Source organism: Centropristis striata, chromosome 13 (genome assembly GCF_030273125.1).
Source record: "Centropristis striata isolate RG_2023a ecotype Rhode Island chromosome 13, C.striata_1.0, whole genome shotgun sequence".
Classification (NCBI taxonomy): domain Eukaryota; kingdom Metazoa; phylum Chordata; class Actinopteri; order Perciformes; family Serranidae; genus Centropristis; species Centropristis striata.
The window spans coordinates 258,464-382,647 of record NC_081529.1 but is presented as its reverse complement, the minus strand read 5'-3'; the positions used below and the strand labels follow the sequence as shown (position 1 = coordinate 382,647).

At 40.9% G+C, this 124,184-nt stretch overlaps 2 protein-coding genes across 8 annotated transcripts in view; one reads left to right on the top strand and one right to left on the bottom strand.

The window, feature by feature from the left end:
* Positions 1 to 40,115, bottom strand: part of plppr2a (phospholipid phosphatase related 2a) — a 100,658-nt gene extending 60,543 nt beyond the window's left edge. For 3 of the 7 annotated variants that reach the window (XR_009395513.1, XR_009395511.1, XR_009395512.1), the window contains exons 1-3: positions 40,022 to 40,107; positions 39,709 to 39,923; positions 29,716 to 29,835 (exon numbers count right to left, since the gene is read on the bottom strand). Coding sequence is in view for 4 of the 7 variants with exons in the window: in XM_059348776.1 (XP_059204759.1) it covers positions 29,716 to 29,784 (69 nt within the window). In the remaining 3 variants the exon portion in view is untranslated. Of the gene's footprint in view, positions 1 to 29,715; positions 29,836 to 39,708; positions 39,924 to 40,021 lie in introns of those variants that run through there. The other 4 variants (XM_059348779.1, XM_059348775.1, XM_059348777.1 and 1 more) reach the window with 2 other exon arrangements.
* Positions 40,116 to 51,416: 11,301 nt separating this feature from the next.
* Positions 51,417 to 104,493, top strand: LOC131983407 (paralemmin-2-like). The gene is made up of 8 exons (XM_059348127.1): positions 51,417 to 51,619; positions 81,770 to 81,821; positions 82,844 to 82,924; positions 88,085 to 88,176; positions 91,209 to 91,350; positions 94,361 to 94,385; positions 98,000 to 98,080; positions 100,557 to 104,493. The coding sequence occupies exons 2-8, from the start codon at positions 81,777 to 81,779 to the stop codon at positions 101,384 to 101,386; spliced, it is 1,296 nt and encodes a 431-aa protein (XP_059204110.1). The 5' UTR covers positions 51,417 to 51,619; positions 81,770 to 81,776; the 3' UTR covers positions 101,387 to 104,493.
* Positions 104,494 to 124,184: the final 19,691 nt, after the last annotated feature.

Sequence of the window (124,184 nt, the reverse complement as noted above, 5' to 3'; positions counted from 1 at the left end):
CACAGACCTGTGGTAGGGAAGGAAGAGAAAGAAGAGAGAGAGAGAGAGAGAGAGAGGGAGAGAGAGAGAGAGAGAGAGAGGGAGAGAGAGAGAGAGAGGGAGAGAGAGAGAGAGAGAGAGAGAGAGAGAGAGAGAGAGAGAGAGAGAGAGAGAGAGGGAGAGAGAGAGAGAGAGGGAGAGAGAGATTTTTTTTTTTGATTTTTTAAACACAACTTTATTTGCCACACTTAAAACAGCTTCACTTTGTGTTTAAAAAAAACATAGACATCACTTGTATGCACACATACTATACATAAACATAACTTACAGCACATATCCCACATACACATACAGACACACATCACACCCTAAGCACATCCCCAAACACCAGGTCATCACCTTCCACCTGACACAACACATCCTGGTAACACCACAACTTCCTAAAAGAGTCCAAGTCTCCAGAGATCTTGTAAAAGCTGAAGTCCAGCCTGATCCTGGCCCTGATCAGCTCCACACACATGAGGACAGGGCAGATAGTTTCTCCCCCCTCCACCCTCCTCTTTCTACTCACATACACCGCCATTTTAGCCTGGCCTAACACAAAGTTCAGGAGCTGGCTCTTCTCCTTCTTCTGGCGAGTGTATTTAAAACCACATATAAAAACCCCTTGTGTGAAGACCTCAGTGAAGGCCATGAAAACCTTCTGCAGGAAAAAGAACAGTACTGACAATCTGTGACATTCAGAAAAACAATGAAACACTGTCTCTCTCTCCGTGCAGAACGGGCATCTGTCCTCCACATCTCTGTTGATCACAGAGATGAAGGAGTTGACGGCGACCACCCCATGGAGAATCCTCCACTGTAAGTCCCCATGTCTCTTGGTCAGTGGAGGTTTGTACAGAGACCTCCAGGCTGGTCTCAACCCCCCCAGGTCAAAGCGACTCCTCCAGGGAGTGTCGGTCCGCCCACTCAGCTTGTCCCTGTTCAGAGTCTTTACCATCAGCTGATACAACGTCTTCCCTGAGGCCTCCTGCAGAGAGGCCTGAGGGCAGCGGTCCAGATAAGGGCCTGCACAGTCCTGCAGGTCTGGGCCCAGCTGGATCAGGGGGAAGGGGTCCTGTGTGTTGGCTGTTGTTTCACCTGAGGAGAAGCCGTCCAGCATCCGGAGCTCGTGACCACTCAGCCTCTCCCTCCAGTGATCCAGGAGTTGCTGCATCACCCTTCTGGACCTCACCCCCACCTTGGAAGCCAGAGCATCAGAGTCCTGCAGCCGGGACCCAGCCAGCTCCACCACCTGGCCCAGAGTGGTGACTCCTGCAGCCCGGAACAAGGAGGACAGAGAGGGGCCCGCCCAGCCCGGATGGTCCAGTACTGTCCCATGGAGGACCGGCTCCTGCAGCAACCAGTGCAGCGAGTCTGCCTGCTTCTGTCTCTCTTTTTTTACTAAGCTCCAGACACTAAAAACGCTCTTATAAAAACTAGGAAATGATGACCTGTTAATCTGTGTGCTGTTCATTAAAAATAAATTAAAATCTAAACCCAGGTTGTTAAAACGCTTCAGGATGCAGCAGGCTAGAGGCCTCCACACAGTGTCCTCTGGTCCAGTTAACAGTCTCTGAATAAACTGTAAACGAAAAGCAGCACCCCTACTTGCCAAGTGAACCAGGCCTTGTCCCCCCTCCTCTTTGGGAAGGAAGAGGACACTCTGTGGGACCCAGTGCATCCTGTCCCAAATAAAATCAACTAAAACCCTTTGTACTTGGGAGAGGAGAGAGGCTGGAGGGTCCATGCAGGCCAACCTGTGCCACAGGGAGGATGAGACCAGGTTGTTGGCTATCAGGACTCTGCCTCTATACGACATTTTGGGGAGGAGCCACCTCCACTTGTTAAGTCGACCTTTTACTGTTTCAAGGACACTGTCCCAGTTCTTTTTTATCATGGTCTCATCCCCCAGGAAGACACCAAGGTATCTCAGCCCACCCTTCTTCCAGGTGAGTTCAGCAGGCAGGATGAGCTGGCCCCCCAGCCTCTCCCCCACCATCACTGCTTCACTTTTTCCCCAGTTGACCTTTGCAGAAGAAATAAAACCAAATAATTTAACAGTGTCAATTAAAACATCAATGTCTTTCTGTGAATTTACAAGTACAACAAGATCATCAGCATAGGCAGACATTTTAAAAGACACAGGACAACTGGGAAAAGACACACCTGTCAGTCTTTGTCGTAGTTGATGAAGCAGCGGCTCGATGGCTAAGGAATATAGCATGCCAGAGAGAGAGCAACCCTGCCTCACCCCCCTCCCAATACTGAAAGGCGCACTCAGCCCACCGTTAATTTTTAGCACACTCGCAATGTCACTATAGAGAACCCGGATCTTGGCAATGAACCCAGGGTTGAAGCCAAACCCGGCTAAAGTCCGCCAAAGGTATTGGTGTTCAACCCGGTCAAACGCCTTTTCCTGATCTATTGAAATCAGACCAGTATCAAGACCCAATTCACTGGAAATTGCCAGAACATCTCGAATTAAAGTGACATTGTCACTTATAAGCCTGCTAGGAACACAGTAGGTCTGGTCAGGGTGGATGATGGATGCCATCACTTCTCTCAATCTAAGGGCCAGAGCTTTGGAAAGGATTTTATAATCCGTGCACAGCAACGACACCGGCCTCCAGTTCTTTATCAACTGCAGGTCTCCCTTCTTTGGTAACAGGGTGATGACGGCCCTCCTACAGCTCAAAGGGAGCCGCCCCCCCTGAAGGCTGTCTGACAACACCTCCAGCAGATCACGTCCTATGATGGACCAAAAGGACTTGTAAAAATCAATAGGAAGACCGTCAATCCCTGGTGCTTTACCACTCTGCAAACTCATCATTGCCGTGTACAGCTCCTGCAGGGTCAGATTTGCCCCGAGCCCTGAGTTTACTTCCGAGTCTACCTGAGGGAGACCTGCAAGGAAGCTGCTGTGCACATCTGGATTATCTGACCATTCACTCCTAAAGAGGTTTCTATAGAAACCGACAGCAAACTTTCTGATCTCAGACGACTCTGAGACCTCAGAGCCACTATCCGTACGTAAGCAATGATCTTCCTTTGTCCATTTTTTCGCTCCAGCCCAAAAAAAAATTGAGATGGGGCATCCATCTGAACCACATTTAAAAACCTGGACCTGACCAGAGCCCCCTGTGCTGACACCCCTAGCAGGTTGGCTATGGCTGCCTTTTTTTGTTTGAGGGAGTCCAAAAGCCCTCGATTTCCAGAGGACTCTGCTAGGGACTGCAGTTCTTCCGCCTCAAACTCCAGATTTTTAAAAGATCGAGTTAAGTCTCTTGTGACATTGCGAGTGAACTGCTGGCACAGCTGTTGGATCTGCGCCTTCCCAAAATCCCACCACTGCTGAGTGCTGGGAAAGGCAGGTCTGCTCTCCCTATGACTCTCCCAAAAGTACTTAAAAGCAATCCTAAAAGCCTGGTTGTCTAAAAGAGCTGTGTTAAAATGCCAATAGGCGCTTTTTAGAAAAATATTCTTAATAAAAACAGAGCAGGAGACTAAAGCATGATCACTAAAACCCACAGGCTGAATATAACATCTTCTAAAAATATTTAAATGGTGTGTAAAACAATAAAAACGGTCCAGCCGAGCTAATGATAACAAATTCTCTTTTGAATGACTCCAAGTGTATTGTCTGTGATTACTGTTAAAAACCCTCCATACATCAGACAGACTATGTGTTTTCACCATCTGTGTGATCCTGCTGGAAGAAGCAGGATGGGGCTCTAAATGATTCCTGTCCAACAGAGGTGTCTCTGTACAGTTAAAATCACCTCCTAAAAACATGAAATCATTTTCGTTACAATTTTTAACAGTGTCACTCAAAATATCTAAAAATGCAATCCTCTCCAATGCATTTGTTGGGGCATAGACATTTATCAACACAAGTTGGACATTTTCAAATGTTGCTTTCACTTTAAGTAAAACACCTGGAATAATTTCTTCAGAATCAAAAGAAACTGGTAAAAAACTTCTAGAAAATAAGATTCCCACCCCTCCGCTACAGCTGGACTTATGACTTAAAACCACCTCCCCATTAAAAGCCCGCCTCCATTCACTCTCATTATCCTTAGTGCTATGTGTTTCCTGTATAAACATAATATTTATTTTATTTATCTCCATGAGTTTAAAAAGGGCAGCTCTTTTAAAATCAGCTCTTGCTCCGTTTATATTTATAGTGCTGATTTTAAAATCACTCATGGATGAAAGAAAGAAAAAACACCAAATCAGAAAAAAAGAGGGGCAAAAACTAGACCTCATCATCACGGCTGCTTAATTGACCTTTAACCCTGACGATGTACTTCTTCAACCTATAAATCTCCTGATCAGACAGCACATCGTCGGCCGTCCCAGATTTTCTTGTCAGAAATTTAGCTGAAATCAGGAACTGTCTCAGGTTTGGGAAATGCTCCTCTACTGTAATGAGCCTCTGACCTTTAGTTCTCTCCAAGAATCTCTTTATTTCAATGCCAGTGTAGAGATGTGACTCCTGTGACAGGACAAAGTCACTGTCCCCATCCTGACTGAGCGACACTGCTCTTTTGGACCCTTTAGTGTTGCTACTCCCTGAAACAGAATTCTTTCTTTTCTGTGAGACCTTTAAATCGTCATCATCATTGACCATCTCCTCATCCAATCCTGTGTCAGACTGTGGTGTCACGTGATCATTATTTACCTTTTGGCTCGCACCAGACCCACTGATTTCACCTCGCTCCTGATCGTTCTCAGCTGATGTGTCAAAACAAATACGGGGGGTTTCCCCCGGGTCACTCACCTCCCTGCTGACCGCCTCCTGTAACTGGAGAGGCTCCAGCCCCGCAGCCGACAGAGCCCGAGCAGCAGCGACCTCCGACCGAGCGACCCGCGGCGGCTCCCCGCCAACGGCTCCCTCAGGCCGGGCCGGCTGCAGCGGTTCCCCGCCAGCAGCACCGGACCGGGCCGGCTGCGGCGGCTCCCCGCCAGCAGCACCGGACCGGGCCGGCTGCAGCGGTTCCCCGCCAGCAGCACCGGACCGGGCCGGCTGCGGTGGATCTCCATCAGCAGCTGCCTCAGACCCCGCAGCCCGCGGCGGCTCCCCGCCCAGGGCAGCAGCAGTAGAGGCAGCAGCGGTGGCGGCGGTAGCCGCCGGCTGCCCTGCCCCACTCCTCTCCGGACAGGACCGGATAAGATGACCCTCTACTCCACAACCGAAACATTTCATCGTCTCTGACGTTGCGAACACCATGTACGTGTAGCCATCAACTTTAAAAGAGAAGGACAGGTTGAGATCATGGGCTGGATCTTTAAGAACCATGAACACCTGTCTGCGGTGACTAACCACATGCTTCAGCCTGGCTGACTTACTGCCAAGCGACACCATCTTTATTTGTGACACAAACTGACCATACCGAGACAGTCCCTTCATCAGATCCTCATTTTTAATAAACGGGGGGACGTTGGAAATGATCACCTTGGCTGCCGGGCTAACGAGAGGGAGGACGGGAGTGAAAGTGTCCTGAATCACCACACCTGACTCCACCACCTCGCTCACCTTAGCCGTAGCATCCAAAAAAATAACAATGGCCCCGTTCATCCTGGAGGCTGACTTCACACACTCATAACCCACCACCTCACCCACAGCCAGGCCAGCCTCCTCCACACTGCACGGCACCGTGGGCACCAGCTTGACGGCATGACGGCGAGTTAAACGCTCAAAGTCAGCCGCTGCAGCCCCGGACACCAGCATGGTGCCGAGTCAGCACATACGACACACACACAAAGTTCTCCCCCACACACAATCACACACACCAAAACTATACTGTGTTAGAAAAAAACAAACACAAAGCAAACACATAAACAAGAAAAAAGCTAAAGGGAAGTTTTCCTACAAAAACCCCACACACACTTCAAACAAAAACCTCTCAGCTCCACACACACTCCGCCATCTCAGAGAGAGAGAGAGAGAGAGAGAGAGAGAGAGAGAGAGGAAGAGAGAGGAAGAGAGAGAGGAAGAGAGAGGAAGAGAGAGAGAGAGGGAGAGAGAGAGAGCTGGCAGTGGAGAGGTTGCTTGGAGAGTTTTGTCCTACATGCTTTCAGCAGGTTTCTCTCTCTGTGTGTTTCAGGTGAGATGAGACATGGAGAGAGAATGAACGAGTGGGAGCTTTTGTGCTGTTTTTGTGTGGAAAGAGGGCTGAAGGGAAAGAGAGTCCAATGGGAACAAGAGAAAAGAGACCAGCATCGCTTTAATCATCCTCCAGTCCAGGTTTTTAAAAACATCTCCTGTTGCTTTCAGTTTATTCCCTGCCAGCCATCATGTACCATCACAATGCTCTTTAACACCTTAATACTGCTTTATAATCAGGTTGCTGGGACTTTAACGCGTTAATTAAGATGAATTAATGACACAAAAATTAACGCGTTAAAAAAATTGACGCATTTTAATGGCAGTTATTTACCAACTTATTTTTACCAACGGATGGAAGCGTCCATAAGAGCATGGTTGTGTTGCTAGGCAACAAGGAATTCACATATCACCATAGCAGCACATCCAGCCTCAAGCATCACCTCAATGCTAAACATATAGCAGCTAGCGGCTAGCGTGCTAGCTAGCGTGGATTGTGTTTTACTTCAAAAACCAAAGTATTCTAGTTTCCAGAAGGTCTACCTACCTATAGGCTACCTGGATTTATCAAATGTTCTATATTTATAAATATGTTATTGATACACTTAATGGCAACAATGTCACTGGTCTGTTGGACTTGAACAAAAACAAACAATATTTTTGTTGCTTAAGCTTATGTATTCAGTCATTATTCAATGGTATACTAAAAATCCATGTGAAAAAAATTACTTCTCACTGTTCTCAGGTCAAATATTTATATGCGATTAAAATGCGATTAATTTAGATTAATTAATTACAAAGCCTCTAATTAATTAGATTCTTTTTTTAAATCGAGTCCCGGCCCTAGTTTTAACACATAATACAGCATTATGATACAACGGTACTGTTGGGACCTCTCTCTGCATGTCCTGCGGTCACACACACACACACACACACACACACACACACACACACGCCCCTGCAGTGCACCTAGCACCATGGGGAAACCCCGTGCATGCACATTACAGAGATAACACTGCAGCAAACAGCTATCAGCCCACTAGCTGCTGAGCTACACACTCCTTCTGTCTGACAAGTCACACAGTTTACAATCTGTATTAGTCACTGCTCATTATATTATTATTATTATTATTATTATTATTATTATTATTATTAATGAGTGATGTCAGAGAAGGAGCCAGAGCACAGAACAGCAGGAAACACAGCAGGATGGTTTACTTTCCTGTTGGTGATGAATGAAGCCCAAACAGAGGCATTGCAGACATTTGTTGATTTACACACACACACACACACACACACACACACACACACACACACACTATATATATCGGCCAGCCCTAACACACACACACACACACACACACACACATATACAGTACTGTGCAAAAATTTTAGGCAGGTGTGAAAAAATGCTGCAAAATAAGAATGCTTTTAAAAATAAGAAATATTTTATTTTTATCAATTAACAAGATGCAAAGTGAGCAGAGTGAACAGAAGAAAAATCTGATGCTACCACCCTTTGCCTTTAAACCAGCATCAGTTCTTCTTCTTGGCCATTTTTCACCTGCCTAAGACTTTTGCACAGTACTTTATATATATATATATATATATATATATATATATATATATATATATATATATATATATATATATATATATATATATATATATAAACTGTACATCAACAAGGTCTCCGACCTTTAAAACAGAACAGGTCATCTACCAAATACTACCAAACAATGACCCATATGAGCGTTTCGCTGGTACAGAGCAGAGCATTTCTAAAAAAAAAAGCACACGCATCTGCATGCACGTAAGGCTGCAGTTTAGTTGAATTTAGCCTTAAAAAACACTCTAAAGTTAGGGCAAAAAAAGTTTCTGGTGAGGTGTTATAGAAGATAGTTTAAACAGTAAATAAATGCAAGTAAATTCCAGGAGTGAAGTAGTTACGGGGATGATGTGAATACTGGAAGTGATATAGTTATGTAAAAACATGATGTGATGCAAGTTCAGTGATGTTTGAATCACTGTTTCCTTTTGTTTTCACATGGAACATGAACACCGTCCTCCAGGGGGAAAGTCTGGGGTTTGTTGGCTTATTGTACATGTTCTACAGTAAAAATAAAGCTTATTGTACATGTTCTACAGTAAAAATAAAGCTTATTGTACATGTTCTACAGTAAAAATAAAGCTTATTGTACATGTTCTACAGTAAAAATAAAGCTTATTGTACATGTTCTACAGTAAAAATAAAGCTCATTGTACATGTTCTACAGTAAAAATAAAGCTTATTGTACATGTTCTACAGTAAAAATAAAGCTTATTGTACATGTTCTACAGTAAAAATAAAGCTTATTGTACATGTTCTACAGTAAAAATAAAGCTTATTGTACATGTCATACTGTATGTATACTGAATGTACATAAATGTTAAACGATGTGGCTGAAACAACAAGAGTGTCTCAACTGTTTCTGTCTAACAGGGCTATAGCCCTGAACAGTGCATTGTAGTGAAATCCGTGTCAGTCTCACAGTAATGTGAGTGATTCTGTGAGATCAGGTTGGAATATGTGTGGTAACAACCTCCTGAGCTGTTTATGTTGGAGAACTTGTTGAATGTGAGAAAGTTTTGCTTCAAATGAAGAGTTTGTCCAGGTCACACAGGTGAACACTAAACTAATGTGGCCAAACGCACATTAAAGCAGGTCTGAACAGCCGGAGATCGATTGATCTCAGTTCTGAAGTTAGTTAGATATCACTGAGAATAATAAGGATCTGCTCACAGGTTTATATAGCCTTATATGATCAAACTTGACTTTTTCTTTCTAGATTTCATAAACCTAAAGGTTGCTCAGATCTATATTCTGCCATTCAAAGCTGTAAAACCACCAAACTCATGAAATGAAGCTGTGAGATCATGAGCCGACAGTGATATTATGTAAAAGCAAATTTAAAACAGGAGAAAAATATTTCAAGGTGACAAAACAAAAAGCTTGTGAGATAGGGGAGATTATATTATATTATATTAGGAAGAGAAAAGAACACTCTGCTTATTAGTCTTCAGGTCTGGAGTCTTTTAGCTTGTTATGCATCACAGCTTCAATTTAAAGCTGCCGCAGCATCAAACAGTCGCTGCTGCTGCTGGAGTTTACCAGCTGGAAACAAAGAGAATCTGCTCTTGTTACATCTGATTTAATTTGGTTGATCTCACCTGAGAGACTGTACACGCCGTGTTTCAGCAGCAAGTTTCTCTTGATTTGAGTGGTGGGCTGCTGCCCTCATATCCTCTTTAAGATGTTTGTGTCTCTATGTTTATGTGTGTGTGTGTGTGTGTGTGTGTGTGTGTGTGTGTGTGTGTGTGTGTGTGTGTGTGTGTGTTTATGTTGCTGGCTGGACTGGGAGACTTCCTGTGAGGTGTGAAGCTACCAGTGTTACCATCAAACACACAGCAGCTTATTTATACTGACGGGGAGACGTGATGTGTCTAATCTAATCTCTGCATGTCGCTCAGGTGTTAATGAGACACACACACACACACACACACACACACACACACACACACACACACATATACACACACACACACACACACACACACACACACACACACACACACACACACACACATACACACACACACACACACACACACACACACTTGTGCCAGAAATTGTTTTTTTCTCTCCAAGTGTCAAATTAAATTAAGAGAGAATAACTCTGTGATGTCAAAACACCTGTTGATGGATCAGAACTTGTTAAAACTTAGTGAAACACTAAAAGCTCAGAAGAAACTGAAAGCAGAAGAAGAGCTTCAGCTGTGTGACAGCACTGCCCTCTGCTGGAGGCTTTTATTCTGAAATAAAGCACAACAACTGCTGCAGAAACAACAATAAAAGTAGTAATGGAGCACAAAAGAGATGTAATGCAACACGAGATCACAGATTTCACCGTTTGTCCAGTTTTGCTATGGAAACTACTAAAACTACACCACATTCACCATTATAAATCTTTTTTTTTTTCTTTCTCAAAAACAAACTCAAATATACAATATTCAAATGACTTTTTTAAATGTATTGGTAACACTTTACAACAACCAACTAAGTGATGTTTATAGATGGTTTATAGATGGTTTATTAACATTTATAAAGTGCTATACATATTTAATCTTTAAATGCTTTCAACCAATTTCTTAAAGGTTTATGAATCATTTCAAAATCATTAACATACTTAAAATGGTGTTTAAAATGTTATAATGAATGCAACAAAAACTATTAATAAACTATTAATTATAATGTATTGGTTTGTTAATGGTAAAGTAACTATAACTTTACATTTATATACCATATTTTTGCGATTTATAAGTGATTTAGTGAGTTAAACATCAATAAAAATATGTATTTACCATTCTAAATGGCCTACATACGGTTTATAAATGATGATTTAACATTAATAAACTATCTGTTTACCATTTATAAATGATGGTTATTGTAAAGTGATACCAATGTATTTCCCTATTGGGATTAATAAAGTCCAAACCTACAGTAACTTTCAACAAACTTTACTTTTTCAAAAGTAAAAAAGGTGACTCTTGAAAATATATATCACATCCCTGAAAATTAAAAAAAACAAACTGTTTTTCTGTACTTTAATTAGTGAAAGTCTTCATTTTTAGACATTCTTCCAAACCATTGATAGAATTGGTTTATGGCCCAGCTATAGTAAAGACATAGATGTATATATATATATATATATATATATATATACATACATACATAGATCCACACAGTTATGTCTCCAGGACAGGGAGCTCAGGGTAAATAGAGGATTAAGACGTGGTTTAATTTAGATGATGGCAGATGAAATGATCGACCCACACTAACCCGGTTAGAACATACCATAGCTGAAGAAGTGTTAGAAGGTAATTTAATCTGGTCAGCCACCACTCCTCACTGTAAACCCTATATATATATATATATATATATATATACATACTCACATTCATTTAAGGGACTGTGTGAAAGTTATTGGAGGGTTTTCACTGAATTTTACATTTCATTTTATAAAAAAAGAAAAAAGTCATATCCCGTGGCTATTCCAACACACAAAGTGATTATGTACATTCACTGAGTGAATATTTAGAAAATAAAACATATATTTCTCACTAGAAATGTGATCAAAATCCATTTTTATGCAGAAACTAAGTCAAAATATTGATTTTTTCACTATAAATGAGAGAACTGTCGGCCATGTTTTTTGGGACCTTGAAAGTCACGTGACTTGGAACAAACCAATAGGAACAAATATCCATGGAATAGCCACGGGATATGATGTCATTAACTTGCATTGTAGCCAAATGCGTGTCAGTTTCACGGAAATGTGAGTGATTCCGTGGCTATTCCACGGATTTTGAGTTAAGTGAATCCGTGGCTATGGAGCAGGTTGGTTGTAATGTTCCACACCGTGTGCCTTCATACCAGCTGGAATGCAAAGGTCAAAGGGTAAAGCTGCAGCGTAAATGGCAGGACTAAATGTGAAGGCAGGTCAAAGGTCACAGTGAGTCGTGGCAGCCTGAGAGGAAGCTGAGCGGTGTTTACTGGGTTTACTGGGTGGGATGGTTCATGTTCCCCCTCCACTGGGCTGATAACTGCCTCATCAGCCTCTCTGTGTTCTCCATTACACCTCTACACCAGATTAGCTTTAAACACAAATTACTTTTTAACTGCAAATTTGCTTTTGTGTCCCCAGATGGCAGAGAATAGTTTATTATTTAAGGCGAAGGTAGAGAGAGCTTTATACATCCACACGGCAAACAGAAAAACAGCTTTAATTTATAAATAAAATGTACTTGACAGATTTCTTTTTGTTCTCCGGGTGAAAATGAGCCTTTAGAGAACTGGATCAGATGGAAAGAGGAGATGATGACACATTAGTACCTTATTAAAACAGGATTAATCAGACATTCATGAGAGCTGATGTCAATATCTGAGCTGGGAGAATCCGCCCCGGAGACGGAGACACGATGAAGCTGGCAGGGAATCCCTGAATATTGGACATGAAGGAGCAAAATGGAGGGAAAGGAAGAGAACAAGATGGCTGAGTGAGACGGAGAGGAAGGTTGTGACTTGTGATTAGAGCAGAAAGGATGAAAGGAGTCAGAAGAAAGAGAGCAGAGTCTGGCTGATTGGTTTCCATGGTAACTGCTGATGAGGTGTGGGGCTAAATAAAAGAGCAGGTCCTTCACACACACACACACACACACACACACACACACACACACACACACACACACACACACACACATTAAATGCTGAGGGTGTGGACAGACATGATTGATTGACAGTCTCAACCTTTACTCATTACAGGCCAAGAAAAATAAATCAGCTCCACTCTTTATTCATTATATTATTATATATTATTATATTTATTTACCATCATTTAAAGGAATAGTTCCACATTTTAGGAAATATGCACATGAACTCCTGACTGAGGTGTTTGTTTGAGTCTTTGGTTACTCTCTCCACCACGCTACACCTGGATATGAGTGTTATTCATTTGCCGAAAAATAGAGAAAATAGAGAAGTTTATTTTTTTAATTTTCTGTAGATATCATGATAATAATTATTGTGATTTTTTTTGGCAAGGATAATTGTGAAGTGGAAATCTGATAACTACTTTAGACAGCCAGGTTAGCTGTGCTGTCCCTGCTTTCATACTCTATGCTAAGCTAAGCTAACCAGATTCAGTCATTATTCAATGGTATACTAAAAATCCATGTGAAAAAAATGACTTCTCACTGTTCTCAGGTCAAATATTTATATACGATTAAAATGCGATTAATTTCAATTAATTAATTACAAAGCATCTAATTAATTAGATTAATTTTTTTAATCGAGTCCCGGCCCGAGTAAAAACATGATTTTCATTCATTCATTCATTCATTCATTCATAATCCCTGTGGTTTAATGATTATTTTTTATTATTATTATTAGTATTGTTCTTTTCCAGCCTCACTTTTCCTTCTATTGTTGGCTACTCACCTATTTCCATCACATTTGTCAGTCCACTCCATCAGTGCCTTCTGGCCAAAAGCCCATTTCTCTAATATCAACTTATTAATAGTTCACTGACGTTGCTCTGTTTGTTTCACAAAGACATCAGGCCGAGAGAGAGAGAGTCAGTGGTTACTCAGCATATATCAAACTGTCAATCATCATCCTTTTATTGTTTTCTATGTGAATTTATTCCTTTTGATTTTAGTTTTCCTGTGTTTTGAGTGACTCAGAAGAGAACCGGACCCAGCAGGACGAACATACAGATGAGAGGCTTATGTAGCCGTCACAAGGCTGACACGAACATCTTATTCACTCAAAGTCATGGCTGTGGCCACGAGGCAGCGTCCAGAAACTAGGCCGCATACAAAACCACAGAATATGTGGAGAGGTCAAGGAGTCAAAGCTGAATCCTTCCTGCTGTGGTGTTGACAGCACCGACCACTAAAACAGCTCCAGGCAATAATCAATGTAATCATGAGTGACTGGGCGAGTCACAGGTTTGGATCTGGGAAGAACAGGGACGTAGATAGATGAAGGAATACTCTGTGATCTGGATTCTCTGAACTGGGGGTGTGATTGTTGGACAACAGACTGGCAACCTCTCCGAGGTGTTTCCTGGTGGATGTCTGTGGAAATGTGTTGGTGTGAATATGTAGAAATGCTCAGTAACACTTTATTTCTAGGAAGCTTCAGCAGAACCAGAGCAGAGTATTCAAATGGATTAACCCTGTGGAGTCACCAAATCATGACTTCTTCACCACATCCAGACTAGAAAACAAAGCAGCGTGGAGCCCTACTGTACATTTACCTCTAAAGTTCTGGCTGTAAACTCCTTGAGGCCAGTTTCAGTTTGTTGATGATATACCAAGTAAAACTGGAGACAAGCTCAAATAGATTTAGTATCAAATGATAGAACTTCTTTTAATTCTTTATTGAGCATGATAGTGTTTTGAAAGTAAAAAAAAAAAGATTCAAAATCACATTTTATGTTGGGCTAAAAAAGACACAAAATTACTTTAAAGGGATGCAAAAGACACAAAATGACTAAAAAAAGACACAAAATGACTTACAAAGACTCAAAATGATTAAAAAATACACAAAATGACCAAAATTGTTATGCTAAGATGTTATGTTTCTTTTTGGTTCAAAATGTCGATCCAGTAAGTCAGAATAAAAAAAATAATTATTATCAGGTCATATAGGTGAGGTTGTGCTGGAAAATAAATATACCAACATGGCATTTAAACATTCTTTAAGTGGTGTATCCAGACAGGATGAAAAGGATTCAAAAATGCACAAAACAGCCCAAGACTCCATAGAGTTAACTGTGCAAAAATAGTGAGAAGTAGCTTAATGGAGAGTAGCAGGGCAAAATAAATCATTGCTGTTGCAGAGTTGCCGGCCTGTACTTCACGCTGACTTCTCAGCCCAGACACCAAAATCGACCGTTTTCACTTCACATTTTCACCCTTCAGCTTGTGAAGATTTTCTCTCCTAGTTACATCATTGCTTCAGAAAAAAAATCCTACTTTCTCATTTGTCCACTGATGAAAAGCTACATTCTGCCATCCTCATCAAGGTATTTAATGTCTTTGCTGAACATAAGGTAACTTCAAAGAAGCTGACTCCAGGCGAGACAATTAATGGAAATAATACTGTGTAATAGAGGGGCTGTATCTTCCTAATATGAAGACATCTTCGGATATCATATTCCAGATTTACAACATTAACGTTATTCTGCGAAACCCTTGATGTCTGGATGGAAATTAGACTTCCAAGAAAGAAAGAAAACTCTCTGCGTAGCAACAGCATCAGACTGTGACTCAGTGGCCTCATTTCCAACTTGCATCAACATGAGTCAAGTTGCCAGATTATATCTAAATGCAAAATAATATTTCAGCACTGTTTACAAATGTGTTTTGCCCATCCAAAATGTGTGCTAGTTCTGGCCAAAATGAACAACCAATGCTTTTCTAATGATACATTTGTGAACTTAATTGTTACCAAACTAACTGTCAACCATGCAAATGGAACCATTACATCCTTAAAATCAAATCAATCAATCAAATCAAAATTACCTTATTTATCACTGAGGGGAAGTTCAGTTAGTCTGGTAACTCTGTTAGAATGAGACAGCCTGATGGTTGATCCCTATATTCAGATTCCTGTCCATTCCTGATACACGCCACAACAGCAGAGTCGTCGGAGTACTTCTGGATGTGGCAGGACTCAGAGTTGTATTTGAAGTCTGCTGTGTACAGTGTGAACAGGAGTGGAGCCAGAACAGTGCCTTGTGGAGCCCCTGTACAGTGTGAACAGGAGTGGAGCCAGAACAGTGCCTTGTGGAGCCCCTGTACAGTGTGAACAGGAGTGGAGCCAGAACAGTGCCGTGTGGAGCCCCTGTGTACAGTGTAAACAGGAGTGGAGCCAGAACAGTGCCTTGTGGAGCCCCTATACAGTGTGAACAGGAGTGGAGCCAGAACAGTGCCTTGTGGAGCCCCTGTGTACAGTGTAAACAGGAGTGGAGCCAGAACAGTGCCTTGTGGAGCCCCTGTACAGTGTGAACAGGAGTGGAGCCAGAACAGTGCCTTGTGGAGCCCCTGTGTACAGTGTAAACAGGAGTGGAGCCAGAACAGTGCCTTGTGGAGCCCCTGTGTACAGTGTAAACAGGAGTGGAGCCAGAACAGTGCCTTGTGGAGCCCCTGTACAGTGTGAACAGGAGTGGAGCCAGAACAGTGCCTTGTGGAGCTCCTGTACAGTGTGAACAGGAGTGGAGCCAGAACAGTGCCTTGTGGAGCCCCTGTACAGTGTGAACAGGAGTGGAGCCAGAACAGTGCCTTGTGGAGCCCCTGTACAGTGTGAACAGGAATGGAGCCAGAACAGTGCCTTGTGGAGCCCCTGTGTACAGTGTGAACAGGAGTGGAGCCAGAACAGTGCCTTGTGGAGCCCCTGTACAGTGTGAACAGGAGTGGAGCCAGAACAGTGCCTTGTGGAGCCCCTGTACAGTGTGAACAGGAGTGGAGCCAGAACAGAGCCTTGTGGAGCCCCTGTACAGTGTGAACAGGAGTGGAGCCAGAACAGAGCCTTGTGGAGCCCCTGTACAGTGTGAACAGGAGTGGAGCCAGAACAGTGCCTTGTGGAGCCCCTGTGTACAGTGTGAACAGGAGTGGAGCCAGAACAGTGCCTTGTGGAGCCCCTGTGTACAGTGTGAACAGGAGTGGAGCCAGAACAGTGCCTTGTGGAGCCCCTGTGCTGCTCATTAATGTCCCAGAAACACAGTTCCCCAACCTGACTGTGGTCAGGGTTAGGGTTAGGGTTACTGTGGTCTTCCTGTCAGGTAATCTGTGATCCAGGAGATGAAGAAAGATCGACTCCCATCTCTGTCAGCTGGTTTTTGAGTATGTTGGGTTGGATGGTGTTGAATGCGCTTGAAAAATCAAAGAACATGATTCTCACATCAGCACCAGTTTCCTCCAGATGATCAAGGGCACGGTGAAGCATGTAGAGGACAGCGCCGTTCACTCCCATGTGTTGCTAACTGCAGGAGGTCCAGTTGTCTTTGACCTCAACTAAAACCCAGCATTGCTTTAAGCATGGTGGGTGGTGACCAACTGATGCATGTTTTCTCCTCTGAGGTTATTGTAGCTGTACTACAAACTTTTGTTTGTTTCTGCTTTTGTCTTCCTCTTTCTGAAATCAAGGACCCATTGTTTCAAGAACTCTGTGTGGTTAGCTTGCTCCTGGTATCACTACATAGAAACTAATTTGGGCAGATCAATCCAACAATCCATTCAGGCCTGTGCGGCTACTCCGAAGTTGGTGCACTGTTGGTGCAATGTTGTAATTGGTGTCTGTGGAGGGGGCGTGGTGCATCGGCTGCAGGAGAGAGGTGTGGAGTGGGCTCAGGAGAGCAGCGCCAGGTGAGAGTGATTGACACAACTGCATGGCATTAGCTAATCACTCTCTCCCTTTTAAAACACAGTAGCGTGCTGGACCTGGAAGGAGAGATGACTGGAACACACACACTCCAGAGCAGTGTCAAACTGACGGAGAACGGCAGCAATAAGCCTGCGAACGGCTCTGTTATATTGTGGTAGTCTGTAAAATCAAAGTAATCTGAACTGTTATTATTGTAATCCGTGTCATATCTGCTGAGGAGAAACTCACGGTGGCTCAAACTACGCCACATTGGCGCCTGAACAGGGACTCAGCAGAGATGTCGGAGCCACAATCGCCAGTGACCACGCTGGCGCAGATGCTGGCGGAGGTTGCAGCTATGAGCCGGGACCAGGCAGCGCTCAACAGGCAACAACTGGCCGCTCTCCAGTTCCAGGCGGAGAAACAAGCGGAGCTGCTGGAGGTGATGGTGAATCGTGTTGGGGGGGCGTCGTCAGCCCCCTCGCTCGCTGGGGTCACGCTCCAGAGGATGGCGGCCCATGATGACCCTCAGACGTACCTGGAAATGTTTGAGGCGACGGCGACGGCGTGCAACTGGCCGGAGGAGGAGTGGGCTGTGCGCCTGCTTCCCCTGCTGTCGGGAGAGGCGCAGACGGCGGCCCTCGCCCTACCCGGACCCTCCCGGTGCCGGTTCGGGGACATCAAGCGGGCAGTCCTGGACCGTTTGGGGTTTTCCGCAGAAGACCAGCGGCGCAGGTTCCGGGGGACCAAGCTGGGTCCCGCTGATCGACCATTCGTTTACGCACAACTGCTGAAGGATGCGGTGACCAGGTGGCTTCAGCCGGGGAGCTCTCCGGGCGAGGCGCGGCTGCTGGAAGCCGTAGTTTTGGAGCAGTTTGTGGAGGGGCTCCCAACGGCCACCTCGGACTGGGTGCGCTGCCACCGCCCGGCGGATCTGGCGGCTGCCATAACTCTGGCGGAGGACCATTTGGCTGTTCTCTCCTGGGACCGGGCACATGAGGGTCGGCCAGCCTCTCCCGTCCGTCCCATACCGGCGCCCCGCAGGAGACCGGTGCCGGGTCCCCAGCCCTCCACGCCCGCTAGACCCTCTCCTCGCCCGCGCACTAATCCTCCCTCTCTTTTCTATCCTTCCCAGGCTCCAGCCGCTACGGGCGCTGCTCTCGACCCACAGAGGGTTCCTCAGGCGGCAGGGCAGGAATGCTGGAGGTGTGGACAACCCGGACACTTCCGCCGAGAGTGTCCACTCATGGAGGTCGGTCAAGTGGTCCGGGTTGTCGGACCTCCAGCACCCTCCCCCGGTCTAGGAGGGACGTACAGCGTTCCGGTAAGGATCCAGGGTGGTACACATCAGGCAATGGTGGACTCTGGCTGCACGCAGTCTATAGTTCACCAGAGTCTGATTCGACCCAGGGCATTGATGGAGGCGGGCTGGGTGGATATTAGGTGTGTGCATGGGGACATCCACAGATACCCTGTAGTACCAGTGGAAATTCGGTTTAAGGGAAAAAAGCATAGTGTAAAGGCTGCGGTTAGTTCCCGCCTGACGCACCCCCTGATTCTGGGTACTGATTGGCCGGGGTTTGACAGTTTAGTGGGACAGTGTGTGGGGGTGCGTTCACGACCAACAGGGACATGGGATATGTGCGCTGTGCTCAGTGGTGACGCGAGGTTGTCCGACACTGCAGACGGGGAGGGGGAGCCGGCGGTGCCTCCACCGGAGGCTCCGCAGGTGCCCGTTTTTGCCTCCATGGAAGATTTTCCACTCGAGCAGTCTCGTGATGATACTCTACGCTTTGCCTTCGACCAAGTGATAAAAATTGATGGTCACATGGTGCGCCCTGATGCAGCGTTAACGTATCCCCACTTCTCACTGCGCAGGGACAGATTATACAGAGTGAGTCGTGACACTCAGACAAATGACATAATTACCCAGTTGTTGGTACCAAAAAGCCGCCGGGAAATGGTTTTCCAGGCGGCTCATTTTAACCCGATGGCTGGGCATATGGGGTATGAAAAGACACTGAACCGTGTAATGGCCCGATTCTATTGGCCAGGCATTCGGGCAGACGTGCGCCGCTGGTGCGCGTCTTGCCCTGAATGCCAGTTGGTTAACCAACCGGCCGTCCCGAGAGCGCCCTTGCGCTCATTACCACTGATTGAGATCCCGTTTGAACGTATTGGGATGGATCTCATCGGGCCATTTCACCGAAGCACACGGGGATATCGCTTTGTGCTAGTTCTTGTGGATTACGCAATGCGATATCCAGAGGCAGTGCCGCTGCGCACCATCTCTGCAAAGAGTGTGGCGCAGGCACTGTTTCAAGTTATCTCCCGAGTCGGGATCCCGAAAGAGATCCTGACTGACCAAGGCACCCAGTTTATGTCACGAACACTGAGAGAACTGTACGGATTATTGGGCATCAAGTCTATTCGGACCAGTGTTTACCACCCGCAAACTGACGGCCTCGTTGAGCGCCTGAATAAGACTTTGAAGTCCATGATCCGTAAGTTTGTGCACGATGATAGTCCTAATTGGGATAAGTGGCTAGATCCTCTGCTGTTTGCAGTGCGCGAGGTACCCCAGGCCTCCACGGGATTTTCTCCCTTTGAACTGTTGTTTGGCAGGAAACCACGCGGGGTTTTGGACCTGGTTAAAGAAAGCTGGGAGGAAGGTCCAAGCCCCAGTAAAAATGAAGTGCAATACGTTCTGGACCTGAGAGCAAAACTCCACACACTGGGGCGGTTATCACGGGAGAATTTGCTCCGGGCCCAGGAACGTCAGCAGCGGCTGTACAACAGAGGATCTAAGCTAAGACAATTTTCACCGGGAGATAAAGTGCTTGTATTACTCCCATCTTCCACCTCCAAATTACTCGCCAAGTGGCAAGGACCCTTTGTGGTCACACGACGAGTGGGTGATGTCGATTATGAGCTTGTGCGATCTGACAGGGGAGGGGCCACGCAGATTTATCACCTCAACCTCCTAAAAGCATGGAGAGAGGCTGAGTCTGTTTCCCTGGTGACGGCAATTGGAGAGAGAGATGAGTTGGGGCCTGAGGTTCCAAAATCGGCCAATCCTGCCTCGCTCCTTTGTGAAAACCATCTCTCACCGTCTCAGAGAACAGATATTGCCAGGTTGCAACAGAGTTACGCTGACGTGTTCTCCCCCCTGCCAGGACGCACAAGTCTTATTCAACACAACGTTAAGACTCACCCGGGCGTGACGGTGCGTTCACGACCCTATCGGTTACCTGAACACAAAAGAAAAGTGGTTCAGGCAGAATTGAAAGCGATGCTGGAGATGGGGGTAATAGAAGAGTCCAACAGTGCCTGGTGTAGCCCCATCGTTCTTGTGAGCAAGAAGGATGGGTCCATCCGGTTCTGTGTGGACTATCGCAGGGTGAATGATGTTTCACGGTTTGACGCCTATCCAATGCCTCGGGTCGACGAGCTCCTGGATCGCCTGGGCACTGCTCGTTTTTTTACGACACTGGATTTGACCAAGGGCTACTGGCAGATTCCCCTATCTCCAGAGTCCAGGGAGAAAACGGCCTTCTCCACTCCGTACGGTTTGTACCAATTTGTTACACTTCCGTTCGGGTTGTTCGGGGCCCCAGCCACATTTCAACGCCTCATGGACCGTGTGCTGCGTCCACATGTTGCATATGCTGCCGCCTACCTGGATGATGTTATCATCCATAGCACCACTTGGGCGGAGCATGTGCAGCAGGTGGCTGCGGTGCTGGGTTCACTGAGGCAGGCGGGGCTCACGGCCAACCCGAAGAAGTGTGCAGTTGGACGGAGGGAGGTACGGTATCTGGGGTACCACTTGGGCGGCGGGCAGGTGCGTCCACAGGTAGATAAGACAGCTGCTATTGCAGCCTGCCCAAGGCCCAAGAGCAAAAAAGAGGTGCGGCGGTTCTTGGGGCTGGCAGGCTATTACCGGCGATTTATCCCCAATTTCGCGGAGCTGACCAGCCCCTTGACTGACCTCACCCGAAAGGGTGCCTCAGATCCGGTCCAGTGGACGGAGCGGTGCCAGGTGTCGCTTGAGAGGGTTAAACAGACCCTCTGTGGGGAGCCTCTTCTCCACACACCTAACTTCTCTCTCCCTTTTGTCCTGCAGACTGATGCGTCGGGCAGAGGGCTGGGGGCCGTTCTGTCTCAGCAGGTGCAGGGCGTCGACCGCCCAGTGCTCTACATCAGCCGGAAGCTGTCCGACAGGGAGGCCAGGTACAGCACGGTGGAGAGGGAGTGCCTGGCCATCCGGTGGGCGGTCGATGCTCTGCGGTACTACCTGCTGGGGCGCCCATTCACCCTCTGCTCGGACCATGCTCCTCTCCAGTGGCTCCACCGCATGAAGGATGCCAACGCCCGGATCACCCGTTGGTATCTGGCACTACAACCGTTTAAGTTCAAGGTGATCCATAGGCCGGGGGCGCAGATGGCTGTGGCCGACTTCCTTTCCCGCTCCCATGGGGAGGGGGGGGGGGAGTAGGTTAGGCCGGACGGCTCCTCGGCCTAAGTCGGGCGGTGGAGGTATGTGGAGGGGGCGTGGTGCATCGGCTGCAGGAGAGAGGTGTGGAGTGGGCTCAGGAGAGCAGCGCCAGGTGAGAGTGATTGACACAACTGCATGGCATTAGCTAATCACTCTCTCCCTTTTAAAACACAGTAGCGTGCTGGACCTGGAAGGAGAGATGACTGGAACACACACACTCCAGAGCAGTGTCAAACTGACGGAGAACGGCAGCAATAAGCCTGCGAACGGCTCTGTTATATTGTGGTAGTCTGTAAAATCAAAGTAATCTGAACTGTTATTATTGTAATCCGTGTCATATCTGCTGAGGAGAAACTCACGGTGGCTCAAACTACGCCACAGTGTCTACTTAGTAATTCAGTATTGAACTTCTTTACTTCCTCGTTGTATTACATTTTCACCACTGTATCCTTCGAGGTCAATTCAATCAATATATGCATGTACACTCACAGGCCACTTTATTAGGTGAACCTGTTCAACATGGCAGCAAGCGGATACAAGCAGCTGAAATGAGCTTCCTCCGTAGGGTGGCTGGGCTCAGCCTTAGAGATAGGGGGAGGAGCTCAGACATCCGGAGGGAGCTCGGAGTAGAGACGCTGCTCCTTCTCCTCTAAAGGAGCCAGCTGAGAAGGTTTGGGCATCTGGTAAGGATCCTCCCAGGCGCCTCCCGTTAGAGGAGTTCCAGGTCCAACTGGTAGGAGGCCCCGGGGAAGACCCAGAACACGGTGGAGGGATTATATCTCTCTCCTGGTCTGCCTCGGGGTCCAGGAGGAGCTGGACATTGTGGCTGGGGAGATGCCCCCGCGACCCGGCCCCGGATAAGTGGATGAGAATGGATGGATGGATAGATGGATGAATGTTCAACATGGCAGCAACTCAATGCATTTAGACATGTAGACATGGTGAAGACAAGCTGTTTCAAAGCGAGTGAGCATCAGAATGAATCACAAACTGCTGATCTACACACAACCACCTCCAGGGTTTACAGAGAATGTGTCGGAAAAAGAGAAAATATCCATTGAGCTGAAATATTGTTGTTGATGCCAGAGATCAGACCGGACTGGTTTAACAGTAACTCAAATAACCACTTGTTACACTGTAAATTGTAATAAGTTCACTTTACTTAAAAAAAGTTAGGAAACCGATTGCCTCAAAATCTCCAAGTAAAGTAGCAAATTCATTTCAAGGTGTTATAGCTAAAAATAACTGTGTTTAGACAACTCAGATAATGGCAGTAAACTTGAGTATAGTTAAGTCAAAATCATTAGTTAGGTTGACTATAACATGTCAATTTTGACTACTAGTTATCTTAATTAGGCAGTACTCATAAAAATAAGTTATCCTTACAAATTTAAGTGTTCACATTACTAGCAAAATATCAGGAAACCGATTGCCTTGATGTGTTCAAGTAAGCTGAACCGAAAGTGATAAGTTATTGAAACGAAGAGACAAAAGACAACAGTTTGAATGGAAAACAAAGTTTAATAATTAAACTTTTTTGTTCTGAACACAAATACATGGAAAATGGGGTCCAGGCTGAAAACTATTGAAGTTTACCTTAAATACAGGAATTCTCAAGTGTGGTTACATACATTGTTGAGGGAACTCCAAATTCAGAGCATAAGTAAGTAACCTAACTAATGATTTTGAGCTAACTAGACTCAAGTTTACTGCCATTATCTAAGTTGTCTAAACACAGTTATTTTTAGCTATGACACCTTGAAATGAATTAGCTACTTTACTTGGAGATTTTGAGGCAATCGGTTTCCTAACTTTTTTTAAGTAAAGTGAACTTATTACAATTTACAGTGTACAACCTTGGTCTGCAGAAGAGCATCTCTGAATGCACGTCCAACCTTGAAGCAGATGGGCTGCAGCAGCAGAAGAACTTTATTGGGTACACCCTGTTCACTCATAAAGTGGCTGGTGAGTGTATATAAATACAGTAATGTATGCAGGGTAATAAACTGTTGTAATACCGCTCTTTGTCTGGCTTCCCTGCATACATTCATGCTGTCATCTCTACAAACAGAAACCTTGTTCACTGCCCTCCATTACAGGTAACAGCTGCAGGCCTTGATTGCTCCATCGCAGCACAAATAGATAGAAATACTCTCTGCCGCTCGATCATACACACACACACACACACACACACACACACACACACAGACACACACACACATAGATCTGGAGTTAGCCAGGGAATTGACTGAGACCTGAGGCTGAGAGCTGATGTGTGGGAGGCATATGGCGGAGTGGCCTAATGGAGAGCTTTTACAGTGTATTATAGCCAAAGGGACCAGTGTTTCACTGGGCGGGGCGGGTCAGTGTAACTATTGTATCCCTGTTGTCCTTTAGGAGCACTCAGAGCTACAGTAGAGTGGCGGGCAGAGACAAGACCTGCTGAGGCGTTCAGGTAAGAGGCAACAAAAAGACTCCATACATTTGGCCCCATTTTCAACAAGTAAGATTTGGTTTTTGCATCCGTTCCATTCACAGTTCTTTAAGTCTTGGTACTACAGAGCAAACCGGCTCCTATTTTCCACCAGTTTTGAGCACAACCATTGTAATCAATGATGAGTCATCAATGGAGGGCGTTGCACCATAAACAGTAGTAGGAAGATGGCAGATTGCTACATATAGAACTATCCATAGCCAGCATGGAAGCTTGGTAATGTATCAGCATATTTCCATCTTAAAAATATTAACAAACTTAGAGGATATATGTCAAAAGAGGATCTGGAAAAAATCATGCATGCTTTCGTCACTAGTAGGATTGATTGTTGCAATGTGCTTCAGATGATACTGAACAGTGCAGCCAGAGTCCTCACTAAAACAAAAAGGAGAGATCACATTACCCCGATCTCTTTTTGGATGCTTTCTGCAGTTAATGCACATTGTTTTTATGTTTTATGTCTTTTTTTATTCTCTCCTTTACTTTTAAACTGCCTCTTTGCTTTTGGTGTTCCATGTATATATATTTTTTACTTTTTACCTTTATTATTGCTAAAATTGTGTATGGTTCCATATTTGTATTTTTTCATTGTTTTTGTGTGAAGCACATTGAATTGCTACGTGAAATGCGCTACACAAATAAATATGCCCTGCCTTGCCTACTGCTGTGGTGAGTTGGATCCAAGACTTAAAGTCACACAGTAACACAAACAAACTGACGGATGAAGGCATTCTGTCTATCTATCTATCTATCTATCTATCTATCTATCTATCTATCTATCTATCTATCTATCTATCTATCTAATAAAACATTGATTGTTTGATTGATTGATTGAAAAGTAAAACATTGATTGTTAAAGCAGTCTGGTGGATTGAAGAGAGTCGTATGGACAGCTGTTGATGGGCCCAAAGTAAAATGTATTTACCACCTAACAGAATCAGTTAAAGTTTGCCCTATGTTAAGAATATTTCCACCCCGTTAATTTGCTGTCACACAGCTCTTTATAAAGGGAACTGAAGCCATTGTCTATGTTTTCTTCACAGCCACCAGACTCCATTGACTAAAACAGCTATTTTAACTTGTGGAGCACAAGAGGTGCTGGTCTAACAGAACTGTGTTTGTGTTATTGTGTGACTTTTGGATCTGAACCTGGAAAATAATGCAGATTGAAACGACCTTTAAAGAGTGATGATGTCAAGGGACATCCATTTTCATTATTTTAAAGTTGATTCATGGACAATTATTTGCAACAGTCATCTGAGATAATAACATACTCAGGAAGCATGCATGTGTTCAGATGTGACTCACTTATGACTAACAGAAGGAGTATAACCTGTGACATGACTTTAAGTACCATAAGTGCTGCAGCTCCTCACTGTGTTGGTTAATGGCCAAACTACAGTCACTAACTACCCATTGATTTTACAACACCACAATGTTTTCTCACAGTGTCTTTGATCAAATGTATTGTTGCAGAAATCTGCCCATTAATCTTCTTTACCGCCACTATTCAGTCAAACCTTCAGCAGGAAGTTTAACTGGTAATGAATCTTCAGACCAGGTAACTATGTTCAAAAATCTTTACTTAAAAAAGCAAAAGCAAAGTTAAAAGATTCAATCGTGAACAGACCATCAACAACTATGTTGCACCTTAGGCTGCTTAATCACAATCAGTTTTGGGCACGATACTTTAAAAAGTAATTAGTTATAGTTACTTCTCCCAAAAAGTAACTGAGTTAGTAACTGAATTACTCCACTATTAAAGTAACTAGTTACCAGGGAAAGTAACTATTGCGTTAAAAAAAAAGTTTAAATAGGCCTATGTCTAAGAATTTGGATTTTTTTTCTAAGCGGCTTTCACAAGCCAGTTGCATAGAATAGAAGTGCTTAGACAGGAACCTACACTGAACTTTGATATTTATGGAAGACAAACTGTACTTCAAGTATTTTCTTCATCACAAAAATACACATTGTTCTGCTTCTCGCCTTGTCAGTGACCTGTCAATCAAAGGTAGCCCCACCTCAAATCATATGATTCTTTATCTTCTATTTTCTTCAAAATGGGGCCATTATTAGAACTATTAACATGAAATTCTCTTGAAGAAGATGTTTTACTAGTGATTGAGACCATAGTGTTGTCCTAAAAAAAAATATGAGGTAATAAATCAAGTGAGAAGTTTTCTCATTTTGCATTGAAATGAATGGACAGAAATGTTTTTGCAGTCAAACTGAGCGCCCCCTGCTGGAATTTTCAGTAGAATGCAGCTTAAAGCACTTCCTGGTTTGCCTCCCTGCTCAGACCAGGAGGTTGCCGCCTGATCATAACTGATGCCAAAGTGGCTGTGACATCACAAACAATCAATCTAAAGGAGCATTTCAACACTTTTCAGTTAACTATTGAACACTGTCATTATGGCTCTAACATGTATATTGTTTTAGGTGATAATCACGTCAATGATATCACAAAGCGGACAGTGCAAAAATATTGTTGTTACAGTGCAAATACAAACTTGCTTACATACATAGTAAGAAAAAAAACAGTGAACCCAAACATATAAATCCAACATGATATATATATATATATATATATATATATAACATCTGCAGCACATCAGCATGCACCTGCAGCGCAGCGAGGCGAGCAGCTTCTCTCTGAATCTGTTACAGAACGGCGCTCTGGATGCTCTGGTCCTCCAGCTGAACAGGATGGTTGACTTACTTGGACCAATGAGCTTCTGGACTGCTTGGTTTGTCTGATTGGATTACAGACAGTCTGGTTACTGCACCAGTTCATGCTTTTCTCCACTTCAGTTACTATTTGGTGCAGGCCCAGGGACTTCCTCTGACTCATCTGTCTGACTGCTCACAAACAGTGTGGAGAGCTTTCCACAAGGGAGAGAGTGGTGTGTGTGTGTGTGTGTGTGTTCTTGTTCTTCCTACATAGTGAGGACCGGAACACATTTTTAACCAACCAGTGAGGGCATTTTTGCAAAGTGAGGACATTTCGGCCGGTCCTCACTTCTTTAAAGGCTTTTTTGAGATTTCAGACTTTTGGTAAAGATTACATTAGGCTTCTGTCAGGGTTAGGGCATCTAGTTGTGATGGTGAAGGTTAGGGTCAGGGTTAAGGGATAGGGGTTAAGGGGTAAGGGCTAGGGGTTAGGGAACAAGGTTATTATAGTTAACAAAAACAAAACGAAATAATGAAAACTAGAATTGAAAAAACATTTTTGTTTGTGATTACAAAACTAACTAAATTTATAGTGAAAATGTCCTTCGTTTTTGTCTTTGTCAACTTTTTTCATACATAATGAAGATGGATCAGACAATAAAATAAATAAATGCAAAATTTACTCTGACCTCTTTTATTCTCCCAGCCAACAAATACCCCATTACAAAACACTACAACTAATAAAAACTAAAACTAAAGCATTTCAAAAAAATAATTACTAAACTAAAACTAGTAACTCACTCAAAAATTAATTAAAACTAACTGAATTTGAAAACAAAAATTCACAACGAAATTAAAGCTAAAACTAATGAAAAATCCAAAACTATTATAACCTTGATAGGGAATTCACTGTTCCAATGAGGGTCCTCACAAAGATAGAAGTACAAGAATGTGTGTGTGTGTGTGTGTGTGTGTGTGTGTGTGTGTGTGTGTGTGTGTGTGTGTGTGTGGGTCAGACAGTGACCTTTGTAATGATCAGTACAGCTCTAAAGCCCAGTGCAGCTGCTGAACATCCACTCTGTCTGCGCTGTGACATCATCAACCACCTCAATGAATCATGCAGCTTCACAAATGTTTCAACGCGCCACAAAACAACTGGAGCCACTTTACGAAGCCTCAGCTCGGCCCTGGAGCAGCGAGGAGCTGCAGCAGTGTGACTGAGCTGTCCAGCTCCACGTTCAGCTGAAACATTCACCCTGTGGCTGGACGGTAGATATAAGAGGAGAGGGGAGTGTTAAACCTCAGAGCCACAAAGGTTTCTCCTCCTGACAGAACAGGCAATCGCAGAGATAAATCACAAGTCAAACCCAGAGAAACAGGAAATAACCAACAAAGATAGGATCAAGAACAACGTCCTGCTCCTCACGCTGTCACATCTCACACTGTCACATCTCACACTGGGAGGAGGAAGGTTGGTGGTTTAGGTCTGCTCCCAGCAAGCTAACACACTGCAGAAAGGTGTTTAAAACCAGATCAAACAGTAAATCTGAGGGAAATGATCTTGCTGCATGGACAGATAATTTACCTTGACAAGATTTATTAAATTAAGATTATTAAATCTAGAAATAAGCATGTTGAACACTTAAAATAAGAAACTAACTCTTAAAACAAGACCAATTATTTAAAATTCTAAATCTAAAGTTTTTTTTATCTTGGTAAGAACCAAATAATCATCAGGTCACTCTGCTCGGGCCAGTTCATCACTGCTGGCAGCTTTACTTTATCTGGTTTTAAGAGTTAATTTATTATTTTAAGAGTTCAACATGCTTATTTCTAGATTTAATAATCTTAATTTAATAAAACTTGTCAAGGTAAATTATCTGTCCATGCAGCAAGATCATTTCCCTCAGATTTACTGTTTGATCTGGTTTTAGACTAAACACCTTTTCTGCAGTATATATATTATTAATTGCATATGTGATTGTCTGGAGCTCTAATGTAGCTGATCATCACAGGTTGCAGCAGCAGCGCTGCTATATAATGTTGAGCTGTGCGTCTGTATGAAATGAGTTAATAAAGTCTGTGTAAATAAAGTTTCAGATGATTTCAGCGCTCCAGTCCGTCCGTCTGTCTGCAACCATAAAAGTCTCCGTCCAGCTTCAAAGGGAGTCTTTGATGAAGTGATCGATAAGAATGAAGGCCAGATTTTTTTTCATATCGCTTCTGTTCTGACATCCAACGCGAAGCCAGACATCATTATCTCTGAAACTCTTGTTTACTTCTGTTTCCTTCTTGTTTTCATAGATCAGCTGTTAATAGTAGCTGTTTCCCTGAACTTCTGCCGTAGTCCTCTGTCCGTAACACAGAAATCCTTAGACAAATCTTGATTTTCAGTCACTCTAACTTTAGTCGTTTAAGCTATTTTGGGTCCTTTTCCATCCTGACAGTGAATACAGGTCAGGAAATCTCACAGCATTGTTAAGGCTTACTCCTGTAAAATACAGAGATCGGACTTTAGCTGACAACAATGAAAATAATCAGGAAAAACCTCTGGATGACTCATACAGCACATGAGACTTTGTAATTAATGGAAACCCTTACACCACTACGGCAACAAGTAGGAATGTTGCCAATATCATGATATGCATTTTTTTTACCCATAAAAAAAAATACAGTTTATGGTGAATGATACGATATGGCACAGCCCGAGTACTGACACACGACCTGCCGGTCATGTTGGAAAACAGCAACAGAAGCTCGTTGATTGGGCAGATAAACCCCTCGTCCACCCAGGAGGAGCGGCCCGACTCACCCAGAGATAGAGCTGATAATAATAATAATAATAATAATAATCATAATAATAATAATGCCCATTCAACACACTGACTACAGTCCTAAAAGGTGTTTGTTCACAGATTCAGAGCCAGAGAAAGAAAACAGTTGTTCCTGTTTCTTACCTCCACAAACAGGAAGCAGGGGACGATGGAGCTGCTGCTCTTCACTCCCGGCTTCTCCTCCACCGCCATCCCTCTCTCCGTTCCTCTCTTCCCCTCTGAGCAGCTCTCTGTCTCCTGAACCTGAGGAAGAGAGGTGAGTCCGGTTAGTCCGCCGCCAAGTGGAGGTCAAGTCCAGCGTGTGAGATTAAGTGAAATCCAATCAGGACAAATGAGCTTCAGAGATCTTAAGGTCTTATCTTTCTTTGGCCACAATCACACAGCTGTTAGCGTTTTCTCTTATTCAGCACATTGTTTCTCTGATACATTTTTTTGTTTATCTAGTAAATATGGTACTTCTATAAATATGCTCAGCACTGTGGGCTATGTGCATTCTGCAGTCTACTACTGCAGTCATTCAGATTACTTATTTAGGATTTTGAAGCATCGCGCATCAAAGCTGCCGTAGGAGTTACAACAAAACACTCAAATACATTCAGAAACTGCCACAACCTAACACTGAATGACTGACAATACAATATCAACCACAATACAATATCAACCACACACTGGAACACTGTTTCCTCCGCAGTAAATCTACGTACGGAAACCACTACTGCAGCGAATATCTCACAGATAAAATCAACAGCAAAAAGAAGCACAGTTTATTTAACCCTTTATCAGGCAAAGAACTATATTTGGTAACTTCAGTGGATATCTAAATGTCTCTCTGTTCGGTCATAGAACCTCATGGATTTCTTCCAGATAATCAGCAAAGATCAGACCACGTCACAGACGGTGACACCATGACATCTGACCAATCAGTATAATAATAATAATATAATATTAACTTTATTCACCTGGACCTCCAATGTAAGAATGACAAATTTAGACCAGTCCAAGACTAGGGCCAATATATAATAATATTTCGCTTTGGATAAAAGCGTCTGCTAAATGACTCAATGTAAATGTAAAGTTGTTCATATTTTGGGACTGTGGAGGTAACTTTGGTGAAGTTGAAGTATTTAGGGACTGAGCACCGATGCTGCGAGGACCCTATTGAAATTGGTCGGTTTATCATTATTATTATATAATAAAGCCCCGCCCCTTTTGCTTTAACCACGCCCCTTTCTAAAACTTATGAACCGTTTGTCGTACAGACTTGTATGAGGTGTCAGTGTAGTCAGGACAGAGTCCCTGTTTAACTGGTTATAGATTGCTCCGCCCCTTTTGATTGACCACGCCCCCTTTCATTACTCATCGCCTGTTTGTTGGACACTCTTTTCAGCGGTGGCAGTTGGATTCCTATTTTTATGCTTTGAAAACTCGGCTAAATTTGACCATCAGGTTGTTTATCCGTCACATTGCTGAAGTTAGAACAGACGATGTCTTTTTAGAGGCTGAACCCTGAATCATCTGTTGTCAAGTTGGACAGGTTTTAAACACACATACAACACATAGAGAGGACAGAGGAGGTATTAAAAATGATTTTTTTTGTTTCTGAGAAGTTGCCAGGTTGACCTCTATCCAGCTGGTGAGTGGTGTGTTATGTGCTAGAGCGATTTCTTCCTCCTAATTCCTTCTACACTGGTGGAAAGAATAGGCCTGAGGGATGAATAAGGCATGAAGCCAAGCTCTTAGCAGCCCTCAGAACAACGCAATGTGCCAACCAAGACTGCTTTTAGAGAAGGCTGGTTGGACTCTGTGTGTGTGTGACTTGTCAGAAGAAAAAGTAGCTGTCAGGGTGAACAAGCAGAAGCCCCAGGTAACGGAAACCAACAGTGGGAGAAAGAGAAACAGAGAGACAGAGGAAGGAATCGCTCCTGTTTCTTCTCCACTAGAGGCTGATGGGAAGTGTAACTTAGTGTTTCATTCCCGCAGTGGGAGGCAGCACAAAGAGGCTCTCCCACAGTTTGGGCCACCGGCTGAGAAAGAACACGCATGAGTTGTGAGTTGGTGGTGGCAGAGCATCTGAAGATGAAACTATGTTATGGGAGAAGACACTCGGGTGGCCAGAGATGAGGCGGGGAAACTTTTGATGATTAATAACTGATAAGTGGGACACCAAGCCAGGGATGAGTTCACCTAAAGAATGGGAATTATAAAACGCTTTTAAAATGTTTCTCCAGGGGTGTGTGCAGGCTTCTGAGTTGTCCCACGCACATTTGGTGTAAAGTGAAATTTTCTTAGAAGCGTTCTGATTTGGGTGACAAGTTTGCTACCTAATTAGTATGAGAAAATCTGGCTACTGCTCAGTATGCAAACGTGGAAACTGAGCTGGAGGCTCACACAGATCTTACATCTATCTGACATTACTGTCCTCGGATGAGGTCAGACACATTAAAATCTGTGTTCTGCAAGTTACTTGACAATGCTATCAATTAGTTGTTACTTTGTTATTGTTTCTCAGCACGGCTCTGTCACAGATTCATTCAAGCAACCCCCAAGACACGCCCAGACTTCCTCTTCACTATTTAAAGCTGCTCTAATCTATATTCCTTTGAATAATAGCAAAGTTAAAGAGAACTAGAAGGGCACTCTGAGAGCACAGACCCCGCCAGAATCTGGCAATGTCAATGAAAGTCATAAGCCGTGTTTCCACTAGGGGGAATGACTAGACACAGGCCACGCCCTCTCTAAAGTCTCAGGCCACGCCCTCTCTAAAGTCTCAGGCCACTCCCTCTCTAAAGTCTCAGGCCACGCCCTCTCTACAGTCTTAGGCCACGCCCTCTCTAAAGTCCCAGGCCACGCCCTCCCTAAAGTCTCAGACCACGCCCTCTCTAAAGTCTCAGGCCACGCCCTCTCTACAGTCTCAGGCCACGCCCTCTCTACAGTCTCAGGCCACGCCCTCTCTAAAGTCTCAGGCCACGCCCTCTCTAAAGTCTCAGGCCACGCCCTCTCTAAAGTCTCAGGCCACGCCCTCTCTACAGTCTCAGGCCACGCCCTCTCTAAAGTCTCAGGCCACGCCCTCTCTACAGTCTCAGGCCACGCCCTCTCTAAAGTCTCAGGCCACGCCCTCTCTAAAGTCTCAGGCCACGCCCTCTCTACAGTCTCAGGCCACGCCCTCTCTAAAGTCAGGCCACGCCCTCCCTAAAGTCTCTCACTCTGAGTCTCCACTACCAGTTAGCCTCCAGAGGGATTTAGAGACTCTGGAGGTGACGTTTGGTTTTCACTGTCGCTAACTGTGCATAATTAGCCATGCTGCTTTCAGCTGCTGACGTTGACGAGTCTCTGCTGATCATAAACATAGTGATGGTGAATTAACAGCATCACTAACTGTGCACAGAGTGTCTGCTGCTTGTTGTAAACAAACAGAGATCGCTAAGTGAACACCTCCTGCAGCAGCAGCACATACACACTGTACTGCTACAGAGCTAACTGTTAGCCTGTTAGCACATACACACTGTACTGCTACAGAGCTAACTGTTAGCCTGTTAGCACATACACACTGTACTGCTACAGAGCTAACTGTTAGCCTGTTAGCACATACACACTGTACTGCTACAGAGCTAACTGTTAGCCTGTTATACACACTGTACTGCTACAGAGCTAACTGTTAGCCTGTTAGCACATACACACTGTACTGCTACAGAGCTAACTGTTAGCCTGTAAGCACATACACACTGTACTGCTACAGAGCTAACTGTAGCTAACTGTAGCTAACTGCCGCTAACGGCAGCTCTTCTTAACAAGCCGCCAAGCAAGCAAACAAGTAAGAAGGAGTCTCTGGATTTGTCTCCAGTCGCTTTCTTTAAAAATAGTCTCTAAGGGGGTCTGAAAAGTCACTAAATTTAACAACAAAGTCACTAAGTTGGGAACACTGCTTCACCAGCTTTTACAAATGGCGTGTGTTGTTGTCGTGTAGAGTACTACGTCACATCCTGCTTAGCGTTCTATCCAATCAGTAACCAGGCTGTTTTCAGGGGAGAATAAAGACCCTGCTCTTCTACAGGGACGAAAAAAGTCCAGACAAAAGCCGGCTCCGGACTGCTCGTATTCAGATTAGGGGCGTTTTGGCGAGTGAGACCGCCTCATTCCGGGTATTGCCCACTAGTGGAAACAGCCCTATATGCGGATCGGCCCAGTGATTCCGATCCGCTCCAACATGTTCTGGGCTCTTTCTGGGCCCATGCTACACCCTCCACCAAGGTTAATAACAATGTAGGTCTGCAGCTCTTCTGTCATCCTGCTGACGGACAACAAACAAACAAACCAAACCAAATATTTGCTTATAAAGTTGGAATAAAATATTTTTTTACCCTTTTCCAGGAAATGATTGTGACAATGTTGTTTATTATTGACAGATTAAGTGTATAAACTTCTCAAAACTTTATTATCTGAAAACTTTATGGGCTACATAACCTCCACAGTAGATACAGTAATAATCTCCCAAAGCTGCAGCTCTCCACAGCTTCACTGTTTTGGTTTAGTCTCACCGTTCCAGCACCAAGGGACTGCTCCGTGTTCTGACAGCTCATTGTTCTGACAGTCCAATAGTCCAAAAATACCTGCCAGCCTTAGGACTTTTCAGACTCCATAATATTTAGAGGAGGGATGGGCGTTTGGAAGAAAGCTGCCAACTAGAGCATCTATAACATTCACCATCAATTAATTGATTAATCGCTATGTTTTTCTACATACCCCAGTAAGTATAAAAACATGCATACATGGACAAAATAAAAAATATATATACAGTATTATGCAAAAGTTATAATGGACTCTTTTATTTTGAAAGGACGAAAAGACACTTCCTGATGATCACAACACGAACTCAAGTGAGTTTTCACAGTAATCTTCATATTTAAATGTGTTTTGTGTTTAAATAAGTTTTGGATAAAATTAAACCTAGTAATTCATGCTAGCAACGTTCGATAAAGTAAGCTAGTTTTGCTTCAATTAACCCTCTTGTATTTCTGTGTGTTTAATAATTGTTATTGCAACTTTCAGTTTGCAAACTGAAGCTTTATTCAACTTAATTCTTGATTTGGGGTTAAATCATCACATCTTTAGACTATTGAGCCAACCGTAAAACATCAGCACAGTTTGCTTTTTGGGAGGGAACCTGGGAAACTTGGTCTCACAGGTTCAACCCGGTGATGCCAATTTCCAGGTTGGCCCACAAAAATACGTCATCCCAATAGGACCTTGTGTTGTTCTCTGCTCTTCTTTTAACAAAGAAACACTCTCCTGTTCTGGTAAAGCTAATGCTATAGCAGCATCTACGCTAAGCTCTTTAGGAGGCGCCATTGTTTCTGGAACATCAGCGAACAGTCACCTCTCCGTCTCGTCACAAACACGTTGCTGCCAGTTGCTACTCACAGGAGACTAGTTGACCAGATGGATGTGTGTGATAAGTGATGCTGCCATTCATGCATCTCATCATTCATCTCATGGAGAGAATCCAGCTGCAGTGCAAGATAAGTTGGTAGAGAACAAAAACAGCTAAAGGAGAGATGGACAGAAACAGATCTCCACATTAGGTTTAGTGTTGCTCTGTAACTGCAATATGGGTAAAAAGCATCTGTTTGCATCTTCAGTTTATCAGTTAACTCTATTCACTATATAGTTAACTATATTCTGAATCATTTTCATCCTGCCTGTATACACCACTTGAACATGTTTAAATGCCATGTTCTTTTCAGCACAACCTCACCTATATGACCTGATAATAATTGATTTTTTATTCTGACTTACTGGATCAAAACATTGAACCAAAAAGAAACAAAGAAAAACCAACATAAATGTGATCTTGTGATTGTGTGTGATCCTGTCATCAACTCTGGTTTTTATTCTAGTGGGACTGTTTTATTTGTCTTGTGTGTTTATATTTACAATTTTGGTCATTTTGTGTCTTTTTTTTGTCATTTTGTATCTTCTTTTAGTCATTTTGTGTCTTTTTTTGTAATTTTGTGTCTTTTTTGGTCATTTTGTGTCTTTTTGTGTCTTTGTTGGTCATTTTGTGTCTTTTTTGACATTTTGTGTCTTTTTTAGTCCTTCAGTCCAACATAAAATTAGATTTTGAATCTTTTTTTAACTTTCAAAATACTATCATGCTCAATAAAGAATGTTAAATGTGTCAAATGTGACCAAAGGTGTCAAATCTACCATATAAGAGGGTTCCATCCAGTTCTATCATTTGATACTAAATCTATTTGAGCTTGTCTCCAGTTTTACTTGGTATATCATCATCAAACTGAAACTGGCCTCATGGAGTTTACAGCCAGAACTTTAGAGGTAAATGTACAGTAGGGCTCCACGCTGCTTTGTTTTCTAGTCTGATGGAGGCAACAAGTCTGGATTATTTGGAGACTTTGGAGCTCCACAGGGTTAAAAAGCTGATAATATATCAATCTTTCAGTTATCAGTTATAGGAATAGAAAAGAACCCTTTTTGTTTAACTATCTAGCTGATGTTTTAGTGCTGGAACAATGGAAATAATCCCAATGTAAAGTCAATTATGATCCATTTTCTTGGTGGACACTGAAATCCCAAGGTTCATAATAAATATGCTATAATAAAAGTCCATAAAGGGTCAGAAAGCAGCTGAGTGTGTGAGAAACCTTTTGTCAGCGTTGATTTATAAACAACTTACAAACATATTATATACTTTTCCTAACCCTAACCATGGAGTTTAGTACCTGAAACACAACCAGGAAGTTAAGTAGCGAAAACCGAACCAATAAGTTTTGTTGTCCAAACCTAACGAAGCTCAAGTGTTCATCATTATAACACATTATGAGCCACCACTATGTCATGCTGTGTTAAGAGGTCTTTGTCATTTCACCGATTTTGTGAGATCACGTTTACACAGAGGGACACCAACTGATACCAACTACACTGCAAAAACAATTGGCCTATCAATGTTCTTCTTCTATCTAGCAATAGTATCTTAATTATCTTGTTTTGAGAATAATTTACCTACTGACCTGAGAACATGTCTTTTTTTTTTATCTTGCACAGTTAGTAAAACCTAAAAAAAAAAGTAATTTTGTCACAAAAATGAGTGAATGAACCTTCACAGGGATTTCAGTCTTGTTTAAAGACTTCTTTTTATTATTGACATTGTGAGCTTTTTCATGCTTTTCAATCTATTCAACTGTTGAATATGGTGAGTTGTTACCCAAAATATTGGCTCCAGTTGAGTTTTAGTTGCATGTAGTTTGAATGATATTTCAAAAGCATTTTCTATCACCAGTATCTACTCACAGATACTGGAATGAGAAAAAACATGCTCATTTCAAGTCTTTCTCTCAAAATTGCTCAAAATAAGCTTTTTTGGACTTATTTTAAGACATTGTTTTTCTAGTGTCTAGATATTTTTACTTACTTAAAGAATTCGTACAAAGTATAATTGACTTACTGCACTGGCAGATAATTTGACTTGTTTCAAGCATGTATTTGCTTAATTCTAGATATTTATTTCTGATTGTTTTGGCAGTTGGTTTTTGCAGTGTACTGAAAATGACTGTAAAAGGGAATCACATTACTGTAACATTGCAGAGTAATGCGTCAGTGCCAAACGCTGTTAAACTGCAGTGATGTCCATGTGCATCTGAGTAACAATGTGGAAAACAGAGAAAGTCCAGCTGGTTTTGATCTGATTAGTGGGGGCCGAGTGAAAAGGGCCCTAATCCCATAGTCCATCCATCAATCAGAGAAAACCTAACCAACCTGTCAACACAGACAGAGATGGACAGATGGATGGACAGATGGATGGATGGATGGATGGATGGACAGACAGACAGACGGATGGATGGACACACGGATGGATGGATGGACAGACAGACGGATGGATGGATGGATGGATGGATGGATGGTTGATGGATGGATGGACACACGGATGGATGGATGGACAGACAGACGGATGGATGGATGGATGGAGGGATGGATGGATGGATGGATGGATGGACGGATGGATGGATGGACGGATGGATGCATGGATGGAGGGAGGGAGGGATGGATGGATGGACAGACGGATGGATGGATGGATGGATGGTTGATGGATGGATGGATGGATGGATGGATGGACAGACGGATGGATGGATGGAGGGATGGATGGATGGATGGATGATAGACAGACGGATGGATGGATGGATGGATGGATGGATGGATGGATGTATGGATGGATGGATGGATGATGGATGGATGGATGGATAGACAGACGGATGGATGGATGGATGGATAGATGGATGATGGATGGATAGATGGATGGATGGATAGATGGGTGGATGGGTGGACGGATGGATGGATAGATGGATGGATGGATGGATGGATGGATGATGGATGGAGGGATGGATAGATGGATGGATGGATGGATGGATGGATGGATGGATGGGTGGATGGATGGATGGATGGATGGATGGATGGATGGACAGATGGATGGACAGATGGATAGATGGATGGATGGATGAGTGTTTTAGGGGACAAAGAAGGACGAGAGCCAAAGAGACACAGAGCCACAACACAGCAATCAGAAGAAAACATGAAGCAACTGAAATCAAAATGGTGGAGATGAGAGGAGCAACGCGAGCTGCAGAGGGGAAAGTTGAATTAGCACCGTCACACACACACACACACCACACACACACACACACACACACACACGGTGGAGAGCAGGACATTTGAATCATCTGCTGCTCTGAGGACTCCAGTCAGAGACCCAGCCAGCCATATGTCCTCTCTCTGCAGTCCACCACGCTGCCCCAGGACACACACACACACACGCACACGCACACGCACACACACACACACAAAGACACACACACACACACACACACACACAGACACACATGAACACAAAAAGGCTAATTGGGCTCCTCAACAATCTGGACCAAGCTTGATTTTACAGTGATTTCTGCCTTTCCTGAGCAATGCTCTCCACATCTCCTTTAATGCATAAATGCAGCAGCAGCTCGCTGTAGAAGCTGCAGCAATGCAGCGTTAAAAGACCAACTGTCACTCAGACATTCTTCTACATCCGTGTGCTACATCCAGAGCCATAACTCTTCCTTCACCTAAATATTCAAGAGTTTGAGTGCAGAATTTTGTGATGGAAATAGTCTCTCTCTCTCTCTTTTTTTTATTTGACCATTAACCTGCAGCCCACTGCTGTCACTGCCAGTCTGAGCTGAACCTCTCATCCCCTGCTTCATGTTGCTTTGGAATTTTTGTTTTGTGTGTGTCTGTTCGATTTGTGGAGCATTTTTTGCCCTGACACTGTCACACCGATTTCTTTCAACTTCATGCTTCGTCATCTATTTTACATGCAGTACAGGGACGAGACTTCCTGAGCAAACACAGGCTACAAACCACAAACAATACACCTCTCCGGAGTTGAGTCACGAACAAACAACAAACGTCCCACTTCTTCTACTATACGGCGTTCCCTCCCTGCTATTAATAGGACAAAGTCAAGAAGGAGAGTAAATCTATAATAGGATTTACCCAGTGCTGGTAATTAAGGCTCCTGTTTGGGGAATACCACCGCAAAACACACAGTGAGACACAACACACAACACAACACACACACAACACACACACACCACAACACACACACACCACACACACACCACAACACACACACACCACAACACACACCACACACACACAACACAACACACACCACAACACACACACACACCACAACACACACCACAACACACACCACAACACACACCACAACACAACACACACCACAACACACACCACAACACAACACACACCACAGACACACACTACAACACACACCACCACACACACCACACACCCCACAACACACACCACAACACACACCACACACACCACACACACCACAGACTGGAGGGAGAAACACCACAACACATCCATTAAAGCTCAGAATGCTAAACAGAGACTTCTGTTCTTCTGTTACGGCACCCCGGGCAGTTCAAATCAGCCCGGCGTGAAGGAGAGGAAACCTGCCATCCATCCATCCAACCTTCCCTCCATCCATCCCTCCTTCCCTCCCTCCCTCCCTCCCTCCCTCCTTAGCCCTGATACCTCGACGCCGAGCTGACGGTTGCCGTGGCACCAGGTTCCTATGCGGTTGCCATGTCAGATCAGATGATGGTAAAGTGGTGTGAAAATCTCCGTCCACCCAGCTGTCTGTCTCCCTCGTTCTCCTCTCTTCCGCCACTCTGTCCTGCTCCTGCTGCTCCTCCTGCTCCTCCTGCTCCTCCTGGTCCACAGTGAAGCGTGAGGGACGGCGTCTCTCTCTCCACACACACACACACACATATACACACTCACACTCCTTTTAATTAGCTTGTTCCAACAACCAGCGATGGCTAATAAATTAGGAGGCTGAAATTACCTCCTGAGCAGCGTTCGGTCCAATGAGGAGACACGGAGGAGACGAGAGAGCAAGAACATGTGAGAGAGTAAGAGTGCAGACAGTGATCGAGAGAGAGAGAGAGAGAGAGAGAGGGAGAGAGAGAGAGAGAGAGAGAGAGGGAGGGAGGGAGGGAGAGAGAGAGAGAGAGAGAGAGAGAGAGAGAGAGAGAGAGGGAGGGAGGGAGGGCATGTATTATGTGTGTCAGCTCATTTGTATTCAAAGCTGGCGTCCTCTCTCTCTCTCTCTCTCCCTCCCCTTCTTTCTCCCTCTGTCCATCTCTCTCCTTATCTCCCTCCATCCTTCTCTCCTCCTCCGTCCTCTCCTCCTCTTCATGAATGGACATAGAGGACATGAACCTGACCCAAACACTGGAGGAGAGAAGGAGGGATGCTGCAGACGAGGGGAAAAAGAAGGCTGCACGTGTGTGTGTGTGTGTGTGTGTGTTCTTGTACTTCCTACATAGTGAGGACCAGGACACGAATTTAACCAACAGAGTGAGGACATTTTTGCAAAGTGAGGACATTTGGCCGGTCCTCACTTCTTTAAAGGCTTTTTAGAGATTTCAGACTTTGTTTTAAGGGTTAAAGGTTACATGATAATGATAATTAACTGAAACTGTATTGTGTGGTTATAAAACTAACTCAATTTTACATTCATCCATTACAAAAAACTACAACTAATAAAAACTAAACTACAACTAAAGCATTTCAAAAAAATAAATACTAAACTAAAACTAGCAAACTCACTCTAAAGAATAATTAAAACTAACTGAATTTGAAAACAAAAAATCACAACGAAATTAAAACTAAAACTAATGAAAAATCCAAAACTATTATAACCTTGATAGGGAATTCACTGTTCCAATGAGGGTCCTCACAAAGACAGAAGTACAAGAATGTGTGTGTCTGTGTGTGTGTGTGTGTGTGTGTGTGTGTGTGTGTGTGTGGCTGCCTGCCTCCAGCTCAGCAGCTCACTATGTGTGTTAATGATACATGGCTATTGATCCAACACTCCTGAAGCACATGTAGCATCAGAGAGGTCGGCTGCTCCACGTGGTCCTGAGTCAGGATTAATCCTTACAGGTCTAAGCATTCACATCACTTAAAACAAACCAAAATCACACACAAAAATACAAAAAACACATACAAACACACTCAAAACACACAAAAAACACAATTAGAATACAAAACACAAAGAAATTACAAAAAAACTGATAAAAACACAAAGAAATTACAAAAACCCCCAAAAGACTGCATTACAAATGCTAAATGCACAAAGCTAAATTAGAAAAATCTCAACAAAAAAAGGTAAAATCATGTTAATACACTTCAAGGTGTTTAGACTGAGAAGCCGAGGGCCTGACTGCACCAGGGTCCATTTCCAAAAGTTGTGGCTAGTTCTTGGTAATTTATTTGGCACCACGTCGGTCAAGGTTCTAATCAAAGAGTAAAAACATTGATTAGTGAGAAAAAACACGTCACTAGAGTGAAACAGGACATACCCAACTTTAAATACCCAAACTATCTTCAATGGCGACCTCAACTTGTTTTATTCACTTGACCAAGACTCCAGTGTGTCATGGAAGATGATGACAGGCAGTTTCACATATGGGGATCAGCTGAGAATACTATTATTATAATACTATTCCAACTGGTTGTTTGCCGTGGTAGCAATTTTATAATTACAAGGTAACCACACACTAAAATATATCCTACTTTAGCGTCCGTTTAACTCTAAATGGGACCATAATTCACCATGTAAACATCATGCTGTCCAAAAGAACATTTGAAACTAGCGATTGAGACCATAAACTAAATTAGGAAAAAAGTTTTTACTGAGGTAATAAATCAAGTTAGAATAAGATCTTTTTCTCATAGACTTCTGTATAATCTGACTGGAGTCGCCCCCTGCTGGCCGTGAGAAAGAATGAAAGTTTGAGTTACTTCTGTATTGGCTGCTTTTTTAGACCCGGAGCCTCCGCCCACAAATTAATTCATCAATCAATTTGTTTGACAAAAAATCTTCTTTCTTCTACGAAGAGGCTTCCATGGCACCTGCTAACTCTAATCAAAGCCTTTATCACATGTATTTTGCCTTCATGTAACCTTAACTGGGGGTTTCCACCGGGAACAGAACAGCTCCGCCGCGGTTTTGCTCCGTCTTCTGCCCGGCGTCGATTTCCACCAGGCGCGTAACGGCAGCATCACGGCAGCGTAGCGAGCCAGCCGTATACAGCGAGATAACGAGAACACGCGATAATCCTGAACGTACGGGAGACCGCCAGATCCCGTGATAAACTGCATGTATGAAGTAAACAACAACAATGAGCAGCTTATTTTGCTGCTCCGACGTGGCAGATCTGTTGATCCGACCATCTGTCCTTATAAACAATATGTTATGTCATAAATTACTGTATGCTGTTCCACTTCAACAATCAGTCTCTTGTCGTCCGTGTCTCTGATTGATTGCTGATCTGGTGCCTCGGTCATAACATAATGTTGATGTGAAGTAGTTTTAGGCTGCATGAACTGCGTATTGTGTTTTATTTTGAAAGGGGGTGGAAGTATATTACATTGATTCTGAGTCCGATTTCCTGTCTGGTGCGATCTGCTAGGTCTCGCAGAGAAAATAGAAATGCTACGGATTGACGGCGCTGCAGAGGAGAGCCGCGGCTGGGACGTTCCCGTGGAAACGGTCTCATTGATTAGCGTGGCAGCGATCAGCCGTTCTGCGGCTGTTACGCGGCCGGTGGAAATCAGGCTTGAGTCACTGGATGAGTTACAAAAATGAAAAAAGACATGGGACATCAAAGAAAAATGTGCCTAATTTACAAAACAAAGTCATACCGGACCACTTAGTTTTTATCAAAGCAAGAAGCTTCGATTAAAATAAAAAATTGTGTTTGATTGACCTCATCATGCTGCTTTTACACACAGTCAGAGGACATGTTGCCTGGTGGAGGTCCTGAATGAATGAAGGTTGACCTCAGGCTGCTGGTGGCTTCTGCCTCGCCCACTCTTCATTAATATAGCATTACCTCAGAGACATTAATAGCCTTTTTTATGTGCACACAGCTTCTGATCTATATTTTATGAACAATAATACATCAACAAAGAGACAAAGGTTCAATCCTAACCAAGTCTGGAAGGAACCAAATCAAATCTTTACACAGTTTTTTGGTTCCTGTCCCTAAATAATCTCTCATTGAAATTCATTTGTCATTCCATCCAAATCACCTCCTCCCGAGGTCCGACTCCCCTCCTCCAGTGCTGAGTGAGCTCTCCTTCCTCCTGGGGCTCTCCGTGGGATTGTCAATGCGCTAGATGAGATATGGCCCAAGCATCGTGGAAATGAGAAATCTGCCTGTTATGGGGCCGTTATGGTTTACAGCACAGTGATGTCTGTCCCATGGGTCTACTCTCCTCCCGGCCATATACTCGTCCATCCCCCTCTCGGGCTGCTTCGCCATCCTTCAGTCTACGATGGAAACCCCCCAAACTCTGCCCTTCACTGGCGGACAGAAGACTGAGAGAGACAGATACAGGACGTATATATTTATATATATTTATATATATAGGATATATAGTAGGGCAAAAGAAAGAGAAGAAGAGGGCAAAAGGACAGAGGTTGGATCAAAGAGACATCTTGCAGAGCTGTGTTTGTTGTTACCATGGAAACCTTGCCTTTGCATACAGAAGCATGCAAAGAAAACGCATTTAGTCAATGGGATGGAAGTTATTCCTGCTGTATGCATTAACACATTAACTCAATCATGCACAACCATACAGTAAGTCCAGTAAGGCTTGTACTGTATATGAGCACTGCATGCATGCTAGAATACATCCACAGGACCGCTGGTACGCTTCCTTAACCTTTAGTGCATACTGCTTTAAATAATTCAGATGATCAATTCAGAGGCAGTTTAACATCAGATGAGCATTCATGCAAGAAGTGTGGCCAATCTACTCAGAATAAAACTCTTGAAAGCTTTGTAAAGGTACAGGATGTTCCAACTGAGTTATTTTACACAACTACAGTTAAATTTAAATATTTTAATCTTAAAATATTGTTTAATCATCATTTTAGCTGTGTATTTCAACCATTTATACACTGGCAACCGTGACTTTGCAATAAAAAGTATAATTGTATAGAATTCTATGAGAAAATGACCCTACATTGGACTTGATTTAAAACCTCAATTTAATCTTTTATGGTCTAAGTTTCAAGTAATTTTCAGTACAGCATGATGTTGGTTGTGTAGATAATGGTCCTATTTAAAGTACAATAGATGGTAAAGGAATCTGTTTTAAGGCGTGGCTACCTTGTGTTTGACAAGACGCTACCAGTGCACTGTATACATTTCCAAGTTTTCCTCTTTTACTCTTTCACGGTGTGTTTTCAGTTCATTTAAAATTAATTGTAGCATTTTGGTTGCCTGAAAGACTTTCTTAGAAGACAACTGTTAATTTTGCACTTTGCTAAACAAGCTAGCAAGCTAGCATCAACTGGTAACTGAGCTCCATCTTCTATGGTTGCTTCTGGCTCCAGGAAAAAAAACGGGAGCCTGTCTATGTTCCCCGGGTCCTATGTTCCCCTCTTTGTATGAGACTGGGGAACATAGGACCCTTTTTCCCTGCTTTTCCCAAAAAGGGTCCTATGTTCCCCGGGTTAACCCTAACCCTTTAGCCTAATAACACATGGTTGTTGGTCGCTTCACGTTTCTTTCTAATGAAGGTAGTTGGGTTCTTGGTCTGCCGTACAGCACTCATATCTGAAACAGATCTAATTAAACAAATTAAATGAAACGTTATTAGAGGTGAATGTATAATAAGATTTTGTTTTAAACTCTCCACAAGGGTGCACAATACAATGGAGAACCGGTAGGATAATAAAAGGAAAAAGCTAAGCCTCGATGCTAGACAATATGATTAGGGGTGGGAATATACCAACATGAGTCATCCTAGATATAAAAAGGCAAAATAATGAACTGCAAAGTAAGCAGAAAGTAGCTGCTGTGCAAATTTTAGTTTTAGCTGCTTGAGCTAAGGTGGCCATGAGACGGTAGGCCTGCTGGCCATGCTGAGAGTCTACCGGAAAGACTGACGGATTGTGGGGAACATAGGACCCATTTTCAGAAAAATGGTCCTATGTTCCCTGGTATGTGTTGCTACAGAGGAACATAGGACCCTTTTTGGGAAAAACGGGGAACATAGGACCCGGGAAACATAGGGGAACCCCGAAAAAACCAGGTGACGACAAACAAAATGCTCCAGACAAAGACCGGCTTGTGGCGTTCCTGTTTACAGTCTCTATGCTAAGCTAAGCTGAGCTAACCAGCTGCTGTAGCCTCATATTTACTATACAGATATGAACATGGAATTAATTTTACTTATCTAACTCAAACTAATCCTTTAAGTAAGGACAAGGAAACCCTCCTCTAAACGCCACACACAGCAGCTCTGACATGAACCCTCTGCAGGAGACAAAACAGGTCACATGACCACTCGACCTTATTGTTCATTTCAAGCCCATCACTGAAACACACCTTACAAAGATACACACACATTACCCTTATTACCACCACACACAGAATTCCTGCACAGCTTTCCAAACACAACCCCCCAGGCACACACACACACACACACACACACACACACACACACACACACACACACGCCCCTGTATCATTATCCCGAGAGCTCCAGCTGTGGTCTAAAGGGGCAATTCATTAATCAGCTTGACAACAAAGGAGCACATTCCTACACGAGGCTTTCTCTTTGTCTGTACCCCCCACTTGATCCTGTGTTAATGCTGCCAGTTAAACACTCAACAAAGACTTTAATTTAGATTATTCTCAAACCAGATCATCCTCATTACATTATGTCTATCTGTGTTAAGTATTGTTGTGTATACAGCACTTTCACAGTGGTTGCACATGTGTCCAAATTTAATCTTATATAGAATTTGTTTTATTTTGTGTTCTGGACTTCTTATTTCCTGTTTTATTTTGAAATAGTAACTCTCCTCTTGTTTCAGGTCACTTGCCCTTCCCCGTGTGTCATCTGTCTGATTGTCTCCCCTAATTACTGATTGTGTTCACCTGGTGCTCCCTTCCCTCCATGTGTTCCAATAGTCTGTGTTCACCTGGTGCTCCCTTCCCTCCATGTGTTCCAATAGTCTGTGTTCACCTGGTGCTCCCTTCCCTCCATGTGTTCAATAGTCTGTGTTCACCTGGTGCTCCCTTCCCTCCATGTGTTCAATAGTCTGTTCACCTGGTGCTCCCTTCCCTCCATGTGTTCAATAGTCTGTTCACCTGGTGCTCCCTTCCCTCCATGTGTGACAATAGTTCACCTGGTGCTCCTTCCCTCCATGTGTTCCAATAGTCTGTGTTCACCTGGTGCTCCCTTCCCTCCATGTGTTCCAATAGTTCTCCTGGTGCTCCCTTCCCTCCATGTGTTCCAATAGTCTGTGTTCACCTGGTGCTCCCTTCCCTCCATGTGTTCCAATAGTTCTCCTGGTGCTCCCTTCCCTCCATGTGTTCAATAGTCTGTGTTCACCTGGTGCTCCCTTCCCTCCATGTGTTCCAATAGTCTGTGTTCACCTGGTGCTCCCTTCCCTCCATGTGTTCTAATGATCTGTGTTCACCTGGTGCTCCCTTCCCTCCATGTGTTCCAATAGTTCACCTGGTGCTCCCTTCCCTCCATGTGTTCCAATAGTTCACCTGGTGCTCCCTTCCCTCCATGTGTTCCAATAGTTCACCTGGTGCTCCCTTCCCTCCATGTGTTCCAATAGTTCACCTGGTGCTCCCTTCCCTCCATGTGTTCCAATAGTCTGTGTTCACCTGGTGCTCCCTTCCCTCCATGTGTTCAATAGTCTGTTCACCTGGTGCTCCCTTCCCTCCATGTGTTCCAATAGTTCACCTGGTGCTCCCTTCCCTCCATGTGTTCCAATAGTTCACCTGGTGCTCCCTTCCCTCCATGTGTTCCAATAGTTCACCTGGTGCTCCCTTCCCTCCATGTGTTCCAATAGTTCACCTGGTGCTCCCTTCCCTCCATGTGTTCCAATAGTCTGTGTTCACCTGGTGCTCCCTTCCCTCCATGTGTTCCAATAGTTCACCTGGTGCTCCCTTCCCTCCATGTGTTCAATAGTCTGTTCACCTGGTGCTCCCTTCCCTCCATGTGTTCCAATAGTCTGTTCACCTGGTGCTCCCTTCCCTCCATGTGTTCCAATAGTCTGTTCACCTGGTGCTCCCTTCCCTCCATGTGTTCCAATAGTCTGTTCACCTGGTGCTCCCTTCCCTCCATGTGTTCCAATAGTCTGTGTTTCCTTGTCTTGGTCCAGTGTGTTTGATCCGTCACCATAGTTACCAGTTATCTCCTTCTTTCCACAGTTTGTCGTGTTTTCGCCCTTTTGGATTCCTCGCAAGAGTGATTTTTCTTTGTAATTATTAGTTTAGCACAGTTCTTAGTTTCGTAGCTTTTTGGGTCAGCCGTTTTGTTATTTTGTGTTCTTTATTATTTTTCCCCTTTAATCCTGATCCAGTTTTTCATAGTGGTTTTTTAGAATCTTTTATTTTTTTTTTCTTTTTTTTGTTCCTCCCTTTTTGAGCGCCTTTTGTTTGTAGGAGTTTTTATTTTATTGGTCTTCCCTTGAGAGTTTTCCCCATATCTTAGGATTATCTATTTATTTTTATTAGTGTAGATAGCTTTAAGTGTTTTCCTCCTTTGGAGTGACTTTTCTTTGTTAGATTTCTACTCAGTCAGGGGTTTCATAGCCCTTTTCTTTCACTCTGTGAGGTTTTCCTTGCTGTTTTTTTGAATAAAGAGATTTTAAGCTCCTGACTTGAGCCTGGCCTGACAGAACTGGACTGTTTAAGAATGCATAAGCAGCTATCAAGCAGTATCACTCACATGATATCTGACTTTTTATTTGCCTACACATTTATTACCTTGAGTGGCGTCCTCAAGAGTCTTATTTAGTTCAAGCCAACGTGTTCTCTTCAGGAGTTGGTTTCATAACATGTCTCAGGTCTCTGTTTCATCATGGAGCTGCTCTGTTTCATGCTCGTCACAAGGAATGTCTTGCTGTCTGGACAAATGCCATTACTGACACACCATAAACATAACAGCATGTGGGTATCAAGGGGGGCTACAGCAGGTGTTCCCCTCTTTCATTGTAATGGTAAAATAAATTCCATCTCATGTGATTTGATTTCCTGAGCTGCAGTTGGCTATTATCACTCCACCCCTCCACTCAGGATCCAGTGGATTGGTCCCATGGTCATGTAGGCTTGCTACTATAAAGCCCTCCGGCTCTGGGGGGAAATGATGCATGTTATTGTGAACACACCAGATGGGGTCCTGGAGCAGGGGACATGGAGGCAGCAGCAATCTCTTCATAATGAGATGTAAATAGAGGCGACTCCAGGGACAGGAGGCTCATTTCAGTGGATGACAGTGCAAAGAAATGTACGTGACAGGTAGCAAACCTGCATGGAAATAAATCACGATTGTAAAATTAGGACACAGCCCTTCTAAGAATGGGCCCTTTTATTTGAAGCCCCCCAGCTAACACTAAAGTGTCTAAAATCAATATGTTTACAATAATAATATATCAAATAAAAAATCGTAATAAAAATCAAATCAAATCAAATCAGATCTGACTTTCTATTCTTTATGTTTTCGAGGAAAATCTTGTACATTTAATGCCTCTATTTGTATCAGACAGCTTCAGTTAGGCATACTCTTTAGTTAGTTGGCTGTATCTGTATATATTTAACTCCTTGTAGCATATAAAGTAGTTAAATTAGCTCCATCTCAACATTTATCATCATTATCATAAAATGAATCATCTCAAGTAGGCTACTGCTTACAATAACTGCTTTGATATTATCTGAAATTAGCCAGTCTGTTTAATCATGTCTTTGTTTTGAGTACATTTGCTGATAATACTTCTGTAGTTTCATTAAAGGGACATTTTAAATCCAGGACTTTTGTGATGTTTTTTTACACTGTGTTATGAACATTATTAGGTAATTATAAAGGGGAGCGTGTCTATGTTCCCCTCTTTGTATGAGACTGGGGAACATAGGACCCTTTTTCAGAAAAAAGGTCCTATGTTCCCCAGTATGTATTGCTACAGGGCAACATAGGACCCTTTTTGGGAAAAACGGGGAACATAGGACCCTTTTTTCTAAAAAGGGTCCTATGTTCCCCACTCAGGAAACATCGGGATGACCCCTTGTAAAGCATGTCTATAGTCCCACTACTGCTAGCTAGTGAACATGGTGAATTTAGCATCTTATAAGCCTATTAGTCAGATATTTCCCTCAGGAGTTGGTGAAGACCAAATACTCAGCTACAGGGACAGAGAATATTGGACTTACATTTACAATACTGACAAAAGAATGACTTCAAATAAATACTAATATTGCTATATATCTGCTAAATGTGTAAATACACACCTGTTAGCTAACAAGTTTATCGTTTGTCCATAGCTTGTTTAAGTTAACCCTCCTGTTATGTTTGTTTCTCAGGAACAGAAATAATGTTTGGGGGTCAATTTGACCTGGGCATGTTTTATTATCCAATCCAAAATCCCAATAAACATTGTTTATTTCTCATTAATAACTCAATTACTAACCATTTCAATCAATGTTTAGTATAATGGTGTTGTTAACCTCTCACAGATCATGGCTCAATGAGGATAATTCACTCGTTTTTCATAAAAATAAAAGCATGTTGAAACATTTTTTTATGTTCATTGGAAGGACCTACATATAAAATACAATGGTTTTATATGACATTGATTTTTAAAAAATATTATTTTACATTTTTTCTTTTAATGGAAAAGTAACTATTAACTATTAGTAACTTTTTTTTAGATTTTTAAACTTTGAAATGGGTAAATTTGACCCACAACATAACAAGTTAAAAAATAAAATGAAATAAATCTGTTTTTGTAGTAGATAATGACATGCCAACTGCCTTAATGATGCCATTAATGATGATCTTCAAATGATTGTTATTATCATCATATAATTATTATTTATTCATATAATTAGCCTTTAAACAATGGGCAGGCAGCGAGGTTAAGGTGCAGCATATATCGGTTGCTATGACGACCTTCTGAGAAGTCGAGCGGTCCCATTAAAAGATTTTGTTTTTTGTGTTATTGTAACAGACTAGGTGACATATTAATATTTACCTCTGAAGTTATAAGTTACACCGTCTTTAACCCTTTCATGCACAACATGGTCTAAAGTGACCCAACTACGTTTTTATATTCTATATCTTAATAAATTAAATTAATAAATTAATTTCATAATTCAGTATTCCATGATCATCATACATCCTAATTTTTTGTTTTCATTTCTGAACTTTCGAATAAAAAACATTTTGTATCACTACGCTTTTAATGCACAACATGGGTCACAAATTTGGGGTATTGTGTGTATAATTTTAAGGAAAAATTAATTTAATCAATTTTGTTAATAAGGCTGAAACATAAAAAAATGTGGAAAAAGTGAAGCGCTGTGAGTACACTGTGACAAAATGATTCATAAACATGTTAAATATATTGAATATATATGAGTGTTTGGCCTCTCTTACTGCTAAAGTAACTTTTTGAAACAAATTACTATTATTATAGTATTAGGTCATTTAATCTTAAACCACATTTGGATGAATGAGTCATTTTTGACCCATGTGTGTAAAATTGATGTAATAATACAAAAACCATTTATCTTCATAAAGTATGAAAGGAAAAATGGTTTTAATGATCTGTTGTAATAATAAAAAAAAGATATTTAGAAAAATACTTGGACTTTTCAATCAAAAAATAAATTGATTGAAAAATATAGAGCAAGAAACACACAGCAGCATGAAATAACATGAGGAATGAATGCGATGTTGTGCATCAAAGGGTTAAAACCAGTTATACAGTCTATGGATAAAACGTTTAAAATATTTATTGCAGTAGTTGAGATTTCCAGGATGCCTTTGAACCTGCCTTGAGCAGCTGTGACGCCTGTCAGCGACCAATGAGAGTGAGCTGTGTGAGACCGCTGAGCTGTGATTGGTGGAGAGCTTGGGGGCGTGTTCCATGTTCTTCCTGCTTGGTTTGGGAGCGGGAGTCACCAGTCTGAGGGAAGTTAACGGGTTAGTTGTTCTGGTGTTTGGAATGCGGCCCGCAGGAGCCTCTTTAATATTATATAATATTACTGTTAGCTGATTAATAGATAGCGGCTCTGAATTAACGTTATTAACGTTATTAACGTAATTAACGGCAGCAGTGTGCAGCGCCGCGCGCTGGTCTGCTCCGGTCACACACACACACACACACACACACACACACACACACACACACACACACACAGATAGAGTCACTCCCCCTCAGTAACTCTGGTCCTGTTGGGCTCCTAAAGTCCTCTAAAAGCTTCTGTTGACGCATTAACGGGACCTAACCACCACTATATGCACGGATTTATGAATGCACACTGAGTGTGTGCAGTCTGTTTGAAAAACTGAATATTTTATATTTAGTTGCTGTGAACTCATCACCTTCAAGTCGTGAAAGGTAGGACGCTTTGTTCATTACTGCTTATTCATGCTAAACAACCAATTATTTAGTGAACTCTGTGACAACATGTCGTTATAAAAATAAAAATACATCTCCTCCACAAACAAGAGCCAGTCAAACCTCTGCACTGTTTATTCACACTGATTTGTGCCTGAGGGAAATAAAAGGTGGAACCAGCTAAGTTACTTTTGCACAAACATACAAACAATGTGACAATAATTACTCAGCATGGAAACAATCAAATACACCAAAATAAGAGCAAAATAATATTGGTAGTAACAGCAGAATAAAGATTAGACATGGAAAGACTAACTTTTAGAAATAGGGAACAAATATATATTTGGAATAACTGTAAAGAAAGGCTGATAAAAATCTGGAAATATTTAATCAAATTAAGGAGATGAACTAAATCAGGGGTGGGCAACTGGAGGCCCGGGGGCCACATACGGCCCTCACCCTCACCTGAAGTGGCCCTCAGTACAACTACATGCATTTGAGCATGAAATCTTAAAAGTTCAGTGTAAAAACGCACAAAATTACTTCTTGTCTTTAATGTTGGTCTGCTGTTCTTGCACTGAAAAAAAAATAAATCACAGTAAGTGGTTATTTTTATTTGCTTCAAACCTTTTGTATTCCTATTTATACTGTTAAACATGCATTAGAGCATGAAATATGTTAAGTTACTGCACTGTTAACATATTTAAAATGTCAGTTTCATCATATCTGGCTAGTGATGCTCCTATATGTGGCCCTGTGGTAGTGAACATGATAAACTGAGGCCCTGCAGCATTAAGCTGCCCATCCCTGAACTAAACGGTCCCCACACCGACAGTAACACTCACACAGATACATGAACACGCATACATGCACCACCCCTTATTTTCCCATTAGTTTATTGAATAATTTATTATTTATTTTTGTATTTTTTTATGTTTGTTTGTTTATTTCTTTCCTTTGAGATCCTCATTTGGGAAATACCAGTCCGCCTCATATATAGGTTTGTCTGTTTACCTTGTGGTTTGTTATTTACCTTGTGAATATATACCTGGGAAAAAAGGGGGAAAAATGCAAGGTACAATATTGCAAAGAAACAAAATGACTGATTATGTTTGTGAAGGTAAGAAGCCTTGCAATATATTTTTTTTTTTTAAATTACTCAAACTTTAACAGTTACATTTGGGAGATACACATGGGAAGGAACAATATTCTGTCAAAGATGAAAACAGTATAAAAAGGGAATAAATATGTTCTGGATTCCATGAACATTTTATGATATCCTTAAAGATGTAGAGCTGCAACAATTATTTGAATAATTTAACAATAATTGATTCATAAATTAATCGTCAACTATTTTGATAATCAAATAATTGGTTTGATCAGTTTCTTAAAGACAATAAGTCCAAATTCTCTGATTTCAGCTTCTTGAATGTGAATATTTCTGGTTTCTTTCTTCCATTATGACTATAAACTGAATATCTCTTTGGTTTGTGGACAAAACAAGAGATTTGAGGACGTCATCTTGTGGTTTGGAAACACTCATTGATATTTTTATACATTTTATTCACCAAACAACTAATCGATTAATCGTTTAAATAATTGACAGATTAATCGATAATGAAAATTATCGTTAGTTGCAGCCCTACAACCAATGCAACAATAATTACTCAAACTTTTAACAGTTTAGATTTGGGAGATACACATGGGAAGGAACAATATTCTGTCAAAGACGAAAACAGTATAAAAAGGGAATAAATGTGTTCTGGATTCATGAACATTTCATGATATTTTTATACAGATGCAACAAAACAACAGTCTGCATCCAAAATATCTGTTTTATATGCAGTCCAGACCACACAGTAAACAACAGTAAGTCATTCATGTGTTACAATCCACCAGTGGACACTAACAGCAGAGACCTCAGTCCACGGCAGGACAGTTAATACGACCCAACTGTTACCAGACAAACTGCTGGGGGACACGTTGTCTGTCCCCCAAGGAGCCAGAAGCCATTTAGTCTGGCTGCTTTTATTAAAGCTGATGGCTGCAGTCCAGGCACACCACCACACCACCACACCACCACCACCACCACACCACCACACCACCACCACCACCACCACCACCGCCCATCAGCACCACCACACCACCACCACCACCACCACCACCACCACCACCCATCAGCACCACCACACCACCACCACCACCACCACCACCACCACCACCCATCAGCATCACCACCACCACCACCACCACCACCACCACCCATCAGCATCACCACCACCACCACCACCACCACCACCACCCATCAGCACCACCACACCACCACCACCACCACCACCACCACCACCCATCAGCATCACCACCACCACCACCACCACCCATCAGCATCACCACCACCACCACCCATCAGCACCACCACACCACCACCACCACCACCACCACCCATCAGCACCACCACACCACCACCACCACCACCACCACCACCACCCATCAGCATCACCACCACCACCACCACCACCCATCAGCATCACCACCACCACCACCACCCATCAGCATCACCACACCACCACCACCACCACCCATCAGCATCACCACCACCACCCATCAGCATCACCACACCACCACCACCACCACCCATCAGCATCACCACCACCACCACCACCCCCACCCATCAGCACCACCACACCACCACCACCACCCCCACCCATCAGCACCACCACACCACCACCACCACCACCCATCAGCATCACCACCACCACCACCACCCATCAGCATCACCACACCACCACCACCACCACCACCCATCAGCACCACCACACCACCACCACCCATCAGCATCACCACCACCACCACCACCCATCAGCATCACCACACCACCACCACCACCACCACCCATCAGCATCACCACCACCACCACCCATCAGCATCACCACCACCACCACCACCCATCAGCATCACCACACCACCACCACCACCACCACCCATCAGCATCACCACCACCACCACCACCACCCATCAGCATCACCACCACCACCACACCACAATTGTGGAAATTGAGATTAGGAAAGGACATGTGCAGTTCAGACACGGAAACCAGAGGATGCTTACTAGTGCACAATATATGTGGCTTTTCATAGCCGGTAGTAGGGCTGGGCGATATGGACCAAAAGTCATATCTTGATAAATTTAGGCTGAATATCGATATACGATATATATCCTGATATTTTTAACACAAAGTGAGAGCAAATGTTCAGTCAAAGTCAAATATGACATGTCACTAGTAGTTTTATTGAAACTGTTTATTTAAGTAAACATAAATACTGTATAACAACAGGAGTAGCTTTAAAAAAAAAAACAAAGATGAAAAAAAATGCTAAATAAAAATAGCCAATGAAATGAAATAGGCCAGTCGTTTTCTGAAATAAATATGTTTATATGAGAAAAGAATAACGAACATTACAAAAGAACTAAATTTGACAAAGCCTAGTAACGGCAGCATTTATATGTAAAAAAAGAAAACATTTGAAAGAAATTTTAACTATTTCGATATATGCGATATGGTCTAATTCCACACCATATTTAAAAATATATTGATATATTTTTTATATCGATATATCGACCAGCCCTAGTAGGTAGTAATTGTTTAAAATATGTGACCCATATTGAGAGAAGGCATTGATGAAAAAAGATCAAAACGTGTGTGTTTTATGCATCTGCACCAAGCTTCACAGGTTCAGAGTTATAGCCTATTTTAACTAAACTGTGACATTAGCGATGCATTAAAGCACACATTAGCCAGAAGACCAGGAAAATAACGTGATATCCTCTAAGGATTATTAACTTCTTATCAATACTTTAAATAAATGAAATACAGAAATATTACAGCGGTGGCTGTATTGTATTGTGCCTGTATTCAGATTCTTAATGAGCAACATTATGCAACTATTTTGCCTAAAAGTAACCGCTTTAAAATAATTTTCATGCTACTCTGACTTGTAATAGGACAGCAAGTGAAGTACCTCGGGCTGCTCTGCCTTCACTCTTGTTATCTACGTCACCTGATGATGGATGGAGAGAGAAACTGTCTCTTGTTACTGCTTCTAACTAGTGGTCGACCGATACGGGTTTTTAAGGCCGATACCGATTATTCTGACATCAGTCTTAACTGATCTCTGATATGTGCTGCCGATCCTTGAAGTCGATATTGCCTTTTCTCCCTCATTTACATGATAAAAATGACACAATGATAACAAATGTTACACAAGTCTCAATTTAAACAAAAAAAGAAACATTTATTAACAAAACAAACAAAACATATTAACAGTTGGATATCAACAATGTGTCTGTAGTTCCCTGCCTGGAGGTGGTGCGCCTCAGATGATCCACATATTTGATGTGTTTTTCTTTTTCCTGGTATCAGCAGCAGCTCACCGGAGAATGGAGATGTTGCAGCGAGTAGGGTTGTCACGATACTAAAATTTTCAATTTGATACTCGATACCATTTTCGATATCACAAGGATTAAAACAAAGACCCCAAAATTTAACAGAAATATTTTTATTAACAAGAAAAATGCAACATGTAAAAAACGCAAATATCAGCCGATATATCGGCCGGCTGATGCATTGGTCGACCTCTACTGTGTATCTGTGGTCAGTGAGCTCAGTGAGCTGTGCTGCCAGCAGCTCTGAGCACCGGCAGACTGTTGGTGTTTACACCGCAAGCACAGGAGCTCTGGACCACTGGGAAAAGGAGGTGTTCAGGCCCGTGGTGGGAGAATGCTGATGGAGAATGTTGCCGATGTGCAAGTGGGCAACAGAAGTGGCAGCTATGACAACAATGCTAAAGCCACTGCGAACAGTCCTAAAAATGGCAGCAGACTAGCAGTGTAACTGGAGGATGAACCGGCCGTTATGCTTCTGTGAAATCACTGTGGGTCAGGAAGGCGTTATCAGCAATAACTGCCTTCTGTGAGCAGTGCAGAGTGGCAGTTATTGCTGATAACGCAGTGACACACACAGGGACCTGCAGCCGGACCAGTTACAACAACAGTTTGTTGTTATTTGTTGTCAACAAAAAATAGAGAAACTTGGATTAAAACACGCAGGGAAGGAGCGTGACTTCATCCTCTGGTCCAGACGACATTACTCCACGATATCTTTACATAGTAAGTCGTTGTTTGCTGCTCTTTTAATGTCCATGTCGTGTACACTTAAAACACTCCTATCACTTTGTTGTCTGCACCAATTAAGGGTGACAGTATCATTTTCTTATCACGAGATGCACAAAGATGACTTCCTACATGACCATCCAATGTAAAGGAAGTAATTATTTATCTTCTTAAAGAGTCTAGCCGTAGGCTAGACATTAGAAGTGTGTGTGCTGCTGCACATGGCTGGATGTGTTTATGTGTGTCTGCATGTTGGAGCATCAGAGAGACAGAGTGAAATCTGCAGCACGCTGAGGGTTTGACAGTGTTACAAGCATCCAGATTGGTGCCAAATGCTGCCAAGACTCACTATCAGACACCCACATGCTGGAGCGGAGCACCTCATTAGGTAGGACAGCAGCAGTGGGGGGGTGGGAGATGAAGGGAAGAGTTGTTCACACTCCATCTGGACGGAATCTTTAAAAATACTCCTGCCGTGTTGGGACTCTACTAAGGCAGTTCAAAGTGTTGGTGACACGGAGGAGGGGTGGAGCGTTGTAGGTCACCATGAAATCCTCTGAACGGGCATCTAACTGGAAATGAAGCTGGACTATCAGACTTGAACTGCCCACAGCTCTTTAATATATAAGGACGATTAGTTATAGCTGGCCAAGCACACTCAAGTGCATAATGGGGTTGTTAGGCCAAAATGTCAAGTACAGTGAGTAACAGGGTGATAAGGAGGTGGTTGTGGAAACTAGGTTAGCTTTTTGTCAGTGTTTTATTGCGAGTAGCTTTCTTCGCCCAACAGCCTTTCATAACCATAAAATATTATGTGTCCTACTATGTGTAACTGATTGGTGGTTGTTTTGAATAGCTGAGCTCAGTTGAGTTGAAAAGCTTCTTTGTAAAAATGTTTCAATGCTCAGATATGCCATAGACGTGCTAAGGATGGTTAAAAATTAAAGCTAGGGCTTTAAAGCTTCAGTTAGAATTACCCATGAATATTCGAAGCTTCGACTAGTCGCTGCAGTTGCCAGTTGCAGATAGATTTCACCAGGAACAGCTGCTTCACGTTTCGGTGTTGTGTTGAAGACCATTTCCCCATCAAGATGATTCCCCAACAAGAATTAAAACCAACCTATTTAGCTAACCACGGACGGAGGCGCTATGATTTAACAGGAGTGAAACACTTTTCACACACACAACAATGGCAGATACCAGAGATGATTGCAGCCTACGGAGACTACTTACTTATTTATGGTAGAAGCACAAATGTCAAGAAAAAAACAAACAAATCAACAAAATCTGCAAGTCTGAAATGCTCCCGGTGGTGGTGTGAAATCATGCGTAGGATGGAACAAAACCGCATATGGTCACCACCACTCAAGAGGACCGGGATCCGGTTTCATCTGGGCTTTTAGAAAAGTCCTCCACTTTATCCCCTGCTGTGACAGTTTGTTTTATCTCAGATGCTTCATGATCATTGTCTGCCTAGTTGAGCTCCACTTCTTGCTCTTAAATGAAAAGGCAAAACAAAGCATTTAAATACTGAATTGGACGCCGATCACCATGGCAATGGTCTAAGCTTTGAAGCATTCAGGTCAAGCCTAATTAAAACCAGGAAGTTTCTTTGTAAGGCTAATAATATACATGCTTTTCATCAACGTGTACGTGTAGCCAAGCGCTGGTGACATGAGCTGCATTCTTCACATTGTCTGTAAACTTCCTGTGTCCCAGGAGGATTAAAAGGATATCCACCTTGGGACTGTTCAGAGCTGAATCATCCCTGGCTAATGCTCGTTTTCCTTCAGAATTTGATTTTGTAACCAACAGACAGTAGAGCCATGCTAGCATATTAATGGATGTGATGTGTTTCTGGTTACAATGGCCTCAGTTAGAATGTTATCGTATGTTTGTTGGGGTCAATTAGATTAGCAACATTAGCTGTGTATTGACTAGCGGGAAAAGTGTCAGAGTCTCTGCTGATCATAAACATAGTGATTGTGAATTAACCGGGATCGCTAACTGTGCACAGAGTGTCTGGTGCTTGTTGTAAACAAACAGAGATCGCTAAGCTAACACCTCCTGCAGCAGCAGCACATACACACTGTACTGCTACAGAGCTAACTGTTAGCCTGTTAGCACATACACACTGTACTGCTACAGAGCTAACTGTTAGCCTGTTAGCACATACACACTGTACTGCTACAGAGCTAACTGTTAGCCTGTTAGCACATACACACTGTACTGCTACAGAGCGAACTGTTAGCTTGTTAGCACATACACACTGTACTGCTACAGAGCTAACTGTTAGCCTATTAGCACATACACACTGTACTGCTACAGAGCTAACTGTTAGCCTGTTGGCACATACACACTGTACTGCTACAGAGCTAACTGTTAGCCTGTTAGCACATACACACTGTACTGCTACAGAGCTAACTGTTAGCCTGTTAGCACATACACACTGTACTGCTACAGAGCTAACTGTTAGCCCGTTAGCACATACACACTGTACTGCTACAGAGCTAACTGTAGCTAACTGCCGCTAACAGCGGCTCTTCTTAACAAGCCGGCCTCCGGCTCATTAGCAGCTCTTTAAGAAGAGTAAGAAGGAGTCTCTGGATTTGTCTCCAGTGCCTTTCTTTAAAAATAGTCTCTAAGGGGGTCTGAAAAGTCGCTAAATTTAGCAACAAAGTCGCTAAGTTGGCAACACTGCTTCACTGGCTTTTACAAACGGCGTGTGTTGTCGTGTAGAGTACTACGTCACATCCTGCTTAGTGATCTATCCAATCAGCAACCAGGCTGTTTTCAGGGGAGAAAACAGACCCTGCTCTACTACAGGGACTAAAAAAGTCCAGACAAAAGCCGGCTCTGGACTGCTCGACCGGCCCTCATTCGGGTATTGCCCGGTAGTGGAAACAGCCCTATTTAGTCAAGGTTTGTGTTTTGTGTAGAAACACATGTAATTCAATTTGAACTACAGAAATGATTCTCAGGCATCAACTCAATTATCACCTCTCGTTCCCACCTGGCTCTGCTCCGATGTGTTACATCCTGGATTGAGGCTTCTTACAGTTTCTCTGACAATTACACTGATGGATCACTCATTTTTGCATGGAGCACTAACCTGAAATGCCTTCCCCCCACCTATTTCTGTTCTGTCCCAGCCAAACCTCCCAGGCTGTGGGTGTCCATCATGTGGCTTTAAATGGTACAAAAAGAAGACGCGGGCTGACATGCTGAAAAAAGACCAAAGAATTGCAAGGGCCTGCAGCACGCAATGAGCTGTCAGTTTCCGACCCGTGAATCAGCTTTACAACATGATCGATAGCTCCACTGGGACGCAAAACCTCTGCCCTGATTTTGTTGTTTGGTTTATTTGCAGATAACAAAGCCATCGTTTTTAGACTCATTACAGGTCAACAAAGCAGTTTCAGACACAATCGCTCTCTCTTCCCCAGCTGCATGTCACAGTCATACATACATCTATCCCTTTCTTTGTCTTTTACCGCTCTCTTACTCTGCATAATTTATGAGGCTCTCTGTCCCACAGACCCATTACTCTCTCATCAGGTGACCCAGTTGTGAGGGGGAAGCCTGCGGTGCAGAAATGGCCAGTGTGGGGCCCATAAATCAACATTTATGGAATCATTGTCCACTCATTCAGATGTTGAATGTGCGATCAGAGTCTGCTCTAGCTCAGAGATAAAAATGATGTAGTACTGGACTGTGGCGGGTACTGTTATGTTAGTGACGTGGCTCTGGAAATTAAGGTCGGGATCAAGGATAACATCCATATTTTTGACCTGTGGGCAACTTTCCAGGGACAGTGGAGGCTAACTATAAACATATTTCCCCCCAAAGACTTTTAGCACCAATGACAAGAATTAAGTTTTTGTCCTTGCTGAGTTGCAAGGAGTTGTAGGACATCTAATTATTTACTACAAGCATTTCAACCTGTTATTTATCAATGTGTAGGTCTTCAGAGGATAGGAAGGTTAGGTTTAACATGTGTTCAGCCTAAATGTAGTGACACAGAGGTTAGAAGGAATGGAAGTGGGCCCAGTAATCACCCATGAGCAGACTCACAGGATATAGACTTTGCTTTTAAGCCTGCTATTGGCCACCTATTTTAGATGAAATTGTCCTTCCCTTCTGCTATTTGTGTGTTACTGTTGCTATATGAATCAACAACAACAACAACAACAACAACAACAACAGAAAGTGCACTCAATAGAGTTGAAGTCTTTTCCATGTGTGAATCTCCTGCAGGATCTGAACTCCCCTCGTTTTAGAAGATGTTTGCTTGGCGTCTTGTGGACAGCAAGGTTATTATAGTTAATAAAAAAAAAGGAAATAACAAAAACTAGAATTGAAAAACATTTTCGTTAACTGAAATAAAAATAAAAATGAGAGTTTTTAAAAAACAGTAACTAACTTAAACTGTGGTTACAAAACTAACTAGAATTATAGTGAAAATGTCCTTCGTTTTTGTCTTTGTCAACTTTTTTCATCCGTAAACCTTTTTGGTTGACATGAAATCTATTTCATCTATCTGGTTTTATGACTTAATAAACTTATTGGGGCTGAGATGGATCAGACAAAGGAAATAAAGGAAACATTTATTGTGACTAAAACGAATAAAAACTAAACTAAAACTAAGCATTTTCCTAAAAATAAACACTAATTAAAATGAGCAAACTCACTCTAAAAACTAATTAAAACTAACTGAATTTGAAAACAAAAATTGACAACAAAATTAAAACCAAAACTAATGAAAAATCCAAAACTATTATAACTTTGATGGACAGACCTATCAAAGCAAATCAGAGTTTATACAAATGAGCATCATGATGAAGTTATTTCAGTTACCTTTTGATCCAGCAAGACCTGTGTATCTTTTTTTAATTGTTTTTTTTAAACCTGTATTGCAGACAGACTTGATAAAGCATGAATTTTGACTCTTACACATTGGCATCGTTTTGTAGAAAATTCAGCATACTTTTGATCCGACTGAATGTATAACAACCTCCAAGCTAGCAACCTACACACTGAACATGGCAGTCATCTAGCAAATGGCAATAACACACGTCCACGTACGTCATTTGAGCGTTTTAATGCTTCTCCATCTGCAAATGTTCCACCAAAACATTTTCCCTCATGACATTAATTTGCGAAGGTACCATCGCTGCATCCCGGGCTTAGCGCCACACTAGTTGATTGTTGCTGGTTTAGAGAAATACAAAACCCCAGAACATTATTTCCCTTAGTGTGGAACTATGATGTGTTCAGCCAGTACTGGCACAGCGATAATCAAAGTGTGGAGATATGAGAGACAATGAAAGCCCTGAGGGACTCCATATTCATCAACTGTGGAATGGGATTCCTATTAGACAAAAGAACATTTGTTTAGAGCTCTATGTGTTCTTTACCCACACAGTGTTGTCCATTTGAAGACAAATGCATCACATGATAATGTACTATTGTATGTATGTATATATCTATATTTATAATTAACATGAAGATCATTTCCATTTGGAAAGTCATTGGATTATGATAGTTTGTTCTTCCTTCCTACTTTTAATTAACCTAATTAAACCTTTAGCTGGGTAACCCCTCTGAAACACCTAGTGTCTCTCTAGATCAGTGTTTAAACCAAGTCTGCATCCCAAAAATGGGTCAGGCCAATTGCCAGCTATGTTTTAATGAGCTCAGGGCCAGGGAGCCAGATGATTTTCTTAAATGGATCCCAGGTTTCTGGAGGTTAAGAGCTTGTGTGACTGAGCACTTTGCTTCACCATGGAGTTAAGGCTCTAATAATGCTCGACGGTAGTTTGTGTTACATCTTAAAACAGGAAGCAAGGCAGAGGAAGTGAAGTGGAAATATAAATGAAGTAGAAATATGAACTGATCTGAGGAACACAGACAGAGGGCTATTTAAAGAAAGCGCATCAACAGCGGCCACAAATATCTCTGCTACTGCCCAAAATAGTTCTCTCTTTTTCCCTTTTTATTGCCAGCTGATGCTAGATAAAGGATCATATTTCTAACAATCCAAGAGGAAGAGGATACATACTTTGAATCCATATTTTATTTCAAAAACATTCTTTACTGAAATGGTGTTACGGTAATGAATTTGTGAATCAAAAATATGTTCAAAAATATAGAAAATCTTATTTTAACACAAAACAATGAATTGTGCCTCATTATGGTTATATTGTTCATTCATATAAAAGTGAAATATATTTAGTTTAATAAAGTATGTCCTTATAATCTTCACAGACAGAACTTAGACTTCATGAGAATCACCCTACTGGTGTATTTTCAAAGGCAAATCCAACATTTAAATCCCAAAATTCCACGTCATCTGTCTACGAGTCACAGAGTAAACTATGGAGTGCTTCAAGGGTCAAACTGCAGTGCAACTTGCTGATGATGTAACTTGGATAAATGAGTAACTGGACATCAAATAAGTTGACTAAATATTCACTTTGAAAGCTTCAGGCCTCTAGAATCGAATTATCATACCACGCTGACATAACTTGAATGTCATAAATGAATTAGGAAATGGTCATCAGCAACATGTAGCATGCAGTTTAATGTGCTAACACATGCTTATTAAATATGCTCTTTAATCCCCTTTAAACTTCAATTAGCACCATATATTGACCTTCAGTAAAAGGCCATCCTCTTTCATGCAATGTGAAACTATAATATCTGACTGGAGGAACATGGCTGATCCCTGCCAGCCTCTCTGGGGATATGTGAAGGGCAGAGCAGAGGAAAGGGAACGTCAAATGAAGTAAATATGAAACAGAAGAGTGTTGTTGAGCTTAAATAGGGCCTTGTGTTCATCTCTACCTGGAGCCATGCTGCTGTATGTGGATGTAGCTCACAGGCAGCCTGCAGCACAGTGCAGTGCTACAATACATACAGAAACACTCCTTCACAGATCAGATTTCTGTGTGCGTGCCCCCAGCACTCCATGTCTCATGCTAAATAAACAAGAGTTTAGAGTGCTGTGCTGCCAGATAGACTAAGACAGAGTCCAATCTGCAGTTGGAGTGGGAGGACAGAGAGACAATGCTGCATAATTGCCCGTCATGCGTGTCACGTCTATCAGCCTGAGTGCATGCTGCATGCTGCTCTGAGCTGGTGAAGAGCCAGCATGCTACGTCCCTGTGGCTAGTTCGTGGGTGGATCAGTGTGTGCACATTTGGTGAAATCATATGTTTCCTTTGAAGAATGTGGGTGATTCTGTGCGTACGATCATAATGTGTAGGCTGCAGCAGCTCTTTGATTTCCTTAAACAGGAGGGAAATATCCCGTGGAGAGGGAGTGGAGGCTTATAGCGTCTTAGCACAAAGATCATCTTTATTCAACAGCAAGCGAATGGAAGAAGGAGAATTAAAACTGAGATGACTTTGAAAGCTCTAGTTTACGAGTAAAGACACCTTGACATGTGACAATAAAGCTGTGGACTTTGTAAACAGAAGATTATTTTGTATAACTGCTAGTACTCCGACAACCTTATTTTGGTGTTTCAGAGGCGGATTTAGTGATTCCAGGGGCCTAATTCTCTCTCTCTCTGAATGAAAATCCAAATTTACCAACTTACCTTTTTTTAGTTTTAGCTGCTAGAGCTAAGGTGGCCATGTGACGGTAGGCCTGCTGGCCATGCTGAGAGTCTACCGGAGAGATATACAAATGCAAATACAAATACATAATACAAACATAGGACCCTTTTTCAGAAAAAGGGTCCTATGTTCCCCCGTATGTATTGCTACAGGGGAACATAGGACCTTATTTCTAAACAGGGATGATCCCGCCGGAGACCGTCTTAAGGATAACGGTTGTGACGTTCAAGTCATGCGACCGTAGTATGGTTTGCAATGGCATTAAGTTAGTTTTGTTACTTTTTTTGTTACTAGACCGCATGCTACTTGGGGTTGGCCTACAAAAAATATGTTGTTTCCTTTGCTCTCTATGCCGGATTGCAATGTGATTTCACATACTGGGGACGACAATGTTAAGCCGTCGCAGAATGTCCTTAGGCAAAATAACGGGAGAGCTTCATTACGGCACTTTTGCAGAAACACAGTATGAAAAGGGGCTCACAGTCCTGATAATTGTGCTACTAATGCTGGTGATTTGCATGTTGTTGCTGATCTTATTGCAACATTTTGCTGGGAATTGAATACAAAAAAGTTTGAGAAGTTTGAGAACCATTGACTTCATGAATGTAGACTCTCAAGTCTTGTTGGAATGTCTACTGTGAGTTAGTGAGTAGTCCATTCATTTTTAAATTCTGAGTTCTGGGGACCCACTAAGGATGATAAAAGAATACCTTTGAAAGAATGTATTAAGTTATTGCAGAATAGGGCCGGGCGATATGGATCAAAAGTCATATCCCGATATATTTAGGCTGAATATCGATATGTGATATATATCCTGATATTTTTATCGCAAAGTGAGAGCAAATGTTCAGTCAAAGTCAAATATGACATGTCACAAGTAGTTTAATTGAAACAGTTTATCTAAGTGAACATAAATACTGTATAACAACAGGAGAACCTTTTAAAAAAAAAAAATATAATATAATTTCAATAAAAAAATATCTTAAATAAAAGCCAGAGCTTGCCTGGAGCAAGGATCACAGTGCAAATTTAAACTATATCGATATACGATATGGTCTAATTCCAAACCACATTTAAAAATATATCAATATATCGCCCAGCCTTATAGCAGAATGTGTGTGTGTGTGTGTGTGTGTGTGTGTTTAGCCTTTAGGGGCTCAGGCATATCGCTGCCTTGCCGAATGGTAAAGTCCAGCCTGGTTCTTTGGACCTTTGCAACCTTAAAAATGAGGGAACAGAGTTCAGATGTCTGCTATAGGTCAAGATAGCTCAAATGGCTTTTGTTGCAATTGTATATTTTTCAGTCAGTTTTGTTTATATCTTCTAACTTGATTTAAAAGAGGAAAGCCTGGAAAGTGTGAGTTAGGAAGGTCAGACAGTGAGAACAGTGAGAGCGGACTGTTTAGCTACGAGATGTTTCCTCTGCTCACTGACTCACTCACAGCTCACACTGGGACATTTAAATGTGGTGTTAAATGAATGTTCATTACTCTCACTGCTGGTGTTGTGCTCCAATGAATGTATTGGTTATTATTTCACCATCCATATGGCAGTTACTATGATTAATATATTATTGACTAACATTGATTACACTTGGTATCTTCAGCTTGATTGGAAGGCAGTGTGGTTTTAATCTAGCTATTAGTAATGCTACATCCTAGCTGTGTTTAATGCCAATGCTATATAAATAATGAGCTCCATAAACATTTAATGCAACGTTTTTTATTGACTGTCAATTTAGAGATCAATTGAAAGAAAATTAACAAGCTGTGTGATTAATAAAGTGACAAACAAGTCTGGAATGCCAAGTTGTCCCAGCTGAAGTCGTGCATGCAGAGACTGCTGACTCCAAAGAAAGACGGAGCAGAGGGGGCAAAAAGATTAAGAGTCTTTTAAATACTGGGCCAGCATATGAGATTCACACAGTCCTGCAGAGGTCAGCTTCTTCTGACCAAAGCAAAGCCACGGTTATTTTGGGACTACGAGCCAGAAACAGTATGAACCCACAACTCAGAAACCTGTAGATGTACATTCTCCAAACGCACACTTTGATGACGGTTAAAACTAGAATGGCATTTAGAGAACACAGACCTCCACCAACACCAATTATAGATTCATGCTACTTGGATGGTATCCAAGGTGTGTCCATGAACTTTAACATCATAAATAATCCTATAGACTTGCATTGTGACAGAAATGTCTGTAAATCACTGGATACATTTGGTTTTGCTTCACAACGTCGGCAAAATAACTTGTTTCATTATCAGCATTTAAACTATTTGGTCTCATAACATTTGGAAAGTCTAGTAGAGACAGATGATGAAATAATTGTATTTACATTCAAGTTAATGGAGGGCAAAACCGGAAATTAGCTGACTCGGCTGGCGGAAGTCTAATGCTTTTGTTCTATGGGCCTATAGATTGGGAAACCCCAGGTTATTATATACAAGTTTTTTTGCCTCATTTGCCAATGAACAACTGTCATAGGAATGAACGGGGCCCCACACCCAACTTTCAGTATAGGTGAGCCAATAAATGTATCCCAAATTTCACCAATTCCCCAAATTGTGGTTCCAACTTAAATTTTCCCATTTGGAATCTCATTTTTCTGATTATGCCAACACCAAGTTTCATGAAAATCTGTGAGTAGTCTTTCTGAAATCCTGCTGACAAACATACAGACAACCCAAGTTGAAATGATGACCTACTTGTTGGTGGTAATTATCTGGAAAAGTGATTTTGGCATTCAAACTAGGTCTAGGACTAGCTACATAACACTTTGCTTAATATTTACATAATATTTACACTAGTCTACTTTCCTGGAAATATAGGGCATTTGTGCCTCCCTCAGTGCAGTCGTGAATAGTTCCTCCTTTAAGGAGCTTAATGAGATCATTGCATGGTGTTAGCTGTTAGACACACCAGTACACACTCATTTCCTTTAAATTGGTCCACTTATTGGACCAAGCTGAGTTTGTTACAGTATGGTAGGCATGTCACAGCAGAGGATGCACAAAGATGAAATGCCACTGTGGCAGCATTTAAATAATGGGCTGCCTGAGGTGATACAGTGAGGGAGTGAACATGGTGATGACGGCATCAGTTATGACACCACCACTTTATCACACTGCCATACCACGTTAAGTGCTCTAGCACCACACATGCAAACATGCTAAAGTCGGTTCTGTAGCAGCTGTGACTGTCAACAGTTTGTGAATAACTGCTAGTCTCGGTGTGTATACAAATATATTTTTCAAATGGAAACACCCACTGAGCCTTTGCAGAAAGCAGTGAGGTAGGCTACAACAGTAAGCTTTTCACAAAGTCTGGAAATGTCAGCGCAGAGTTCTTATATCCAGTCAGATCAGACCTAACATGGCTTCTGTGCCAGCTATGTTAAAGTGCTTCTCCAAACTGCTATGGATAAGGATCTATATGGAGCTACATCATCATCCTGCAACTTACATTAGTTTTACATTGGAAAAAGTTTTGTAAAGGACTTGGGAAAATAGCAAAATATAAATACCACATGGTATTGGGTTATTTTGCACATCTATGTTATATCGATTCATGGTCACCAAATATCGATATTTAGTGTTCCGATGGCCATCAGTATTTTGGCCGTTTTTGTTTTTTTATGGATGCCAAAGCAGGCTCACTTCTAGGAATAAACTGGATATACTGGTATCATATTAAACTAGAAGATCTAATGAATCTATATGCACCGTTAGGATACTGTGTCGGGAAGTTGTTGAAAAAACGCTGCAAAGTTAGGAGCAGTGAAGCTTAAAGTTTTTCAAAGTTTGATAAAATGCTGCAGTTGTTGTCGTCCAACATGTTTGATATCAGTTCTGTTTGACTGAATACTTTGTTCGTCAGTCTGGTTTGACTCTCATTGTGGAGAAATAAAAAGACTGAAGTGAGATGAATAGACTTTTTCTCTTATTTGACAAAAAAAAATATTGATTGGATTTAATTTTGTGGACACAAAATGCAGTGAAACAGTTAAATCACAATATTTTGTATGACAATGCTCACCATATTACAAAATGCTTAAAATCGCAGTAATATCGTTTCGTGACTCAAGTATCGGGATAAAATCGTCTCGTGGGACCTCTGCTGATTCACACCTCTATGAAATACACAGCACACAAAAGTAACTAATTGAAATTAAGTTTAAAAAAAAGCACCTTAGATTAGCATATTGTAGAACTGCCAAAACTATAAACTGTGAAATTAGCAAGTAACCCACATAAAAAATGTTTAATTCTAAACTCCGTCCCTCACATACGTTGCTTTTCCAATTCTCTAATTCCCACTTGGCTTTTTTTTTTTTTTCATTTCTCATGTTTCTCAATGTTCTGTTTCTAAAGAATTACTTACTTATGTATGGGAAATATGTGTGTTTTTTGTGCATGCATATTCATCATTATTCGGTCCTTAGAAGAACTGATCATCAGCTCCACCAATCCCACAGCTGCTCCACAACCCTGTACTCACTGCAGGATTTGAGACACTTTCTAGATAACACATCATTTCTCTTTCTAGCAAAACAGAGAGCGAGCATCAGAGCATCGAAGCATGTACACTGAGGAGGGCGCTGAGAAACTTTGAGTGTGCACAGGGGAGCAAGTGAACTCAGAAGGAGCGAGAAATGTACTCAGCACGTAGTGTGCAACAGTGAGCAACATCATATTTCACTGATCTGTTGTTGGAGGAGAAGGGAGGGCTTAATACTGAAGGCCACACAGGCTAGCGTTCACCCGGCCGGGAAGCTCGGGCGTTCCTTCTTTCTAATTAACAAGTATTCGACAGAGCCGCTCAGACAAACAAGGCGAGCGAGCACGCAGCAGCCATCTGCAGCGGCCTCGTCTGCCGGGCTTTGATGCTGATTTGAGCCAATGATGAAGTAAGTCACACTGACATCAGGCTGCACGCACGCCTTTGAAGGGAGCAGACACACACGATGGCTCACAATCTGTGCCGCAAGATGACAACTGTAGACAAATAAACCCATCCGACAGTAGAGGAGGACCTCCAAGCATCAAGTAAAAACAGAATATTCTCATGGAACGAGACAGGAAGCACGAGTACCTGCATGAGAAGGATGTAACGGAACATGATGTAAATGTACAGATAAAAGTATAAGGACGCACTGGATGATGAGGAGAGAATATATGGTCTCACTAGAATTCAGTTAGGCATGAATTATTGAACGAATAAAAGTGTGTTGTGGATGTGTGGGTGTCTGCCACAGGGTAGTCCCTGACACAGAGCACATTGATCTGAGTCAACCCCCCTCCAAGGCTCTCTGGTATCAGCTGAGAGGAAGCTGCCAGTGTTGGCTGCCACCCAGCTTCCCCCTACGTCTGACAAATGACATCCACCGCAGACCTGATGCTAAACTCTGCCATTACTGGTCACCCCTGATTCATTACTCGCTCCATAAAAACAAGCAGGTCGGCTCTCGTGCCAAACACAATATTGTCTGTAATGTGGTGGTGTAGGATAAGATCCATTAGCTTTGTGACACTTTGTGGCAGTTATTGGGTTTTGCAGGGCTGATGTAATTCAGTTTGTGCAATGTTATGTCTTCTTTTAGATGTGACAGTAACTGACAATACACAAGAAGAGCCATTGGTGATATCAAATTATTTGTTTATATAATGAATAATTGTCAAATATAAGCTCCATGAGGCTGTTCTCAGCAGACAAATCACAGGCCATTAACTTTACATATCATAGTCCTCTCATTCCACTGTTGACTAGCATTCTTTTTTTTAATAATTAGCTATTAATTCCTTCATATAATTCCTCAAAGCAGCCAGGCTAGGAACCCGAAGGTTTATACATATTTCTCCTGGTTGTATTACTGTTGCTTTAATAATGACCCATGCATTTTGATTGTAGCTGAAGTTCAAGGCCTACCCTCAAAACAGGTCAATTTCCAAAGATTACCAAGATAATGTGCTTCAGCTCCAGGCACTGGAGGACCCATCTAGGGGCCAACAACCCCCCTGGGTTGTTGATGTAAAAAACTCAACAAAAATGTCCTCTTGGATGCCCTTATAGTAGATTAAACAAATTGCCCTTCAGAGTACCCTTCCACAAGAGATACAGTGGCATAAAGGCTGCCCTTGATGCTAGAAAACCTTCTAAGCACGGGTGCCCGACCGCATGCTGCGAGTGCCCTTTTTATTTGTTTCACCCCTGCCCCTCAGACGGCCAGAGTCCACCACTGGCTCCAGGGACAGAAAATATCTAGTTTTCAGAAAAATGTAAACCCCTTGTTAATAACCTTGGAGACACACAGACCAAACAAACTGAGAAAGCATAGAAAATCATTAGATCTACATTTGTGCCACTCCGACTTCTACCCATAGTACTTGGGACAAAGTATGGCTCTCGCTATACGATAGTTTTCTCTTCTTCTAATCTACTACACCATCCAGAGCAGCCTATAAAGTGTATTTTCGGCTCAGCGAGTGTGACGGCTGTCCCCGAGCTAAAGTCTTCTAATTTTGTATCGGCACAACAGCTAATCTAAGTCCATCAATGCGGTCTATACTGTCAACATGCTCTTGTCTCCAAACAATGAAGCATCACAACAAAGTATATTTCATGTATGTGTTTCAATGGCAACCTTTAGGTCTGAAAAGTGAAGCCAATGCAAAAGTGCCTTTGACCTGGATTCTTTCTAACAGCCAGCAGGGGGCGACTCCAAAGATGGCATTGTCCATTGGCTCGACTCTAACTAAGATTTACAACTTCTGCAGGATGTAAAACCAAGACGATGAGCTGAAAGATTTTAAGGTTGCTTCCACATATAAAGTCTGGTGGACTCTGTGCGATTCAGTGGTGAAGTTGCAACATTGTTGCATTTTTCATTTGGTTTGGTTTGCTTCCACATTGTGCTTTATTAAGCCACCAAGCATTGTCAACAAATGTCACAATGTTGATGCTGTCCTTTGTCTATTGGACAGAACTTGTGAGGGAAATAGCGGACACTTTTTTTGAAGGAAGTCGCAGACTTTAATGTACTCTTGATGGAGTTTTTTCACTTTTATGCAACATTGATCCACTGTGTGATTTAATTCACCATCCTGTGGCAAAATAATTTGAAGACTTTGTTGTTTTTGTGTATAGCCACAAGCATCTGTGTTCTGTGATCGTCTGACCATATTTGGATTAAATGCCTTACTTCATCATTTGTTAGACCGCGTCTGTCCACAAGACATTTTTCAATCCTGCTACTAATGTTGACCAAATTCAACCCAGATCTGCTGTGTTTTGGTTGAACTGAACAGTGTTCATGAACTTACACTCTGATAGATGGCCTAGTTAAAATTGTAGTTAAATGTATTCAGGAGGGGTGGGTAAAGGGAAGTGGATACTACTTGTTGCATTACTGTCTTTGCCTTGTCGCATGCCCTTCTCTTTTGGAAATAAAAATAAAAATAATTGATCACAAAAAAACCCCACAATCAATACACTGAGGCTCAAATATATACCTCTGGGCTTTTCAATGACTACGACAGCACAAGTACAGAAGTCAGTTTTTACTGTTGAAACAGAATACAAGATACGTTTCTGCCTCCAGACTGACATTTCTTTGAGATTTTGCTACTCTGAAGATTGTTTTTCCCATCGTCACATCATTTCTTCCCCATCTCGAGAGTACTTCTATAATTGTATTTTTTAAAACCAGAAGCATACAGTGCCTCGGCTGTTGTGTTCCACTGACACTCAAACACTTCACACCCACTCTCGTCACTCCTCTGCAGACCTGAACAGTAAGTCGAGCATTTAAAGGAAGTGACAGCTGTAAAAGGCCAATTTGAACCCCCCAGGAGAAGATAAGGTTGGAGAAGATAAGATGCCGCCCCTCCTGTAAGTAATACCGACTTTAAAGTCCATGTGTCTGCTTTTTTTTTGGCTCGCACAAATGCTTCTCCCACCGATCCAGAGAGAAGTCATGACTGGGCATAAAAAATAGGCCAGAGACATTTTAAATACCAAAATATCCACCATTTATTTTACCTCCCTTGCAATTTAGAAGAACTAGCTCTATAGCAGTGGCAGGCATATAACCATTTTTCTTGATTCCGATTGTTAATGTCGACATCAAAAGCTGTCTGAGCAGGAGCGCTGAGCATGAAACACATTTCCTACATATCTGCGTGTAGCAGTACTCCCACTGTTGTGTTCTTCTGCTCCATGTGCACTTTTAACTGTGTGCGTCAGAAGCCTCAGTAAACATTTTCACTTTTTATAAGCAAGCAGCTTCCAGTTGTCTTTTTATAGAAAAGTAAGTATGAAAAGATCAAAACCAGGAGAGGTAGAGACTGCAGACCCTGTGAGGAGGGTGAAGGATTTCTGCATCCATTTTTTTAATGGTGAGGGGTATTATTTTTGAAGTTTGTGGTTTAATGGGCTGTGTTTATAAATGAGACATTGATATTTTCTTCTTTGCTAATTAATACATTAGAAATTAGGTGCATGCCCTTCAGCTCCATTGAAGTGGAATATGTCTGTAATGGTATGTCAAATCCCTGCATCTAAAGATTTTCATCCTGATACAAGTGTCCTAAAATTTTGACCTTTTACCTTTTTGACACAGAGGGTGATTTGCGATTTAACCAGATGAGGGCCAACTGGTCAAGATAGGGTTTCCAATTTGAACATCTGAGTCTTTCCTTTACCGACTAATTGAATGTGGACAATTTGCGATGTGACCGTTTCTAGTTTGGACTCTTGACAGATATTCCAAACATTTCAGTCAGTCGGTCAACTTTCAATTACAAATGTATTTCTCTTAAAATGTGTTGTCTAATTTTTTAAAGGAATGCAGTGCTGTTGACGTCTGTGGCATCCTACTGACTGGGGCTTGTCACAGACCTGTATAGCCTGCAAACTCTTATAAAAGTCTCATGTAGTGTTTGTTTGAAATGCGCCGACTTCTTGGTATTACTGCTTGCAGCTTGTAACACTCAACTTTACACAAGACACCGTGGGTCCTGAGATGCTCACCTGTCATGACATAGTGGCGTCCCATAGCAATGCTGAAGTATACACTACAGTTGCTTACATTTAGCAATTTGGGACCAGGCTCTGTCTGGGAACAAAAGAGTTAATTCCGAAAGTTACATTGCTGATGCTTCAGTTTGCTACAGTGTAATCTGACTCGACAAATGTTTGATATGGATGCAGAATCTGTAGGCAGCAGGATCATATTTGCGTATTGGAAGTGTTCTGGTTTCACATTTGTAGTCTGAGTAGTATTGACCTATCACATTTGAGCAGGTATATGTTGACTGCAGGTAAACAGTCCTTGTGGAGAGTGAAAGAGGCAGAATGCATTGGCCAAAGTAAAACGATATTGTCTGACAACAGTTGCACTTTTAATAAGCTTAACTTACTTAATTAAACTGATTGCTTGTTATAGACTTCGTCTCTTGACTCCAACTCCATTTTTGCGTCTTAAGTTGCTATTTGAACAGTAAAAAATGACCAGCGCATGGAAGGGGAAGTCTTGGCCCGGATATCTTCTGGCTTCACCAGAACCCCTGAAACATCAGCCCATGCCCCCAGAGGCTAAATTGTCACCAGTTGATAGCTGATGGGTTAAGAGATTGGCTACCAAGTTACCCAAGGCGCAATTGGTAGAACAGTCACATACTGAATGTAGGGTTGTTGGTTCAATCCCTGACCACGACAGCCTACATGTCAAAGTGTCCTTGAGCAAGATACTGAACCCCAAACTACTCCCGATGCTGCGTTCATCAGTGTGTGAATGAATTCCCAATGGTGGCAGGTGGCAGCGTTTAGGGCAGCCTCTGCCACCATCTTTTCTTGCATATACTCTTATGAGCAGCAGAGAGTAAGCTCTACCCAGCATGTCGTTTGACAGTGTAACAGTTAATAGGGGTCCACTCACAATACACCACACAGTGTTTACTTAATGCAATACTAATAAATATGTCCTCTAGAACTCAAGAGCTGACACTAGACACGTTACTTGTTTGGGTCCTTAGAAATACACCCGCCAAGTGTGAAGTTGCTTGAATTGATGGTTTAAAATGATTGGTGAGAAAATAGAAAGATAGATGGACAAAGACTCCTTCCATTTTCCATTTCTTCTTTTTTTCAACAGGCCCACATAGCATTGGTTATATACACTGATTTCTTGACTTTAATCTTGTCTTAAAAAACATTACTTTAGAAAACACTGGTATTACATCTATTTGTTGTTGCTCAAGTGGTTTGACGTCATAAAGAATACATTGGCAGCCTCCTGAACGGCTGCAGCCCTTACTTGCGTCATGTGCATGATGCAAAGAGACTTTCTGTTCTGCTCTTTTGACTGCAGGGATTTCTCCTGGGTCATAAACCTCCATGGAATTTAATCCACATCTGCTAGACTTTCTTCATTTCCATGCTGCAAACCTCTTCATCCTCAGATCGTTAGTCCTTGCCCTTGTTGTCATCAGGCTGTTTGTCTCACTTTCTCGGTGTGTCCAGAGGAAATGATATGTATGGTCTCAAATGATTAGCATCCATCATATGAGCCTGTTTCCACAGGGCTACTATGAGAATAATGGTGTCTGTGAAACACTGGCTACACTGCCAAGAAAGCATCAGCAACCCCGTCACCTATTTGTGATCTCATTAACCTCCAGGCGACACACCCAGGACGCATACAGTACATATCCATATTCTCCCACTTCAAGGCAGTGCGTTCGCCGCTCTTTCGTCTCATTGCGTGATGTGTGTGTTCATGTATGGGCTGAGGCTGCTGTCATGAGGAGATAGCAGTTCCCTCAGGGTTGTCAGTGACCTTGTGCTTCTCAATGAGCTTCTTTCTCATATTCAAACAGCAGAAACTCCCAGCAGTGCCCCTCCTTTATGAACAGTTACAGCTCCTCATTATTTCTCCTTCATATGTCACAAAGACACAGCACGCTTCCCACCTGCGGATTCTGCCGATGTTATGTGTCGCCGATGTAATTTGTCTTGATCTTTGTGTTTCTTTTGATCTCTGCTGCTCTTTGTTCCGTGTATCAAATCACTTGGCTTTACGTGACAAAGTTCTGTCAGTGGAACTATAAAGTAACACTACCGTATTGTCACTACTGCTACAACTCTGCCTTCTACTGCGACTCCTGTAACTCCGACTGTTTTCATCTCCACTTTGACTCAGGACGTCTACCTCCTATATCCCCTGAACATAACACCCGTATGTAATTGTTGAACGTGTCATTCCAAAACCATGGGCATTAATCTGCTGCTATAACAGCCTGTGCTCTTCGGGGAAGGCTTTCCACCAGATTTCGGAGCCTGGCTGCAGGGATTTGTGGGATTTGGATTTTATTTTCATTACACTGTGTCAACTGGGACAACAAAATGCGGCTTAGCAACTAACACGAAAATTTCAAACAGCACATAGCTCATATGGATATAGATGTATGTAAATATAAATGAATGGTACTACAAAGAAACATACCACCATGGAGTATAACAGTATGGTTGCACTTAGCTTTGATATGTACAATATGCACAATAAAGCAAGAAACATACATAAAATGTTGTATAGATATATAGTGCTCTGAGCAACAAAGAACTTATGAACACAAAAGTCAAAACTTCCAACTCAACAAATGGGACCATCTGTAATGTAAATGCACCATTGACCTTGGCGGCAGTCTGTGCTCTCAACATGCCTTTCTTATTAATTAAACAGTTTATTGAAGAAAGGAGCAATGTGTAATTTCTTCCAAGCTACAACACTGGTTTTAAAAAAAGACACTGAAAAATTTAATAAAAACAGAAAATCCTTTACAACCTACATTCAAGTGAATACAGTAAGAAGACAGGACATCTAATGTTAAAATTGGGAAACCTTTATTTTTTTGTAAAAATATATACACCATTTTTTTTTTACACAGCGTCCAAACTTTTTGGGAATCAGGGTTGTACACTGTGTCACCTACAACCTAGACTGTTTACACCAATTGTTTGGGACCCACTAAAGTGGTCACAAAATATAGAAGGGAGGATTATTGGAAAAGCCAAGAATCAAAAAGACTTCATGCTAGGGCTGGGCAACATGGGAAAAAAAATTATCACGATATATTTATTCATACCGTCGGATCCCAATTATTATCACAATTTTTTAAATTGTTTTTAAATCTGTACTGAAAACTAAGTAAACTAGAGGTTAGTTCCCCTAGTAGTGGCTGAACTGCTGATGCTACGTGTGCTGGCAGCAGTGGCAAGCTGTTTTCATGCTTTCCATGTAATCACTTGGGTGGTACTTCTTTAAATGATTAAACAGATTTGTGACTGTTAGAAAGCCCACACTGTTAATGTTTCATTAACTTGTTTATTGAACTAAGTTCCATTCAGAAATAACTTGTTTCTCTGTAAGTTGTCCTATGTCCCACGCTCTATATAGCCGTTCCGACACTATTGAATGCACCATACCTGTGTGTGAATTGCCGTGCTGTGAATGTTAGTTTTCTCACGATACAGCGGCGGAATATTGCAATTTCCTTTGCTCTAATATGCTAACAGCTGATCACCGTAATCGACTTTAAATTTATCGCTATCACTAATCGCGATCATATAATCACCCAGGCCTACTTCATGCTACACCAGATAATGTTTCTGTATGTAATGCTAGATGGCGCATACACACCATATTAAACGTGACTTTAGCGGCTGTGGCTCAGTTGGTAGAGCGGTCGCTCACTGATAGGAGGGTTGGTGGTTCGATCCCCGACCATGGCAGCTACATGTTGAAGTATCCTTGAGCAAGATACTGAACCCCAAATGTGCCCACCGATGCTGCGTTCATCGGTGTGTGAATGAATTCCCAATGGTGGCAGGTGGCACTGTTTAGGGCAGCCTCTGCCACCAGCATGAATGTGTGTGTGAACGGGTGAATGAGTCAGTCTGTAGTGTAAAGTGATTTGGATTAAAGTGCTATATAAGTGCACTCCATTTACCATTTAGGGGTGAAAAGTAAACACTGCATTATTATTGAACATGACAGAAGTCAAAGAAGTTGGATATCATAACATTACATTGAGCTGTACTAACCCCCTGTGTAACACCAGTCCCCCTGCACAGAGGTCACAGCAATATCTAATCCATATTATCCCATCATAATGCCCAAAGTTATCATGCCAGGTCAAACAAGAGCACACAAGGACTTTCACTAAATACACCAGAACTCCAGTACCTCATTTTAAGATGAAGATCTGAAGTTAACGCTCCCTAGCTGGGTGGTGCATTGACTCATCAGGCAGCACTCAGGGGGCCTGAAGCAGATAGTCTCTTATCTCTGGTGAACTAACAAACAGTCATTAATGGTAAATTATTATACATCTCAAAGGGGTTTTAAGCCCACTGACTTCAAAGAGACGGTGGTTCACAGCGAGAGGCTTTGATGTAATGTGCATGCAGGAAGTCTGAAGTCTGTCGCAGGATTATGAACCAAGGAGCATTATTTTTATATTAAGCTTCTATGCATATCCTAATGTCTGTGGAGGAAATTTAATTGAATAGATAACACCTTGGTCGAAAAATTGGTTTGTTACAGTTCGCAGTATGATCAGCATTTAATAGGATTTTTTTGTGTCTTTCTTTTACTTGTTTCATTTTCTTTCATTTCCTTTGAAATGATATGGAAACATGATTTCAACAGGTGGAGCTAAAGGACCTTTACTGCCTGGGCCGCATGAAGAAAGTTCAGAGTGCAGGTTAAATATGTGAGGAATGCGAGCTAAATGTATCTCCAGCTGTCTCCCTCCCACTCTGTCTAAGACTGTGTGAGCCTGCAGGGCTTAGATGCTTCATGCAATGATCAATATCTCTGTAGTACAGTACAGTCTCTATCACTCCTGCTTCTATTTTTGTTTAATCCATCCATCAATAATTCTTCGAATTTCCCTCCTCATTATCATGGAGGAACAACCAGATCTGAGATATACTGACCATGCGGGCCAAGTTTGTGCCCCTTGTCAGCTTTTTCCTTTCACTGAACTCCGTCAGGGCTAAATCAACTGCAGCAAACACACCGTGCCCTCATGTCAGGCCCCGTTCAGATCAGACGATCTGGACAGAAAACGCAAAAGTGGCGTTGCATTCTCACTTTTTAATCCACATTTAGACAAGCGTCTTTAGGGGGACGTCTATGTGCATACGATGACGCAAAAGTCTGTGAAATTTAATGTAGTATGCAGCCAGGTGGTACTGTGAAGCACTGCCACACAACACCACCAACAGCTCGTGGATGCGTAGTAGTGGTCGACCGATATGGCTTTTTTAAGGCCGATACCGATTAGTCTTAACCGATTCCTGATATGTGCTGCCGATTTTTTGGGGCCGATTCTTGAAGCCGATATTGCCTTTTCTCCTCCATTTACATGATAAAAATGACACAATGATAACAAATGTTACACAAGTCTCAATTTAAACAAAAAAATAAACATTTATTAACAAAACAAACAAAACATTAACAGTTGGATAGTAAACAATGTGTCTGTAGTTCTAGGCCTGGAGGTGGTGCGCCTCAGATGATCCACATATTTCATGTGTTTCTCTTTGTTCTGGTATCAGCAGCAGCTCACCAGAGAATGGAGGTGCTGCAGCGAGCCTTGACTGCTGTTGGCTCACTGAAACGGGCGATCGGTAAACGCATGCAAGAAAAAAACGCAAATATCGACCCGATATATCGGTCTACCTCTAATGTGTAGACACTTCTCTTCTCTCCTACTTCTCTTCTCAGTAGCGCAAAATAGAATAGAAATAGAAAAAATTGCGTCTTCTCTGTTCTGTTAGATTATCTGTGATAATTCTGCTTAACTGCTGAAATGACTCCTGGGTAGTTATCAGAGCTGCATCAGTCAGACTTGACTGTCTGACTGATAAAATATTTTGTTCACCCGAGATCATTGTCAGGTAAACAGGCCCTTAGTAAACTGCAGTTACGGTCCTTTTGCTTATAGGGGATCATCAAAGGAAGTTTTCACACCTTAGAGTCTGAACAAATGTCCAAACAAAGGCCTTATTTACATCTGATATTGTATATAATTATATATAAATATATATATATATATAAATATATATATATATATAAAGATATATATATATATATAAATATAATTATGCATGTGCAGAACTGAGGAACTATACATGACCCAACCACTGCATGTCCTGTCCTCATCACACACATGAGCTGCGTCTTCCTATTAGCCCTTTTTTCTATTCTATTCTATAAAGTTCTATTCTATTATAGTTTCCGCAAAATTGCTGTAACAAGCTCTGACATCATTCCACCTTAGGACACTCATACTTATCCTACAATGGTGTAATATTGTCATCCCCAGTCTGTGAATTAACATTGTGAGAGGGAGTGGGAGGAGTCAGTAGTGGTGTGTAACGGAGCGCCAGCAGTACGTGCACAGTAAGTGATGACGAGTGCATTTAAAACAGTGATGGCGGTAGAACTGCACGCCGTTCCGTTTCTCACTGTTGAGATTCTACGGACTCAAGCAAAGTTGCTCTGAATTTTGCTGAACATGATTCAAGTCCTGTCAGACTCAAGTGAGAGGTGTGTTTCTGATGACTCGTCACATATTTTCTGCCAGTTCACATTGAACCCGTCTCAAACAGTTTCGCCAATTGAAGGCCTCTGTTACTACCTGCAGCGGCGGTACAGAGGCGGATTACACAGTTCCCCCATCACACCTCTGGGACGCTCAGAGCAAAGACGAATGTCAGCGAGGCGTTAGTAACTGCAGTCTGAAAGGGCCAATCGACTGGTTTGTAAATGGGCTCTCCAGCCCTCTTATTTTCTCTCATCATCTTCTGAGAAAATAATTTTTTTCAAGTGGGCTAACTTCCTTCAATTAAGCAACATGCGGAAACTTTACTTGCACCTTGAGGAGCTGCAGTGTTTATTCAGAGACAAACTGAAACTTATGCTGCTCATAATAACCACTTGACAACTTTACGGCTGATTTTCTCTCTCCGATCACCAACACCTGTCTGCTCTGATCACATCCACAGTCTCTCTATGTCTACAGACCCAGCTACTCCTTCCAAGAGCTACACCGGCCTGCCAGAACTTACTGTCATTGGTCCAAAAGTCAAAACTATCCAAAAAATGGTTTCACACTAGAAACAAAACAGAAGATAGTTCTATTTGATCCACCTCTGACCAAGACTGCTTCTTTTCATTGAAGGTTCAGTCGTCTGGTCTGGAGTCTGGACCGAGGTCCAGGGAGGTTTCACACCCGTTATTTTGGTTCATAACAAACTGAAAGTCCAAGAGCCCTCCATCATTAGGATTCATCCTCTAGGGCAGCTATTCTCAACATTGGGGTCCCAACTCCAATTGGGGTCGCGAGATGATTTCTGGGGGTCGCCAAATCATTTTGGAAGTCAGCTCTGTCTCCACTGTGTTAAAGTGTTCATGTGTTGATATGTTCTAGTCTTTTTGGTCATTTTGTGTCTTCTTTGGTTATTTTGTGTCTTTTTTTGATAATTTTGTGTCATTTTGTGGTCAATTTGATTCTTTTTTGGGTAAATTTGTGTCTTTTCTGACAAATCCCAAAGTAGCAAGTTCTTACTTTATAAAGAGTCTCTGGCTTGAAGCTGACTGTTACACACTCAGGAGGTCAGAATGGACCTTTAAACTGATAGCAAAGGACTTAGATTAAAAGTAACAATAAAATATATAAATGCACAGACAGAGAGATGTTTTGTATGTTTGCATGTTAAATTGGGGGTCGCGACTCAAAAAGGTTGAGAACTACTGGCCTAGGGGACATTAACAATTGATCAAAAGTCCATGATAATCCGTCCAATAGTTGTTGAGATATTTCACTCTGAACCAAAGTGGTGGACCAACAAACTGAAGAACCAGTAGACTGACACTTCCATCCCTGGAGCCACACCCCGCACATGGCTAAAAATATAAAATACCCCGGCCTTATTCTGGCCTCTGGAATGCCTTTTTAGACCTGGAGCTGGAATGGGAGTGAATTTGATTTCCATTTCTCTCTCATAAACATGCAGCTGCTTGTGGAGAAGTGTGTGATGTATAATAGACAGTACTGGCTATTCATAGTGTATTTAATCAAAATGTAATGTGGTACAAATACTTGCAATTGTTATACATATTGTATCATTAATCCCACTGGTAGCTGCATCCATCATAGACACCAGTAGATAGTGAAAAACATTTTAAAGGGACATTATTTTACTAGTAGGTGTTTTTTGATGATGGTTGTATTGCTCCCTCAAAAATCTCTACTTAACAACTTAATATTTCTGTTTTGTTCATTTAAAGGTCCAGAATGGACGAAGCAGAGAAGTACCAACAAAGGCTGCAAGCCATAGCGGTGAGAATGTCTTTCTTTGTGTTTGTACTTTTGCCCTTTTACTGTCCACTTCAGTCTGCCTTAAAATCAACTTGAACTTTCACCCCATGTCAAAATAATCTCACCGCACCAACAGTGTCTTATGTCACTTCAGTGGAACGGTCTCACTTGATCCGTACTGCCTGAAGTGAGCGTGCAAAGAACATTCCCCAGTTAACTTTTCTGACGAATAATCACTGATCTGTGAAATGAAAGGTTGGAGGGCCGGAGTGGAGCCTGCTTGACCCTCTCCAATGCAAAAATGCATCCAAACACCAAGTGACCCTGTTGAGCAGGGCCAGCGAGGGCCTGCAGTGGCCGCAGCATGTTTACAGCTCACATTAACTACAGATACAGTGTCAGCATGCGGACAATGTGCTGCGTCACTGAACTATTTCTCTCGGCATCCCCGCGCTCCGCCAGCTGTATCTCCCCGCTTTAATCTGTCGGTCACGTCTCCTAAAAATATCCCCCTCGCTCTCCGTCTCCCTTACTACTCTGCTTCATACAGAAGACGTCCTTGTCTTCAGGGACCATGACTGCAAAGGGGTGTTACTAAAGAATTATATTAAAAAGCGGGTGTAACCCTTCACCATAAGTACAGTGTTTTTGGATCAAGTTGTGCCTGTTGTTGGGAGAAGAAATGCTGCAGTGGCAGTTGTTCTAGTTCACATCTATCTGCTTTTCCTGTTGGAATAATTCAAGTTGTGTTGGCTGGTGAGAGATAATTTTCAGGAATACTCCATATAAGTGAGGGTAAGTAGTGATAAAAGTCCTTATTCCTAATCTAAAGATAGCACAGGCAGTCTGTTCTTAGGAGGTTCTCACATGTTCTGTGGAAGAAAGTTTTACAGCAGACACTGTAAAACAGGGAATTTTCCCACCTGCCTTATCAGCTGTGTTTTGAGATTTGGTTTCAGTGGTAGATCTATGCGCTTCAAGAGTCTTTTTCCTTTTTCCCTCACATTCCCTCTCCAAGGATTTCACTTTTTCTTCTGTCACAGGAGAGGCGTCAGCAGCAGGAAGAAGAGCAGAGGCTGACGAGGGAGACGGAGGAGGAGTGGTTGAAGACAGCCCAGGAAAAGGTGATTTAAATTAAACTGTTTTCACTTTTTCAATTACAGATTTCTCCCATTTGAAGTTTAGCCACATTTGGTATTTAAAGAAAAAGTCTGACATTTTGAGAATAAGCTTTTTGGATGCTCTTACCAAGAGGTAGATAAGAAGTTTGTAAGATAAACATGAAGCTACAGCCAGCAGCCGATTAGCTTAGCTTAGCTTAGCTTAGCATTAAGACTAGAAACGGAGGGAAACTGCTAGCTCGGCTCTGGTAACAAAATCTGCCTAGCACCTGTTACCAGCTTAATATTTACATATATGACAGTGGAATCAATCATCCTATATAATTCTCAGCCACAAGGTGAAGAAGCATTTTTCCTTAGATGTCACACTATTCTTTGAAAACTGAAGCCTCCCTTTTTTTGTAAATGCTGTGAAAATGGAGGGCTGGGGATTTTTGTTTTCATTTTTTCCCTCGTCTGCAGCTGCTTAGTGTTAAAAAATGAGCAGTAGTGTGTCCCAGCCTGATGTCATGTCTCATGACCTGCCAAGCTGAGCTGCTCTCTGGTCGACGCCTGTCTCTAGTGTTCTGGGTGGGGTCGCCTCCACTTCATTATTTCTCTGATTCACTCACACAATCAAGTTGTTTTCAGTTACATAAGCATGTTGCATCTGATGTGCAGAAAGCTCAGTGATTTCCTGCACCAGAACCAGGGATCCCTTGTTACTATGTCAACCTAACCTAGAGGAGGAAATCAATTTAATTAAAACTTCTGCTGTTTCAGTGTGGGAAGAAACTGCAGAGGGGAAGTGGTGATGACAGAAAAGAAGGAAAAAAAGGACATTATTTTGACATGGTTGTGAATTCTTTACACTTCACTGTTCCCTGCAGGACGTGCTCTTTTGAAAAATAAACAACAAAAAACAACTTATATTAACTGTGTACCCCAGTGCTGCATCACCACACTGTGACAGCCTCCCACACAAACAGTGTACAACTCATTTCTGCTTTCTTCACCCACCCGTTGCCTCGGGGTGAGTGTTGCTAGCGGCAGGGCAGACCATCCCACTGCAGTGGTTTAGCCCTGAAGATACAACAACGCCTTTTTCATTGTTCAGTCGGTTAAAAATGATGCAGAATTTGTCACTACATTATCCCAGATTAGAAGACAGTATTCATAGCATCTCCATTGCACAACTTTTAATATATGTATTTTATATCTGTATATATATTTGAATTGTTCAAATATGAAAATGGATATTCAATCTGAATAAAAGCAGCAATACCACTGCCTTGCACGTCGATTAATGAATTTATGGTTTATCAGATCACAAATTAAGCCGTGTTTCCACTAAATGTCCACCAGGAACGTCCTCTCACTCTGAGTCTCCACTACCAGTTAGCCCCCAGAGGGATTTAGAGACTCTGGAGGTGACGTTTGGTTTTCACCGTCGCTAACTGTGCACAACGTCAGCAGCTGAAAGCAGCATGGCTAATTATGCACAGAGTCTCTGCTGATCATAAACATTGTACATTTTGATTGTAAATTAACGGCATCACTAACTGTGCACAGTGTCTGGTGCTTGTTGTAAACAAACAGAGATCACTAAGTGAACACCTCCTGCAGCAGCAGCACATACACACTGTACTGCTACAGAGCTAACTGTTAGCCTGTTAGCACATACACACTGTACTGCTACAGAGCTAACTGTTAGCCTGTTAGCACATACACACTGTACTGCTACAGAGCTAACAGTTAGCCTGTTAGCACATACACACTGTACTGCTACAGAGCTAACTGTAGCTAACTGCTAACGGCTCTTCTTAACAAGCCGGCCTCCAGCTCGTAAGCGGCTCCTTAAGAAGAGAAAGAAGGAGTTGCTGGATTTGTCTCCAGTCGCTTTCTTGAAAAATAGTCTCCAAGGGGGTCTGAAAAGTCGCTAAATTGAACAACAAAGTCACTAAGTTGGGAACACTGCTTCACCAGCTTTTACAAATGGCGTGTGTTGTTGTCGTGTAGAGTTCTACGTCACATCCTGCTTAGCGATCTATCCAATCAGTAACCAGGCTGTTTTCAGGGGAGAATAAAGACCCTGCTCTACTACAGGGACGAAAAGTCCCAACAAAAGCCGTCTCCGGACTGCTCGTATTCAGATTAGGAACGTTTCTGCGAGTGAGACCCGCCTCATTCCAGGTATTGCCCGCTAGTGGAAACAGCCCTTTAGACAAGAATAGCTTGTTAGCGCACCTCGTGGTGCCTCCCTCTCCAGCAGACAGAGTTGACCGAAGCTCCGAACATGGATGGCAGCAGGCTAGTTAGTTAGCTAGCTAGCTAGTTAGCTAGCTAGCTTGTCCATCCAAGCAGTGGTGGAAAAAGTATTCAGATCCTTTACTTTAGTAAAAGTACCACACCAACACCACACTGTGAAATGACTCCACTACAAGTAAAAGTCCTGTATTCAAAACTTACTTCAGTAAAAATATCAACATCAAAATGCACCTAAAGTATCAAAAGTAGAAGTACTCGTCAAGGTTATTATAGTTAATGAAAATTAACGAAATAATGAAAACTAGAATTGAAAAAACATTCTGTTAACTGAAATAAAAATAAAAACAGACTTTGATTTGCACACAGTGAAAGCTCAACATCCAAAGTTTACAGTGTTGCGCCGGCGACACTTTTACCATAATAACTAAACGGATTACGCTATTTGGAACATTCCAACGTTTTCTGAAAGCTGAGAAGTTTCTCTTTACAGCCAACATGGAGTTATTACGGTAATTTAACTCACACTTCTACTGGAATACAAAGCAGGAATACACACTCAGCATGGAGAATAGAAACACTGGATCATGTATGAAAAAAAGTTCACAAAGACGAAAACGAAGGACATTTTCACTATAATTTTAGTTAGTTTTGTAACCACATAATACAGTTTCAGTTAGTTACCGTTTTTTTATAAACTCTCGTTTTTATTTTTATTTCAATATACGAAAATGTTTTTTTAATTCTTAGTTATTTCATTAGTTTTCATTAACTATAATAACCTTGGTCTGGATCAATCAGGAGTCTGAGGCTTCAGGTGTTTGGGGGAAAAGGGTAAAAGGTTTGTCAGGTTTCAGGTTGTCAGTGCGGCTCAGAGCAGAGCGTGAGTGACAGATTGTATGTTAACTCCAGGATGTCAGGCTGGAGGCCGCCGCACAGAGCTGTGACACCTTTTCACTGTCACACTCAGACATCAGCAGTCTGCCGGCCTTACTCATCCTTGGCAGGATCCAAAATGGCAGCACCACAGGCTCTGTTGGGCTGTAGAGGATCCAACATGGCGGGACCACAGGCTCTGTTGGTTGTAGAGGATCCAACATGGCAGGACCACAGGCTCTGTTGGGCTGTAGAGGATCCAACAGGACCACAGGCTCTGTTGGTTGTAGAGGATCCAACATGGCGGGACCACAGGCTCTGTTGGGCTGTAGAGGATCCAACATGGCAGGACCACAGGCTCTGTTGGGCTGTAGAGGATCCAACAGGACCACAGGCTCTGTTGGTTGTAGAGGATCCAACATGGCGGGACCACAGGCTCTGTTGGTTGTAGAGGATCCAACATGGCGGGACCACAGGCTCTGTTGGGCTGTAGAGGATCCAACATGGCAGAGCAGCGCTGCCAGGTGGCTCGCCGTGTCTCGATCCTCAATGATCTCTTCTGCTCTGTGTTTGTTTTGGGCATGTCTTGTTGTTTTGTTGAGGAATATGGTGGTGATCAGTAATGGTCCAATCACAGCTGAGCATCTATAACAGCAGGTCCGTTAAGCTTTGTGTTTCTCCACATGCTAAACCAAACACAGAGTAGAAATGAAGTGGGATTATCTGCTCCGATGTAAGCTGCTATTGTTAGCGTGTCCAGCTAGCTAGCTGAATGCTACCAGGCTAACATTAGTAGCTCTGTCCTTCTCTTTACGGGAAGACAGTGTGAAGCTCTAACGAACAGTTTATAAGTATTTTATCATTTATTTAACATGCACAATCACACTCAGGTGAGACAAGATCACACTGAAGCTACATTGCAGTATAATTCATTAAATGTTAGCGAAGACCAGTGGTGGAAAAGTATTCAGGTCCATTACTTAGTAAAAGTCCTGATACACACTGTGAAATGACTCCACTACAGTAAAAGTCCTGCATTCAAAACTTACTGAAGTAAAAGTATCAGCATCAAAATGTATCAAAAGTAAAAGTATTTGTTATGCAGAATGAACCCACTCAGATTGTTTATATGTGACAAATATATTATTATATTATTTGTATTGGTTCATTTATGTAAGTAATGTTTACATTTTGTAAAGATAGGGCTCATTTTAACTACTTAAAATACTGTTATGAGGTTTAATTAAAAATAAATGTCTAATTACTTTGAAGCATGCAAGTGCCAGTTACAGCTGACTTGTAGAAAGGTTATAATAGTTTTGGATTTTTCATTAGTTTTAATTTCGTGGTCGATTTTTGTTTTCAAATTCAGTTAGTTTAAGTTAGTTTTTAGAGTGAGTTTGCTAGTTTTAATTAGTTTTTAATAGTTGTAGTTGTTTTGTAATGGGGTATTTGTTGGGTCCAGATTCAATAAGGTCACAATAAATGTTTCCTTTATTTCCTTTGTCTGATCCATCTCAGCCCCAATAAGTTTATCAAGTCATAAAACCAGATAGATGAAATAGATTTCATATCAACCAAAAAGGTTTACGGATTAAAAAAGTTGACAAAGACGAACATTTTAGTTAGTTTTGTAACCACAAAATACAGTTTCAGTTGGTTATCATTTTTAAAAAAATCTCTCATTTTAACTATTTTTAGTTAACGAAAATGTTTTTTCAATTCTAGTTTTTGTTATTTTGTTATTTTTGGCTAACTATAATAACCTTGACTTGAAGTGCCATTATCATTGTAAATGTTATCCAGTCTGTGCCTTAACGGTGAGCTGAGGCAGGAAAAGAGGTCACAAAGTAAGAAATGAGTCCTCAGAGGGTTTAATGATTAATGTTGACCTCTAAGATAAGCTCAGCAAGCATGTACTTTTCTCAAGGTCTTCCTTGTTTCTCTCAGATCTGTCTTTCTGTCTTTGTCTGTCTTTCTGTCTTTCTGTCTTTCTGTCTTTCTTGGCCTTCAGTTTGAGCTTTTCTCTGTTTTCTGGTCCAGAGGAAGTGCCTGAGGGAGCAGTGGCTCAGTGAAAGCGCTCCGGCTCCCGACAGCTTCAGACTCGGACCACGACCAGACGACCAGGCAACAACGTGAGACAACTTTTGAAAATCTAATTTAATCACAGTTTGTAGTGCCAATGCAGCGTTTATGAGACATTCATGGTAGGGGAGAACTGGAACAGGTCAACAATGATCACTCACAGTGAATTTGCCATTCATTCATTCATTGACGATTCAGAAAATATTTCTATAAAGAGTTTTAAGCCTGGAACCAAACCAAGCTATGAGTTTATTGTGAACATAAAATATCTGGAGCAAAACAAAACAAAAGGAAAACAGGAAAGAAAACTGAAATATGAGCCACCAGAAACTGAATTAGAATTATTTATATTTGAATTTTAATTGCTTAACTTGAATAATTGCATTAAAAAACTGAATTTGAATCACATAGTTTGAATTTTTTTTTTTTCAATTTGAATCACTGCATTGGAAAACTGAATCTGAATTGTAATTTGACATTTAATTTATTAGTTTGTAACTGAACATTCAGTTCTCACAATTCAAATTCAGTTTGCAAAATTCTATTTAAATTTTCTGCGACGAACATCCGGGTAGTTGAGGCAGAGACGTAGAGAACGGAGGTGCTGATTGGCTGAAGAGGCGCTATGGCAACCAGATGGCAACACATGTTGCAAAAGAAAACGGAGGTGCTGATTGGCTGAAGAAGTGATCTGTGTATCTGAGCTCGATTGCTCTGCCTCAACTATCTGGATGTTCATCACAGAAAATGTAAATTGAATTTTGCAAACTGACTTTGAATGAGATGCTGCTGCTTCTTGTTGTGGACATTTTTAAAACCTGCAAACTCGTGTTGTCATTAGTGAGAATCATCAGAGAACCAATGATCAGATTTTATCCTGATACTTGAGTCACAATATGATATTACTGCGATTTTAAGCATTTTGTGATTTGAGTATTGTGATACAATATATTGTGATTTAACTGTTTAACTGCATTTTGTGTCCACAAAATTAAATTCAAATAAGAATTGTTTTGTCAAATAAGAGAAAATTCTCAGTCTATTCATCTGACTTCAGTCTTTTAATTTCTCCACAATGAGAGTCAAACCCACAGACTGACCAACAAAGTATCCAGTCAAACTGAACTGATATCAAACATGTTGGACGACAACAACTGCAGCATTTTATCAAACTTTCAAAAGCTTTAAGCCTCATTGATCTGAAGTTTATTTTTTTATGAAACATAAAAAAAGCCTAACTTTGCAGCGTTATTTCGACAACTTGATATGATAGCAGTATCTCCAGTATATTCCTAAAAGTGAGCCTCCCGAAAAAAACAAAAACGGCCAAAATCCTGACGACCCGTGGTGCTAAATATTGATACTTGGTGGCCATGAATCTAAACAATATCTCCACGCAAAATATCGCAAAACTATGCTGTATGGACCCCCCACCTCTAGTTTTCATGATACTGGAATCGGCAACTCCCATACAATACCTTGAAATATATTTATGACACCATTTTTGATACCACAGTGAAACAAAATAAATCTCCCAGTACTCTGTAGACATCACTGTATGTAAAGATTATGAAGTTAAATGGATCATTTGTGAAGCTAATATCACAACAGCAATGCTTATTTCCTTTTTGCATGTCAATAGTAGTTCTAATCTGTTAGCATCGGGCTAACTTCAGTTATAGCAGCTATTTTAGAAGTTATCTCAGCATTAAACGAAGGATGTCACAAAGGAAAGTCATGGCTGCTCTGTGATGAAAGTAAAATGAAGAACCGTAGTGTTTAATGGTACCATTGGTATTGGAGTACTTTTCCATAATAAAATAGGATATATATATATATTTTTTTTTAAATGTGATATGGAATTAGACCATATCGCATATATTAATATAGTTCATTTTTTCTCTTTCTTTATGTATAAATGCTGCCCTTACTAGGGTTTGCCATATTTAGTTATTTTGTAATGTTTGTTATTCTTTTCTTATTTATTTCAGAAAAAGATTGGCCTATTTTATTTTATTTTATTCATTCATTCATTACCATTAACCGCTTATCCGCAATTGGGTCGCGGGGGCTGGAGCCTATCCCAGCTGTCATTGGGCGAGAGGCGGGGTGCACCCTGGACAGGACGCCAGACTATCGCAGGGCTGACACATAGAGACAGACAATCACACTCACACCTATGGGCAATTTAGAGTCACCAATTAAACCTAAGTGCATGTTTTTTGACTGTGGGAGGAAGCCGGAGTACCCGGTGAGAACCCACGCTGACACGGGGAGAACATGCAAACTCCACACAGAAGAGCCGCAGGCGGGAGGCGAACCGGCGACCCTCTAGCTGTGAGGCGAGAGCGCTAACCACAACACCACCGTGTAGCCCATTTTTTATTTTTATTTTATTTTATTTTATAGGCTATTTTATTTAAGATTTTTTTTATTTAAATGTGCACTTTATGGAGCTTTGGAAAAAAAAAGGTTCTTCTGTTAATGTAATTAAATAAACGGTTTCAATAAAACTACTTGTGACATGCCATATTTGGCTTTAAATTTGATTAAACATTTGCTCTCACTTTATATCGGGATGTATATCGTATATATCGATATTTAGCCTAAATATATGGGGATAAGACTTTTATCGCCCAGCCCTATAATAAAACATGTTTTTGTAAAACCAAGGTTGATTTTCTGCTGACTTGTGGATTCTAAAGGGACGTATGAGCTTTGATATCTGGTATGAGTCTACCTGGCATGATAAAGACATTATGAATACTAATAAAAATCCTGATTCACAATAATAATAATATTCTCTCTGTTCAGTGAGCTCATGGTTCACATGTCCATTTCTATAGGTGTTATTTGCCATGAAGCAGGGAGAATAGTGTTTTGGTCACAGATCCAGTTCTTTATGGACCAAGACCAGATCAGATCAGCCATGTGACACGTCATGTGATGGATTAAACACACACTCATAGGACTCATAGTGTCTCTGTTTTCCTGCTCCGCTGCTCTGAATCATTTATGTTAGGATCTCTAATGTGAATCTTTCTGTGTTAACAAATATTATGTCTTTGCCAATGTGTGTCAGGGAACAAACCAAAAGTCAAAAGAGGCCCGAGGACAAGGACGAGGAGGCAGCTGATGCCAGGAAACAGGAACAAGCCTCCCGAAAACAAAATAAAGAATCTGTCAACTGCACTGCTGCAGCCAGAACAAACAGCCACTATCAGGTGAGATAGGCACATGCTTCTAGAGGATCATAAACTCACAGACAGAGACAAAACAGCCTGGAATATAAAACAACTCCGGGGACAGTGTAATATTTTATGTGACAATATTCAGGATATCTTGTAAGACGAGGTTTGAAAATTCAGAGGCGTACAATAAATAGCCCCGAAATGTTTTGTGATTTGAGCTGCTGTGAAGGCAGAGAGTAAGTAAACACTGCACCACTCCCCCTTCAGCTAAACTCTTCTCAAAGGGCCAGTTTTTAACAATCTCAACCCTGCAGTGGTGAATATGAAATAAAATGATCTCTGAGGTCAGAAGATGCAGATTCAGGCTGGCGTCGTGCCAATCCTTCTAGTGTTCAATAAATAAACATCACAGCAAACAGAACATAATCTACAGCTGCTTAGAGCGCTCCCAATTATGTATCATGAATAAAAAATAGAGAACAGCGCTACACATAAGGATTTATCAACGCATGAGTAATTCATAACTGAATTTCTCTCTGAATTTTGTGAATAATGAAGCAAATGTCCTCCTTGTTTTCATGAAGTTTTCATGAACATCATACTCTTGTAAATGTGTGTGTGTTGCAGTAAAGAAGTGCAGTGTGAAGGATTTAGTGCCATCTAGTGGCAGGTTGCTGCATCCCTCTCCACTCAACCCTCCCTTTCCTGTTGTGTAGAGCAGCTGTTCTCAACCTGGGGGTCCCGACCCCAATTGGGGTCGCGAGATGATTTCTGGAAGTCAGCTCTGTCTCCACTGTGTTTTTGGTCGTTTTGTGTCTTTTTTTAGATCATTTTGTGTCTTTTTTGGTCAATTTGTGTCTTTTTGTGGTTATTTTTTGTCATTTTGTGGACAATTTGAGTCCTTTTTGCTTAATTTTTAATGTAATTTTTTGGTCAGGATAAAAGGTGTGCTTCAAGCTGTGAAGTTTATGTGGCTGTAGTGATGTCGACAGGAGGAAGTTGGCTGGCATACTGAAGTGTGTCAAAGATTGGATTAACTTTTTTACAGTTGTAAGAACCCCTCCTTTTATTGTGTTTGCACCATGAGAACTACAGTTGCAGTAATTGAATTCTTGAGGAACTTTTTAGCTCCTGTTTCAGAGCAGTAACTCTCCGATCACCAGAGGGAAGTGTGAGTGACGTTAGTGTCAGCAATAAAATCATCGGAGCTGTTTTCATCAAGATCACTTCTGTCACTTACTGCTGAGCTCCTCCGCTCATATATATAGATATATGTATATATATATATATATATATATATATATATATATATATATATATATATATATATAGATATGCCTCCGCTGTAGTCGTCTTCCGCCATGATTTCAAAGTTCTGGAAAAGTCCCATGATGCATTGAGACACTCCCACATGTATTCTGATCATGATTCTGATGCATTTCATTGGCCAAGAGACCAAAAATAGGTGGAAAAAAACTACAAATACTACAAAACGACGTATCCACTTTCGCGTTTTTAATGGTGGAATAACACAACATTGCTCCCGGTTTTAATGGTAGAAATTCGGTAATGGTTTCCTGCCTTAAATGGGTTAAAAGCTGCAGATTTTCATTACGTTTGTGGTTTATTATGTTTGTGGGCACTATTACATTCACCGGTGTTACAACCTCTCCAACGATTCCAGTTGCGAAATACATATTTTATTGTTATTGTTATATGTACGTGTATTCATTTCAGTTGTTACCTTCACGTAAATAATTTACATGTACAGAAACATGCGATAATAATAATAATGGCACACTAGAGTCAGTTATCTCTGTGCTGGAGGCCTTTTCTCCAGCCAACACTGCTCTGTGTGTAATATGTTCACTTTTACCTTGTGGCCCTGCAGCACGCTGAAAATAACTATGGGGAGGAAAAGCTTACACACAAGAAATCTTGCCAGATTTGCTGAATTTTCTGCCCAATTAAGCAGCTTAAAGGTGGATTATGTCAGTGAAGATTATCTTGGATGGGTTGACAAACGATTTGGTTCTGGTTTGTCAGTGATCTCAATATTTATATAGACTACATACATGCACCCATACAAGAAGACCTGCTGCCTATGTAGATATGAAGGCCTCATTTAATCAAATGAAAACACATCGCTTCTTAGTTTCATTAATGAAGTTATTAGGGCTGCTACTAGTGATGTGCCAATGAAGCCTCATGAACCATTGTCATTACTCTCTGAGCCCACTAGATGGTGCTGTTGGTTTAAAGAAAAAGGCTTGAGCAATGATAACTGAGTGACTCTTTGATCAACAGAGCTCCATCTAGTGGCTCAGAAAATAATGAAAATGGTTCATGAGGCTTCACTGGCACATCACTAGCTGCAACTAACGATTATTTTCATTATCGATAAATCTGTCAATTATTTAATCAATTAATCGATTAGTTGTTTGCTCAATAAAATGTATAAAAATATCAATGAGTGTTCCCAAACCACAAGATGATATTGACATGATGATATTCACAATGAAGAAGCCGAAATCAGAGAATTTGGACTTGTTGTCTTTAAAAAAGGCTCAAACCAATTATTCAATTATCAAAATAGTTGACGATTTAATAATCGATTATTGTTCGATTAATGGAATAATTGTTGCAGCTCTAGAAATTATATCTATGAAAATTATATTCCATTTCTGCCAGTAGTCACCCAATATCCTACACCCTGCTGTGCTAATAAGATATTTTAATATCATTTAATGCTTTCAGCCTACATTTATCAGATATTGAGGAACAAATGTTCCTCTTCACTGTACGGCTCACATTTAGCTACAGCAGCAGGAAGGAAACGACTGTTGGGCAGAAAAGCCTCAGCACCTCGTAACATGATGGGACTTAGCTTGGTTCTTCTCTGATGATGACTGTAAGGTGTTTATGGCAGGGCAGGAGTTGGGGAGGGCTCCATAGAGAGATGTGTTTAAAGTGTCCGGCTCAGTGTCTGTTGTAAGTGTCCAACCACTGAGAGACTTAAACTGTCTCCTTCCTCTGCCCTCAGGCCGCCACCGACCAGGACGTACAAGGTAAGAAGTCCGCTGTAATGGTCATTAGCTCGCCATCAGCTGCTGTCTCTCTCTGACTACGCCTGCCCACAGTCTATTCTCTCCTGACAGACGATAATTAACCATAACTAAGTCTTTGCATGAAGAATAGTCCTTTAAATCAGGCTGACAGAATGGAGCCAGGGCTGAGAAACATTCTGCTGATCCTCATCTGCACCGTTCAGAGTGAACAGAAAGCATCCAACACACCACTGATCCAAGAGGAGAAAATACAGGCAATCCTAGTTAAAAACTAGGGCCGATTAAAAAAAATAATCTAATTAATTAGAAGCTTTGTAATTAATTAATCGAAATTAATCGCATTTTAATCGCATATAAATATTTGACCTGAGAACAGTGAGAAGTCATTTTTTTCACATGGATCTTTAGTATTGTCAGGTCAGGCTCGAAGCAGGACTCAGACGCAGAGATATTTCAGAGTATGTCAAAAGCACTTTATTTAGGTACTTGGTCAGCAAGAGGAATTCCCCGAACAGAGGAAACAAAAAGGCTATGAACATTAACCGTCTAAAGGACCTAACAATAATAATCCCTACAAAGAGGGAAAAACACAAAACTCCTGACTATCCTGATCTCAGGGCAAACTATCCTATGGGGAAATGAACAAATAACTAGACAAGGGAAAGGGAGAAAAAGGGACAAACTAAAATACTAATAAACTAAGGGCGCTCCAAAAGGGAGGAAAACCTAAACAGGGAAAAAGGACTAAACTAAAAATCACTCCGTAAAATGGAGGAACAATCTAAGGGCAAAAACTAAATAACACAAAATCACTCTTAAGGAGGAAATTCAAAAAGGCAATCTAAACAACCAACAAACTAAGGGAGCAGCTAAGCTGTGAAAATTTACAAAAGAAAATCACTCTTACGAGGAGAACCAAACTTGAAAACGAAGCAAGGCAGATGACTGTGGCGATGACAAGAACTGTGGAAATGCTGGCGAGACGAAAAACGACACACTGGCACAGGACAAGGGAGACACAGACTATTTAACACATGAGGGAGGGAGCACCAGGTGAACACAATTGGTAATTAGGGGAGACGCTTAGGCAGGTGACACACACAGGGAGGAGCAGGTGATCTGAAACGAGAGGAGAGTTACTTTTCAAAATAAAAGCAGTGACGAGACAAAACATAAAAAACCCAAGACCTCACCACGGTGTGACAAGTATACCATTGAATAATGACTGAATACATAAGCTTAAGCAACAAAAATATTGTTTATTTTAGTTCAAGTCCAACAGACCAGTGTAATGCTTGCCATTAAGTGCAGCAATAGCATATTTATAAATATAGTACATTTGATAAATCCAGGTAGCCTATAGGTAGGTAGACCTTCTGTAAACTAGAATACTTTGGTTTTTGAAGTAAAACACAATCCACGCTAGCTAGCACGCTAGCCGCTAGCTGCTATATGTTTAGCATTGAGGTGCTACTTGAGGCTGGATGTGCTGCTATGGTGATATGTGAATTCCTTGTTGCCTAGCAACACAACCATGCTCTTATGGACGCTTCCATCCGTTGGTTTTTAGTAACTAAATGTCCCATCATCCACGGGGCCAACCAAAGGTCTCATCAGCTTCTTCCTTCATGTTCACTGTGGTTTGTTGTTGTCTCAACTCATCAACGCTAGTTGGTGCTCCAGTATAATCGCTCCTCCTGAAACTCATCCAGGGAGAAACGTTCCGCCACGCAAAAATAACTGCCATTAAAATGCCTCAATTTTTTTAACGCTTTCATTTTTGTGTAATTAATTCATCTTAAATAACGCGTTAAAGTCCCGGCCCCTTTATGTTACACGTGTTACATCTAAAAACACCAACGCTTCCTCAGGGTGAATGTACACCAAACGCGTTGGTGTTTTTAGGGTTTTTAACTTTTGTCAATCCACCAGAGACTGCATTTTCTTCTTTTCAGTTCACTGTTTACCCATTGCAAGAGCAGCGGAGTATGTAGGGACACCAGCAGCGCTCCTGTTATTCTGTTTTTTGTACACCACTGATTCAGTTTGGACACTACAACACAGCAAGGTTATAATCGTTTTGGATTTTTAATTCGCCGGCGCAACACTCTGCACACTTTAGATGTTGTGTTTTCGTTGTGTGCAGGTGAAAGTCTTCTATTCAACCATGAGATTACAAATCACATTTTTTTGCAGAATCCATGTAGGGAAACACTGCATAGTCATTTTTGGTTGATATGAAATATATTTATTAAGTTCCAACTAAACAGCTGCTGGTTAGTGAACATGGTGAATCTGTTACTGAGACCAACATTCAAACACACAAAACTTTATTATGACCTCTTTGAATCTCGTCCCCAACACATAGCACATTACAGAAAAACTAAAACTAATAAAAACTAAACTAAAACTAAACATTTTCAAAAACTAAACTAAAACTAGCAAACTCACTCTAAAAACGAATTAAAACTAAAATGAATGAAAAATCCAAAAGTATTATAACCTTGCCCCAAATTCAAATTCAAAGAGTATTCAGCTAATTAAGAAAAGGAAAAGGAAAATTAATGCAAAAGTCATGAGAGCACATTCAAAGCTCCCAAACACTGATTCAGGGTTAGGGAACTTTGTTCAACTCTCCTGATTATTTTCTCCGTCTGCTTCATGAGGAGGTCACATGGTCTGAAAACATCTCAGATCATCAACATTCATTGTTTTCTTCACCAACAATGACTTAACCAGCACAGTTTTTTCTGTTTGACCTGGAATCAGATTAATTTATTCTTCCAACTACAGCCTTAATTCAAAAAGAAGTTGTGAAGTTTTTTTACATATTTATAATGTATTGCAGTTTGAAAGTAGAGGATAGCGATCAGTTGGCAGCTCATGTTGTGTTTAAATCCCTTCAGTTACAGTTTTCACCAACGTCTTTCTTAATAATGAGATATTAGGTTGAAGCAAACACTACAGGCCAAGAGTTTGGAAGCAAGGCCAATACAGGCCATATATTGCAAAGCAAGTTAAATATTCTGTTTAATTTACTTTATTTACTTTAATTGACCTTTAGGTAAACATTGATGTTAGCAGACCATTGCTGAATAAATGTTAAGAAAAGAAAAGAAGTTGTCGTGTTGAGGAGATTTGGAAGAGTCACAACTTCAGTGCAGAAGTAAAAAACAAATCACAGTTTGCATTATTCACTTTATCTCTTTGTCTTTTGAGAGTTTGGATACAAAAATCCCAATAAATCTCAACTGTGTTCATATCTCTGACAAACTATCACAGAAATGGATCAAAGTGAAGCAGCTGAGTAAAGAAACAAGAGTTCAGATTTATACATGAAGGAAAGAAGGAAACACAAAGTCTAAGCAATAAAAACCCAAATACCTGATCATTAGAGTAAATGTGTTCTAGTAAGTGGATCTTTATATAGTATTTGTGTTTATTTTGTTGCAAAGTATAGAAACTATGATCTTTTTTGTACAAATTTGATCTTGCTTCCAAACTTTTGGCCTGTAGTGTATTTACTGATTTCTAAGCAAAAACGTTTTGACTTTAACTTAAAAATAAATAGGACAATGTATTTGTATGTTCTTATTTTCTTTCTCTTTTTTAAGTGAATAAAGAGGCTGAAGATCACTTCTCCATAGAAATGGCTCAGAGGATGTTTCATGAGAGCGGGCAAGAAGGCCGATCAGGTGAGACGCTGTGGGAATGAATCATTCGGCTCAGGTGTGTTTGACTCCTTCTGTACTACCACACTTTACACATTTTTTTCATCCTTAAAAATCAATTTTTTGAATAATTGGCTTGTGTGATGGAACCAAAACATTTTAACATTTGAACATCTCGCGACCCCAATTGGATGAATGAACACATCCATTAAATATCCATAGTGATGGTGGAAAAAGTAAGTACATTTCAAATGGTTCACATACTTTTTCTTGCAGATAAACAAGAATTTCGGATGCACAATATACGATTCACATTAGTTTCTCTCTCCTCTTGAAAATGATTTAATGTGTGTGCCTTCAGGGTACGACTTCACAGTGAGACTGAGGTGAGCAGCCTGGGAACAATGTTCCATTCAGCCCATTAGTTATTCTGTTTGTTTATTTTTTATGCCTGCTGGCTTATTGTGTCTCATATTACTTAAACAAAGCTGTGGTCCTGACCAGGCATTAACCCTTAATAGGACACTCATTGAAATACTTGCAAATTCCTAATTTCAAACCTAGAGAATATTGGAGGATATTACAGCCAGAATGTGTAAAAAAAAACTTACGGACCCGAGGGAGGGGGGGAATATTTAGAGAAAAAGTTTACGAGGGTAAAGTGACAAATCTACGAGGAAAAAATGTGCAGATTTATGAGATTTAAAGTGGTGAATCTGCAAGAAAAATTTGCTTTTTTCACTTTTTTCACTTTTTTCTCGTAAATCTGCGATTTTTTGTTGTTGTAGATTTTCCACTTTAATCTAGTAAATTTGCAACCCAACCCCCAAGAATCAAGAACAGGCAACAGGCAAGAGCTTCACGTTGAAAGTTCATTTATTGATAATATCCATTTTAAATGGCTGTATTGTTGCATATATCGTATTAAATAAAATTCAGATAAAAATTGAGCCTATTTAACAGGCTAAACAAACTCAAATACCAGCCTGAACATTGGTGACATTATTGCACATTGTTACACAGTACAGTGTGATATATTATTATTATTATCATATTACAGTGTAACATATTATTATTATTATTATTATTATCATATTACAGTGTAATATATTATTATTATTATTATTATTATTATTATCATATTACAGTGTAACATATTATTATTTTTATTATTATTATCATTTTACAGTGTAATATATTATTATTATTATTATCATATTACAGTGTAATATATTATTATTATTATTATTATTATTATCATATTACAGTGTAACATATTATTATTATTATCATATTACAGTGTAATATATTATTATTATTATCATATTACAGTGTAACATATTATTATTATTATTATCATATTACAGTGTAATATATTATTATTATTATTATTATTATTACAGTGTAATATATTATTATTATTATTATTATTATCATATTACAGTGTAACATATTATTATTATTATTATTATTATCATTATTATCATCATAATTATTATTATTATCATTTTACAGTGTAATATATTATTATTATTATTATCATATTACAGTGTAATATATTATTATTATTATTATTATTATCATATTACAGTGTAACATATTATTATTATTATCATATTACAGTGTAATATATTATTATTATTATTATCATATTACAGTGTAACATATTATTATTATTATTATTATTATCATATTACAGTGTAATATATTATTATTATTATTATTATTATTATCATATTACAGTGTAACATTATTATTATTATTATCATATTACAGTGTAACATATTATTATTATTATTATTATCATATTACAGTGTAACATATTATAATTATTATCACATTACAGTGTAACATATTATTATTATTATTAATATTATCATATTACAGTGTAACATTATTATTATTATTATTATTATTATTATTATTATCATATTACAGTGTAACATATTATTATTATTATTATTATCATATTACAGTGTAACATATTATAATTATTATTATTATTATTATTATTATTATTATCATATTACAGTGTATCATATTATTATTGCTCACTCTCACACCAACATTTCTCTAAATGTCTAAACTCATAAACTGCAGCTAGAGTGTGTGACATCAGACTCACTCACTTAGATAAAGTCTCACATGTCAGACATGTTGTTGGTGCATTCAGGCTGCGTGACCACAGCACAACTCTTCTTCTTCTTCTTCTTCTTCTTCTTCTTCTTCTTCTTCTTCTTCTTCTTCGTTTTAAAGCGGCAGCGTTTCGGCGCACTACTGCCACCTTTGGATCCAGAATGTATATCACACCATAAACACTTGTAAAGCACGTGTATTGTACGTATAAAGCGATCGGATCGGCGATTTTAACCTTTGATCTGATTTTCCGATCGATCGTTTTTTTTATCATATCGGGCCGATCCGATCAGTTGCCGATCGATCGGCGTCATCCCTAGTGTAAAGAGTCATCTCATAATTCTAACTCTGTTCCGGGTTGCAGTGCTGGGGATGTTGGCGGTGCAGGTGGAGAGAGACCCTCAGACCGGGACCACGGTGGTCCGGTCGGTGGCGCCCATGTCGGCTCCGCCCGCCGCTCCGACAGCGACCACCATCTTTGACGACGGCAGGAAGAGTATCCACGCCATCGGCGGATCGGGCAGCGAACCCTCCACTGAAGAGCTGGGCCAGATCTTGAGCATTGTGGACGGGGTCGGCATGAGAGTCCTGCTGGAGGAGGTCACGGTCACTCCGACCAGAGCTGAGACCAAGATAGAAGACGCCATCAGGGCTCCAGAGGGAAAGACCCTCTCTCTTTCTACCCATCAGGAGACACCAGAGGAGGACCACAGGCAGCTGGACTCCAGAGGCCTGGACTCTGGAGTCCAGCTGGACTCTGGAGCCCAGCTGGAGATAGAGGACTGTGCTGCTGTTAAAGACGAGCACAGAAGCATGGTGGCAGCCGGAGACGTGGCGGGAGAAGTCGGTAACGTGGAGGATCTGAGTCTGGAGGAAGGCCCGGTCACGCTGGTGTTCCTGGGATACACTGACGGAGAGCAGGCTCAGAGCCAAGAGGGCCCTGAAGGCATCACGGTGGAGAGAGTGATGATCAGCGAGGACGGGGAAGAGCTCGTCTTAGGACCCCAAACAGCTGCTCCGCCTCAGGCGGGGAGCGAGCCCCAAACCTTCCAGGACGTCCCCCTGGATGGAAACGGGGCCGGAGTTAAAGTCCAGGAGGAGGAACGTGAGAAGGAGCATCATTCATCTGCTCCCACTAACGCAGAGGCAGGAGGCACCAAGCGCAAGACCTGCCAGTGCTGCTCTGTCATGTAAGAAAATGTTCCCTGATAGTAGCATTTGTAATATTTGTGCCTTCCATTAGGCCAGGGATGGGCAACTGGAGGCCCGGGGGCCGCATACGGCCCGCTCCATCACCTGAAGTGGCCCTCAGTACAACTACATTAGAACATTAAATCTTAAAAGTTCAGTGTAAAAATGCACAAAATTACTTTACTTAAAATTAATGTTGGTCTGCTGTTGTTGCACTGATAAAAAAGAAATCACAGTAAGCGGTTATTTTTTATTTGCTTCAAACCTTTTGTATTCCTATTTATACTGTTAAACATGCATTAGAGCATGAAATATGTTAAGTTACTGCACTGTTAACATATTAAAATGTCAGTTTCATCATATCTGGTTAGTGATGCTCCTATATGAGGCCCTGTGGTGGTGAACATGAAACACTGAGGCCCTGCAGCATTAAGCTGCCCATCGCTGCATCAGGCACTAATGCTGCCTAAATGACTAAATGACTGAGAGAACTAATTAACCTGCTGTGGTCTCATCACTTCACTGCATTTGAGAGAAAAAAGAGACATTTTTCATGTTGTAGGTCACTTATTGCAGCTGCACTACAAAGTCTAACTGCAGTAACTACACAAAAGGTAAAACTGCTTTAAAGTTGTTGTTGTTGTTGTTTTTTTATGTTCTTTTTTTAAAATAATTTTTATTAACAAATAAACAAAAAAGAACAGTGGATTACTTATTAGCAGCCACAATATATAAACAAGACACTAAAACACAATTCCAGACAACAAAGACTCAGAAACATATTTACAAATAAGACATAATGTAAACACAAATAACATACAAAGAATAATATAAAGGACAACAACAACAACAGCAATGAAAACAACGATACACCAGTACAAAGCCACGCGGCGAAAACAGACAAAAAAAACATGAAACTTAATGGATATGACACTCATTTCTGCATTTATTAATGATGTAATTTTAATACTCAAAAATCATGACAAATATTTGACCTTTGACCCCCCAAACGTAGTTACTGCACTCTGGTTTTGCTGTAAAAGGTTCCAATAGTATTAGGAAACACTGGAGTAACTATAACGTTGTTGTCTTCTTTCAGCTTTTATATTTTATTTTCATTAAATTAACATTTTCAAATTGATTTTGTCATCAGTGTTTAACAACTTTACTCAAAGATTTGTGTATTTTAGACTTAATATTATAAAGAAATGTTATATTTTTAGTCTTATTACAATTTTTTATCCCACTTTTTTACTTCATCACTATCTAGATTATAATTTCCCTTTCAAATAAATTTATAATTTCTATTATTTTTATGTTTAAATTTGTATATATATCCAAAGCAGACCATGGTAAGTGCAATTACTGCTTGGTTTTGAGTTGGATTTTGTGTTTTTTATATAAAAAAGCAAAATCTAAAACTTTTTCACAAGATAAAACAGACATCAAGGAGTTCATTTTTAGTTATAACTCAATTTAGACCAAAACTGTATTTACTGCAGTTAGACTGTGTGCCGGGCAGCTTTAGGCTGAGGAACTATTAAAGTCCACTTCCTCCCTCTGGTGGACAAACAGAGAATGTCAACATGTTATGCAGATATTTAATCTCAAGTGTCTCTGTGCCTTTAGATCTGTGCCTTATCAGCCAAACATATTCCATATGTTCAGCATTGTTTGCTTGAGGAATGACAAAAAACTAAGAGCATAAGAAGTGTAAATTACAGCTTTGGGCATCAATTTTTCTAACAATAATCCAGATGTTTGTCATTGTGTCTAATGTTAAAGCAACTACAAGGAGGTTTTAGCTGCGTATGAAACATTTTAATCCTGTTTTCTCTGTGAGACCCTCAGCAGGATGATTGGCTTTTTATTTCTAATCTATGTCATTGGGTCCACTTCATGAAATCAGACCTGCAGTATGTTTACATGTTCCCAGGGTGGCTCTGAGTACATTAGCCAAAGGTGATTATTCTTTTCAGAATTTTATTTTTTTTCACATTATATTTTGTTTTTATGGCTGACACTGGGGCAGGATCAGAGAACTTTTTTTTTTTTCTTTTTTAACTAAAAAGGAAGACGTGAACTGTGGTCGCTCATTGAACAGATGGAAAGAATTCAAAAAATGATCCTTAGTTGGCCCCTTACTCATATGTCTAATTTATTTATGAAATATATTAGATGGTGTGGTTTTACATGAATATATGAATTTAAGTTGGTGGCTAAAACAAAGTTTACTTTGTTTCACTATCATCTTATAACAGTTATCAATCTCACATAGCCACAAACAGATGCATATATATAAATGTATGCAATGCATCCTGCAAACAGCTGTTTGAAAAAGAAAAATAGTCTTTAAAATCTGCTGTCTTTCTCCAAACAAATGCATGCATTAGCAAGATCAAAATCTTTATGATACGAGGTGGGGATGCTCATGGAAACATTACCACTTTTATCCACAGGAGCCGCCAGAATCAACAAAAATTAAAGTGCCTTGTAGCTGCTTTAGTTTGAAAATGTAAAAAAAAAAAATGTGACATTTATAACATCCTTAACTTTTGAAGTTGTACTTTCTTACCTGCTACTAATCAGGGTTGTAGCTTCCATGTAGAACACAAACAGTGTTTCTGGGAATGGAGGGTTTTGATTTCCTGAGGTGGAGTTTTATAATATTTCATGTTATTGTATTTGATTGTGTTCTCTACAATAACACGTTTCACATGTTGACTTTCTGATGAAGAGTATGTATTTTTGTGTCAGAAGTTTTAAACAAACATGTTATTTCAACAAACATGTTATAGCCCTCAATGCAGAAACTGCATTGAGGGCTATAACATTTGAAAAAATATTACTTAGCAGTGACAGCAATTAGCTAAATTGCTTTAAAATGTGGCGAAAATCACATTTTCTAGATTTGTTTGTGTAGTTTATCCAAACTTTTCAGTGTAGGTGGTTACACTGAAGGAATTCCATCCACATTTCTAAAATTATGTCTAAAAGTCTTCTACAGTACAACTCATTTTTATTGTTTCTATCACTAGAATTTAGTATTTGATTCATTAATTTTAATGGATGTTTACTGTATAACGTGATGATAAAAAACATGTATAATATGAGTGTTTTTTGTGTCTAATTTCTGATCCGACACTAACATCTGGACTGTACCCACAATTTTAAACTAACTCCAAAAACATTCCGATACAATACAACAATATGGGACTGACATTCAATCCTGTTTATTATATCACATTATAGGTCCGGGCAATATGGACCAAAAGTCATATCCTGATTTATTTAGGCTGAATTTTTATCACAAAGTGAGAGCAAATGTTCAGTCAAAGTCAAATATGACATGTCACAAGTAGTTTTATTGTTTCTTTAAGTGAACATAAATACTGTATTACAACAGGAGAACCTTTTTTAAAATCAAAGCTCCATAAAGTGCACATTAAATTAATGTTTTTAGAGAGATAAGATATTTTTTTTAAATAAAAAAAATATCTTAAATAAAAATAGCCTATGAAGTAGAATAATGGTGGTATAGTTTGTCTGATGTTCTATCTGAGTGTTCTGTGGTCTAGAGGTTAGGACACCAGCTTGTTACCACAGAGGTTGCTGGTTCCAATCCCAGGACTCACGGGTCAAGAACTATAATATAGATATAAAACTAATATCAACAAATTACTACATTATGGGATGTCCAAAAATTACCATTTCATTTAAAGGTTCTCCAATATAACAACAGGAGAACCTTTTAAAAAAATCAAAGCTCCATAAAGTGCACATTTAAATAAAAAAAATATCTTAAATAAAAGCTGCAGCTTGCCTGGAGCAAGGATCACAGTTCAAATTTGAACTTTATCGATATATGTGATATGGTCTAATTCCATATCACATTTAAAAATATATCAATATATCTTTTATATCGATAAATCGGCCAGCCCTGTCACATTATATTCCGCTGGTAAGGCTGAAATCGCATTTGCAATGGCCCATTTACCTCTGATCTGTTACACAATGTTATATCTAAATAAGAAAATACACTTAGATCACTGCATTGCTGCTGTGGGTTTTTTTAACACTGGTGCTTCTCAACGAAGAGGATTCTGTTTGCTCACATGACAGGACAGGAAGTCCAGGAGCTAAGTAGATCAGCCGGATCATTCATATTTCCATCGAGCTTTATCACAGGAGATGACCGCAGCGCTACGTTCAGGTGCGTCTCTTCCTTTAACATTTCTACATTATTTCATGACATGAGTGTCAGGTATTAATGGTAACATGTGTCTGGTCATAGAAAGACAGCTAAAATACAGCTAAAGATCATTCAAACTTTGTTCTTTTTAAATATTAGTAAGATGATACAATCTGACGTGTGCACAACTAGCAGTCATGATCACATCTGTGTCTAAATATTTGATAATGAAAAACATGAAACTGCGTTCACTGATGTAGTAAAGTATTTGAATCTGTTTGAATAGCAGGTAAGAGCTGTCTTTATAACAACAAAGAGGAAGAAAGTTGTTTGAAAGGAGGATGGAATAAACAGGTTAAGCTCATTAAGGCGCATTAATATGTCCTGTTGCTTGAGCTTTATATATAAAGTGTGCTGCTGCTGCTGCTAATCCTGAAATGCAGTGTGGCTGGCATTAAGCTCCTGAATGCAGGTGTAAATATAGACTCATAGATTTAAACCTGCAGCTCAGGGAAGCAGATAATACTGGGATAATATTCTTATTAGGAGAACATATCTTGATGAAGTATGCAATGATAGTGCATGGTGTCTAAATATTCTATGTGAAGGATAAGTGTAAATACACAACACATAAAGAGGAATAGTTGTTACTGCACTGCAAAAAAAACGGTGTCTAAAACAAGATAAAAACAGTAAATCTGAGGGAAATGATCTTGCTGCATGGACAGATAATTTACCTTGACAAGATTTCTTAAATAAAGATTATTAACTCTAGAAATAAGCATGTTGAACACTTAAAATAAATTCACTCTTAAGACAAGATAAATTAAAGCTGCAAGCAGTAATGAACTGGCAGACTTTTTTTTTTTTATTACAACAGATCATTATATCCATTTTTTCCTTTCATACTTTATGAAGAAAAATAGTTTTTGTATTATTACATCACGTTTACACACATGGGTCTAAAATCACCTTGTGCATTAGAAGAGCAGTGATACAAAAAGTGATTCACTAAATGAACAATGTGAGTATATGTGTAACTATGTTTGTCTTATTTTGAAGGTTTAACTTTAAAAGAGTTGTTAGAACCACCAGGTTACATTGGAAAATCACATATTTTAACATTAGAGCCACCAAATAATAATTTACATTGGAAAAACACCAATTTAACAAAATAGGATAGTTAATATTTGTGTCTTCTTTGTCAGGTTTTAAATTGGTGACACCATATAAACACCTTCTACATGGGTCAAAAATGACCTTCTGCATTAGAGGCGTAGTGATAAAAAAAAGGGGGGGGTTTTATTAAAAAAAAAAGAAATAAAAAAAAAATTAGGATGTATGATGATCAAAAAACAAGTTATTTGAGGTAAACCTGGAATACTGAATGATGAAATTAATTTATCGCAAAGATATAGAATATAAAAACTTAGTGGGGTCACTTTAGACCATGTTGGGCATCTCAGGGTTAAAGAGTTAATTTCTTATTTTAAGCATATAACATGCTTATTTCTAGATTTAATAATCTTAATTTAAGAAATCTTGTCAAGGTAAATTATCTGTCCATGCAGCAGTATCATTTCCCTCAGATTTACTGTTTTTATCTTGTTTTTAGACTAAACACCTTTTTGCAGTGTATGTGAAGGATAAGTGTAAATACACAACACATAAAGAGGAATAGTTGTTACTGAAGCTGGTGGATAACGGGCATTAACCCGACGAGTTCAGGTCTGTTATAGCAGACAGAATGATGGGAAAGCATTATTCTCGACAGCAGCCCTGGTGAGATGATGAGTCTGCCCGGCCAGGCTGCCGGGAACGTACATAGTGTTCGTGCCAAAACAGACAGTGCAAAGCCGATTACTCTTTCTCTTTGTCAGCAGAATTGGCTGTGCTAGGTCACAGTGGGGGAGAAAAGTCACCAAAACAACAGAAGATCCTGATTACTCTGCTGCTTTTTAAATATATGTGCTAAATACTATTGTTAAGGAATTTGGATAATTAAACATCACAGCCAAGAGAAAAATCACTTCAAGGCCCTGTAGCAAGGCTGGATTACCACCGGGGGCAAAGCAGGCACACTGCAAAAAAGGTGTTTAAAAAGTCTAAAAACAAGATAAAAACAGTAAATCTGAGGGAAATGATCCTGCTGCATGGACAGATAATTTACCTTGACAAGATTTCTTAAATTAAGATTATTAAATCTAGAAATAAGCATGTTGAACTCTTAAAATAAGAAATTAACGGTAACACTTTACAATAACCAACTAAGTGATGTTTATAGATGGTTTTTATTATCTAGCTAGTTAAACATTAATAAATTATGTATTTACCATTCTAAATGGCCTATACACGGTTTATGAATGATGATTAAACATTAATAAACTATCTGTTTACAATTTATAAATGATGGATATTGTAAAGTGTTACCAAATTAACTCTTAAAACAAGATAACTTATCTAACACTTCTAAATCTAAAGTTTATTTTATCTTGGTAAGAACCAAATAATTCACAGGTCACTCTGCTCGGGCCAGTTCATCACTGCTGGCAGCTTTAATTCATCTGGTTTTAAGAGTTCATTTATTATTTTAAGCGTACATCATGCTTATTTCTAGATTTAATAATCTTCATTTAAGAATCTAAAATTATCTGTCCATGCAGCAAGATCGTTTCCCTCAAATATAGTGTTTTTATCTTGTTTTTAGATACACCTTTTCGCAGTGCATGTTCCCTGGGCTGCAGAATCCCAGGAGCCCTGGAAGCTCCAAGCATTCTGTATGTCAACTGGCTTGTACAGTGTAACTGAGAATTTGTTTGGGAATCTGCACAATTTACATGCAACTGGCATGATTGGGGACTTAAAGGTGGCCTGTGGAGTTTTCTTGTAAAATATTGTTTCTGTTAACATTTGGTGTGACTCACCAAAACACATTGTATGCATCTTTGAGGCCTAAAAAGTATATTGAAAGCATCATTTACATCACGGTCGTGCCCACTCCCTTTGTTTTGGCCTGCCATAGCTTTTTACAAGCTCATGCTTATTCTCCTCTTTTTCTGAAAGTGCTGTAGCATCCTAACTATAATCACTGTTTTGTGCAGCTAAAAGTAAAAACTACTGGCAGCAGGAATATTTGCATCCTTGTTCAAATGCCAAACACACCAAACAAAACATGGATCCGCTGATAAAAACATTGCTCTCGACTACTACTTGCTGTCAGAAAAACTCCACATGGCACCTTTCAGGAGGTCCTATTGCATGACTTAATCTGGACCCTTAAAAGAGGGTCTATGTAAACAAGCAAATTTCAAGGACCTGAATATTTTTACTATTGTACTTGCAATTAATGGGCTACACAACTTGTTAAAAAAGGGACCTGTCTATATAATTTCACAATCTATTCATCATCTGTACTGCCCTACAAAGCCTAACTGCAGTAACTACATTTTTGGTTGAAATTGAGTTATAACTAAAAATTAACTCATTTATGTTTTATCTTGTGACAAAAATTTTAGATTTCAATTTTGCTTTATTTCTGAGAAATAATTAATTGAAATTGCAGTAACTACAAAATCCAAACAAAGCAGACCGCAGTAACTTCACTTTGACTGTGATAAAAAAGTGAGATAAAATTATATTAAGACTAAAATATAGAATTACATTATAATATTAAGTATAAAATACACAAAGCTTTGAAAAAAGAGTTGTTAAACACTTTTAAATAAATTTATAACAAAATCAATTTGAGAATGTTGATTCACTGAAAACAAAATATAAAAGCTGAAAGAAGACACCAACATTGTAGTTACTGCACTCTGTTTATCATCACTATTAGAACCTTTTACAGCAAAACCAGAGTGCAGTAACTACGTTTTTGGGGTCAAAGGTCAAATAAATCGTCATGATTTTTTAAGCCTAATATTACATCATCAACACATGTAGAAATAAGTGTCATATCACTCACCTACCTATAACCCATTTGTCTGGCCAGTTAAAGGCACAGTTTTTCCCTTTGCGTAGTTACTGCAGTTAGACTTTGTAGGGCAGAGTACTGATCAAGTTTTCATTAAAAGTATTATCAATGAATTAGAATTAAACTAGCAATGATATAAAGGATTTTCTTTTCAACCTCAATGACTCATGTCTCATTTCTTAACTTAAAAGGGACTTAACCAGGAATAAAGAACAAATACTCTTGTGATTCAAAGGCTTGTAAACATGGAAACAAAAGATCCCAAAGCAAGCCCCAAAGGTCTGATGTCCCAGGATGATGGAGGTCTGTGGATGAAGATGAGCTCCAACCCTGTGACGGACCACACAGAGAGCTCACTGGTGGCATGTGGTGAAAGACCTGAAGATGAAACCGATGTCCTCCCCGCTCGCCCTACTAGGTACTATGGTGTGATGGATGATGAGGGTGCGGATGATGTCTTCATCCCCCCACCTCCTCCAGTTTACATGGCTCCTTTGCTGCCAACAGATGGCAGCATGGATGCTAAGGTGAATTACTCCAGTGTGACCCTTACAAATGGGCCAGCTGACGCCACAGAGGCTAAAGCTAATCCAATTGGCTTAGACTGGCATCACGGTGTGAAGCAGGTAATGGCAGTACATAACAAGGTGGATGAAGTGATAGTAAGAGCAGGACAGACTTCTAAGGAGTCTATGGACACCATATCTCTGTCCGAAGACTCCACTTTACCAAAAGATCAGGACCGAACATCCATGGAGGATAGATGTTATGATCCATCTGGAAGACACGATCAGGTAATCACCAGAGAAGATGAAGAGTCAAATGAGGAACATGAGGATATTGCAATGTTGAGTGAGGGACAGGAAAACTCCTGGGCAACAGAAGCGGAGAAAGAAAAACATCCACAACAGATACCGTCTAGCATTGAGGAAAACTTTGAAAATGAGACGCAGTTTGACAAAGAGGGAGCGAAAACTAAATCTGAGGACATTTGTGGTCTTGCTGAGACAGATTCAAGAGTAGCCACAGAAGATGTCGACTGTGATGATGTGGAGACAAATTTACCGACACTGTCCGGTGTCCATGCGGGCGATAAGGATTTCGGGTCCTGCAGTCCTCCAGAGCTCTGCAAATACAAACAAAACACAATGGACGCAGTAATCAATCAGCCAGAGATCCCAACAGAGGTGTCCAATGATGATGAAGAGCATGTAGACACAAGATCTTTGAACTATACCGTCACAAAGAATAACTGGGTGAGGAGAGAGAGTGGTACTAGCGAAACAGAAGTGTCCCGTCTCTCGTTCTCCGAAGGCTCTGAAGAGATGGCGACGAAGGATGAGCAGGAAGATGGAAGCAGGAAAAGAGCTACTGATATCCATCAAGGGGAGCAACTGCTTCAACGTCTGCAAATGCTGCAACTGCAACAGGATGTATGTAAAGCAGACAGCTCTGATACGTGCCAGCACGTTGTCCAAGAGACGACAGGTGAGACAAAAGATGGGACTGAAGGAGATGGCTTGAAAGATGAGAGGAAGGAGAGTAGATTAAATACTGTTGAGGATGAAGGAGCAAAGATGAACCTGATGGAGAAGGAAGAGAATGAAAAGAATGAGAGTAAAGACGATGAGACAAAAGCGAAGATGTCTTTGTCCCTAATGCCTGTAGAGGCAGAGCACCACGTGATTGCCAAAGCAGAGGCAGGAGACTCCGATGATGAGCGAAGTGACAGTTGGGTACCTGTGGACTTGTCTCCAATGGACCCACTTGAAAGATCTTCCATAGAAATTCCCTTTCTTCCCACCTGCCACCGACTCTCAGCCGCTGAGACCTCCATGGAGAGGCAGATCCAAGAGGAAGCCCAGGGGAAGCAGAATCTGCAGAGAGCCGATGGCGTCTTCAATCTCACAGATAATCCAGATGTGCTAGAGATTCCCTTCAAGACCAATATCTCGCTTGAGCCACTTCCCAACAAGGATGACTTCCCACCAGACCAGCGCAGTGACTGGCAGTTCTCCGAGCAGAAGATGAAGAAAGAGATAAGTCAGGAGTTTCAGAGAGAGCTGGTGCTGGTCAACCAGGGGAAGATCCCTGGGGGGTACAGCAAGGGGGAAGTCCGCCAACTAAAGGAAACAAAACTGCTGTTTGAGGCTTTCCAGCAGGATAACACAGAAGGTCCAACAAGGCACCAGAAACCCCCTACCTTACTGAAGAAAGGTCACGTTTACCCTTCTGTGCTAGAGCGCACACGTAGCCTGGAGATGCTTTCACTCAAAAGTGTCCCTGTTTCCAGAACACATTCCCTCAGGCTGTGTAAAGAGACTGAGAAAAGTCCTGAAATCTTGAGATCAAGGAGCCCAGCAGGTGGTTCTCGAGACAAAACACGTGTAGCCCCCTACGCAAAACAAGATAAACACACACGCCTGTACAAAAGCATGGACTCCATAACAGATGACTCTGTGGAGACCAGGAGCAAAAGTAGGCTGGGGCAAACAGCACAAGATTCTCCCATCCTCAAACAAAACCCCTTCTTCAAGTTGCGTCCAGCCCTGGCTCTGCAGCCAGAGGTAGAGAAGGACATCCGTGAGGCCAAAGAAAGAGAGGAGGAGCTTCGCAGACAGAGATGCACTCTGTACGGAGACAGGTGGAGGAATGAAGATGAAGAAGAGTCACGACTCAAACAGACAAGTGTACCAGGTTAGTCTGCATGGTCTCATGTGAGTGTCAGTCAGTGGTGGATTGTAACCAAATAAATACATTTACATTTAGATTACAATCCTGAGGTGCTTGTACTTTACTTGAGTGTTTCTATTTTAGGCTCCGTTTCCATGGTGACGGTCTGAACAGAAAAAGCAAAATTAGCGTCGCGTCTTCACTTTTTATTCTGCGTTTAGACGAATGTGTTTCCAGGAGTTAATCTGCTGATACGGTGATCTAAAGTGTGTGAATGTGATTGTATGCAGCCAGGCGGCATCACTTAAAGCCATAAGAGCATCTTTGGACATGTGGAAGTTTTCACGCCACACATTTTCATCAGCTACTCCTTCCACAAAGTTCTCCTCCATCACTAGATCTCCCAGGTCTCCTCCAAAGCCCTCTGGCTCCTCCCACCAATTGGTGTATCCAGAATGTGATGGAGGTAATTCCAGATCCTTCTCTGTTCACTAATACTATCTGTTAATATCCTGTAAATTTTGGTGCCAGAGCAGCTTGAAGGTCTGAAGCATGGAAATAATCCCATGTTTGTTTATTTCCTGTGCTGGAGCATGGATGTGATGTAAACGTGTACGTGACATGAGCACGTGACCACCACTGATGATGGTATTGTACCTGTATTCTGTGTGTAACTGCATACAAACAATTCTCTATTTTTACTTTACCCAGACTGATCAGGGGGGAAAAAAATTATCATCCTTAAAAAACAATCATTGTTAACAGACCATTGACCACTGACCATTAACCATTAATAGAGAAGCATTCAACAATTCAGACTTTACACATTCCTCACACTGCTGTAGATTTGTATCAGTCGCGATGACATAATGTAGCGTGCATTTTCTCAGACACATGCAGCTGTGTCCTTAAGTCTCCTCTTCTAGGTTAGCTGTCAGCTGTGTGTCTGTCTGGCGTACTCTGTGTTAGTAGGGCAGCGCTCTCAGTTATTAGAGCTTTCCAGCAGAGCCCGGACAGGAAAAAAAAGTTTTAAATGCAACTTGCTAGTGCCAACTTAGCATTCTCCAATATTTACTCCAATAATAAGCATGTGTTGTTGCACATGTGGTCGCCATTAGTATTCACCTTTTTATTTTTTTAAAACATTTTGGTAACACTTTACAATAACCAACTAAGTGATGTTTATAGATGGTTTAGAGACCAATTATTATCCATTTACAAAGTGCTATACATATTTAATCTTTAAATGTTTTCAACCAATTTCTTAAAGATATATGAATCATTTCAAAATCATTAACATACTTAATATGGTGTTAAAAATGTTAAAATGAGTGCAACTAAAACTATTGATAAACTATTAATTTTTAATTTAATTGTTTGTTAATGGTAAAGTAACTATAAACTTACATTAATATTCCATCTATTTGTCATTTATAAATGATTTAGTTAGTTAAACATTAATTAATTATGTGTTTACCATTCTAAATTACCTATATACGGTTTATAAATGATGATTAAACATTAATAAATCTGTTTACATTTATAAATGAGGGTTATTGTCAAGTGTTACCAACATTTTTTTATAACTGTTTAACTGATCGGTCGCTGGTAGTGATTCCAGGTCCCTTTGCTGCATGTCTTCCCCTCTGACTCCCCCTTCCATTCTCTCTGCCACTGTTTAATAAAGCAAAAAAAAATCTTTAAAAAATACAAAACTCTAAACCAACCGGTTACGGTTTAACAGTTAGTAATCAACATCTCTAATATGTTACAATATTCAAGATTTCAATGAAACCCAATCTGATCATATGGATGAACATTACTGATAATGCTATAAGAAGATAACTGTGAAAAAATAGTTAAATGATGGATTATTTCCACCAGGCTGCTAATCTGCATCATGTAAATACTAGTACTATATCTGATAAGAGTCACTTAGATCTTTATTCATTGCACATCCTGGCCTTCTGACACTCAGTCTGAGCACTTTAATGAATGCCTCTTTACATTAGCATCACATAGTGTTATCTAAGGAGTCTTATCGACAACTTAGTGTCAACCCTGTCACAAGTGTTTAAGGGCGCATCACTCACACAGTGGCCTGATATGAGTCAGCAGATGCCAGTGGGCTGAGTGACAACATGAAGGCTACTTTCTGCACTCTAGCTTCAGCCAGGGGCACTTCTGGTTCACTTATAGTGTTGTGTAAATACAAATGATTTCAGACAGTTGATAGTTCTTGTTGAAAGTATGCACTGTACAGTTTGTGTGCATTTTTTTATGAGTCTGTTGTTGCCTATATGCACAGCACATGCTTGGAGGCACAACAAAACAGTGTAACCAGCCAAGGAGTCTATCATTATGTGGCACCATGTTTGTATTTTCAGCCACATCAGCTGGATAATGATGTGTGGGGTTGACTCAAGGTGAAGTTGATGAAGCAACATGTGACAGCAACATAATATGTCTGGGGGTAAAACTGGGCTGAACTGAAAGAAATGATTTATTCTTAAGGTCAAATAAGCTGTTGTATGTATCCTAACCAGCCATGACACAATACTGCATGAGAATGTATAACCAATACACACTGTGATATCTTCACAGATGATTTTTTTACACTACAGTGGAAATATAACCTTCATTGAGACAAATATACACTGTAAAAAAGAATCTGTTTAATTCACGGTAAAAAAAAACGGCAGCTGTGGTTGCCAGAACTTTACCGTATAAATTACAGTGAGTGCGTTTTCTACTGTAAATTTAAATGTAAATGTCAGCAAGAACTGTAATTTAGACTGAAAAGTCCCTTTCATTTTAAGGTAATTGTGTGAAAATATGGTATTTCTACATTCATTTTACCTGAAATGTTTTTATATTTTTACAGTAAAACTGTGTGTTTTCTACAGTTTTTCAAAAGTTTTGTACAATTCCCTGTTCTACGGTAAGTAAGTGTCTACTATGGTGATATGCAATTTTTAATTTTTACGCCCTATTTCACATGCAATTTGACAGTTTTACTGTAATTTCTACAAACATTTTTTACAGTGTACAGTGAATAATAATAAGAGTTTAAATAATGTCACATCAGATCCTTCATGTCAAACCAGCACCTAGTAAATGTACACACGTAAAATAATTAAATTGAGGCTGCAATTGGCTGCTCACTACGCTACTGTTGCTATGCCTGTATAGCTTTATGCTCTCTTTTTAATTCTCTGTTTCACAATGATAACAGGGAAATGTGTGGTCATTTTTCAAACTAAAAGTCCTTGAATTTATTTAGGGTTTGATTAAAAGTGAGTTTCTCACTTCTAGTCACTAGACACAGAGAGCAACAGCCCTGTAGAGAGGAGTCACAGGTGAATGTGATGCGGAGTCGGAGGTGGGGACAATAAGAGTCTGGTATTTTTTCTTACAGCCTGGTCTCCGTTATCACCATAACAAAACTGTTCATGCTTCCAGCTTGTTGACCAGAGAGCAGATGTTTGTTAGAAAGGCTGTACAGAAGGTTAATGCTAGCTGCTCTTAGCCTAACCTCATTTCCAGCTCGCCTGCCTCACTTTTGCTTCTTCTCACATCGCTGCCTGTGACTTTCTATGCACTCCGCTGAAGGGGGAAATCTCCACTGGGAAGTACTTAAACACTCTGGGGCAGGCTCTTAAATGCAGAATCTGAGTTTGTATAAGGGGCCTTATTTTAGTTTTGGTAGTAAACTAAAGTAGCTAGCCTACTTCTTTGTCCTCTCTGAGCTCAGACTGGCTGCTATCAAGGATATTATAGTTAACGAAAACTAATGAAATAACGAAAACTAGAATTGAAAAAACATTTTCGTTAACTGAAATAAAAATATAAACAAGAGTTTTTAAAAAAACGATAACTGAAACTGTATTTTGTGGTTACAAAACTAACTAAAATTATAGTGAAAATGTCCTTCATTCTCGTCTTTGTCAACTTTTTTCATACGTAAACCTTTTTGGTTGATATGAAATCTATTTCATCTATCTGGTTTTATGACTTAATAAACTTATTGGGGCTGAGATGGATCAGACAAAGGAAATAAAGGAAACATTTATTGTGACTTTTTTTTTAACCTCGCATCCAACAAATACCCCATTACAAAAAACAGCAACACTAAAACTAATAAAAACTAAACTAAAACTAAGCATTTTCCAAAAAATTAAAACTAATAAAAACTAGCAAACTCACTCTGAAAACTAATTAAAACTAACTGAATTTGAAAACAAAAAATCACAAAGAAATTAAAACTAAAACTGATGAAAAATCCAAAACTATTATAACCTTGGCTGCTACAGTGACCTAGTGCCTCTATAAGCACAAGTGATATTGCAAGACATCACTGGCTGGGCTATCTGGTTAGCATGCTAATTTTAGTAGATATCTCTCCAACACCAACCTGGTCTCACAGGAATCCGTGAAATAGCCAAGGATTTTGAGTTAAGCAAATCCGTGGCTATTTCACGGAATCACTCAAATTTCTGTGAAACTGACACGGATTTGGCTACAATGCAAGTTAGTGCCAGTCATATCCCGTGGCTATTCCAACATACAAAGTGATTATGTACATTCACTGAGTGAATATTTAGAAAATAAAACATATTTCTCGCTAGAAATGTGATCAATTTCCATTTTTATGCAGAAACTAAGTGAAAATATTGATTTTATCACTAAAAATGAGAGAACTGTCCGCCATGTCTTTTGTTCTGACCGCCGGGACCTTGAAAGTCACGTGACTTGGAACAAACCAATAGGAACAAATATCCATGGAATAGCCACGGGATATGACTGTCATTAACTTGCATTGTAGCCAAATCCGTGTCAGTTTCACGGAAATTTGAGTGATTCCGTGGCTATTCCACGGATTTTGAGTTAAGTGATTCCGTGGCTATTCCACGGATTCCTGTGAGACCAGGTTCTCAACACAGTACATAGATAGCATCAAAACTGTTACTTCTTCATGTTCTTTTGATATTAGTTCCTTTATAGAATGCTTTAAACTAACAACCTAGCCTATTCTTACAAATTGCACCTGTTCTTTACTGGCAGACGTAACTAACCAGGAGGTTCCTTCTTTCCATATAAATTCAGTGGAGAGCAATTCAACTTAACCTCCTGAGACCCAAGCTTTTGTTTGGTGTGTATTGTTAGTTTCTCCTAGATAGTTTGGATTTGTAGGACCTAAAAAGTACAAAAACTAAGCATTGTCTTTGAACAGGAAGTAGTTTTTGAAAAAAATAATGGGTCAATTTTACTGTATAACACAATTAATTCACCAGTGTATAAAACTTTTATTTCCTTACATTTACACCCTCTCTTTGGAAGAACGACAGTAAAAGTCTATTCATTCTCAAATGAGTACTTCCTGATTACCAGTGACGTAGCTTGTTGCTATTGTTTAAAATAGTCAAACTTGCACAGAATATCAAACTAATAAGCACAAATAAACACATTTTAACCATAAAATCTGATCAGATTTTGTACCTGGTCCACTTTTGTCTGGGGATAAGCTATTTATTGACTTTACCAAGATGCTGCCACTGATTTTTACACAGATTGATGTATTGAGCTTTTTCTAGAGTGTGTACTACTAAGGACAACATGTTATAGTTAAGCAGAAACCTAAAATGAAATGTCCACATATGAGGACGCAGGGTCATAGGAGGTTAAATGTGATCTGTCTCTATGGAGCAGGAATAAATAACAGTATAGGACTCAATAACAGTATGCAGCTGGCCTTGGATGTAACACACAGGTATTACTGTAGGTAGTAAGCTAGTTAGCCTGAAGTGGAGCAGACGTACAGAATAGGATTAGCCTGGTTAAATGTGTGAAAACCTGAATGGCTTAATGGACTGAAAAACTGCTGTCTGGAATCAAATCCATTCATATTATCCTGCTCCGTGTTTACTTTCTGTCCTTTAGATGTCAGGAAACAGTCCAGTGGGAAACTGGAACGTGTTTGGCCACCACCCTCCAAGAACGACCAGACGAAGTCTCAGCAGACACAGGTGATGTACCATTCACATATGTTTCTGTATCATTGGGTACCGAACCTAAAATCACTGAAAAAGACACAGGAAGTATTCCCAAATGCTATTTGTTTTACAAATACTTGGATTAGTACAAGTGGTTCTAAGATTAGGAGCTTACCTTCCACTCTTAAGCCAGCTCCTTTTTCTGTCCTGTCTTTCAGCAGGAGCCAAAGGTTCACAGAGCAGGAGGTCAGAAGGCTCCGCTGTGGCAGCGCTGGGAGTCCGGCATGATCAACGGGAAGCCGTCAAAGGAAAAGAACTGATATTAATGTCTGATGTCTTCAATACTACAAATAGAATATCAATGATTAGAGCTGCAAAGACCAAGATTAATCAATATAACCACAATTACGAAGGTAGTTCTGGCTTTAATGCTTTCTGGCTTTGTACCTGTGTCAAATATACTTTTTGATACCTTTAAAGGCTAGTTTTATTCAGCTCATTAATGAAGCAAATGTATCACTTCAATCACTCTCTCCATCATTAGACAATAACAGTCCTTTTACTGTAGAATTACTGTATGGATATTTGATCAGATGCCAAATTTCCATACACAGTACAAACATTTTGGCATACAGTGTAATTATGATGTTGTTGAATGAATTCTTCCTCTGTGATTTCCCACTACAATTTTTCCTTTGGTTTTTGAATAAATTGAGAAAATAACCTCTGTAGCAACAAGTTCAATTTTCACACTTTTCAACACTTTTTTGTTTGTCACAATTGTTTTTTTATTATGTTTGTACCATGTACACAATGATTATAAGTAGAAAACTAACTCCATATCCTTTCAAACTTTACGGTTGAGATATTAAAGGGGCAGTTCACCAACTTGGAGGCTCAACATGTTTAACAGAAGCTTGTGTTATAAATTTGAAAGATATCGGTATTTATTAGGCAGGCAGGTTCTAATAAAAGTCGCTGTCCAGTTGCACTATGGGAAATGTTTACCCCTGACTAGGCAATAAAAATAAAGAAGTCTCTCTGGCTCCTTGTTTCAATTTTTAAAAACTTTTTTTGTTGGTTTCTTGTCAGCAAGCTGCCAACTGGAGATCTGTAATTGGTAGAGAGAATTTAATTTAATTTAACTTATTAATTTAACAGTTCTGGCACCCTCTGTGTCAAATCACTGAGGTTGATTGTAAATTAACCCTTTGATGCACAATATGGGTCTAAAATGACCCGCATTCATGTCCATTTATTTTATGATTGATTAATCCAAATATTTTTTGAATGTCTTTTTTTTATTACAACAGATCATTAAATCCATTTTTCCTTTCATGCTTTATGAAGATGAATGTTTTTTGTATTATTACATCAATTTTACACACATGGGTCAAAAATGACTCATTCATCCAAATTTGGTTTAAGATTAAATTACCTAATACTATAATAATAGTAATTTCTTTCAAATAGTTACAGTAAGAGAGGCCGAACACTCATATATATTTAATATATTTAACATGTTTATGAATCATTTTGTCACAGTGTACTCACAGCGCTTCACTTTTTCCACATTTTGTTATGTTACAGCCTTATTAACAAAATTCATTAAATTTATTTTTCCTTAAAATTATACACACAATACCACAATAATATTTTCGAACCATGTTGTGCATTAGAAGTGTAGTAATACAAAAATGTTTTTTATTCAAAAATTCAGAAATGAAAACAAAAAAATAGGATGTATGATGATCAAAAACAAGTTGATTGAGGAAAACCTGGAATACTGAATGATGAAATTAATTTATTGCAAAGATATAGTAAATGAAAACTCAGTTGGGTCACTTTAGACCAGGGATGGGCAACTGGAGGCCCGGGGGACACATACGGCCCTCACCCTCACCTGAAGTGGCCCTCAGTACAACTACATGCATTTGAGCATGAAATCTTAAAAGTGCAGTGTAAAAATGCACAAAACTTCTTCTTGTAATTAATGTTGGTCTGCTGTTCTTGAAAAAAAGAAATCACAGTAAGTGGTTATTTTTTATTTGCTTCAAACCTTTTGTATTCCTATTTATACTGTTAAACATGCATTAGAGCATGAAATATGTTAAGTTACTGCACTGTAAACATATTTAAAATTGCAGTTTCATCATATCTGGTTAAGTGCACGCTCCTATATGTGGCCCTGTGGTAGTGTCCATGATAAACTGTGGCCCCCTGCAGCATTTAAGCTGCCCATCCCTGCATTAGACCCATGTTGTGAATCAAAGGGTTAAGGTGGCAGCAGGAAAGCCTGATAACCAATTAGTCCTGCCTACATTTAAAAAGAAGTCCATGGTAAATGGAGCCATCGGAAAAAGTTCAGGAAAACTTTCCTTAGTTGACCTGTGTGCACATTTACTAGAGAGAGCTTGGATTCTAATCCCACAGACAGCTTAGGCCGTCTAAGTACCATCTGTCAGGCCAAGTGACTGCCAAGGGAGGATGGACTTTCACTCTGCTCTTCCTGGCTCGGATATCCACAGTTCTCACCAACCCACAAGCAGCAGGGGCGGCCAGGGCCTGGCTTTCAGCTGTTATGACCGTTTGAGCATCAGCATTTAGATTAGGACTCAGTGTGCATCTTCCATCATGTCCTGTTAGGAGACACCAGCCTCATCCATCCTATTGACAACACATTTACAGGTGCTATTTACCACATTCAGCCTGTGGGCTGGGATTTCCTGCACATGGCTCTCACCTCTGACGTCACATGTACGTAAACACGGAGGGGGCTGCAGCTGAAATGACACATTAGCAGTTCAAGTGTGGGGACATCAGTTTCAAAGAGAGGGACACATATGCACTCACAGGCAGCAACCCAGTCCCACGGCACAACGTGAAACTGTCACAAAATTAAACAATCTAATTCGTTCTCCCCGGAACAATTTTACAAAAAAATGTTGTGCTGCTCAGGATGACTTTAAAACGAATATATTTCAAGAGGAAGCATCTTTCGTGCTTGCACCACGTATTTTTACAGCTGTGCGGTCGTGCTTCTGATGATCGCATTTATTTCATTTTAATATTTTATTTTGCTTTTCTTTTCTTAATAGACGTTTAAAATCGATATTTTGTCTTTCTGTAATTTAAAGGTCCCGGAAGCACACTGTTTTCATGCGCAGGCGGCACATATGACAGAAAATAAGATAGTTTTTGTGTTTCTTTCAGGTCAGAATGTATTAATTTATTATCATAATGTATACTGATCATTAATGATACTGCAGAGTTGTGTCGTGGCCATCACTAAGAAATAATTCTGCTTCTTTTCCTTGAAATATCGTAATTTCATTGGTTTGTTGCGTGAGGCCTGGCTACCACAACAAAGGACACCATCAATCTCTAAACTGCTGTTCCCCATTGACTGTATAAAATAAAAAATTCCCTTTGAGGAAACCTGGTTGGGAAACACTGGTTTAGGGAGAGATAGCAGGTCAACAATAAATGCCATATAGAAGTGGTGGACATCATCTGAAAGTTGTAAACCTGAAGAGTGAAGTCGGATCAATGATAGGTATTATGGTTTTGCCAAAAATGCTTTCTGTTCGAGGACAGAAATTCCAGTCTGTCCACCTCTGGCTGCTGTCACTCTTTCATTAACAGGTGGCAGTTAATTCTGTTGATTGCTTTGATCTTTGATGTGATTACAGTTACAGATACACACACACACATGCGCGTAAGCACGCACACTCCTCACACATGCATAATACACATGCTTCAAACACACACACACACACACACGTAACTTTATGTGATTTTAATCACACACACACACACACACACACACACACACACACACACACACTTTGAGGTTAAAGGGCATAGTTTGAAATCTCTGAAGAATCTCATCATAGTGTACACACACCGGCAGTAGCCCCCGTGGCCCTTTCAGAATTTCCCCAGAGGAAATTTTCTAGTTTATTATTATTATTTGCTTCTGTATGTATTAGGACGGCATATTAGGGCCAAGTGTGACAAAAAAATACGGACCCGGGGGAGGGGGGTAATACTGGTCCATGCCTCACTGGGTCCGTCCGGTGCCACACACACACACACACACACACACACACACACACCTGCAGGTGGATCACAGACTTCCTGTCTGACAGGAGGCATGTGAGTCTGGGGAAACTTGTCTGATTCCTGGAGCATCAGCACTGGATCCCCTCAAGGCTGCCTTCTTTCTCCTCTGCTCTTCTCCCTGTACACCAACAGCTGCACCTCCTCTTCTCCCTGTACACCAACAGCTGCACCTCCTCTTCTCCCTGTACACCAACAGCTGCACCTCCTCTTCTCCCTGTACACCAACAGCTGCACCTCCTCTTCTCCCTGTACACCAACAGCTGCACATCCTCTTCTCCCTGTACACCAACAGCTGCACCTCCTCTTCTCCCTGGACACCAGCAGCTGCACCTCCTCTTCTCCCTGTACACCAACAGCTGCACCTCCTCTTCTCCCTGTACACCAGCAGCTGCACCTCCTCTTCTCCCTGTACACCAACAGCTGCACCTCCTCTTCTCCCTGTACACCAACAGCTGCACCTCCTCTTCTCCCTGTACACCAGCAGCTGCACCTCCTCTTCTCCCTGTACACCAGCAGCTGCACCTCCTCTTCTCCCTGTACACCAACAGCTGCACCTCCTCTTCTCCCTGTACACCAACAGCTGCACATCCTCTTCTCCCTGTACACCAACAGCTGCACCTCCTCTTCTCCCTGTACACCAGCAGCTGCACCTCCTCTTCTCCCTGTACACCAACAGCTGCACATCCTCTTCTCCCTGTACACCAACAGCTGCACCTCCTCTTCTCCCTGTACACCAACAGCTGCACCTCCTCTTCTCCCTGTACACCAACAGCTGCACATCCTCTTCTCCCTGTACACCAACAGCTGCACCTCCTCTTCTCCCTGTACACCAGCAGCTGCACCTCCTCTTCTCCCTGTACACCAACAGCTGCACCTCCTCTTCTCCCTGTACACCAACAGCTGCACCTCCTCTTCTCCCTGTACACCAGCAGCTGCACCTCCTCTTCTCCCTGTACACCAGCAGCTGCACCTCCTCTTCTCCCTGTACACCAACAGCTGCACCTCCACTCACCAGCCCATCAAGCTCCTTGTTGGTGGACGACACCACCCTCATTGGACTCATCTCTGGTGGGGATGAGTGGGCCTACAGGTGGGAGATCCACCATCTGGTGAGCTGGTGCAGTGAGAACCACTTGGAGCTCCGTGCTCTAAAGACAGTGGAGATGATGGTGGAGTTGAGGAAGAGCCCAGCCTCACCTGCCCCCATCACCCTGTGGGACTCCCCAGTCACCACTGTGGAGTCATTCTGCTTCCTGGGCTCCATCATCAGCCAGAACAAAGAAACACAACAGAGGATGTTCTTCCTGTGGCAGATGAAGAAACTCAACCAGCCAAAGACGATGATGGTGCACTTCTACGCTGCCATCATTCACTGCAAGAAGCCACCTCTCAAAAACAAGGAAAAAAGTACAAAAATTAGGTGTATTTTGCTTAAAAATAGCAAAATTATCTTCCAATGGAACAAGAAAGTTTGTCTTGTCAAGACTTTTCAAAACCAGTAAAAAATAAAAATCTCAATGAACCCAAAATACCTTAGAATTAGTGTATTCTGACTAATAACAAGTGAATTTTTCTTGATTCTAATGAAATACACGTGACCTACTTTCTTAATATGTTGAAAAATATTCTTGAATTAAGTAAATGCTAGAGCCATCATCTTGACATAATGATATGCATAGGCATTATATTTCTTCAAACCAGCAAAGTCACACTAAAAACTAGTGAACTTTTCTTGATATAGCTACAAAGATTTTTCTCTGTATATAGAATATTTTTCTTAAAATTCTTGAAATAAGGCAATAATCAGTGATCCTGACAGTACTAGAACAGGAAATGTAACGTAAA

Excerpts from the sequence above, each read along its gene's own strand:
- LOC131983407 (XM_059348127.1), top strand. The coding sequence starts at position 81,777 with ATGGACGAAGCAGAGAAGTACCAACAAAGGCTGCAAGCCATAGCG. Across the intron at positions 88,177-91,208 it reads CCAGACGACCAGGCAACAAC|GGAACAAACCAAAAGTCAAA; the intron begins GTGAGACAACTT and ends AATGTGTGTCAG. Across the intron at positions 98,081-100,556 it reads CGGGCAAGAAGGCCGATCAG|TGCTGGGGATGTTGGCGGTG; the intron begins GTGAGACGCTGT and ends TCCGGGTTGCAG.